Source organism: Crinia signifera, chromosome 2, assembly GCF_055691185.1.
Source record: "Crinia signifera chromosome 2, ASM5569118v1, whole genome shotgun sequence".
NCBI lineage: Eukaryota > Metazoa > Chordata > Amphibia > Anura > Myobatrachidae > Crinia > Crinia signifera.
Window position 1 is genome coordinate 63,970,121 of NC_139218.1, and position 144,179 is coordinate 64,114,299.

At 45.1% G+C, this 144,179-nt stretch overlaps 1 protein-coding gene across 1 annotated transcript; it reads right to left on the reverse strand.

Annotated features, from left to right (window-relative positions):
• Window positions 1-7,437: 7,437 nt before the first annotated feature.
• On the reverse strand, window positions 7,438-116,273 carry AIPL1 (AIP like 1 HSP90 co-chaperone). The gene is made up of 6 exons (XM_083172251.1): window positions 116,161-116,273; window positions 95,781-95,960; window positions 49,364-49,552; window positions 35,264-35,440; window positions 30,417-30,558; window positions 7,438-7,886 (listed from the first exon to the last, which is right to left on the reverse strand). The coding sequence occupies exons 1-6, from the start codon at window positions 116,254-116,256 to the stop codon at window positions 7,684-7,686; spliced, it is 987 nt and encodes a 328-aa protein (XP_083028377.1). The 5' UTR covers window positions 116,257-116,273; the 3' UTR covers window positions 7,438-7,683.
• Between the last annotated feature and the right edge of the window lie 27,906 nt (window positions 116,274-144,179).

The following is a 144,179-nucleotide window of genomic DNA, read 5'->3' on the forward strand; positions in this document are numbered from 1 at the left end:
ATCACTGGTGAAACTCCCCGGAAGTATAATAGGGATCAGTATGAAATCCCGGTGGTCGGAATCCCAACGGTCAAAATACCGATGCAGGAATCCCGACCACAGCAATGTCGACAAGGGGGGGCCATGGATCGCCCCCCGAACCCCCATTGCTGGCTCGCTGCGCTCGCCACGCAGCGGATCTGGTGCCTCGCTACGCTCGGCACACTTTTTTATTCTCGCTCTGTGGGTGCCGTGGACACTCATAGAGGGACAAAGTGCCGGCATTGAGGCGGTCGGGATTCCGGCGTCTGTATTTCGATCTAAAGGGGCATACACATGTAGAGATGTGTGCTAAGCAATTTTGCTAAGCTATTTAGGGTAAGCGATTTCCTGGTGTCCAGATCTCCCATGGGGACCACATACACATGCAGAGGTTTGTGCTAAGCGATGTTGCTAAGCAATTTTGCTTAAGCAAAAATAGGCCGAGTAGTGGTTCAGAATGAGAGATTGCGATCAGTATCTCTCAATCTGTACACACAGATGTTTGCAGTCACTTGCTAAACAATATGACTAGATTTTGACTGCATGCACTGATTTAGCAGAAGATAATTAATCTCTCGGGGCATACACACAGAGGGATCTGTGCTTTCTTTCTAAGCAATATAGTCAGATTGCTTAGAAAATAGCATTAAATCGCTCCGTGTGTATGCTAAATGAATGTGCAAATATTTGACCAATAAGCATGTGCCACACGGATCATCATAGTATATGAAACTTTACCACTTATAAATATGTTGTATAAAAACTGCAGTACTTACGCGTAAGTACATGAACAGAGTTAAATCTATTTTTATTTCTTTATGATCTGTTTATTTATGGTTACGCTAATTAGTTTTTTTGGTACTTATGTATTATCTGGGCTCCCATGTTAAATGCACCCCATTTTTTCATACCCCTACTATCCAACTACGCATGGAGTTGATTTTATATAGTGTGGCGAGCGCAGCGAGCCACCGTGCCTGAAGCATGGCGAGCGCAGTGAGCCCCGCGAGGGGACGCGGTCTCATAAGAAAAACGGGAGCCCAGATATTACATAAGTACCGTTTTTTTTTCTATTATAAAAGGTGTTGGTAATCAGAGGAATAGATGCTGGTACTCAAATAAAGCTACAAGTTTATAAAAGATATATTGTAGATTCCAAACTGTGAACAAGTAACCCAATGCCTATTATTACCCTTATCTGATATTATAACTTGATTTTTTTCTTTTTGATATAACTATTGCTCCTATAGCGGATCATTGAGTACCAACAGAAAAGCACTGTATCTAGCTAATGCTATGTAGAAAGTGTTGGGTCACAGTAAAAATCAATTTACCTTTTTCAAAATATTGATTGACATTGTGTTGTGTACATGGCTGAGTGATCTTCAACGATCATTCAAACTGTCTGTTCAACATACTGTATAGATAGTGACAAAATACATAAGCATGTTCAGTAAATTCAATACCATCCAAATGCAGTGACCTGGCAGCAGCTATTTTCCATAAATCTGTCCTCCCATAAGTAATGTTTAAACCCTGTATACAACCATTTAAGAACCTTCCCATAATGAGGATGATTTTAATAAATCTCAGAGTTGACAGCTGTATATCACAGTTGTGAATAGTGCGCCTCTTCCAGCATAGATCCTCATGATGGCTGCTTGACAGGTCTACCGATATATATCTCCATGTGTGTCTCATGGCTTGCTCACTGCACTGTAATATGTTATTTATGATGTCAGATTAGGCTGCATCAATCACTATAATAGACATTGTCAGAACTGCTAACTACAGTAGCTGGGTTTGTATAATAAGATCATTTATTTTACTAGAATCTTAAATGGATTGGATTGGAAATGTATCTATGTTTGGATGCCTTTTAAACATTAAGCAAATGTATTCAGTTGTATTACTAAACTGGTTGACCGTCTTTAGTATTAAAAGACAGTTATAAGATATGTGATAACAGTAACATACAGTACAGTACACTGGTACGGTTCCTTCACTGTGTTTACCAGAACTATGTCCATTCACTCTGATGTTAATGAGGCTTCTACTGATCTAGCAGTTCCAATGACCGCACCCATTAAAAACTAATGCAGCGGGCAGTGCTAGCATGTGACCGGGGAAGGTGTGTTAGGTTTAAGCATTAGGGTTAGGCTGTGGGGAAGGGGAAGGTTAGGGTTATGCCAGAGATGGAGGGATAGGCACCTAGACGAGAACGGCCTGATTCAGAGGTGGGAACAGTTGTATTTGCTATTGCAGTTGTTTCAGATTCATGCCTGCGGCAAAATGCTATTGCTCGTGTCAGGATTTTCCCTTGTGTACTTGTGTGTGAATGAAGTATGCAAGACGGCCACGTTCCATTACAATGGACGGTGTAAATAAGTCAGCGAATTGTCCACCGTCAGTGTCTTCTTCTCAATTCTGGCTAAACATAACCTCTGTGGCTGCGGTACTGTGTCTGAGAATGCAGATGCTGGCATTGTCAATCCAACTACACTTCCATCATGCCCATACGATTGCCTTGGTTTGCATTTACGTCAGGCCATCCCCGAAGCATGTGCTGTAGGGGTTTTCAGGACTTTCTGCTTGCACAATAGCAAATAATCACACAATTGTGCAAACATCCTCACTTTACGGAAGCCCGGATTCGTGCAAAACTGCTTGCGGGCCCCATAGGGTAGCGAGCACTTTGATGTACATTTGGGATTCAGCAGGGTGATGAGTTGTGCCTGATGCACTGCCATTGCCAACATTTAAACCCAGCAGCAACAGTAATTCACCTGCAACTGAATCTTCCCCTTAAGGTGCCCATACACGGTGCGATGAACCCCGAGCTTTTAGTACTAGTTTACATAGTATCTAGTACAAAAAGCATACATTGTTCTACAGCAGTTTGTACTAGATATGAGGCAAACTAGTACTAAAAGCACGGGCAGCACAGACTTTATGTGCTGTATGATGGGATGTGCACGGTTGCGCGCATCTTCTCAACGCACTGTCCTGTCGCACCGTGTATTGGCAACTTTAGTCTGAGAAAAATATTATAATGGAAGAAACAAAACTTTCTATTCTTTGACACATTAGAAATAAAATCTGGTTCATTTGCATCATCATTATGCAAGCCCTTGCGGGGCTCGCTATGCTCGCCACGCTTCGGGCTCAGTGGCTTGCTTCGCTTGCCACACTTTGTAAAATTAACTCCACGCCCACGTGGATAATGGGGGTATGACGTGGATAGTGGGTATATGATTGTGTTAGTGGGTGTTGTGTGTGTGTGTGTCTGTAGTGTGTGTGTAGTGTGTGTGTAGTGCTTCATACTAACCCATCAACGATGTCCCCGGCGCCTCCGGCACTCGGCTCCCCACACTCCCGACCGCCATGACAGTACTCCCCGGTGGGCACAATGTACGCAATTAGCGTAGTGCCGCTGCGGGAGCAGGGAAACCATGTGATGCTCCCCCAGTGGTCACTATACTAAATGACGTCCATTGCTGCCATCCATCTCAGCACAGCCTGTATCTCTGCCCGTCTGCCGCTGAAGCCCCGCCGACTGGATCGCTGCCCGTCCTTCATCCCCCCGCCGCACCTCCTTCAGCCCACCGGCACGTAAGTCCCCACATATTAGCAGGGCGCCCGGCAATGGCTACGCTGACAACGTAGCCAAAGCTATGTTGTCAGCGTAGCGTAGCTGGGCGCCCTGCTAATACATAAGTACCCTGGCTGCTTTATTTCTACATTGCAATATAGATGTCACTTTGAAGAAAAACCCCACTCAAATCTAAATCTGCACATGTTACATCTGCCCCCCTGCAGTGCACATGGGGGGTTATTCTAGTCCATTCTTTCTGACAAAATACTTCTTAGATGGACAAAACCATGTGCACTGCGGGTGGGGCAGATGTAACTTGTGCAGAGAGAATTAGATTTGGGTGGGGTTTTTCTTTAAAGTGAGATCTATATTGAAGTGTAAAATCATGCAGTCAGTATTTTCCCTGCACAGAAACAAAATAACTCACCCTAATCTAATTCTCTCTGCACATGTTACATCTGCCCCCCTGCAGTGCACATGGTTTTGTCCATCTAAGAAGGATTTTGTCAGAAAAAATGAACTAGAATAAACCCCATGGTTTTGACCACTTGAGAAGGAATTTGCCTCTGAGAGTGAACCAGAATAAGGCCCATAGTCACAAGGTAGAGGAGAAAGGTACTCTGTCTTTTTGTAGGGCCACTCTTTACAAATAGTTTAACTTGTAATGTTGCCCATAGCAGCCAATCAGATCCTATTTATTATCTTCTAGAAGATGCTAAATAAATAAGAAGTAGCTTCTGATTGGTTGCTATGGGAAACATCCCATCTTCAAAAGAACTCCCATCTTAGTAAATTTACCCCATGGAGTCTCAATAAATCTCAAATAAGACTAGCCCAACATGTACCATTTTCCGTAGTTAAATCCTTTTGTGTTATCACAAGTAATGCATGTAGCAACAATTCATACTGTTGGACACAATACACTTGAAAGGCAGCATTATGTAAACAACATACAGTATCAATGCCATCAAATAACACAGAAAACTGAACACAACATTTTAGTGTAGTCTCAGGATAAATCATATCTGATAATCCTCATTAATATATAATTCCTCCGTAGCTATCAGTTTACAAGTATATGTTTTGTTGGTAGTCATCTGAGTGACTAAAAGCTCACTGCTGTATGCACAAAAACATAATATGAAAATCTTCATAACATTAAAGAGATTATCATTATTCATTTAGCACAGCATATTAAATATATTAAATCTTTCTTGATGATAGTTCTTTTTAAAAACAAAATCCTTCAATCTTTTGTCTATTCTAGGAAAATACATTTTCTACACGCTAAGTATATTGTGGCTGAGCGCCGGCTCAAACTGATCCGTGCTAATTTGGTTCTGCACTCTTGGTTTTGTGTCTAAAAACTTTATTCATAATAAGCAATTATTATCTGCTCATTTGCACTTAGGAGTGAGAAGGGTTTAATTTGCAGCTTGACCGATTTGCCCTTACCTGTGATTATTACACCACTTATACACTTGTCATGTACAATAATCACTCATGTCTCAGTTATTTCGTTTCCAAATGTAACCAAATTTGTCTCTCATCAAATAGTTTTAATGGAACAGTTATTCCTCGGAAAGAATACTCATTTGCTTCAGAAATGTAATTTTCAACTTTAATCATTTTTGAAGGAATCATCTTCCATTATTAGGAAGATCATCCAATTATTCAGCAAAAAAAACTTGTTTAATGTTATAAAAAAAATGTAGCATGGAAATGTTTATCTGGATAATACTGCATTTGATACAGAATAAAGTTTATGGTACTGTATAAGCTAAGGGTCAACTTTGTAACAAGAAGTTTGTAAAGTTTGCAAAACAGAGTATATACTACAGAATTGAAACACTATGGCAAAGTCAGAGAATAATGCTAACAATGGAACAACGGGGGAGGCAGTAATCAATGAACAGCGGATGCTTTCATTTCTGCCTGGCTGCACTTTCCATGCATGAAGAATAGTCTTGAGAAGAAACTGGTCAAACACTCCCCAATACTACAGTAGCCAACCCACTATCTCCTACAAGAGTGTATAATCTTACAGGCTTACACATAGGTTGGCCAGCCAACCACGGCCAGATCTACAGTACTATTAGGCGGCTTTGAGTAGTTAACACAAATTCAGGGTAAAGGGGCCTACACATGGGGAGATGTGCTGAGCGTTCTGATAGATGCTAGATTGCTCAGAACGCTCAGCAAGATCGCTCAGTACACGGCGATGTATCAGAGTTGTGTGCTTAGATATCTGGCATGTATGCTACCCCATAATTCCTGTGTTGATATAATATATATATATAGTTTTCTGCAGTTCCCCGCTATGCATACTTCAACTATTTGATCATCCTTCCAAATGTAACCTATGTAGTACTCCTCCGATGGCTGTCTCATCTGGTACACGGGAAGGATGAACAATATGTGGAACTATTCCTGTAGTGGTATGGATTAGTCACTTAGAATTTACCCATACAGTATATGTACATGTACTGCTTATCTCACACATTGTAACTTATGTAGCGTACCCTAGATGGCAGCCTCCTGTGGTACTCTCATGGGTAGGATGAACAAACAAGGATCTGATGGTATTTGTAAGGATCCTGCACCACGTTTTAGTATTCTGTAGCTTCTACTTTAGGAGTAACCAGCAATAGCTCAAAGGAGCCTCAATTTCTTTCTAGGTCACTAAGCTAGTAGTGAAAACAGGATCCTCAAACAGTAGTTGATGCCAAGAACAAACAAACAGACAAATACTGTATTTTATTTATGTCTCATCTGAATAGTTCATAACATTCTCTAGAAATATATTCCTCAAGAAAAAAATTCTATGAACAGATACAAACTTAACAGTTGTATTATACAGTATGTATAGATATCTTCCAGACATTTCCCATTCTGCCAAGAGTAACCTACTGTATGTAGTGTGCCCAAGATGGCTTCCTCATCTGGTACTTTAATGGGTAGGATAAATAATCCTTGGAATTTATGTCCCAAAATGAATGATTCGTCCTTGCATTATCTTAATTTATTTCTGGATTATCTTCAAATGTAAACCTCTGTAAAGTACCTTACATCCTTTTGAAGAAATGCACTATATAAATAAAATCATCATTATAATTTATGAAAGCCCCTAACATGATATAAAAGGAATTACCATCTCAGATATATACTCGGACAGAGAACACTGTCAGAAGTGAACTTACATAGAGATAAAATTAAAATGGGACATTATTGATTATGTAGCTTATTGACAATACAGCAACTTTGTCAACACCATGTTTCACTTTCTTCATGTATACTTATATCAAATCTCTTATAATCCCCTCCTATTGGCACTCATGGGCATTGGTTTTTCTACATTTCCACCAAAATTGTTACAATTGATCTCCCAAATTCCCTCTCCTGCTACTGTTCCACCCCCTATTATTGGATAATCCACCATTTGATTTTACTACATTACCTCCAAACTTGCTACAATCTATCTCCTCCCAAATTCCCTGTACTGCTTATGCTGTTCCCAGTGTCGGAACTTGTGGGTTGTGGGCCCAGGTGCAAAAACTTAATGAGGGTCAAGTTCACAATATGCAACATGGCAGTGAATGACAGGGAGAGGTAGAGGGTGACAGGGAGAGACAGGTTCACTCTAGTTCACTCTTTCTGACAAAATCCTTCTTAGATGGACAAAACCATGTGCACTGCAGGGGGGCAGATGTAAAATGTGCAGATAGAATTAGATTTGGGTGAGTTATTTTGTTTCTGTGCAGGGAAAATACTGACTGCATGATTTTACACTTCAATATAGATCTCACTTTGAAGAAAAACCCCACCCAAATCTAATTCTCTCTGCACAAGTTAGATCTGCCCCACCCGCAGTGCACATGGTTTTGTCCATCTAAGAAGGATTTTGTCAGAAAGAATGGACTAGAATAACCCCCATGGTTTTGTCCATCTAAGAAGGATTTTGTTAGAAAGAGTGAACCAGAATAACCCCCAGGGTGAGGCAGAGTGTAACAGTTGAAATTTGTTGACTGTTGAAAATTCCTAGAGGAAAGTTGATCTAGTTGACCTCCCTATGGAAAAAGATTCTTGTATTTCAGTTTATCTTCTTCTTCCTTATCTTGCATTCTTGACTCCAGCAACCTGATTTCTTTCTTGACTTGACGTTTCATAGTTGGGTCCATTTCCACTACTTTCTCAAAATCTTGTTTTGCTTCTGTTTCATTCCAGACTTCGGCATTGGCTTTACCCCGAAGATAATAAGCCTTCGCCAAACCTATGATAGATATAAACAGCAAATAAAAATTTAGACTAAAAGATTTTTTTTAAAGGAATAAATGTATTCTTCATTAAACTAATTTCTATTGAATATTTTGAAAGTATCAAATATAAACATACATATAAAGGGAAAACAAGTTAACCCATAATTCCTCAATGTTTATAATAAAAGTACCCTTTTGTGACCCAATAGACAGTAAGTTAAAATAAAATTGACATATGATAGAAGCAATAACACCTGGCACCGAGAGCCCCCTCTTAGACAGATCTCAGGCCAGTGCCAGGGTTTTAAACACCCCCTGCAAACTATACATTTTTGCCTCACCTCCCATACTTATAAATAGTGGTCCAACATAGAATGGGTGTGGTCACACAATTGAAATTGCTTCACACATTAGCACAGTCATATTCTCATTACACCACATGTAGTGCCCCTGATTCATATTGCACTACTATGTAGTAGCTTACTCTCATAGTAGTAAACCTTTATTCAAGTTACGCTACACACGCTACAAAATATCAATACTAGTGCTGCTTATACACATATCTGTATCTGTTACTCCAGCTGCTCACTGCCCATGTCCCTACAGCAGCTCCATGCTGTCTGTCCCTCCAGCAGCTTCCCCTCTTTTTTGTGTCTCTCCATTCCCCTCTCACCCTGTCTTCAGCATGCACATAGCCCGCTCCTCCTAGTGGCACTTCTTCACTTTAGCAGTGGTGATGGCATGACATCACATACACCATGCCAGAAAAGGAAGCCACTGGGTCAGGCTGTTCTGTTGCAATTACCATGCAGGGCAGGTGGTAGAATTCAGTTCCACCCCACTCCTCCCACTTTAACTCCTGTCCCCCCAGGCTGACTATTGTATTGGGTATCTGCAAGCCTGTCTGTTCTCCTAGAAGTCTGGAAGTACTCCCCAAAATGTAAATGTATCTCAGGCATTTCCTAAGAGTATTCTGTTACAGTATGTGGTACAATGTGTTCCTCAGAAACCTGTGACATAATAAAAATGAACCACAGCTAAAATATGTGCACAATGAGAGGGCATAGCAGCACTCTCTCCACTGGCCCTCGTGGACCGTCATGAGGGAGAATAGCCCCTGTTGGTCCTCATCTAGACCACTGTGTCCAGTTCTGGAGGCTATATCGCCAAAAGTATATAAATACACTAGAATTGTACATGGCATAACTCCCAAAACTTACCTGAAAAGACTAAAAAAATCTCAATATGTATAGTTTGGAGCAGAGAAGGGAAAGGGTGGACATGACCGAAACGTTCAAATATATGAAGGGTTTTAACAAGGATGGAAACATTCTTCAAATGAAGGGAAGTACATGAGGACATGCACTGAAACTAGAGGAAGGTAGCTTCAGGGGAAATCTGAGGAGAAATTACTTCACAGTAAGGATAGTGGATAAGTGGAATAGCCTCCTATCAGACGTGGTAGAGGCTAAGACAGTATAGCAATTTAAACATGCATGGGATAGACATAATGATATCCTTACAAATAAATACAATTCAAATAGTGTTTAAGGGTAACAGCATGGTTAATAAAGGGGCAGACTAGATGGGTCCAATGGTTCTTATCTGTCATCATCCTATGTTTCTATGTTACATGCTTGCACCATAATTTGACTTGCACGTATATTATGGTGGAAGCAACTCAAAATACAGATGTACAGTAAGTAACAGTACAATTTTGCAGCTAGAACTTTATATGTACATATGGGCCACAAATGTGTCCAACTGTAAGAGAGTCCCATTAAATGTAATGTTAGGAGGATGGGAAGGAGATACAGCAAGCAATGGAGTCAGTTAAATATGATGCAGTTTCTTTTGTGAGTAAAAGGTAAAATCTAATATTTAAATGGCTATCATCATGTATATGAAGGAGTTTTCTTTAAAAGTATGTTATATTTGCTTTAATATTATATATATCATTTACTATGCCCTGCTAAAATATATTTGGAGCAGATTGAATATTAATCTCCTCTGAGTGGAATTTTTTTTTTAATCTGAAGAAAGGAGATTAAACCTTTGAGTCATTCAGAAAACCATTTGTTTCTTATAAAGAGCTACAGTACATCAAATTAATTACACTTAGATGGAAAGAGTGCTCTCATAGGCTGTTATGTACACTGCATGATTCCAAGATGTGATATATGAAATATTGGATCTGTAAATTGGGCATTTTTCTTTGAATCAGTGTCCTTCAAATCCTCCTTCTTTGAAGTAGCGTTAATCTCCCAGCTCAGAAGAAGCTAATCTTTGGTTGTAATACACTTACAGATTTACAATTGTCAGTGGAACAAGGAGGCACAAAGAATCTTAGTGAGACTTTTTATTGTATAGATCTCCAAGAAGGAAAATGTATTGCTAAAATAAACACCTGTCCCCAATGGGTTGGGATCATTTGGTCTACAGCATGATGGACAACAGTCATTAGGTCGACACCATTAGGTCGACATGGGAAAATGTCGACATGGGTCTAGGTCGACATGGGAAAAGGTTGACATGGTTATAGGTGGAAAGGTCATTAGTTTGACCAGTCGTTAATTCGACAGTATCGTACAGGAAAAAAGTAATAAAACAACCGGCGCTTCACCTCAAAGCGGCTGCACGAATCTCTGGAATTAGCAACTACAAACTGCTAAAACAAACAAGTACATATAGAAACAAAGATGGTTTAGAGATCTCTGCGCTGCTTATCCTCTCAATTGCGATGGTCAATATTGTTGTCTCAAACAAGGGTTTTTCTGTGTCCACCAAAGATGTTATTTCTTGGGTGAAAAGGTGAGTCTCCACATAAGGGTCTCCACATAAGAAAAAATAAGGAAGAAAAAATAATAATAATAGCATCACAGAAACCACTTCACCTCAAATTCTGCATTGAGCCCATTAGGTTTCAGTGAATTTAAATCGTAGATGCATCGCATAAAGAATTTTTGTGGTATATCTTTAGTTAAGGAAGATTGGAGAAATAATAACAGAGATACTAGACTAGCACGAAAGGAGATGCGATGCATCTACGATTTAAATTCACTGAAACCTAATGGGCTCAATGCAGAATTTGAGGTGAAGTGGTTTCTGTGATGCTATTATTATTATTTTTTCTTCCTTATTTTTTCTTCCTTTTTACCATAAGTGCAACAGAATGGCTGCATAGACATGGAGTGTATTAAACAGACAAGGCTGGGTGTGTACCTCTGGTCAGCATGTGACTCGGTGTAGCCAATAAGGGGCATCAGGTTTGGCCTGTTAGCTGAGATAATAGTGCAGGAGTGGGAGGAGCTTTCCTCTTTCTCCTGTGAAGTTTCTGTGAGTAGCTGTGTGCCCCTGCGCTCTGCTCCCCCTTTAGCTTTGCTGTGTTTTGTGAGGTAAAAGTTACTGTTAAATCACTGTAGGCTATTACTGGTTTGTTAACAGGTTATTTTACGGTGCATTAATAGTTTTTCTGACACTGCTGCAATGCCCAGAAGTGCTCCCCGCCGCCCTGCCCGCTCCATTAGGCCTCCTGCCCGTTATGCCTCAGAGGAAGGCCCAGGCTTAGCAGGCGCTGACGCACCTGAACTCCCCGGTAGGCCTTGGGCGCTGGCTTCTCACTCCGGGACCCGTCGGGCTGCCGGGGCTGGTCCTAGAGCCGGCCGCACTACCCGTGCTGGTCTGGCTCGGGGGGTGGCTTCCGTGGGGCCTGCGGCTTCGGGTCTGAGGGCCGGACGCCGGGGTGTGACGTCGCGCGGCGGGCGGTCGTCCTCTGGATGCGCTCGCCGCGGGGATGGCGGTGCCGCCGGCGGCGGCTCTGGGACAGTGCTGGGGGGTAGCGGGCGGCCTCCATTTGGTGCGGGGACTGCACGAGGCGCTACACGCCGCCCACCAGTGGCGGACAGGCCAGGCCGCGCGAGGGGGCGGGGGTACCTGCAAACTGGTCTGCAGCGTGGACGCGGTGTAAGCAGAGCCCAGAACAGGATTGTCACTGAGGCTCCTGCGGTGGTGGCGCCTGCGCCTGACCCTGAGACACCATTTTACGGGTACAGACCCTCCTGGGAGCATCAGGCCACGGAATCAGATGCCATTCAGGGTGATGCTGATACAGGTGGGGAGGGGTCACATGGGAGACGGCCGTCGGCCCGCGGTGGTCGCCATGGGGCTAATACAGCACCCCGGGGGGCCAGCGGGTCTGGTTTTGCAGCTCCCGCATTTGACCCTGCACTGCTCTCAGCAGCCCTGTCATCCATGGCCGGGGCTCTGGCTCCACTGGTGGAAGGGGTACCGGGTGGATCTGGTGTTGCGGGCGGTAGTGGGCGTACCACTAGGGGACAGAGCAGAGAGCCCATACCTGGCTGCTCTGAATTTGTTAGAGCATTTGGGGGGCGTAGGCCCAATGATGAGCAGTATCCCGGAGGCAGCAGTGAGGGGCCGGCAGCTAGGCCCAGGCGTTTGCCCACGCGGTCCCCCGGTCCCCCTCCCTATGTTTCCACAGGTGCTGATGAGCAGGATGTCATATGGGACGAGGAGAAAGCGGGTATTGATGATGATGATGTTGATGACGACACCTGGGAGGAGGAGTTAGACTCGTCAGGTGAGGCCTCATCAGATGGGGACGATACAACTAAGGATGATTCTGGTTCTGGGGATTCTAATTCCACACATCACTCTTCCTCCTCATCCTCCTCTTCTGCTGGGGGGTCTGATACGGGTAGTAAGGCCAAAGCCTGTAAGAGGGCGGCTAAGTACGCAAAGAAGGAGGCCAGCAGGCTCTCCAGCAGTAAGAAGCGCAGGAGAGCAGCGTCTTTATCTAAGAGGGAGCGTAAGAGGAGAAATCTCCCGGGTATGGTACACTGTGACTATACTGCTGTCCTGAGAGGATTGAGGGAGAGCTGCAGGAGAAAAATTGAGAAAGGTGACTTTGTGGACCTTTTCAGCCTGACGGATGAGGCCAAGAAGGCTTTCAAGGTAGCCAAAGGGAAGGGAGGCATTGGTGCTGAAGCCTTCAGGTCATATGATAACTGGCTGTCAGGTTTTTGTGTCTTTGCCGCATGCTATCTTGAGGATAGGCCTGGTGAACATATGAACATCATCAGGTATATCCACATGATACATGACATGTACAGAAAGTATGGAGGAGTGGCGTGGCGAACATATGATGAGCAGTTCAGGCGCAAGCAGGACTGCTTGCATATTATTGATTTTGGTTGCAAGGATGTGGAAGTCTGGATGAAGGTGGGGAGAACGCACACGGTTGGGATTGAAGGTGCTCATCCGGCTCCTCCTCCTCCTTCTTTGCCACCAACATCTCAGCGGGCCATTGCAGATGGTACCTCGGCTAAGCGCTTCCCCCAGGGGAATAGGCCTTTTGCACCGGGGTCAGCAAGAGGGAAGTGTTATGCATTTAACAACTCTTGCAACCTAGGGCAACGCTGCAGGTACAAGCATATCTGTATTAATTGCTCTGGGAATCACCCGTCCTCGGGTTGCTTTCGGGGAGGCCGCCCCGGTAGAGGGGCCATCACCCCGGCGGCCGCCCGTGGCTCTGGATCCGCCCCAGCTCGCTAGAGCACCAACCCCGGTTCAGGTCGGAGCCATGGGCCCATGGCTCCGGCTGTATCCGGACAGGGAGGCTGCTGATTTCCTGTCTAAGGGTTTTAAGGAAGGTTTTCACCTACCTATACAAGGTGATGTGTTGGGCGGTTCTTTTAGAAATTTGCAGTCGGCTCGTTCATTGGCCGTTGTTTTAAGAGAGAAAGTGGAGAAGGAAGTGCAGTTGGGAAGGATGGCTGGTCCTTTCCGGGCCCCTCCATTGGCGAATTTGATCATCTCGCCGGTGGGGGTGGTACCCAAAAAGGTTCCCGGAAAGTACAGGTTGATCCAGCATTTGTCTTATCCTGCAGGGTTTTCTGTGAACGACGCCATCCCAGTCGAATGCTGCTCCGTGAATTATCAGTCATTTGATGATGCATTGGAAATGGTACAAGCTTACGGAAGGGGGGCTCTGATGGCGAAAATCGACGTCGAGTCCGCCTTCCGGCTTTTACCTCTGCACCCTGATGCATTCAGGTACATGGGCTTCCGCATTGGTGAGGAATACTTCATTGACAAGTGTTTGCCGATGGGGTGTTCTGTATCCTGTGCCTTCTTTGAGAGGTTCAGTACCTTTTTGCATTGGTGTGTGGAGAGGCATGCAGGGGTGAGCGGGATCGCTCATTACCTGGATGACTTCCTCTGTGTAGGCCCAGCAGACAGCGAACAGTGTGCGGATCTTCTGTCTGCTGTGCGTAGTCTGTTTTTGCAATTTGGTGTCCCAATTGCAGAGGAAAAGACAGAAGGGCCTGTTACCTGCTTGTCTTTTATGGGGATTCAGATTGACTCGGAGCTAGGACATTGCAGTCTCCCGCAGGATAAGGTGACTAAGTTGAAGGAGACAATAGCATGTTGTCACTCGGCGCGCAAGGTAACGCTACGCCAGGCCCAGTCACTTTTGGGTCAGCTGAACTTTGCGTGTCGAGTGATACCCATGGGCAGACTTTTTTGCCGCAGAATGGAGCGGGCAACCGCTGGGGTAGCCAGACCTCATCACTTTGTGCGTTTGTCCGCCGAAATTAGGCGTGACCTAACTGTCTGGTCTTCCTTTTTGGAGGATTTTAACGGTATACGCATATGGCTGGCCCCGGTGGTTGACAGCTCCAGCTATATACCGATGCAGCCGGTTCCACCGGTTTCAGTTGCTTCTTGAATGGTAGCTGGTGTGCTCAGGCCTGGCCTGAAAGTTGGGTGAATGAATGAAGGCCTCAACAGGGACATGCTTCTTTTGGAACTCTTCCCAATCATGGTTGCTATGGAGGTTTGGGGCATGCGTTTGGCTAACCGCAATGTGCTATTCTGGTGTGACAACTACAGCGCAGTGCATGCAATTAATAACCAGAAGGCCAAATCGCTTCTTGTGTTGCGAGTTCTGTCACAACTAACCTTGCAATGCTTGCGGTATAACATCCTGTTTAAAGCTAAGCATGTTCCTGGCGTACAAAACGAGGTGGCTGATGCGCTGTCGCGCTTCCAATGGGAGCGCTTTAGATCCCTGGCTCCCAATGCTGATGCTGTTGGGGTCTCGTGCCCGCTTTATGTTTGGCAGGTCATCGGGCCGGACTGGAGGGGCTAGCAGAGTTGTCGGTGGCTCCGGGTACTCTTAAAACCTACCGGCAGGCTTGGTCGGAATGGGAAACCTTTTCCGGAGGGTCTGCACACTCAGGTAGGCGGAGCCAACGGCTCTTGCTGTCTTTTCTATGGGGCTTATACAGCGCTGGCAAATCTAGGGCGTTAGCTTCGCGGTACTTAGCAGGTATAGCATTTTTTGCGCAGCTTAAAGGGCTCCCCGACTTTACAAAGGGATTTCTGGTGCGCAAGGCTATGAAAGGTTGGTTACGGGCGGCCCCTGCCGCTCCCGATCATAGGCGCCCCATAGTAGTTTCCATGCTTCCTTCTCTGTTAGAAATGGTTTATAGTTACGCGGAGTCCGCGTTTGAGGCTCTTTTATTTCGTTTAGCCTTTTCTATGGCTTTTTATGGAGCTTTGAGAATTTTGGAATTAGTTGCTCCGTCTAAACACAAAGAGGCAGCGCTGCTGGATACCGATGTTCGCATAGAAGAACAGGCGCTATGGTGCAGGATCAGGCGCTCTAAAACAGATCAGCTAGCAAGGGGAACTTGGGTGTCAATGCCCCCCGTGTTGCCCGCATCTGTTTGCCCTGTGGCTTTGGCGAGGCAGTATGCCCAGGTTAGACCGGTTGTGAGAGGGTCATGGCTGCTGCATTATGATAAACTGCCATTAACCAGGTACCAATTTAATTGGATGATGAGGCATTGCTTGAGCGGGTTGGGCTTTTCACCGGGGGACTTTGGCACCCATTCCTTTAGGATAGGCGCAGCAACATCAGCGGCTGGAGCAGGTTGGCCGGTGCAAGATATCAAAGCTTTAGGTAGATGGCGCTCGGCTAGCTATAGGAAGTACATTCGTCCGCATTTAATGCTATGTTAATTCTGTGAATGTACGGTTTCCAGCTAAGTGGTTGTACTCCTGTGTTACCCCCCCCCCCCCCCTCCTTTTAGTCATCCTACTCGGGGATTAGCTACGCTCTGTTGTTGGGCCAGCGTCCGGAGTTTTCACGCTTTTTTACCTGATCTGACGGACTGAATTCGGCTTATCACTAATTCGGCTAATTCGGCTCCAATTAAGAGTCCCTCAGCAGGTTCAGACGTTTTTTCCTCCGGCCGAGTAATTTCCTGTGTTCCTTCATCCCCGTCCATTACCTTTCCCTCCCCCTGTTCGTCATCATACCTTTTGTGTCTAGGAGTGGCTTCAATGTGATTGAAGCAGTTCTACCGCACCAAATTTGTGCACCAATTCTGAAATTTTTTCTTTTTGGCAGATCCTCATAATAAAATGCATTTACCTGTCCTTTAAAACAATATTAACAGTCTTTATACAATTCTTTCCTCCAGGTGTGGGCAATGACAATCGTAAAGTCTGGGTGGTAGGTCATTCCTTCATCTACTGGTCGGGTAGGCTCGTGGCTTCAGGGGATAGTCCTTTGTTGGACCACTGTCACCTGGTGCGCTGGCTTGGTGTGAGGGGAATGTCCTGGCGCAAGCTAAGGTCTTTCCTTCTGGAGAATGTGAGGCTGTATGGTTTGCCAGAGATCTTGGTGCTGCACTTAGGTGGCAATGACCTTGGGAAAGTGTCCCAGTTGAAGTTGTGGGCCTTGATCCTGAGTGATCTGGCCGCAATTAAAGCATCATGGCCCAGGTGCACGTTGGTGTGGTCATATATTGTCCCTCGCCTGTGTTGGAGAGGAGCTAGGGACTGTAGGGCTGTGGACGAGTCCAGAAAAAAGTTGAATGCTGCCATTGCACGTTGGGTCCTGCAGGCTGGTGGTTATGTAGTCCCACATGAGCGTATTCGGTTTAGACATCACCAGCTTTTCAGGCCCGACGGGGTTCACTTTGTGAGGGCAGGTTTATTCCTGTTTGTTGAGGATCTGCTAGAAGTAATCGCTGGGTTGCTTTAGTTTGGTGGCGGGGCGAGGACTCCGGGACCGGTGTCCTCGCTTTGGCGGGAAAGAACGGCAATTCCATAGATTTTAAGGCTTGATTAAGTTAGTTTTCCTGCATATTTGCCTTGTTTTAGGTGCGCTCACCTCTCATTGGCTTAGGCCTTCGCTGGACTACCCGCCCGGGGGCAGCGACCCCCACCCGGATGGGTGGGGTTGTCAATGTAGTAGGTAGAGTGGAGACCACTGTTGATGAGTTAGGCTGAATTATGCAGGATTAGTTTTGGGGTGGAGCTTAGAGTTAGAGCCGTTCTTTCTGGCCACCAAATTAAATCAAATTAATTAAATAATAAAATAAAAACAAAAATTAGCTTAAATTATTTCAAATAAAATTCAGCTAACAAATTCTGCCAAACCTATGTCTCCGAGTCTTTATTTCTGGTTCTGAGTGTTTTATTTGTTAACTTATCATTCTACACATGCCAGGGGCCACACATCTGCCGTTAGAATGTTTAGTGCAACAGAATGGCTGCATAGACATGGAGTGTATTAAACAGACAAGGCTGGGTGTGTACCTCTGGTCAGCATGTGACTCGGTGTAGCCAATAAGTGGCATCAGGTTTGGCCTGTTAGCTGAGATAATAGTGCAGGAGTGGGAGGAGCTTTCCTCTTTCTCCTGTGAAGTTTCCCCGCCCTCCCTCCCTATAAAAGTTGTTTTTCTCTATTTTGGGGTGGGGTGTTTGAGCGCGTTAGCTGACAAGCGGGAAAGAATGGCAATTCCATAGATTTTAAGGCTTGATTAAGTTAGTTTTCCTGCATATTTGCCTTGTTTTAGGTGCGCTCACCTCTCATTGGCTTAGGCCTTCGCTGGACTACCCGCCCGGGGGCAGCGACCCCCACCCGGATGGGTGGGGTTGTCAATGTAGTAGGTAGAGTGGAGACCACTGTTGATGAGTTAGGCTGAATTATGCAGGATTAGTTTTGGGGTGGAGCTTAGAGTTAGAGCCGTTCTTTCTGGCCACCAAATTAAATCAAATTAATTAAATAATAAAATAAAAACAAAAATTAGCTTAAATTATTTCAAATAAAATTCAGCTAACAAATTCTGCCAAACCTATGTCTCCGAGTCTTTATTTCTGGTTCTGAGTGTTTTATTTGTTAACTTATCATTCTACACATGCCAGGGGCCACACATCTGCCGTTAGAATGTTTAGCATCTTTTATCCCTAGATTTTTGGTATATATAGTAGCTCTAATGGGATGTTTTGTATATTTTTCTATTTTTCCATTTTTATATTTATATCTATATGCATAGATCTTTATGGATTTTTTGTATTTTTCATGTATTTTTTATGTATATCGGAAAAACATTCCTGTATAAATATATGCACATGCACTTTGTTGAATGGAAACCGGGTATCTTTTATGCAGAGTTTTAAAAAAACTCCTCTTTGTTTACAAAGAAGCGTTTCCATAGTGACGTTTTGTATTAATGCACGACGCCATGTTGTTATTTTCACATCAGGTCAGTTGGGCGCTGTCACCACACACTGTTTAGACGCGTCCAGACCACGTGATGTTTGTTTACATCACATGGTCCTTCTTTCTGATTACTGAGTTACCTCTGACGCACTCGACGTCAGGACCGGATATGGTCAGAACGATCATGTGACCTGATCGTCAGAGCTCATCTCCGCTACTTATCATATCAGCGCGATCCCGGTTCCACGGGAAGCGCTGAGGCGACAGTTTAAACGGCGGCTTTTAGATACACTGGGCTATATTTTTGTTACCATATTTTCGGATAGATTTTACATGATACGTACTGTCCCCGCATTTCACTTCCGGGTGATTACCACTTCCGGTTAAGGGGGATAAATATCATGGGTACACACACTTATACCCCTTTCACATCGCACTTTTAAAACGGTATATTGACGTTTTTTTCCCTTTTTAAAACGTTTAAGCCTGCACTGTGAATGCACCACAGCCAATTTACCGTTTCAAGTTAACTGGCATTTCGAACCGTGTAAAAAGCAGAGTCCTACACGGTTCCTTGCCGTTTTTTGTGCAATGTGAATGTGTACAGTTTGTCTGAAACGGTATTTCAGGCAAACAACACAAGCACAAGCACAATTTGTGGCGCCCCCTCCCCTCCTATATGTCACACAGGACACACAATCACACTAGAACCCGTTACACAAACAACAACACAGCAACACAATATACAGCGCACAATAAGATCAATATCTGCTTTGCAAATGACGCGCGTGGAGTAATTACGGGAGGTGCAGCAGTAATTATCTATTCCATCCATCAAGCATCCCCTATCCCATCTCGTTACCTAATTACAATTTAATTGTTTGTTTGTGGCCGGTAAGATGAGCCCTCGGCATACGCCCGTCCGGCCCTCTCCTCACAGCTGCCGCTCGGTGCCCAGTACTGTGAGCGCAGCGTGTCATACTAGGAGTAACAAATTTCCCTACAAACACAATCCTTTCTTAAAGGACCCCTGTACCCCAAATTCTTACAAGAGTGACTCCCCAAACAGACACACACCTCGCAGAAACTAGCCCTGATCATGTGTCAGCCTCGGGTTATGAACACTGGGACAACACAGCCAGCTGCAAATGGGTGATATGATAACAGAGGACAATAACGGTCAGTCAGGAAAATGCAAGAGCGCATATGACAGGCAAAAGGCACACACTGCCTTGAAACGTGTTCTGGATGAAACGTTTCAAGTGCTATGTGAATGACACTTAACCGGTATTTAAAACGGTAATCTGGGTCACTGTTAAGGCTCTGACCCGTTTTAATTACCGTTTTAAAATACCGGTTTTTAAAACGTGTCTGCGATGTGAAAGGGGTATTACACTCCACCTTGAAAAAGACGCCTGGAGCGTCGAAACATGTTGGAGGAGTGTTTTTAGAAGGCCACCCACGTCACAGAGGACCAGGTTGAGACTGCAGCAGGAGCTACCCGGGTTTCCATCCTTTTCCCTGCTGTTATATCCCTGACCTACGGTACGAGGCTTGGCCTGTCATTTTAACTACTTTGTTTTGTAAATAAAGCCTGGTTGTTTATATCATATCTGCACCATGAGGAGATATCTTCTTTATTGCATATGACATCTCACCTACCCTGAACAAAGCTAAAGAGAAAGATACCTTTGTTTGATTGGCTCCATTTTCCCATCACGTAAGACAGTGTGAGCATTGTTTTTTGGAGTCAGCAAAGATACCTTTCTATGTGTATCTTAAGCTATATGCATGTAAGCACATGTAAGCTAACATCGTTTTGAGCACTAGCTGGTGGTCCCATAAAGATACCCAGATAGGATTGTCACACACGCTATTTCTTGTAAGCACGTGTAAGCCTTCCACATTGGGATTTTGGGATCCCCTCTTTTGGATTAATATTCCATATATTGTTTACAAATATAATTGTGCCTGACAGCTTGTTTTTTGCTGTTTCTCTTTCCTGTCCCTTATGTGGAGACTCACCTTTTCACCCAAGAAATAACATCTTTGGTGGACACAGAAAAACCCTTGTTTGAGACAACAATATTGACCATCGCAATTGAGAGGATAAGCAGTGCAGAGATCTCTAAACCATCTTTGTTTCTATATGTTAATTCGACAGTGTCTAGATCGACACTCAAAAGGTCGAAATGGGGCTTTTAACTGTTTTTTTTTACCTGAATGTCAACACAGTCAACATGGACACAGTTTAAAGTGCACCGCATCCCCTCGCATCACTCGCAATTCGTCGGGCAAGGTGCCTCGCTACGCAAGGCACACTATTTTATTCTCCCACCATGCCCTAGTGGATGGTAGGGCATGAAATACCGCCTGTCGGCACATGTTGGCTCAAAAAACAGTGAAAATTCTACCGCAATTCACGCAATTTGGCCGCAACAATTCCGGATGAGGGAGCTGGTGCATTGTCATGGTGGAAAAATAAAATAACCTATAAATCAATCTGAAATTTGGTATGGCGTTGATTGAAAGTTTGTAGGACACGATAGTAATACCAACTTTCCTCAGCACCGCCACCTGTCTTCAAACACAGGTACTTATTGATCCACCCTCATATATATATATTTATATATAGAGAGAGAGCAATTAGAGCATGCAATTTAACATTGTATTCCAATTTTTTTATGCCCAAATTATTAGTTAGTTGTACCTGAATAGAGCCACGTTACTCTCCAACATACAAATGCAAACGCATAACATAATTTACAAGCCACTTTCCCAATTTCTTAATCCCAATTCACAAAGTATCTCTGGTCATATTCAATGTAATCCCTGGTAGGCTTTGGTCTACCACTGCCCTGTCCTATCCATTATCCATGTTCTTCCTGCACAGCCAATTGGATTAGATATATTCCCTACGCTTAGAACAGTGACACGCCCATTTTCTCATTTCTTATTTCACTGTGCTGTACATGACATTCTTACAAGTTAATTAGTGTACAGATGCAGAAACTCGGACAATCCATGGGTTAATGACAAAGCTATGCACTGGGCAAAAGTTATAAACCATATAAAAAAGAAGCTTACGGCTTGACAGTAGTACAAGTAAACAGTGCCATTGTGCTCCAGGCTTAGCTACACTAGTATTCAGTTTAATATACTGTTACCTTTCTGATTTAGGAAGTGATTCTGGTTGGTTTGCAAAAGCAAACTCCTTCTTTAATGGACAAAACCATGTGCACTGCAGGTGGTGCAATGTAACATGTGCAGAGAGAGTTATATTTGGGTGAGTTATTTTGTTTCTGTGCAGAGTAAATACTGGCTGCTTTATTCTTATGGTGTGTACACACAGTACAATTTGCCATTCAATTTTGACTATATAGTCAAAATCGTATCCGGATCACATACTGTACAGTAGACATCCAATGGAGATCGAACATGTTTTTAACCTTTCAATCCCCATTCGATGCCGATGCATGCTACTGATCAGCAGAATTCGAATAGCCAAATAGACAGTGCAGCAACGACTATATGCTGTAGTACAGATCAAATCGGTATCGAATAGCAAGGCTATCGCACCGTGTGTACACACCATTACACTCCAATTAAGATCAGGGTTGCCTACCCTACCGGAATGGCCGGGAGGGTCACGAAAATCGGGTGCGCAGGCAATTGTGTGCTGTTTTTGTTATTTTCATTATAAATTGTATTTTGATTTGTGTATCACAGTGTGTTGCTTTGCAAGCCCTTGTGAGGGCTACAACTCACACCTGTGCCGCAGTGAGTTACACCCCACCTTGGGAGTTCTCACTCTCTCTGACTCCTCTCCTTTTGAGAGCCAATAGTGGTGACTATGTTTCCCCTGGTCTAAGGACAGGGACACAGTTTACCCATAGCCAACTCACCCTCCCCCTACATCTAGGGGTTCTCTGGGGTTGATGTCCCTCTGTCATTGTTACAGATGAGACACCCCATTTGAGACTCCAGGGTAAGATATATTTGGTACCTGTACCAGGTGATCTACACTGCATTTGGGTCCTAGGAGGCACACGAGTGAGTTACTAGTGGTGACGTTGTTTCCCCCTGTTTTTTGGGGGGGCACACTTCGCCTCAGAACCCTCACTCGCGTTTGCCACAGGCGACACTATCAGGCACTCGGGGGAAGAGCTCTCTCTGTTATTTATAACAGACAAGACACCCCAGTAGCGGATTTTTGTCATATACAGCCTTGTGGCATTTGTGTTACAGATAGCATCAATTCATCGTCAGAGACGACACACGTGTGTATATTAATTTAATTTAAATTATGCCATAAGAGTGGAGTTATTAGAGGTCAGGTGACCCAGCTCCCCTGGCAGCCTAAGACCACTGTTCGTTGTGGACATTGCAGACCCACGGCTTGAACTGAGGCATTCACACACCGTGAATCACTACACATTATTCATTACAAGTGTACAAGTGAACAGCCACACCTGCCTGCCACCTTTGTTTTTATAAAAGTGTGTCATCCCACCCCTGTACGTTATATATGTCTTTTAACTAATTTTCACAGCCTTTTAAAGGTATAATAATAAAAGTTAATTTTTATTGTATGATTTATTCCCTGTGGTGCACCCATACAAGGACACTCTTCTCTCTTCTTTTTCTATGCCCATCTGCACATGGTTTTTGTCCATTAAAGAAGGAGTTGTTTTTGCAAACCAACCAAAATCACCCCCTTAGTCCACACTGCAAAAATACATTCCTACTGGCAGTGAAAGGCCCATGCCCTGCTTATTAGCCTCTGCTGAACTTGACTCATACTATAACTGCACTGGTGGGGTTAAAGTATAAGTACGTATAGTAAGTAAGTATAGTATCTGGCCCTCTGCTCTTATATTAATGTACAGTACTAAGGGTCTGATTCATATTTGTAAGTAAAGCCAAATAAGCAAATAACTTTGTGTCTGGTACAAACCATGGTGCAATGCAAGGGAAGCCAATTTATCAATATATTTCTGTGCAGAATACAGATGTGTCCTATAACAGTTGTTTTGCATATAGCAGCACTCTATATAGGTGCAACGATGCATACACATCACAGTATGTCACATGTATGTGCCACCAGCTTCAATTCTAGATATGCATAGTGGGATTGTGCGCACTCACACTACCTGCTACTGTATGCTGCAATTCGCTTGCTGCGTAGCAAATGTTATATAGCTTTATTTTTACACTTTTGCAATTTAGATTTCTCTTTGAACATACCCCACCCAAGTCTCATCTCTTTGCACATGTTATATATCTGTTGCTTTGATTTTTGCCTGTGGGTCAGAAACCAATCTGATCACATCCAACCTTGGAAAGAGGGCTATCTCCTCAGTCACCCCCTCTGGATCCACCTTTGGCTGATATTACCTGTTACAACTTTCATGCTACTGCACAAACAGAGTTTCCTTTATTAATACTTTTAGGGGGAAATTTGGTACTTGTGTAATAGCAGGGCACCCACTAAGCAAATTGCTTAGCGGACGATTCTGCGTAAGAAATTCGAATTGCATGCGTTTTTTGCGTGCGGTGCGCTCGCATGCGATGCAATGCGATTTCCCTATGTAATTTATTCACTTCACTGTGGCTGCAGGTGTGATGCGATCGCACTGCACTGCAAAATCGCATTCGATCTCATGCGATTTTATAGGGTGAGATGTCATTGACTTTGCTATACATTTGTATGAGATGCAATGAGATTTAGGCACCCCCCACTATCCACACCAGAATGCGTCCTCCCGACCCTTTCTTACCCCCACTATCCACGTCGGCTATTCATTTTATATAGTGTGGCGAGCGCAGCAAGCCACCGAGCCCGAAGCGTGGCGAGGGCACGTGGAATACATGTAAGGTAATCCGCGTCCGCTCGACACACTATACAAAATCATCTCCACGCCGACTGGGGGTGGGTGGGGGTATGAAAAGGTCGGGAGGACGCGGGGCTCCCTGTGCTCACCACACTTCGGGGTGGCGTGGATAGTGGACGGGGGGGTGCCTAAATCTCATTGTATCTCATACAAATGTATAACAAAGTCAATGGCAATGCACCCTATAAAATGGCATGCGATCGCAAGCGATTTTGCGGTGATGTGCGGTGTGATGCGATCGCATCGCACTGCCCGCAGGTAGAGAGCAGTGAATAAAAAACATAGGAAAATCGCATCACATCACACGCAAAAAATCGCATGCGATGCGATTTTCCTATGCATTGCATTGCGATGTGATCTAGTCCAAATTGTATACAATAATTGTACCGTGTATGGGCACTTTATGATGGGAGATCTATTTCACATGGGATATTGCTATGGGTATGTGGATCTTGGGTTGACAATGTCAACAGTCACTCGGTCGACCACTAATGGTCAACAATGACTAGGTTAGCATCTAAGAATGGTTGACATACCCTGTCGACATTGACAGAAAGTCGACACACGCTTAAAGTCAACATGAATAAGGTCGACGTGAGTTTTTCATGCTTTTTTGAGCAAATCAGTGTTTTTTCATACTTTACTATCCAAGTGGGCACAGAGTGTGAATATAATAGTGTGCCGAGTGCATCGCGGCCTGTGAGAGGACGCGGCCTGTGAGAGGACGTGGCCTGTGAGAGGACGTGGCCTGTGAGAGGACGTGGCCTGTGAGAGGACGCGGCCTGTGAGAGGACGCGGCCTGTGAGAGGACGTGGCCTGTGAGAGGACGTGGCATGCTTACACAGTGTTCATATCGACAAAACCATGAAAACCACATGTCAACCTTATACAGGTTGACCATCATCATGTCGAACCTAAAGCTTGCGTTTATCTTCTGTTGATGTCAATCCATGTGTATGTTGACCATTCTTAGGTGTCGGCCTAGTTGCTGTCGTCCATTAGTGGATGACCTAGTGACTGTCGACCTAGATATTGTTTATCATCTATACTGTAATCATTGCTATGGGCAACCAATCAGAATTAACTTATTTTTTCTTTAGCAGATTTAGCATCTGATTGGTTGCCCATAGCGACATCCCATGTGAGACAGAGCTCCCATCTTAGTAAATTTCCCCCATAGAATCAATCCTAGCATATAGTTTGAGAAGAATGCTATGACAGTTAGTGCCAAGTGATGGCAAGAGTTGGGTGGAATGAGTATATTGGGTACTTATGTATTATCTGGGCTCCCATGTTAAATGCACCCCATTTTCTCATACCCCTACTATCCAACTACGCATGGAGTTGATTTTATATAGTGCGGCGAGCGCAGCGAGCCACCGTGCCCGAAGCGTGGCGAGCGGACGCGGTCTCATAAGAAAATAACGGCAGCCCAGATATTACATAAGTACCGTATATTCCATACAAAGTAATGAGTCTGTAGAAATTGCATTGTAGATTGTGGAAGGCACATTTAGCAAGCATTTCTCCTTTATTGGATCTCATCACCTAATTTTAATGAGACATAGCCAGTGGGAGGGAGAGGGAGCATTTTACCCTAGACTACCAGGTTATGTTAAATTAGGATGTGTGTGTGTGTGGGGGGGGCAGCCAAAAATGTTGTGCCTAGGGGCAGCCAGACCCCTAAATTCGCCCCTGCCTTCAGATCCGCTACAGTGTCACAAGCCACTGAATTCTGCTATGCCAGGTACTGCTCGGGTTTTAGGAACATGTTTGCCATAGAGAGCTAACTAATGCTGTGTTCACACTGCGAGTGTGAACAACACGATTTTTACCCCGCATTTTAATGCCGGGGACTGCGGCGCCAGACCCCGTTCTCACTGCTAAGGCAACTTCCCGGGTGAAGCAGTTCCACCCGGTAATTTGCCTTTAAACACTGTTTTTTTTGCAGTGTGAACGGGTCAACCTGTGTCTGCATACCCGGATCTCATACACGGGTAAAAAGAAGGGTTGGAGACCCAGGAATTTTGACAAGGGTTGACCTGTTCACACTGAAAATAAACCAGTGTTAAAAGGCATATTACAAGGTTGACATGCTAGACCTGGGATTTGCCTTGCAGTGAGAATGGGGTATTGAAGAATTTGACAGCACAGAAAAATGTAATAAAAGAGAGACCGTATACTCCAGTAGGGTACACTGCTGGAGGGGCAAAGGTAAAATAGAAATACAACGTATTAATATGAAGCTGCAAAGAAATCACAGCAATAAATCTGTACATCCTGCCTGGGTTATGGTCTGAAACCAAGCCAAGTGGAAATACAAACAGTGCCAGCCTCTGACCTTTGGATGGAAATTAAAGAGAAAGAGCACACAGCACTCTCCCCTCATCTGCAGTCGTGCGGGCTCCCTCTTTCTCTATAATCTTATCTTTACACTGGCTGGCATCCAAAAAACAGTTGCAAATAACAGACAGCCGTAATGGTTAGCGCACTGTTTTCCAGCTAACACATGTTATTTTCTACTGTTGCATATGGCACAAAGTAATAATAATGTTTAAAGAAATGGATGTTTTCTCTTTATTTATTTTTAGATGTTTACAACCCCTTAAGGTTGTTGTTGCTGTAGTTGTTGTTGTTGTTTTTATGCAGATATATTTGCTGAAGATACACTAAAATAAGCACATTTATTGATTCCGTTTTATTTTTAGTATACCAGATTGCTTAAATGTGTTTTTTTGCAAAGTAGCCGGCTAAGCATGGACAGAGGAGAGATGTATAAATAGAGCGTGGATTATCAATGTACGCTGGGCCTGATTGACAGATGTCAAATGCTGTGGAGAGATTTTCTGACACTGCACAGTGCGACGGTCTTGCTACAACGGCTGCAGTGAGGATTTATTTGCAAAGTCATTGACAGGGAGGGTTTGTGGGCGTTAATGGGGGAGGAGTAATGTAGGCATAATGCGATCATTTCAGGGGTACTGTATGTCTGCAATCTCATACGCAGTTACACTGGCTCAGGTGACATGCTACCGGCAGCCATGGCGCATGACCCAGAAGGTCAATACTCGTCTCACGTGCATCATGGTTGTGTCTTCTTACACATATGGTGAATCATAGATGCCGCCCCTATATTTGCCCCTATATTCAAGTATCAAAATATCTTTTTCCAAGATGGCCACTGTTCTATGAAAAGATACAGTTAAGGTGATTTATAGGTATCTAAACATTTATATAATCCCCGTGTCTCTCTCATTGTGGGGTAGATGTATGATATGAAGCAGTTATAAGGGAGAAGTGATTAAGTGCCTTTTGAAACCCAGCCTGTACCTTTTGAAACCCAGCCTGTAACTTAATAGTCAGGAGCTGATTGGCCAGTGATAAAGTACCAGGCACTTCCCTTATCACTGTTTCATACATCTACCCCTGTATGTCTTAGCAAATATTGTAGTTGCTATGAGAATCATAGATTTACAGACCAATATGCCAATTTAAAATATTACATCTTGTACTAGAAGCACATTCATTTTCCAAAGGCAGTTCCAAAAACGATAATGCATTTATGAATGAGTATTTTATTTATTTATTAACAGTTTTTTATATAGCGCATACATATTCCGCAGCGCTTTACAGAGTATAGTTGAACATTCACATCAGTCCCTGCCCCAGTGGAGCTTACAATCTATATTCCACATGTACACGCGCACACAGACATTCTAGGGTTAATTTTGTTGGAATCCAATTAACCTACTAGTATATTTTTGGATTGTGTAAACCCACACAAACACGGGGAGAATATACAAACTCCGCACAGTTAGGGCCATGGAGGGTATCAAACCCATGACCTCAGTGCTGTGAGGCAGTAATGCGATTCGATTTTCGCATGCGATTCGATTTTTCTATGTAATTTATTCTTTGCTCGCTGGCCGCGGGCGGTGCGATGCGATCGCATGTGATCGCATCGCACGCAAAATCGCATGCGATTTTATAGGGTGCGATGCCATTTACTTTACTATACACTTCTATGAGATGCAATGAGGTTTAGGCACCCCGCCCCCCACTATCCACACCACCCCGAAGCGGAATCTGCGCCTGCTTGCTAGGCTTCAGGCTCGGTGGATCGCTGCACTCGCCACACTATATAAAATCAACTCCACGCCGACGTGGATAGTGGGGGTATGAAAAGCTTGTGAGGACGCGTTCCTCTGCGCTCGCCACACTTCGGCGTGGCGTGGATAGTGGGGGGGGGGGGGGGGTGTCTAAAACTCATTGCATCTCATAGAAGTGTAAAGTAAATGGCATCACACCCTATAAAATCACATCGCACTGCCCGCGGCCAGAGAGCAGTGAATAAATTACATAGGAAAGTCGCATCACATGCAATGCAATTTTCCTATGGTGCCGTACGTATGCAAATAGGGTGCCGTGATAATACACAAGTACCCATAAATGTAATACCCTTTGAAATGTTCATTAAAAAAACAATGTTAAAGCTGCAGAAAAATATGATCACATTTGCAGATTATTCGGTACTTCTGTACTTTCACGGCGCCACTAGAAATCGCGGTCATCGCGGGCATTGAATGCACTTAAAAACGGCCGCGACGCGACCGACGCGATGCCCGCGATTTCCCATAGAGATCAATGTTAAATTTCTCAATGGACCCGATTTGACTGTTAAATGCCTCAATTGACACGATTTTTCCATAGGAAACTATGTTAAATGGCCCACAGAGGCCAATTAGCCCCCCTGAAGTGTGAAATGGCCCCCACAATTGTTAACGCCACCCCACGATCAACGCGAACCCGAAGCGTGGCGAGCGCAGCGAGCCCGCGAGGGGCGGCGGTACGCGTCCTACGACCTTTTCATGCCCTACTATCCACTAGGGCGTGGAGTGAGAATAGAATAGTGTGGCGAGCGCAGCGAGCCACCGAGCCCGAAGCGTGGCGAGCGCAGCGAGCCCCGCGAGGGGACGCGGATACCTTCACAGGTAAACGCGTCCCTTCGCGGGCTTCACAGGTATCCTCATCCCCTCGCGGGGCTCGCTGCGCTCGCCACGCTTCGGGCTCGGTGGCTCGCTGCGCTCGCCACACTATTCTATTCTCACTCCACGCCCTAGTGGATAGTAGGGCATGAAAAGGTCGTAGGACGCGTACCGCCGCCCCTCGCGGGCTCGCTGCGCTCGCCACGCTTCGGGTTCGCGTTGATCGTGGGGTGGCGTTAAAAAATGTGGGGGCCATTTCACACTTTACGGTGACTATTTGGCCTCTGTGGGCCATTTAACATTGTTTCCTATGGAAAAATCGTGTCAATTGAGGCATTTAACAGTCAAATCGGGTCCATTGAGAAATTTAACATTGATCTCTATGGGAAATCGCGGGCATCGCGTCGGTCGCGTCGCGGCCGTTTTTAAGTGCATTCAATGCCCGCGATGACCGCGATTTCTGATCTAGTGGCGCCGTGAAAGTAAAGAAGTACCGATTATTCTAAGCAATACAGTAGATTTGACATACATTATAATTTCTAACTTTCCAATCTAATGTTTGTCCATACTTTCTCCAGCCTCCTCCACACTTACTCCAATTGCAGTGTCGCCTCCTTTCCTCCTTATGGGGTATATTTAATTGTATGTTGGATCTATTCCGACATTCCACCTGGTTTTTAGCAGGTCGGAACATTTTGACCTATCGGACAAAAACCAGCTAGTATTGAATAGGTCGGAACGCTTTTCGGCAAGAGGGCAGTTTCGACATCAATTGAATATATGCCTATGTCTGCTTTAAGAACAGTTCCTCCAGTCTCTGCTATGGAACACAGGGGTAGATTTGTTAAGCTTGGTTAAGTGAAAAAGTGTCTGGCCAATCAGCTCCTACCTGTCATTTTTCAAACCATTCCTGTAACGTCACAGCTTGGAGCTGATTGGCTGGTGATAAAAACCAGACACTTTTATCACTTCACCGAGCTTGATAAATCTGCCCCTCACTCCTTAACCAGGTCACAAGTTTCCGTATCAGAGCCAGTGACACTTATTTCTATGCAGTGGGTCTGGCATTTTAGGTGAGGCTGGTATTGCTTTTTGCTAACTGGAAGTCCACAACAATCTCATTACCTGGGTGGTGCTGGATGAGGTCATTTGTTTGTTCCAGAACTTCATAATACTCCTCCATGCGGAGCAGGCACTGGCAGTAGTTCAGAACCAGAGTGTTGATCATCTTTTCCAGCTTCATCCAAGGTACCTCCCAGGGCTTCTCCTGAAAGCAGAGACAGATATATAAGGGACTCTGTATTGAGTATAAATCAGGGCTTGTCAGAGCTTTCTCTGCTCAACTATAAATTCCATCCTTTTGGCACCTACTGATAACTTATGAAGTGGTTTGTAAGATTTTGTGACCTCCCGAGGCTTTTTAGGATCAGCAATGCTAAATCAATATTCCTGAACTGCTTGCCAAGCTAGTAGCTCCTGTCTGTCCTCATGAATGTACAATATGTGCAGTATATAAAAGTTTTCTAGACAATTAGCTTTTACTTTACATACAGTAGGTTAATTGAGTGTCTGTTGCTTTTTAAGTTAATATCTTGTGTAACTATCCTCTGGCTTACTGTAAGCCCATGTCATTTAGCTTTCTACTAGCAAATGGTAAAGGACTCAGCTGACTGATGAGTGTTGTAATAAAATAAATCCCTCGTACTGTATACTGTGCTTACACCTCGGTTGCCTACTCTCCCGGAATGGCTGGGAGGCTCAAGAAAATCAGGTCTGCCTAACGGTCTGGGAAAGGGGGCAAGTCCCGCTGCAGTGTCCTGTCCATGGAACTAACTGACGTGAATGGCGACATTGTAGCCCTGACCACCACTGTGCAATGCCTCTAATACTGGCATTGCACGATAGGGTGCGTGGCCACAATGGCGTGATCTCACTGGCCATGCCCCCAAACAACATGTTTCTCTTATTGCTCCGCTCTTCATTCTACCACTTTTCCATCACTGGCTCAATTACAATTGGACTCGCTCACAATGTACTTTGAGTCCAACTGCACATGCAGCTGATGTACATGAGTCCCTCCCACATATACATGCAGAGAGGGGGCATGTCTATAAAGGAACAATTATTTGATCAATAGCAGAGAGTCCCCTGTTTAGAGATATTGAATATGGGGAAAACTCATATTTAACTGCAAGCATAATTCATAAAAGCATGGGTTATAGACCTTTGTACATGATAACAATGTAAATCTTGCAATAGTTAATATTTAAATATTACTAGCTGTCAGCCATTGGCTGTAGTAACAGGAGAATATTATTAAAGGCATGTCATTTCGAGAACCAGTTTAGGCAAGTAAAGACTATGAGACAGATGTATCAAACTTTAAAAAGTTTTCAAACACAGCATGTAACATGGCAGTTAGGAGCTGACTGTCTGGCTGTTTATCACTCTCCATTTTATCACTTTTCTTGACACATCTGGTCCTCAAAGAAATAATGCAATGGTAATGTAAAAGAGACTACATGATTCTGATGGCATTCTAACTGCACACAGGGCCGTTTCTAGAGGCGGACAAGCCGTGCAGCAGCCCGGGGCGCCGCACGGCTTGTCCGCCTCTGTTAGACAGCTGGGGCGCCAGGCAGCTCCCCTAACACCGCTGCCGCAGCCTTCTCCCTTCTCCTCCTCCGCTCTCCCCGGCGTCTGTCCAGTGTGTCCACACATAAGCATAAGCAGAGGTGCAGCAAACAGTCCCTAGAGAGATAGGCGCCCCAAGCATTTTTGCGCGCTGTCACTTTAGTAGGTGACAGCGCATTCAGCCAATAGCAGCGCAGTCCTTATCAGCCAGTCAGTGCGCTGCTTACTTTGTAGTAGCGCAGGAGTAGTGACTCTGTCCAGCGCCCGCCGCCTATAGTGTCACTGTCCCGGCACTAGTGTGTGACTGTGTGCCTCTCAGCAAGTCTCCGCTGTGTGTTCCGCCGCTGAAAGGCGACAAGCCCGGCGCTGAGAAACTGTCAATCACCGCCCTGCTCTGCCGGAGTTTCCCTGCACACAGCTCCTGCAGCGCTCGAGCCCCGCGGACCTCATGAAAACCCCAAGTTTAATTCTGCACCCTGTACAGAGCTCCAAGCCTTTACAGGGTGCTTTACTGTCCATTACATAAAGCTGCAGGAGCAGATAAGTATCTGCACCAATACACCTACTGAATATATTGTTGTACACTTGCCTGTAACTGTGATATATGTACATCAGTTATTCTGCATATATGGAAGTTAACCCTGTGCATACTGTTCAAAATAAACCACAACTCATATAACAGACCTAAGCTAACACTGGTGGTCCACGGGGCATCCGATGTAAGCGCTGCTGCTGACACCTGTAAGTTGCCAATATGGCCGCTGGTCCCGGAGGAACACTGCTATGCATTCCCAGTAGCAGCAGCTCCTCCCATGGGAGGCCTGGTAGCATTGGACAGGGGCAGATAGGACCACTGGGATGTCCCATAGCCCCCTTGGCGTCTCTCACGCTTATCGCTGGAAGCCGCTGCTACAGCTAGTGAGCACTTTCTGGTTCCTGAGCTGTATCAGCATGTATAGTGAAACTCCCATGGGCTGCAGCCTGTCACAGAGGAGAAAATACCTCTGCTGCGCTGTGCCAGACCTGCATGTGGACCCTCTGTTAGGGAGTCCTGCCGCTGTGATATAATGGTGAGCTCACTGTCAAGGAGCCTGGTTGGGTCTGGTTGCTGTGTGTAAGAAGAAGGGGTTGTCAGTGTCATGTGGGCGGAGTGGAGGATGTCTGCATATAGTATGTTTTCTGTCAGCTGTCAGTGTGAGATGTCAGCAGGGAATACATACAGCGTTCAGGGTGCTGGCGGTCAAAAGACCTACCCTGGCATCGCAATACTAAGAATACCATATGGGGTTCCATAGGTGCAATAACCTACCCCCTAATCCTCCCTTGCAGCAGTAATGTAGTGTAGGGTATAGACATGTCAGTCGTGTAGGGTGTAGAGGGGTCAGTAATATAGGGTAGGGTATAGATGGGTCAGTCGTGTAGACTAAAGATGGGTCAGTCGTGTAGGGTATGTAGGGGTCAGTAGTGTAGTGGCAGGTATGTAGGGGTCAGTAGTGTAGAGACAGGTATAGAGGGGACAGTAGTGTAGGGTACAGAGGGGCCAGTATTTGTAGTTGTGTGTATAGTGGTGTTAGCAGTGTAGAGGTGGCTATAGATGGGTCAGTAAAGTAGAAGCAGATATATAGGGGTCAGTATTGTAGTTGTGTGCATGATCGCAGCTGACTGCATGACACGCCGGCATCTTTGTAGCTACTCCCTGTTTAAACGTCCACATAATCACTTCATTACAATCACTTTTCTATGAAAAATATCATTATGAGCAGGATTGCAGTGGCACCTTGGGGCATGTGCTGGGTCAGTAGTGTAGGGTATAGAGGGGTTAGTAGTATAGATGGGTCAGTAGAGTAGAGGAGGGTATAGAGGGGTCAGTAATGTGGTGATGATTATAGAGGGGTTAGTAATGTAGTGATGATTATAGAGGGGTTAGTAATGTAGTTGCGGTTATAACAGGGTCAGTAGTGTAGAGTAGAACTAACGTCGGTGCTAGGGGCACCAACCAAAATCTTGCCTAGGGCATCAAATTGTCTAGAGCCGGCTCTGTGTTAGCCTATCAGAGCTTGTGGGCCGGCAGCCAATCAGGAGCCAGCACGCGAGGTATGAATGGCTGACGGCTCAGGGACACAGTGAAGGGGAAGGAGAGAGGCGTGATGCCCTCATCTCCCCTCCCCAAGGAAGCAGCAGCAGAGGCGATGGCAGCAGGGGGAGACCCAGAGGCAGTGAGTTTGGCACTGTGGGGGAATATATGTGTGGCGCTGTGGGGGCATATTTGGCACATTGGGGGCATATCTGGCACATTGGGGGCATATATCTGTGGCACTGTGGGGTCATATTTGGCACTGTGGGGGCATATTAGTAAATGGCATCAGTTGTGCGTCAGCGGCGCGTGGGGCATAATGTGTAATGGGCATTATGGTGTGGGTAGTATTGTGTAATTGCCATCACAGTGTGGGGTCTAATGGGCATCACGGTGTGCGACATAATGTGTAATTGTCATCACGTGTGCGACATTATGTGTAATTGTCATCACGGTGTGCGACATAATGTGTAATTGTCATCACGGTGTGCGACATAATGTGTAATTGTCATCACGGAGTGCGACATAATGTGTAACTGTCATCACGGTGTGCGGCATAATGTGTAACTATCATTACGGTATGCGGCGTAATATGTAATTGTCTTCACGGTGTGCGGCGTAATGTGTAATTGTCATCACGGTCTGCAACATAATGTGTAATTGTCATCACGGAGTGCGACATAATGTGTAATTGTCATCACGGTGTGCGACATAATGTGTAATTGTCATCACGGTGTGCGGCATAATGTGTACCTGTCATCACGGTATGCGGCGTAATATGTAATTGTCATCACAGTGTGCGGCGTAATGTGTAATTGTCATCACGGATAAATAGTGTATAATGATTTAAGTAGCCTGTCATTGTTTGGCCTTGATCTCTGAGGTGTACTAGGTAACTGTGTGGTCTTCAGCCTGCCAACTTAAGTGTGGGAGGACAATGACAATTCCTGCGGTAACCAATGTCTGGTCATGCAGGTTGCAAAAGTGTGATGTAAGGTAATTGTTTACCTGCTAGACCACGCCCTTATATTAAGCCACACCCCTTTTAAAATTACGCCACACCCCCTATTTCTTCCGTACCATGTTATGTATTTGGGGGGGGGGGGGCGCATTTTTATTTCTTTGCCCTGGGAGCTAAATTGGCTAGAAACGGCCCTGACTGCACAGAGTGCCACACAGTCACCGTGTACTAAGTGGGAGTCAGGCTGATGTGGAAGGCAGTTTTCAATGTAAAATCTGATTTACTCCTATCCAGAAAGTCTACCTTGGTCTGAATATTCTTTAGGCAGATGACTGCTTCTCTGTACTTGTTGGTTGCGTCTTCATAGCGTCCCAGCTTGAACAGTCTGTTCCCTTCCCCATGAAGAATAGGAACAGCTTTCAGCTTTTCATCATTATTCAGTGCCCAAGTCTCTCGTTTATAAGTGCAGGGAGATTCTACCTGTCAGTGATACAAAAGGGGAATGACAGACAATCAAGTAGTTTAGTCATAACACCACATTATTAGATGCAGCATGTAGAAGGCAAACAGGTCTGCGTACAGCGCCAGGAGGTTCTCATGCAAAACTAATTTGGCAATAGTGCTTTTGGTTATTGTCTCTAATATTTAGTCTATATAGGTATCTACTGAGTGCTGTTCCTTTGCATTATCATTAACCTCACAATTTGGAGTAGGTAGTAGAATGACCAGATATATGGCCAGGTACAAAGTATTTCCTGCACTGCGATGATTGTGGACTCAGGACCAAAGTGGTTTTGCATATTATTACATCATCAATATTAGCATATTAATCATTGGCATAGTCACAGCCTATGCCGCCCCCGTGGTGGCTTGGGGGCATAGGGGTCACTCACATCATGGCCGGATGTAGGCATATTTGATGATTCAAATGCATTGCTGGATGCCAGCCGATCAGAGCTTGCATACTGACAGATGCAGTCAGTGATTTGCTGCCGGCTATGAGCTTCGATTGGCTCATGAGCCTGGTCTAATTTTGGGGCGATTTTTTACCAAAAATCGCACCCTTTTACAAGTGCGATTTGTATACTTTATAATGGGAAAACATCTGGATGCGAATTGAAGTGTGACTAAAAATTGCCACTTCAAAATGTGCTCTTTTGCGGCAAAAAGTGTGATTTTTTTTTTACCGCGAATCGCACCCTATTACATGTGCGATTTTTGGAAAATGTGCGATTTCGCCCGTTTTTTTACCAAAAATCGCACATGTCTAAAAAGTCGACCCCTATTACATTTCGCCCCAGGTTTATTAATGATATGATAGGGCCACTCATTGTGCTGGTTGTCTGAGGTTTAGGTAGCGATTTTACGTAATGACGCATTTGAAGGTACATAAAGAAGTCTGCTTGGGGTATTTGGAAACTATTCACTAGATCTGTGAAAGACATATAATTGCCCCTTGGGTCGAAAACATCTTTAATGGAGGCAATGCCCTTCTGTTTCCATTGTTGGAACTTCACATTGTCAAGGGCCGCTGGAAAGCATGGGTTGCCACTAAAGGGAATACATTTAGTATGAGCTGAGTTTCTCCTTAGAGCCTTATTCACTGATCACCACACCAGATATGTGTCCCAAAACAAGGGGTTAGAGTGGGCAACCGGAGGTAGTTCTTTCTCTGGGGTTTGTAACAGGGCTTTTAAATCAAAAGGTGGGAATAAAGATTGTTCTAGAACGTAATTGGTATAGCTAGAATGCGAGTGTAGCCAGTCCAGTATATATCGAAACACAACCACTCTGGTGAATGCCTGTATGTCAGGGACCGCCAGACATCCCTTATCTTTATGTAATTTGAGTTTTGCCAGAGTGATGCATGGACTTTTCCCCGACCACAGGAATTTGTTGAAGATCTTGTCACAGTGACGAAGATCAGCCTTAGTCAAGGAGAGGGGTAGCATTTGGATAATGTAGGAGAGCTTGGGGAAAATAATAGTTTTCAGGACCGCTACTTTGCCCAAGAGTGATATGGGCAGGGATGTCCACGATTCAAGGAGGGTCGAGATCTTCCTCATAACTGGAGAGAAGTTAAGGGTGTAAATGTCTGGTAGTGAGGGAGGAATATATATACACCTAGGTATTTCAATTTGGTGGTATTATATTTAAGAATGGAAAGTGTGGCCGCGGCAGGAGAGGAGAGGAAGGATGCTGCAGGGGGTGTCAGGGGAAGGAGTTCTGACTTATCTTTATTTATTTTATAGCCTGAGAAAAGGCCAAAGGCTGTGATGAGAGCAAAAAGCAGCATGTCATCTGCGAATAATACTACCTTAAGCTTATGTTGTGCCACTGTTAGCCCTTGGAATTCGGACAAGGCACGTAGTGCAATTGCAATGGTGAATAATAGTGGAGATAACAGGCAGCCCTGTCTAGTGCCCCTTGATAGTAATATCAGAGGTGAGAGGTAGCCATTATAGATAATCCTAGAGTTTGATTGGGAGTATAACATTTTTATCAAAGAGATGAGCTGTTAAACCAAATTTAGAGAGCGTATAGAATAAGCGGTCCCATTCCACCATAACAAACGCTTTCTCAGTATCAATGGAGAGAAGAAAGGGGAGTGTCCCGTGCGTGGCAGCTTGGCACCAGTGAGAGGCTGATATAACCTTGTAGATATTGGCTGAGAAATGTCTGCCTGCTATAAAGCCCATTTGGTCCTGGTGAATCACTTTGGGGACAAGGAATTTTATTCTATACGCGATCAGTTTAGTGAATAATTTATAATCCACATTCAAAAGTGATATCAGCCTATATGATCCTGGTAGGTGTGGATCACTGCCGGGTTTTGGGAGTAGTCTAATAATGACATCAGTGAAATACTGGGGGGGGTTTACAATTTGAAACTATGGTGTTAAAGACCAAGACCAGAGATTCCAGTATGCGCGGCAATAAAATTTTTATAAAATTCGCCCGAGGAGCCATCCAGGCCAGGTGACTTCAGTGGTTTTAATTGCTTGATCACTGCCTCTACTTCCTGGGCAGAGAAGGGGGCAGTTATTCGGGCTATCATCTCTGCGGGTATGGAAGGATATGATATAGAGTTCCAAATGGTTGACTCTCCAGTCGTATCTCTTATGGGTTCGGAATAAATATCAGTGTAAAATTCATGAAGTAGAGAGGCTATATCCTTTCCATTAGATGCAATGGAGCCATCTGGACGTTTAATAGATTCTATAAGGGTTGATGGGGAGGAGGACTTTAACAAGTTTGAGAGAAGTCTGCCTGTTCTATTTCCGAACCTGTAAAATCTGTGGTCTTTGTGGAAAGTATGGCGTTCTTTCATAGAGGCCAGAATGCCATCAAATTATTGTTTGGCTAGGTTAAAATCTGCTCTGTTGGTTGGGGTAAGGGCCGACTTATATTTCTGATAAGTATTTGTCTGGTGCTGTTGCGCTGATTTGTAAGTAAAGGTAGTTTATTTTTTCTTTTGGGCTACAAACTGTATGATACGACCTCTAAGGACAGCTTTGGAAGTTTGCCAAAACAGGATCGGATCTTCCTTTAGAGTGTCTACATTATCAAGTCTATATTCTTCCCAAAAAGTCTCCAATTTGCTACGAAAACCCAGAGAGGAGGCAAAATGAGTAGGAAATCGCCACAGCTTGAAAGAACCAACATCTAACGTGGTGGTGAATGATACCCAGATAAGGGAATGGTCTGAGAGAAACATGGGCTCGATGGTGGCATCTATTATATTCATAAGTCAACAGGGTGCAGTGCTCTCAATGCGTATGTTAATGATAATTGCTGTAGTAGGAAGGGGATACCAAACCATGGGGGTGGCTTCCTGGTCATGGGAGCACTAGAATCCATGAATTGTGAGGAAATCTCATTGAAGTCACCCCCCAGGATCAGGCGTTCTGTCATGTAGAGTGTCAGTTTAGCCTGTACCATTTTAAAGAAGGGAGCAGTATGTGTGTTAGTATATATTTTCTTCAAATGATCATTTATACAATAAATATTTCCACGGTCACCACCATGGAGCACTATTTAGCGCTTACATATATATATATATATATATATATATATATATATATATATATATATATATATATATATATATATATATATTGTGGGGTTTTAGCATCCAACGGGTAGGCACAGGTGAGGATTTGGCACAGACTTAGACAGTGACATCACGGCTTGGGTCCAAAACAGGGCTTGCCTGAGTTTTATTGCAGCACTCAGAGCAAGAAACTAAAAAACAGCCTTTACACTTCAGGCAAAACAGAAAATAAAACCTGCTCGTCTGAGCTCTAACTAAACAGAATAAACGTCCCTCTCTATACCAGGGCCACACTATGTGACACTGGACACACACAGCAGATATAGATCAAGTAATGCAGTACTTACAGCCTTGTCTCTCTCTAGCAGCAGCTTACTGCCTCCAACACCCAGGGAGAGAGAGAGAGCTCTATGGAGAGGGCTGACTCCTTTTTAAAGAATCAGGTGCTCTCCTGATTACCAGCCCAGGACAGAACACCCTTTGTAAGCCGGAGCTTACCACACAGATTGAAATAGCCTGCAGTCTATATGCCATAAGACAGGATTCTAGGGGAAAGGTACCTGCCGTCTATGACTTTCCCTGTCACTGTCTTACATACCCTCCCCCTCTGTTCGAACCTGTGGGGTCGGACACTGTCTGCCAACTGGCAGTATGTTCGGGATAGGGCATCGGCATTACCCTGAAGCCTTCCTGCTCTGTGTTCCACTGTAAATTTGAAATTTTGCAAATTGAGAAACCATCTCATGACCCTTGCATTTCTCTCTTTGGCTTGGTACATCCATGTAAGTGGGGAGTGGTCAGTGATTAATCTAAAGGAGCGTCCTAAGAGATAGTACTTTAGGGATTCAAGGGCCCACTTGATTGCTAAGCACTCCCGCTCGACTATACTGTAGTTTCTCTCCGCAGGTGTGAGCTTCCTGCTCAAATATGTTACCGGGTGTTCCTCTCCACCAACTTCTTGGGAGAGGACAGCACCTAGTCCCACATCAGAAGCATCAGTCTGTACGACAAACTCTTTTTTAAAATCTGGAGTGATCAGGACTGGTTGATTACAAAGGGCCACTTTTAATTCTTGGAATGCCCTTTCAGCCTCTGGGTTCCAGCTGACCATAACTGCCTTACCTCCTTTGGTAAGATCGGTTAGGGGCGCTGCCATGGTTGCAAACTGGGGAATGAACCTACGGTAATACCCCAGAATTCCCAAAAAAGCCCTGACTTGTTTTTTTGTCGAAGGACGAGGCCAGTCTTGGATAGCCTCCACTTTATTTATTTGAGGCTTTATTATACCTCTCCCGATAACATACCCCAGGTAACGTGCCTCCTCGAGGCCTAAAGTACACTTTTTTGGGTTCGCTGTCAACCCCGCCTCTCTGAGGGAATTCAACACCTCCTGGACTTTGGGTAAATGACTCTTCCAGTCATCACTAAAAATTATGATGTCGTCTAGATATGCCGAGGCATACTGACGATGGGGTTTAAGAACAATGTCCATTAACCTTTGAAAAGTTGCTGGAGCCCCATGCAACCCAAAAGGCAAACAGAGATATTGAAACAGACCATCGGGGGTGACAAACGCTGTTTTCTCTTTGGCACTATCGGTAAGAGGTACTTGCCAGTAACCTTTAGTTAAGTCGAGGGTAGAGAAATATCTAGCATGACCAAGTCTTTCAATTAACTCATCAACTCTTGGCATTGGGTAGGCATCAAATTTTGATACCTCGTTCAGCTTCCGGAAGTCATTACAGAAGCGCAATGAGCCATCTGGTTTTGGAATTAACACAATCGGGCTTGACCACTCACTTTTAGACTCCTCGATAACCCCGAGGTCTAACATTTTCTGGACCTCCCCAGATATGGCCTGTCTACGTGCTTCTGGTACTCTATAGGGTTTTAAGCGTACCCGAACTCCAGGTTCGGTGACAATGTCATGTTTTATGGCTGTGGTGCGCCCTGGAAGTTCTGAGAACACATCATAATTCCTTTGTACTAACTCTTTAGTTTCCTGCTTCTGGGATTTGGACAGGGTCTCTGACACCCGCACCTCTGGGCTATCACTAGAGGGGGCACTTACAGCTGTCAGAGTCTCTCTGTCTTTCCAGGGTTTAATGAAGTTCACATGGTACAACTGTTCTGGCTTCCGTTTACCTGGTTGATACACTTTATAATTTACACTTCCCACTTTTTTATCTACCCGATACAGTAGATCCTGGTTAATGGCCATATATGGGAACTCTTTGTCAGCATTGGGGTATTGGGGCTCACCATTTATGACTTTAGGATTTTCCATAGCTCTTAATAAGGTGGGATCTCTAAGTTGAGCAGTCCCAAAATTATCACGTGACATCTCTAGTTCAGGCATGTCACACGCTTCTTCCTGCTCCTCAGCTTCACCTGCAAGAACAGCTAGGGGAAAACGGTCAGATTCAATAGTGGTCACCCCTACCGTTTGAACCTCAGTATCCTGATCAAAAGGCTCAGGACTAATCACAGGGCACACATTCTCATTATTAACAGCATTTCTAGTGCAGTGTACATTCTATTTCCACAAGTCCCAGAACAATGGGAAGTCTCTTCCCAGGATCACACTATGCATCAGGGTCTCTACCACGCCCACTTCATGGGACACAGTTCCACAAGTACTCTTTAGCTGGACTAAAGCTGTGGGATACTCCTTGGTGTCCCCATGTATGCACAAGACCCCTATGTAACGTCCTGTGAGTGTCCCAGGGTCTACCAAGCTGGCATGGATGAGAGTAACTAAACTCCCAGAGTCCAGTAGAGCCCTCCCGGGATAACCATCCACCTTTACATGACATATTTGCTGTCCAGTTTCTGACACAGTCTCAGCAGAGAAAACAGAACGTGCATATAAAGAGCTTCGCCTGGCTGTATCACACTCCATTGGCTCAGAAGTAAGGGGGCAATTGGCAGCAATATGCCCAGGTCCATGACAACGCCAACACTGTATGCGGCCCCAGTCTTTTTGCGACCCAGGTTTGGACCCTACTGTCCCTTGGGAACGCCTCTCCACTGTTTGTTCCCCATCTAGGCCACCTCCCTTTACAACATTATTCACCCCTCTAGTAAACGGAACAGTCTTACCAGATGATCCGGCCGATTTGCTGTTCTTGAGGGTGGAATGTCCAGGAGGCACTTCTTGGATTAGATTTTCAGTAGCTCTGTACCTCTCAACCAAGTTGACAAGCCCCTCGGCATCATTAGGGTCGCCCTGACCGACCCAGCACTGAACCTTTGGAGGTAAGGAACAAAGATACTTGTCCAGCACGACTCTCTCCACGATCTGCGCTGGTGTAGACTCCTCTGGCTGTAGCCATTTCCTTACCAGGTGGACCAGGTCATACATTTGGGACCGCGCAGGTAACTGTTCAGAAAAAGTCCAGTTATGCACCTTCCGGGCACGCACACTCATGTTTACGCCTAAGCGAGCAAGGATCTCTCCCTTGAGTTTCGCGTAGTCCTTAGCATCCTGCTCACTCAGATCAAAATACGCCTTTTGTGGTTCTCCAGTTAGAAAAGGTGCTACCACACCTGCCCATTGATCCACGGGTAACTGTTCACGCTCTGCTACACGTTCAAACACCGCAAGAAAGGCCTCTACATCATCCGTGAGAGTCATCTTTTGCAGAGATTTCTGTACTGCAGCCCGTGTGGTTGGAAGCAAGGGTTGGGGTGTTTGCACACTCTGCGCCACACTCTTAGCCACATTCTGTATTTGCTCTTGTAATTGCAGATTAGTTTGCTGCTGTTCCTTTAAGGCTTGTCTGTTGGATTCAAGCAGCAAAACATTGGTTTCAGCCTGGGCACGCATGGCCTCCTCATGCACCTTTTGCTGATGTGCGTTGGCCTGCCGCTGCAGCTCATTTGCCTGCACCAAGTGTTTTAAAAGGTCCTCCATTTTAACAGTCTCCTGTTGCAGTGTTACAGCAGCCTTCAGCCAGGACATACAAGTATCAGTGCACTCCAGACACTCACTTGTGGCTGGTTGCCTTTAGCAACAACTTCCAGCTTGCTGTAGCAAAAGTCCTATAGTTCGATGTATGTCTCTTTAAGTGAGATGCTTGCTCGCATTCTCCACCATATGTGGGGTTTTAGCATCCAACGGGTAGGCACAGGTGAGGATTTGGCACAGACTTAGACAGTGACATCACGGCTTGGGTCCAAAACAGGGCTTGCCTGAGTTTTATTGCAGCACTCAGAGCAAGAAACTAAAAAACAGCCTTTACACTTCAGGCAAAACAGAAAATAAAACCTGCTCGTCTGAGCTCTAACTAAACAGAATAAACGTCCCTCTCTATACCAGGGCCACACTATGTGACACTGGACACACACAGCAGATATAGATCAAGTAATGCAGTACTTACAGCCTTGTCTCTCTCTAGCAGCAGCTTACTGCCTCCAACACCCAGGGAGAGAGAGCTCTATGGAGAGGGCTGACTCCTTTTTAAAGAATCAGGTGCTCTCCTGATTACCAGCCCAGGACAGAACACCCTTTGTAAGCCGGAGCTTACCACACAGATTGAAATAGCCTGCAGTCTATATGCCATAAGACAGGATTCTAGGGGAAAGGTACCTGCCGTCTATGACTTTCCCTGTCACTGTCTTACAATATATATATATATATATATATATATATATGTAAGTGAGTTTAACTTTATTGAGAAATAAAACTAATGTTTTAATACAATTCAAATTTCTCTCTGGATGAGAGTGCACCGCACCCAAGTTTCTTTTTCTATTTTCCCTTGAATTAATAGCTGTGTACGACTCGGCGGTGCACTGCGGGTTGTCACTAAAACATTGGCATCAATGGGTTCATTGTAACCATATGACACAGTGACTAATTGGGACATTATTCCCCACAAACAGCTTAATCTATGGACACCTATCAATATGAAATTTTTTCCAACATCCTGTGCGGTTGTCCCTTACTAATCCTGCTATACAACATTTTTGTCTAGTTAGACAAAGCATATCCCAGTCCTTCCTCTGAGTACAGCGTTATCAATGAAAACAAAGGATACATTACTTTCTATGAAACAGTGATCCGGGGTAAACACAGCCGGGGATGCATCTATATGCATGCCGGCTGTCAGAGATGTGAAATGAGGTAAATGGCTGAGGAGTCCCTGGAAAGTACCAGAGCCAGATTTTAACATAATTTATGAGCCCTGGGGTACATATTGGCATTATATACAGGTGCAGCAGTATATACTACTGGAGATTCGCTGAGTTTTGATAATAGATGTGCAGAAAAGTTAGCCAAGTGAGGCACTGCCTCACCTGCCATAGACTTTTTACTCCAGGGTTTTCTATATATAGATTCTTTATGCATGCCCGGTTGTGTGTGTTACAGTACTGTAGTGTACAAGGACCTGATGCAGTGCAGTGAGTCAGACCCTTGTGTAAAACATGCTTCCATGTGGGCCCCACCTCCAAGTTTTCCCTCTTCTTCAGTAGAGCTGACTAGTTGCTGAGCCATCGCATTGCACAGTCTATACTGCCGCTGTGGCGCAGAGTTTCTTTGCCTGGTTAAAGGCTCCTGTCAAGTTATACCCATCTCTAGTCTACAGGAAAATAATTGCACAGACTGTCACTATATCATCTTTAAATACTGACACTAATAGCTGATTGGCCGTCACAGTATCAATGGCTATACCACACATAGCCTGGCAACCAGTGATGATGATGATGATGATGATGATTACCCTCCATGTATGGCTGTGTGCGATACAAATTTTGTACCATACACAGCCACAACAGGGTAATCATCATAATCAATGGCTGCCAGGCTGTGTACCGTACTAGCAGGATATACCATCAATCTCTGGGGGTACAATGTGTATTACAATATATATGACTTCCTTTCAAATCAAGGGGTTAACGTCAGCGTTTGTAAATATAATTTGGGGTAAAAGGTAAAAAAATGATCTGACCCCTGCTATAGAGAAACTACTATCATTGCAGTCAATTAAGGTATTACATGTTATGGGGAAACTAACACCACTGCATTCATTTTCAGAATGACTTTAAGACAATGGTTGATGTTCAGTTCCCTGCGGGACTCTATCAGGGTATTTAACAGAGGTAGCCTCAGGCTTTAACACGGGAGGCTATTCAGTTAGTCTCCCGATAGAGATGTTAATGCCTATTAGCTTTGCGTGTGTATATGGGCATTAACAGGGGTTATCGCATGATAATGCACGGATTCCTCTGTTAACAGGGATTTTCTTTTACCAGGATTATTCATTTTTTTTTAAACATCTATAAAATGTTTTTAATATCAATTATTAGGAAATGTAAAGTGAAAGCTCTACTATTTAGATACTAGTGCAGGGGTTCCCAAAATTTTTGAATCACAGCACCCCAAAGCATCAGAAATGTTTTCGTGGCACCCCGAGGCTAAAGGTTTCTCATTGAGAAAGTCAGAAACAAATGTTAAGTTAAATAAATTGTGTCTATATCTCATCTTTGGGATCAGTTATGTGGTATTGTCCACAATTTGACTATTAAAATGGAAATCAAAAACTTGAATTGGTCCTGGATCACCAACCCAAGGCACCCCTGCAAGTCCCCCAAGGCACCCCAGGATGCCGTGGCACACAGTTTGGGAACCACTGTACTAGTGGAATAATTAATAGTGATAAAATTATACTCGATATACATTATAATTGCGGAATCTCCTTAATAATGGTGGATGACATATGAATGTGTTCACACACTTTAAAACAAAGGTACTCCCATATTTCCAGGTGGTGGGGTTGAGGAAGTAGAGAATATTAACGTATCGCACCATTCTATTTTTTTTTTTGTTTTGTTTTGTAAGTTGTTATGTGCACGCTGATTTCACTTCCCCATCTGGTCTGGGTCAGGAATAGGCTGCATTGGGGTTGGTAAGGAAAGGCTGCAGGAGGGGTCGGTTGGAATTAGGCTGCAGGAGGGGTGGGTTGAGGTAAGGTTGCAGAAGGGGTCGGTTGGGGTTAGGCTGCAGGAGGAGTCGGTTAGGGTTAGGTTGCAGGGGGTTGGGTTGTGGTTAGGCTGAGGAAAGGGTGGGTTGGGGTTAGGCTTCAGAAGGGGTGGGTTAAGCTTAGGCTGTAAAAGGGGTGGGTTGGGGTCAGGCTGCAGGAGGGGTTGGTTGGGGTTAGGTTGCAGGGGGTTGGGTTGTGGTTAGGCTTCAGGAAGGGGTGGGTTGGGGTTAGGCTTCAGGAGGGGTGGGTTAAGGTTAGGCTGTAGAAGGGGTGGGTTGGGGTTAGGCTGCAGGAGGGGTTAGTTGGGGTTAGGTTGCAGGGGGTTGGGTTGTGGTTAGGCTGAGGAAGGGGTGGGTTAAGCTTAGGCTGTAGAAGGGGTGGGTTGGGGTTAGGCTGCAGGAGGGGTTGGTTGGGGTTAGGTCTGCAGGAGGCGTTGGTTGGGGTTAGACAGTGGGAGTGGATTGTAAGTGTTAAGCAGTGATAGGGGTAGGTAAGAGTTTTTTCAAAAGAGGCAAAAGTTTGTATGTACATTCTGATTTAACTTCCCTATCAAATCCATTGGCATACAGTTTTTGGCATTTTGACCTGACAGGATCCTTTGCGCCGTGATTTTGTTTCTGACAGTAGTGGCCAAACCATAAAATGATCTGTGCAAAACATATCTGAGTGGGTGATGGACAAGTATCAGGGAACCGATATTTATGTACATACAGTCTAACAATGTATTTACATTGGCTTTATGCTATCACATTAACATTTTAACATTTAAATACTGCCAGCATAGTGATTTATAGATCATATCTACAAAATTGATGTTAATATAGACATACTGTATACATTATACACACTAATAAATAAGTATTAATAGTACGTTCTGATGTCATAAGTGTTACTTGTTCATTAGTATATATAAGGAACAATGCCCCCTGCTGTACATTACTATGGTTACTAGAAGCCTTACTAGACTTAGCAGTATGATCACCATAAAAACACAGTCTCATGCTTTTATATGGTCACATATCTCCTTAGTGTCCACTAATGCCATATCATTGGCATCAGTGGGGGTGGAGAAGTTACTGGGGGCATTGGCCAGTATCAAAAATGGCTGCTGAATGAGATCTGCTGTGTATGCCCAGCAGCAGCAGCTCCTACTTTCAAGGGCCTTTGTGGAGTCCAGCAGGCTGCACCTGCACTGACTCCATGCAGCCTGCTAGCCGCACCCACAAAATAATAATCAGGGTTAAGCCAGCTAAATAGTAGTAATGTGTGGCACTGCTCATAAAGGCGTTCTAATGAGGGAGATCATGTGTGAGGGGCATTACTGTGTGGCATTATAGGGGTTATTCCGATTTCTTCGGTCCCCGTGCGTTCACATGGGGGACCGATGTTGTGTGTCTGCGCTTGCACATTTCTGCAGATGAAGTGGGTATGGCAAACTACATATTTGCTGTCCCGCTCGCACCTAGCAGTGCGGCCAGAGGGCGTGGGGCATGGGGGGGTCACAATCTATGGGAACGCCCAGTGTTTCATGGGTGTTCCCATGGTAATTGCCCGATGATGCAGGTGCGGGGGGCGGGCAGCAGACATCACCAGATGTCATCGGCCCACCTGCTTTCTGCACATGGCGCTCGAAGATCAGAGACACCATAGAGGTGTCTTTGATCTGCGAGCGCTGGAGAAAACATTTGATGGTCGCCGAATGAATTCTCTGCATCTGCGAATGGATGATTACGCAAATAATCCATTCGCAGCCGTGTTGGGTGATAGCGGGGGATTGTGGCATGCGAGGGGGGGCGGCATTTGGTCCACGTGCAACGCTGCAAAGTTCACAGCGTTGCGTGTGGACCAGAATAAGGTCCCATCTGTATATAGACATTACTAATGTGCTCGTCAGAGGTGGAACTAGTGCCAGTACCGAAGGGCACCAGCCAAAATCTTGCCTAGGGCATCAAATTGGTGAAGGTTTGCTCTGGGTTTACCAAGCCACCCGAAGCCACAAGTATTTTGATTTGGATTCGTTTTTAGTTCTGTTTGTGGGCCAGATGCACTAAGCTTCAAAAGTGATAAAATGGAGAGTGATAAACAACCAACCAATCAGCCTGACATTTTTCAAACACAGTCTGTGACATGGCAGGCAGGAGCTGATTGGCTGTCTGTTTTTCACTCTCCATTTTATTAACTTTTGAAGCTTAGTGCATCTGTCCCTAAAAGTGTTAAAATAAATCTCTAAAACAATAAAAAAAAACAGCAAAATTCAGATTTAAAATCTGAATTCTGTACAGCGGGAAGGTCCGAGCCATTTGATTTAATTCAGATCCCAAAAAATAAAGGGGGATTCGGATTCCTGGAGAACTGAACCATACAAGTATAATTTAATGATGTGTGTGTGTGTGTGTGTGTGTGTGTGTGTGTGTGTTTGTGTGTGTGTGTGTGTGTGTGTGTGTGTGTGTGTATGGATGTTCCACGATAATCTGGAATGCTTTAACTAATCGTCTTTAAACTTTGCATACTACCTTATCATCTTAAGGGACATCTAAGTTTGAAGATGGGTTTAATTGGACGATTCCTTAAGGCTGCTGTCATAAGGGTCCATGCTATTTCTGTTGTTTTCATGCATTGTGATATGTTGTTGGAAAGCTTATGACTTTCTCAACACAACCAGGGCCACTGAAAGTGCCGCCGGGCCCCGGTAAAAAAGGCATGGTTAATGGGAGAGGAGGGGACAAAAAAATGTGCAGGGGGTGCAGGCCGTGTGCTGCCTTTCTTCTCCGCTCAGCACACGGCACTGAGAAGTGTTGCTGAGCAGGAGAGAGAGGCTGTACTGCTGCGGCAGCCTCTGCTCTCTACTCCCACTGCCTGGTCTCTACAGCGGAGGAGGGGCCACGGGACCCACGGGACCCACGGGACCCAATCCCCTGCATCAGACCCGGGTTAAAAGTACTCCCCCCCCCCCCTCTCGACTGCACTGCATACAACACAATAAACAGACTCCCTTAAGTGGACCCTTAAAGTTACATAAGCATAAACGTATTAGTCATATATATATATATATATATATATATATATATATATATATATATATATATATATATATAATGATAGACTAGTCCAATATATATAATGATAAATATAATATAATGCAGGGCAGTACAGGGTCTCTGTTGTGGATCTTTCAGCAGGGGTGGTGTAATCTGCACCCATGAAGTCCATTCAGATACATGGGTAATATACATATATAATGCATATACACCCGATACACAGAATTCTACAAAGAGAAAACAGCCAAAGGAGACTGACAACAGCATCACTTAAGTGTAGATTAAATCAGGCTTTGTTTCTGTACAGAGATTGCTTTGATTTTACCTTTAGTAGTTCAATGACAAATATAAGAGGCTGGGGCTCTTTCTGTAACTCATCTAGGTCGTCGTAACCAAGTGTATGGTAGGCAAACATGTTTGCTAGCCCACAAGAATGAATATGCCAGTCGGTGGGGTCTTTTCCTTCTGCAATACGTCGCAAGCTCTTGGAGACCAGTGGATATAAACCAGTATGCTGTAAGAGAAAGATATAGATTAATAAACTTTAAGAAAATTTTGCTAAAAAATGTATACTTTTAAAGAAAACACACAACATACAATGATATATTTACATTACTAGTTAAAGCCCATCAAAATGATGGCTTAGTTTGTATCTGCTCCTAATCTACCTCCAATTTCTGTCCTCACAGCTTCCTCTTCTCACAGCTTCCTCTCTCCATAACCAGCAAGTTTGAAACAGATCACTTTGCTTTCACTTTCTGTTAAAGAGTAATTTGGTTCATTGAGTGGCCTCTAGTGGTCACTGGCAGTACTTCACCTTAGAGGAGTATTTAGCCTTTTATCTATATTGATTTAGCATTTTATAATACCCCTTTTGATTTTATAAATATAGAGAGAGAGAGACAGAGAGAGACAGAGACAGACACAGTATATATAATATACACAATTTGCTGCGTCAGATTTCTAATGACACAACACATTAATGTTTAAAAATGATTTAGCTTTAATATCCTGTTCAACCATCTGTGTTGAGAAGTCTTCCTAAATGTCAGCAGCACTTAGATATTCCAGTGGGTATTAAACACACAAGTCCTATGCCCCTATACTTTTCAAGAGACCAAAGGAAATACAATTCGAAATGTTCCTGTCTATTTTTTAAATAGTTAATGAGATAAGTATTTATATTGATGTGTAATCATTCCAATTTTAGCCATGTTTGAACATTAAAAACACGTTTCTTTCTCCCAGCAATAACTTCAATTAAATAAGATTCAGATATTCACACTATTAAATGTCACTGTGTCTCTGAAGGCAGACATATTGCAGACGCTCACTGTTAGAAGGCATAATTAAACCTCCCATCAAAGTGAAGGGAAGATAATATTGCAGATTCTCTAGCAAACACAAAGGAAATTATTATAAGGTGTCTGCCACATACAAACTTCAATCAGTGAAGAATAACAAAAGAGAAATTATTGTAAAGCCTGTATGTGAATGAGATATCATTGCAGCTGGACCTAATTTACTTGGGGCGTATATGTATAAGGTAGCAGTGAAGTTCAAATACGGCTTTTGATTAATTTCCGTGCATACTGCCACCTGCCAACGCTTCCATCCCTACAGTGATTTATAAGTCTGTAAGCGGTAAGGATCATGCATAAAATAAAATATATAAAGTTTGTTTTAAACAACCAAAAGTGTATACTGAAAAAATACAAAAAAGGAAAGATTAAAATAAGTTTTGCATGGAAATTATTGTCAGTCTTGCTCCATTGACGTCATTGACGGTTCTTTTCCTGCTGGCTTAACTTGTAGCATTCTCACCATCAAAACTAATGCAAATCTCAGTTGCAGTTATACGCAGACCAGCTGTGAAAAGTTGTCCTTCTCCAGTCTCCAGCACAGGTTTATAAATAGCAATATAGATAGATAGATATTGGGGTCAGGGCCAGTAACCCCCCCCCAGCCCCAGGCAAATCCTCCGCCCGCCGCCCGATGCACCCCCCGAGCGCGCTCCGGGGGGGGGGGATTTGCAGGCGATACTGCGGCGGGCGCCCGGGCACGTGGGGGGGGGGGGTATGGGTACGGATGGGACTGTTTTGCGGGATATACTACAGCGGGCACCCACGCTCGGGGGGGGGGGGTGTGCGGGCGGATACTGCTGGCTGTACCCTATACCATGTCCAGGGTGGGAGGAGGGCAGCGTTGATTGATGGGTGGGATGGGGGGGGGGTGAGGGAAGCCTGTCTTACCTGCTCCTCGCTCCCAGCTTTCTATGGTACCTCTATGGTATCTCTCCTCGGCGGCTCATTACCGCCCTCCAGTGGCCGGCGCTCTAGGCAAATGCCTAGACCTGCCTAGTGGTGGCGCCGGCCCTGATTGGGGTCACAGGGTGGCACTTCTAGGCGAAGTATAATCATGGTGCCTGGTCCATAAGTTAAGCAATACTGTACACTTACCCCCACAGCATTGAAGGAGTCAGAACCGGCACTCAAGTATGAAGAAGTCCTTTTATTCCATAAAGGTAGAAACAGGTGATGGGCTTATCATGCCTCCCATACTTCACACTCTAGGGGGGTCTCGATAAAAAATTGGTGCAATTTGTACTACAATCAGTTAAAACAGACCATTTGGGCAGATACATCTTTTTGAATTGCAGCCCTTTTTTATATTAGCAGTTTACATTCCTCCCCCCTTCAATTATGACGTACTGAAACAAGCAGCCACCAATTATATGCCTAGGTGATTTTAATAACTTAATGAATCATGGCCTAGATAAGTGGAGGGAGCCAGGCTGTGTTCCTCTGGATAACTGCCCCTCAAACTTTGCCAATTATGTTGCTTCATTAGGTATGCAGGATGCTTGGCGCTTTAAGAATCCCACTACTACACAATTTTCCTGCTTTTCTAAAATGCACCACTCCTTTTTCCGAATTGACCTAGCCTTGGTCTCACCTGCCTTGCTACCCAGGCTTGTTAACGTTTAGTACAAAGCCAGAGGTGTGTCTGACCACTCACCCCTCATACTGACAGTAGATGTGGAATGCCAGAGGGGACAATCCTTTTGGAAGCTACAACCTTCCTGGCTGCCAAAATTCGGGGATACCTCTGCCCTTTTGGCCCTATGGGAGGGATATTTTAGCATTATTACGGGCACGACTCCCACTCCAATTGTTTGGGACTAGTTCGAGGCCAATCTGAGGGGAGCCCTGATTACCAAAATACTGTAGCTTCACTTAAATTGGCCCATAGAACGAAGGGGGTTGAGTTAGAGGTGAAGTGCCACAACCTAGAGGCCAGGTACCTCAGGGATGGCCTGGAAGCTTCTAGAATATTTTGGGATAATGCACAGTCAGCTTGGGTATCATATTTAATGGAACACAATTCTCGCAGTCTGTTGTTCCAATACCCTCGTTATTATATCATTTAGACCGCCCTACAAACACAATTGCTCAGTTATACACTCCTGCTGACACTTTAGCAACTATTACCCTGGACATAGCAGAGATTTTCTTACATTTTTTTAAGGATCTTTACCAATCAAGGCTCACCTGCTCGCAAGCTGATCTTTTTAGCTATATCTCAGGTATTGACCTGCCTACATTGACTAGTGATGCTAGGACAGCTCTTGATGCCCCTATCACTATAGATTAAATAGATACTGCTATATGGTCAATTCCTGGGGGTAAAGCGCCTGGTGTGGACGGTATCCCAGTAGAGATATATAAAACCCATTTAGATTTGTTTGCTACAAAGTTATTCCATTTATTTAATTACCTTTTCTACCTTAATGTCCTGCCTGACTCCATGTCCGAGGCTAATATAGTGGCACTGCCCAACCCTGGGAAGGATCCAGATTTCCCGGATTCATATACAGTAGGCCAATTTCTCTTGATTTAACAGATGCCAAGATACTAGCAAAGGTCCTGGCCAAACACTTAAATTCTGTAATATCTTCTATAATACACCCGGATCGAATGGGATTTATGCCCAGAAATGTCCACCTGTTTTAACCTACGTTGCCTCTTTACTCATCTCCAGGCCTCACATGAGGAGGAGACATACTCGGCCATAGGCCCTTATTCACGTTGACACGTTCGCATGCACAAACGCACGCATCAACCAACTACTGTCATTGCGCTTGTGCAGTGTACGCACAGCGCATGTGCAAACTGCTACATTCCTATTCGCAAGCAACCTTCCAAGCGGTTTCTGCCGTCCGAGCGAAAGATTACCCAGTAGGCGTGATGTAGGCGTTTGTATGGGCGCGTCCAGTATAATGAGCAAAACGGGGCGTACACATGGGCGTACACCTGGGCGTTCACTTGTAGTGGTGGGTTTGGTTTCGCATTACTGCAACACGGATTGTTCCCACACAAGCTCACAAACTTTCGTAAGCTTAAAGCAGGTTTTCAGTTTCGCATACCATACTTCTTGTGAACTGCTCATTCGTACGCTTCAAACACAGTGGCGAAATGGTGAAGTTATTAGCACCTGACCCCCATTGTGCGCAATTAATGGTTGTTTGTCCCAATTAGTGAACGCAGCTCCACTTCAGGTTGCATCAGCAAACCAAACATGAGCTAACAGACACATTGAAATTACGATGTTTGGGTGAATTGTAAGGCACAAATGCAAATGCACTTAACACATGTATTAATTGCCCTTATCTAACACACCTTTATGTACATTTTCACTCTGCCATGTGTACCATGTTAGCACTGTCAACAAGAGTCGACATGTGTCAACTCACATATACAACATATATCTAATATATCTGTGGAAAATCACAAGACAACGCATGCTCAATGTGAGTATATTTTTATTTGCATATACTACAGCATTAAACACAAATTAAAAGTAAGACAATTTGTACACAGAAAAAGGGAAACATGAAAAAATGTAAAGTTAAAAAAAAAATTATTAAATACTACTAAATACCAAAATACAAGATTTTATTTGCGCGGTCGCTTCTGGACTCCCCCTTTGGTGGGTCTACCACACCTGCGTGTACGCAAAAGTGGGGGTGCATTCTGACCTTCACCCTGTGAGGTCGAAGCTGCTGGTGTGGGCCGAGTGGAGGATACTTGACTGGCCATATGGTCATTGAAGCGTCTGGCTTCATGGTGGAGGCCCTCGAGACTGTGTGCCATTTTCACAACCACCTGCAGCATTTCATCCTGGCATTCCATAGTCGTGCGGCCCTGCTCACGTATGTCCTGCAGTACATGTGCAAGGGAAATGTTGTCAGCTGCTGTTTTTGCTTGCCCACCATTACTTTCAGTAGTTGATGGTGGTGGTGGTGGTGGAGGAGCAGAAGCGTCAGCCTGAGTGTTGTCATCTGTGAAGAAACAAGAGACAAGAAAATGTCACATGTTGCACATACACCTGTCAATCTATAGTGTGCCACTTCAATTTCACATTTACCGGCAGTATCTGCGCCAAACTCATCTGGGCCCAATTCACTGTCCATGCTGGAGACACCTTTAATCTCCTCCTGGGAAATACAGTCCTGGGCCAGTTCCTCCAGTGACGTAAGCTGGAGGTGGTCAGGGAGATTTCCCCCACCTGTTTTTTGGCTTGCTGTCCATCTGTTGGACAGTTTCCTTTTAAGGCGTGATTTGAAATCTTGCCACCTGCATAAATGTGAGCAAAATAATAATCAAAAATGGTACCTATATGTCTGCATTTAACATGTCTATATATGTCCACCGGGTTATGATGCACATGGTTCAATTTCTGCCCATATAAATGTCATACCTTCTTCCAAGCATTACACTACATTAGCATTGTAACACTGACACATTTACTTTATTGACACATGCACTACATGCCATTACACATAAGAAACACCTTGTCATCTTCACCCCTGAAAGTGTAACCATGACCACTATTTTGCACACATTCCACATGTGGTGATAATTACCTGTCTTTTCAGCTGCACATACATCCACATACCCATGCCTTCTACATTTGTTATTGTTACCACAAACACCCATACACACTTAGCAACACACACACACACACACACACACACACCATATCACACTTGCCTGCGCTTCACATGTTGCCAATCACGGGCCTGAGGAGAGATGGCATTGATGTCCTCGGTGATTTGTTGCCACACCTTATCCTTGGCATTGGTGCTCATTTTTTTAGGGCCAAATTCAATTAGGTCTCTGGCTTTAGGCACTAAAATGGCCAATTCTATTTTAGTGAAAGGGGTGTTTCGGCTTCGGTTAGCCACATCTGTAGGACCCCCAGCACTTTCACCTGCCACTGCAGCACCCACGGACTGATGTGCAGAGTGTGTTGGAATGGCTAGCTGTGAGGATGAGGATGAGGATGAGCCTTCCCCTTCTTCTCCTCTTCTCCTCTCCATGAGGGCTTCAGTGATGGCAGTGAGTCTTTCTATTATAGCCTCGTGGTCTGAGGTAACGTCTCCCTCTGAATCAGAACTCATTGAGCTGCCAAATGTGCTATGCACTCATGTGTCCATTTGTAGGCTGGCTCGTGTGCTAATTGGTTTTTTCGGACGCCAGCTAATTTTCACAAACGCGCGAGCAGGCGTGCGGCAGCAGTGAAAACCTGGCAACATGGCTCTTTAGGTTTGCTAACGTCCGTCACTTTATTTGGGTGCGTTCCCACATGTGTAACTTATCCAACACTATCTTTTGGGGCGTCCTCACATGTGTAAGTTGTTAAGCGCACGGCACCGGTATTTGTTTGTTGTAATGTGCACTGTGGATTCATTAAATTGGAATGTGTCATTCTCAATCCATGCCAGTGTTTAGTGCGTGTTTGCTTGCGCATCATTTTTGTGGTTATCCGCAATCATGGTGGGTGCCTATAAATATGGCGATTGTTGCGTTTGCTTGTGCCTGATGGATAGTTCTACGGTATTGGCGTATGTTTCATGAGCACACTGTGTAAGTATTGTTGCTATTTTTATAGAGTACCAAATATTGCCATGTGTTATGTTCTCAATCTTTCAATTGCATGACACATTTTGCCTTAAAGGTGTGCCATGCATACTGAACATTCCATCTGTAATGTTACTATGCATCTCTGCACTGATGGTTTATAGTGGTGTCATTGTTAATGGGGCACATTGTAATGCTATTTGTATTGTCTATTTTGCCTTTAGGATTGGATTAGTGGTCAAGTACTGTGCCCAATTCTTGCTTTCCTCAGTACTATATTAAGGTAAATCACAGCTCTGCGGACATTGGTGTGTGCTCTTGACACTTGCAGGTGGTTTTTTGGTGGTGTGGGAGTATGTTTTGGGTGTGTAGGCACACATCATAGTACAGTGCTCTGTTATTCTACAAAAGGTCTAGGGGGTACGGCATGCAATCATACCTAACTTGGGTGGATTGTTACTTAAGGAGATGGTAATGTTATGTGATGCTTGTGTGGTAATGGTAATGTTACAATACATGGCCTTTTTTTTTGGACTAGGATTGAGTATGGATCTCTACAGGCATCCTCTGCCCGTATGTATTTGATGTGTTGTTGGTGGGGTGAGTGTGTGTGTCTGTGTGTGTTTTGGTCATTTAGTCAACAATACCTTTTTGCTTCCAGATGCAAATTGTGGCCATTGAGGTGGGTGTGCAGCAACAGGCAGACCGTGTGCCTCCACCTGTTCGAGGAAGGAGGCTGGGGCGTGCCCAAATCTTCCGCACACGTGTAACCCTCTTTGGGATGCCGGATGATGAGGTACAAACAAGGTACCGGTTACCACCGCATGTCATCCTCGACACTCTCTCATTAATAGAGAGTGATCTTGAAAGCTGTCACCGGCTCCCAACAGCAATTCCGCCTCTCACACAGTGGTTGGCGGTGTTGCATTTTTGTGCCTCAGGGTCATTTCAGCAAGTGGTGGCAGTGCTTGCAGGAGTTTCCCAACCTACTTTCAGTCGGATCCTGAGGCGTATCATGTTGGCCATGTTTCGCCGCAAGGGGCACTTCATGGCCATGCCATTAGACCGGGATTGGCTGGATAGGGTCAAGCTGCAATTTCAACACATTGCACAGTTCCCTAATGTGATAGGTGTTGTGGATGGGACACATGTACCATTTGTGCCACCATCACGTACTGAGCACATCTTCCGTAATCGTAAGATGTTCCATTCCCTCAACGTGATGGTGGTGTGTGGCCCATCCATGCACATCCTGGCCTTTAACTCCAACTTTCCTGGAAGTGCCCATGACTCCTATGTCATTAGGCAAACCAGGATATGGCAAAGATTGAAAGAGTTGGAAGGACGTGATGCGTGGATTTTGGGTGACTCCGGTTACCCATGCACACCCTGGCTGCTAACTCCTTACAGCTCACCAACACCAGGCCCACAGGAGACATACAATGCGGCCCATGTCGGCACCAGGCAAGTTGTGGAGCGCACCATTGGCCTCTTGAAGGGCCGATTTCGTGTGCTCCATCGCACTGGTGGTGACCTCCAGTATGCGCCAGCCATGGTGGCAAAGATTGTGGGGTTGTGTTGTTTGTTACACAACATAGCTGTAACGAGGTCTGTACCCTTCCCCGAGGAGGAAGTCCATCCACCTGAGGCACACGACACTGCCCCCTGCCGCTACAGACACCCTGAAAATGTCCGTGGACACACCCTCCGAGACTCTGTGGTGGCCCGCTTTTTCAGGTAGGTGTAGTGTCATGCATTTACAACATATTGTCAACTACTAACCATCTTCCATTGCCAGATTGATGTGTCACCATATAACATAGATTGAAATACTTTATCACAACTTGTGCGTATTTACTTGCACCAATATAGATGTGATGCTTAGCATTACTTTGCATCTGATGATTGGTTTCTAGTATGTATTTCTAAATGATTGGCCTTTTCCTATCCTTGTAGATGAACTCATGAAGGTGTTGTGGTGCGAGGTCCATGGACACCTACGGGATGCTGCTTGGTGTGTGTACACATGTATGATGGCGACTGCCCACTAATGGAGCTGCTTGGCCTTTTATGGACCAATTATACCTTGTAACATAATTTTTGACAGCAAATTAAACATTTCTCATATCAGATTCATTGGTGTGCCTCACTATCTTGGTATTCACAATGGTTATGGGGGACTAAGCACCATTACACTGATGTGGTTGTGAAAAGGTGAATGGCATATGTTGTAAAAAGAACACACACAACTTATAACATTACGGTAAATTTTTAATAACACATTGTACAAAAAGTTATGAACCATGCAGAAGAGCCTGCAGTTGAGCAACAAGTGTGGCCAGGTAGAGGAGGGTGAGGTGTATGAAGGCCACAAGAAGTTCTGCATCTGGCTGCTTCTCTTCAGTTTCTGGCTAGAATAAAAAATATGCTAGTGTAAATGTACTGTCATAAATGCAGTTCTGCTGTATATTTGGGAAAACTAAGAAGTTGCAATTGAACTGTGAAGACAACACCAATTGCACAAATACATTGTACATGGGCCTACAGCTGTTTGAGTCATGCATGCCTCAGCATTGCCTAACACACTATGAAAAGAACACTGTGAAAATGTATGTGCTTCATCATGCTGGGAACTACACTTATATTACAGCTTTGGCCACAAGTCTCCAACACCACTACTGTAGGATATGTTATGACCTGGCCCTATAGATTGTAAGCTTCTGAGCAGGGCCCTCCATCCTTTTAACTGTCTGTAAGTACCATGTTTGTTGTATCACGGTCTCCTTTGTAAACTGGCACAGATTATGGTTTGCTATAGGAGACACTGGTCTAAAATAAAGGAAAAGATGATTTATAAGTTTGAAACTTGTCATTTCTGCCATGGTGAGGCATGGCCACACACCACTATTGTAATCCGACAGTGCTGTTTAAACCAGGAGGACAAGACCCCACAGGTTAGCCTAGGACTGCAGTGTATATGTGGGACAAAGAATGATGTGGCCATCACATATGTGTATGTTGTGTTTGGTAATGTGTTGCATTTGGGGTGTCACCATTATGAACATTCTTTACTTACGGGTGCCATTGTCATCCTGCTCTCTGGTGGTGGTTGGCCTGTAGCTGGGGGATGGAGCCAAAAGGAGGGATGCTGGAGGGATGGGTGTCATGGCCAAGGTGTTGGGGTGTGGTGGGGTTTGGGAGGGGTTTGGGGAGGGTGGTGCGGAGTAATAGGGTGGTTCAAAAGGGGGTAGTGGTGGGTTGAATGGGGGAGGGGTGATGGAGGGGGAGGAGGTGTGGCTGGTGGAGGTGGATGGGGATAAGGTGTGCTGGCCAGGGGGGGGCACAATCTCTGGCCACTCAGACTGGGAGGGGGAGGAGGTGTGGCTGGTGGAGGGGGATGGGGATAAGGTGTGCTGGCCAGGGGGGGGCACAATCTCTGGCCACTCAGACTGGGAGGGGGAGGAGGTGTGGCTGGTGGAGGGGGATGGGGATAAGGTGTGCTGGCCAGGGGGGGGCACGGTCTCTGAGCACTCAGACTGGCAGGGGGAAGGGGAGGGTGATGAAGTGTGGGAGTGGGAGGTGGAAGGGCTTGCGGCTGGTGAGATGGCTCGTGCAGCTCTGGCCTGCTCCATGGCCTCCCTCGCAGCCTCCTCCTGACGGGCCCTGATGCGTGCCCTGGCCTGAGCTGAAATGGCCATGATGGTTCAGGAGTCAGGGATGGTGGCAGAATATGAAAGGAAAAAGGAAAGAAGAATTTAGTATAGATTACAACATAACAAATGTATATATATGGGACAGTTGACATTTTTCAATTGGACATAATTTAGAACCAAATAATGCACACTAATGTACATCCATATATGGACATATACACACTACCCATATATACCACTACACAACCATATATTAACCTAGCAGCCCATATATTGCCCGACATAGCATAGACATAATATACCCATAGACTAATGCACTAGCAAATATTAATTACAAAACTGCTATATAAACCCTATAATATTTCGCATGTTTACAGCAATGACAAAATACTCACATCGGCTAATGTAGCGGCGAATAGAACATAGCAGCTCCGGCTGCCTTCGGCGGAGGTCGGACCACCGGCGCTCAACCTGGCCTAAGGTCCTCCTGACGCCCGTCCGAAAGTAGATTCGCCGGCGGGCTGCATTATACGCCCGCCGCTTCTCGGCATTGGACACACACGGGCCCCTGCCACCCAGCCGATGGTCCATTACTCTAACCAGGGACACAAGCTCCCTCAGGGAAAAAGATGGGGCCCTTCCAGAAGACATGTTGGCAATGGCGCAGTTATTAATTGCAGACACATATATAAGTTTGCCTGGTGTCTGATTGGTCACAAAAATTGTCATGTAATAACTTTATTAGTCCATCTTCACAGAACAATATGTTTGCGAAAATTAACATACGCAGACCGTACACATAAGCACGTGAATACATACAATATGCATTACATGGAGATGTCCTGTATATACAGTATGCGTGTGTATTGATGCTAGGGCTCAGACAAGCTGAGGAGCTGTGGCAAAGGCAAAAGCAGCCTGACCCACGACCAACACAAGCACAGGCAGGGACCAGCACACAGCCTACTCCAGGCCCTACTTTGGCCAATGGTGGGCAAACTATCAACCAGCCTTCTCAAATATTGGCGATTCGGTATTGGATCATGAAGTGCCAAAATGTTAATAGCCGATCTGCGTCAGTTTAGGCGAATTGGGATACAACATAAAGGTGTATGAGTGTGTGTACATTTGTGACGAAGGACATGTGTCAGCATATTGTTAGTGTGTGATATGCGTATGGAACATGTGTTCATTATAGACATCGCTACACAATCAACCATATTCCAGAAAAAGCTCATGAGAAAACAACACATCGAACATTGGTCACTTTATTGAGGGACAAATATGCGTTAATGGAAAACAACAACGAGGTTAAGGGGTTGTCTGAGTGCGTAATGAGGTTTGCTGATTGAATCAAGTCTAGATCCATCCCACTTAATTGAGAAGCGTGAAATCATTGATTGATGTGGTGTGTGCATGTGTCTTGCGTACTTAATAGTGTATACTGCAAAACATTACGCACAGAAAACATGTTTGGACGTACAATGTGGTGCGTGTGCGTGTGGAAATGTGGTGGGGCGTGCGAGCATTTTTGATTGCACGCCGTGGTAGACCACACCTTTTTTGGGGATATGTGTGCGTACGTATGAGTTGGCAGGTTGATAGGCGTGACTGAAAGATGCGTGCTAGCGGTTTTGCAGTGTAGCACTGCGTGCGTATGTGCATGCGAACGAATGAACCTGAATAAGGGCCATAGTCTCTTTCAACGTCAAAGAGGTGTTCGACTGTCGAATGCATTTGTGGCAAGTAATGAAATGCATGGGTTTTGGCTCAACCTTTTTAAATTGGGTGCAATTGTTATATCATCATCCGATGGCCAGGATCTCTGTCAATGGACACATATCAGCTCCTTTCTCTTTGGGCAGAGGTACCAGGCAGGGCTGCCCTCTCTCACCCAGTCTATTCGCCATAGCAATTGAGCCCTTGGCGTGCTTGCTTAGGGCTCACCCTGACATAGCGGGACTCAAGCTGGGCCAGAGGACGGACACAGTGGCATTGTATGCCGATGATCTATTGCTGTTCCTAAGTGACTATAGAACCTCTATGCCTGCTACATTGCAGGTTATGGAGGAATTTGGCATATACTCTGGCCTCACCATTTATTGGACTAAGTAATCTATTATGCCTTTGCGTGGTCCTCCGCCCTCTGATCCAGTTATTCCCCTGCCATTATGTTGGGTTCATTACTAATAATTGTATGGAGTTTATCCCCAAAAATCTGTCTCCACTACTTTCCTACATTAGAGATAAAACTAGGGCATGGAATAAGTTACCCTTAAATGTAATGGGACTGTTAGCCTCATTAAAATGATCATACAGCCTAAGGTCCTTTATGCGCTTCAGGAGGAAAATCTCCACCACACTCTAGTTGTTCAGGCTACTAAGATTCGGCAGGAAATTCATCGCTTGATGGGGTATGAAAATAGTGACCCGGACACTCCTCTCTGGCAATGCACATGGTTCCCTGAGCTCTCTCTTCTAACTGGCAGGCGGCTGTGGTCGTCCCAGGGGATAGTATCCATAGGGCAATTATATGAGGCTAATACTTTAAAATCATTTCAGCAATTAAAGGAAGAATATAGTCTGTCACAGACTTACTTCTTTCGCTACTTACAATTACAACACGCCCTGCAAACTCAGTTTAGAGATAGTTCTCCTGTTTTAACATCTTCTCCAGCTAAACTATTTTTAAAGAATCTGGGACAAACTAAAGCCATCTCTTTAATGTATTCCTTTTTATTATCCTACATACATAAAGAATCCCTTCCTACTCTACGCACCCGGTGGGAGGGAGATAAAGGACCCATTAGACATGAGGAACAGGGTGCAGCAAGAGAACTTCCACATCATGCCACGGTCTCCGTGAGATGCCTACAGATACAATTAATTATTTTGCATAGGACATATTTGACCCCTGTTAAATTGGCCAGAATCGGAGGCAATGCTACCTCTAACTGTCCTAAATGTCAATCTGTGCAGGGGGGATTTGCCATCTCATTTGGGACTGCACCTTGGTTTAATCCTTTTGGATGCAGGTTAAATCCATTATAGCGGCAACCGGGATTCCCGAGCTGGCCTTAACTCCTAAATTTTGTGCACTGGGCGGTCAGGAAGACTCTCCTCTAAACAGATTGGATACTCAGTATGTTCTAAATCTCTGTTCATAAGCCAAAGTTTGCATAGCTCGCACCTGGATGGCTCAATTGGGCCCATCTTTGTATGGAAGTCCTTGGTAAATACATCAGTTATTATTATTATTATCATTTTATTTATAAGGCGCCACAAGTGTTTCGCAGCGCCGTACAAAGAAACAATACAGGGAGACAAAACTTGGCATAACATTGAATAAATAAAAATACAGTACAAATAAAGGGCCTTATTCTAATCCACTCTTTCTGACAAAATCCTTCTTAGATGGGCAAAACCATGTGCACTGCAGGTGGGGCAGATGTTACTTGTGCAGAGATAATTAGATTTGGGTGGGGTTTTACTTCAAAGTGAGATCTATATTGCAGTGTAAAAATAAAGCAGTCAGTATTTACCCTGCACAGAAACAAAATACCTGTAACTCACCCAAATCTAATTCTCTCTGCACATGTTACATCTGCCCCCCCTGCAGTGCACATGGTTTTGTCCAGCTAAGAAGGATTTTGTCAGAAAGAGTGGATTAGTATAACCCCCAAAGAGCGTCACAGATCAATACACATTACAGCTTAAATATAAATAGTGAGGACTCAATCAACATTCTATAAGAGGCTTGTGGCCAATGATGGAGATGAGTATGCAGATGAAGATGGTCACTGAGTGTTGGAGTATAGAAGAGCTGTGAGTGACATGTGAAGAGAAGTGGGCTTTGACAACAGGAGGGAAGAGGGCCCTGCTCGGAGGAGCTTACAATCTAGTAGGAAGGGGAGACAGACAGATTACAAGAGGTGCAAGAAGTTCAACATGAACGATATGCATACCTCCCAACTGTCACGATTCCGTCGGGACAGTCCCGATTTTCGGGTCCTGTCCCGACGTCCCACCCGCGGCAGGCATTGTCCCGCTGCGGGGGGTGGCAGTTGGGAGACCCCCCCAATCTAGTAGAATAGACGCTGTGCGCATGCGCACAGCGTCTATTCTCGTATGAAAATGAGGTCGCGGCTAATTAGCATAAGCCGCGCCCTCATTTGCATACGCCCCGCCCCCTTTTCGGGCCTATTTCATCCGGACACAAGTTGGGAGGTATGACGATATGTGTATATGACTCGTGGCTCTCTACCTAAATTTGGGAAGCTCTGGGCTAGGTGGTTAGATTCCCCACACTTTCCCATGCATTAATATTGGATACTCATGTACCAATAGCGGAAACCCTGGGTGATGTAAGCAGGATGACTGCCAATAACTATAAGCATCTTTCATCGTCTAGCATCCCACTAAAGCATACAGTAATATGGGTCGCACTCCTGATTTGCAATCAGCGGCAATTATTGAACCAGGTTTATGACCCGAGAGTCCATCTGCAAATGACGTTGTTGGCAAACAGCTTTTAGCTGTCATTTTTTTAACTATACCACACAACATTCTCATATGAGGAATCGGGATACTGCACATGCCATACATGCATGTCTGGAAAGGGAGTGTTGCTTAAATGTAGCATGACTTCCTGAGCATAAGGCCATGCCACCTGTTTTATGCCATTTTAGGGGGCGTGGTCACATGCCACAGCCCCTTTCTCATCACACTGGTGGCAGCCCAGGACTTCAACAGCAGCTGGCTTATGGAGGCCACACACGCACCAATGCGGGCAGTGCGATGCTGTACGATGGGGTGCGCGCTCCCGCGGCACCTCATCGTACAGTACAAAAAGTATGTGCTGCACATACTTTTTGTACTAGCCTTTTCTAGCATAGCATCGCATCGCATGCACATCGTATGCACAAGGCATACGATGCGATGCTATGTGTGCTAGTTAAGCCCACAACGCACGCCGGGAACGGTGCGTGTGTGGGCTCCATTAGCTCTAGCCTCCTTCCAGCACTGAGTGTGACAAAGTGTCTCCAAGTCTCCCACCTGCAGCCTGCAGCCTGCAGGTAAGACAGTGCCCAAGAAAGGGTACTGCAACGCTTAACTTGGTATAGTATAGAAGTAGGGGCTGGCTGGCAACTTTTAGCCCGGGGGGCAAGTCCAGAGCACTAGCCCATAAGTAACAGCGATCATTAAAATGGAGGTTTTTCATTAAAAATATATGTATTAATAAAAAAAAGATAATAATAACGACACCACAGGCTGCTCCCCCTGTATAAAAACAGGACACCACAGGCTGCTCCCCCTGTATAATAACAGGACACCACAGGCTGCTCCCCCTTTATAATAATCATGCCATGACATTACTGGCTGCTCCCCCTGTATAATTATAATGCCATGACACCGCAGGCTGCTCTCCCTGTTTAACAAAAATAATGCCATGACACCACAGGCTGCTCCCCCTGTATAATAATAATGCCATGACACCACAAGCTGCTCCCCCTGTATAATATAAAAGTAATGCCATGACACCACAGGCTGCTCCCCCTGCATAATAATAATGCCATGACACCACAGGCTGCTCCCCCTGTATAATATAATAAAAGTAATACCATGGCACAAATTATTATACAGGGGGAGGAGCCTGTGGTGTCATGGCATTATTATTATTATACAGGGGGACACCTCAGGAAACAGCAGAAATATATATATTTTTTTAATTCGTGAGTTTGATCCTCACTTACTGTATGTTTCTCCGACCTGCTGCTGCTGCGGCTCCGTGCTTTATTACACTATTACACTGCTTGCTGCTGCCTCAGTCCCCGACTCCCCGGTCCACTCCAGCCTGCTTGCTCCTACTTTCTCTAAAGACTCGTGGGCGGGCGACGTCATCGTCATGACGCCCACACCCAGTGTCTGTCACTGCGGGGATCAGAGGGAGCAGACGGCCGGGCCCTCCTCCATGTAGCGGTGGAGGCCAGCGGCCATGTTCTTGTAGCCGCAGACATGTTTAAAAGCCTACAGGAACATGGCCGCGGGCAGTCCAGGAATAGGTAAGATGGCCGCGGACGCGGCCCGCAGTACTCGTCTCAGAGCGGCCTGGGGGGCACATGGCACCTTGCCCCACGGCACAGCCCCCCCCCCCCCCCCCCCCCCTGAATAGAAGTACTGTATGCATAGACTGTGCTAGATAAATAGTAGCCTGTGATAGATAGCAGATTGGCTGCTTTTGTGCAGCTTCTCCACTATATATTTTGCTAAGGCTTGATACATGTAACCTTTTATGGTGGTTTGGAAACTGTTGCTGTATTATTCCTGCATTACAGTCCACAGATGGTGTATTAACATCAAATACTCAGGGCGGAATTTACTAAGATGTGAAATACACTTCACAGGTCATGTTGCTATGGGAAACCAATCAGAAGCTACTTCTTATTTATTTACTACCCTCTAGAAGATAGTAGGCAGGATGTGATTGGTTGCCCATAGCAACATGACCTGTGAAGTGCATTTAACATCTTAGTAAATTTCACTCTCAATATTAGATGCCACGGCCACTGTGATATTAAATAAAATATTTGTCACATTTGTTGTAGAAAGGAAAAGCAAATTAATTGGAGGAAAAAATGTGGATAGAATAAAATGATTGAGATTTTAAAAGCCTTAGTTTGAAAGCTTTTTATTTAGCTGCAAAACGTTGTATATTTTGCTGCTCCTAGTAGTACCCCAAACACACAATACATCATTATTTATTTACCATCTCCATCCCAGCTCTATTCCTGGCAGTGGTGGATCCAGGGGGTGGGAAAGCAGACCCCTAGCAGCACGTACAGGCTGCCCATGAGCACATACTAATAGCTGTCTCTTGAGATTCTGGAGAGAATCCTGCCAAGCTATAGTGTTTTCGATCATGACCAGGCAGCATCCTTTGCCTGTCTGGCAGTATGAACAACACTGGTCATCCGTCAGTCAGAGAGTAAAAAGTGGTTGGGTCTATGAAATATTGATGTCCCCTTCAACAGCTCTGGATCCATCACTGCTTCACAGACAATGGGCGGTATTCAATGTGAATACCTGCGAGGTGCAGCGAATCCTTTTTAGGATTCGCTGCACATTCGCCATGTTCCGGAGCCAGCGGGCTCCGGTATTCAACGTGTCAGGGGCTCGCTGCCCCTGACAGGCAAATATGAGCTCCTGCGGCGATTGCCGCAGGGAGCCTGAGGAGGGTGCCAGGCAGAGAGATGGAAGTCTCTCTGCCTGCCCCTGAACGTTTGTGGGGGGCAGGTGGGCTCCCCGGGTGCCAGACAGCACAGGCTGCCCCCCCGGGGGTGCCAGCAGGGGGCCGCGTATATTCACTATACCCGAACGTAACATCGGGTGCAGTGAATATATGAATATGTAATGAGCGGCTCGGCTCCGGCGCCCCCTGCTGGCTGCTGTGTAAAAAAAACAAATATATATTTTTTTTTAAATTAAATATATATTCATGTGCTTACAGCACATGAATAAAAGTAGCATGCCCCTCCTCAGAATAAAATTCCTGATTTTTAGACACCAAATGTAAAAAACAAAACACTTTATTTTAGAAGTTCACATTCCACTTCACCATAAAAAGATAGCGATTGCTACTCGGTGAATCATGGCGAAAAAAACCTTCAAATGTATTCGCCATGTGGTCATTGAATAGGGTGATTCACCGTTTTTGTCAAAAATTCGCCAAACAGCACAAATTCGCCATAAAAACATGGCGAATCAGGCTCATTGAATACCGCCCAATGGGGTAGGTATATTCAAGTTTCTAAAGCAGACTATTAATATTATTATTAACAGTTTCTTATAAAGCGCAGCAAATTCTCTGGTGCATTACAATTGGAAACATTGATACAATAAACTGGGTAGATACAGGCAGTCAAAAAGATAGAAGGGCCCTGCTTACAATCTATAAATGTGAATTATTATTGAAGTTAACGTAAAATGTTGAGTTTGTGCATCATCCGAGCAGTGCCAACTAAAGGAGGAAACTAGACTATGATGTTCCAAAAAGTTTATTGATCCAAAAGTCTAAATTCATTGTGACAGGCATATCCAAGAAGTGACTAAACTTCATGTATGGTCCACTTTACTTTGGTCCAGAACATTTTAATAAGTATTATATGAAATAATACCCCTACACACACACACACACACACACACACACACACACACACACACACACACACACACACACTGATGCCGGAATCCTGACCATTGGCATCTTAAACATAAGTTTGCTAGGTCTGTTTAGGGTTATGCCACATAGGAAAGGTTAGGCTGGGGGGAGGGGGAAGGGTTAGACACTAAACATTGAGGGTTAGAGTTAGGCTGGGGAATAGGGTTAGGCACTTAAAGGGTGGTTAGGGTTAGGCTGGGTGGGTTCTAGGTTTAGGCTGCAGGTATGGTTAAGGGTAGTGGAAGAGTGTTAGAACACTAAACTAGCAGGTGTCGAGATTATGCAGATTGTATTGCCGCTGTTAGTCTTCTAATACATCACTATACCCAGGGCCGGCGCCACCACTAGGCAGCTTTAGGCATTTGCCTAGGGCGCCGGCCACCGGAGGGCGGAAGATGGAGACGGTGTCCCCCCCCTTGATGATATGGAGCCGGGTGAGCGGTAAGGTAACTGTCTCCCCCCTGTAGAGCAACTTCGTGCCCGCCGCCGCATTGTCTGCCCCCCGGTGGAGTGTCTCTTCAATCACTGCATGCACTGTCTCCAGCAGTGCACGCACACAACCCCGCGTCCTGACTCCTGCCGTGTCCTGTATGGTATGGAGGGGTGAGTGCTAACTCTCTTCTCCTGACTCCCCTCCAGCCGCACCGCAACTCTAGGCCCATCCCCCCGCATGCCACATCGCCTGGTTCTCCCCCCCCAGCCACGCTGCAACTCCCGGCACCCCCCCCCCCCCCGGAGCGGGTGAGCGCTCAGGCGGCCTGCACTGGCCCTGACTACACCTCCCTATAGGCCTCACTATATCTACACACTGCATCCCCCCTATAGGCCACACTATGAGCCAGATGTACTAAGCCTTGAAAAGTGATAAAAAGGACAGTGGTAAACCTCTAACCAATCCGCTCCTACCTGTCATTTTTCAAACCCAGCCTGTGAGATAGCAGTTAGCAGCTGATTGGCTGGTGGCTTATCACTCTCCATTTTATCACTTTTCAAGCTTAGTACATCTTGCCCTGAATCACTACACTGCATCCCCCTATAGGCCACACAATATTGCTACACTGCATCCGCCTATACGACGCACTATATTACAACAGTACATATCCCTTATACACCGCACAACATCCATGCAGTACATCCCCGATATGACGCACTTCATCCCTGCAGTACATTACATTCTCCACAATAACATTTGCACATTTTCCCTGGAACTCCCTTTGGCCTGAAGAGAGCATGGTAGAGGGGAAGTAGGGGGTGTTCATGGTCCTGAAATAGCTGTCCTCTGGCCCGACTGCAGTCTCCTTGGTTACGGGCCCACAGCGACTGGAGAATGAGTCTAATGAGTCCTTTAGACTCATTACTACTAAAGATAACATCGACTGCAGGCATTTTCACTGCAGCGGGCACTAGTGCAATGCACTAGCTGCACTGCCTGTAGTTCTGCCACTGTTAAGTGCTGATCATTCCGACACATGCAGCTATCAATTTAATCAGTTGCAGGTGTTGTTTATTTATTTATTTATTAACAGTTTCTTATATAGCGCACACAAATTCCGCAGCGCTTTACAAAGCATAATTAGGAACAAAAAACACATATCAAATTACAGTACAAGACAGTTTAGGACAAGTACATGGTAAATATGGATAGTTGCATCAGGGGACAGGACACTGAAGCAATTATCAGGGTGGCAGAGGTTTATATATTCTAAGAAAGGCACAAGAGGAGAGAGGGCCCTGCCCGTGAGAGCTTACATTCTAAAAGGGGAGGATTAGACAGACGGGGTGACAGACGGTTGTTGCCCATTCACCACAGCAGGGACAGCTCTTTCCTTAGCTGTGGTGGCTGCTGGCCATGGGCTGCAAGAGAAATCTTGTGAAATTAGCAAGATCTCACGCATGCTGGGAGGAGAGACACAGGGCATCAGCAGTAAGATATATCACTGTGGGGGTCTAGTAGGGATCTCCGGCAAGTACACACAGAATAAAGGCATGCTGGGTATTACTTTAATCAGCAGAAGCTTGTGTGCCCTATTGTATCAGTTGTGAATAAGAAGCATTTTAAAGGGAAACATTTTACAAATTGACATTTGTACAGTGTATTAGCTATTTATGTCAGACTTTACAGATGCATTGTGTGTGACTCACTACAGTTGGTCCAAAAAAAAAACCGGACACTTCCTGCTCTAAAAATCCTGTGAGAACTTACATCCGATTTGCACTTGGAGCATTAAAGACACACGCGCCATTACATCTACCAAGTCATTATAATGTCTGATTTCGGGTGACTTTTCCGGCTCACATTACATCCTGGCCCAAGTGTCATTTTTGTTATTTAATAAATAAGCATTAGTAAATTAGTTCATAGAAAATAAATAGTTAAATGAGAACTGCATCACATGTACAGGATAAAAAAACATGGGGGCCAATCCAGGCCTGTTCATTAGGGTCCAAATGCGCACACCCCGGAAGTGAATGGTTTTGGCTCTGGGAAGGGAGGGGCGGGCAAATGTTGGGGCCCAGGACCGACCTTCAGTCCAGGCGCCCAGCGGCACAGCGACACGGTGGCACAGCGCCCCCCCCCCCCACGCACGCATGCCCGCCCCCCACCCCCATTACCTACCAGCATCCAGCAGCGGCGGCAGCAGCGGCATCTCTGTCTCCCTCCTTCACGGTCCGGAGTGCACACTGCTCAGTGCAGCGTGCAGAACGCCAAGCCCCTCTGTGTCCTAGGCTCGGCGCTCTGCAGGCTGCACTGTGCATTGTGCATGCCTGGATGGGGTCTGCCGGGTTGGGGAGGCCCAGTGGCGGGGTGCGGTTGCGGGGGGGATGGTGATCCATGCCGCTGGGGGCAGTTGCCCGGGCCCCTCCAGAGGCCGGGCCCGGGACAGCTGTAACCACAGCACCCCCCTATCGGCGGCCCTGCCCAGCGTTTCATGGGAATGCCCACAAAAATGGTGGGTGCGCACATGAAAACATTGGGCATACCTTTGCAAACATAGGCAGGTGGATGCCTACTGGGGGGTTCGCTGACATCATATGACGTCAGCGCCCGCCCTGAATTCGGCCATCTCCGGCCAGAATAAATATCAGTCTTGACTGACTTCTATTAGCGAACGTAAGAGAGGTCATTCGATGGTGAGCGACTATCGGATGATTTCTCTTCCACTCGGCCGCATGCCAGTGGTTGTGTATGTGAGCGCATCCACTCGCATGCAGGAGAGTGTACTCAGATCAGCAGGGGCGGTGGGTGTTCGGCAGAGCTGCGGGCGGCATTTACCTGTTTGCTAGGCTGCAAGTATATGCAGCGTAGCGATCAGGTCTGAATGAGGCCCATAGTTCTGTAGGGTTTGGCAATGCTGAAAAATATTGGCGTTTCTGAGAGTTATCTTTAAAACCTTTAACCATCTCTGAAATTAGGAACAGTAGGCTCCGTGTAATTCACTGCCAAAAAGATGTTAGAGATGCAGTCTAAACAATGCTTATGGCATGAATCATTTGGGAAGGAACAAGCTTTTCTGTGAGTTATTGCTACCCTGCTAACATTAAGAATACAAGCGTTTATCCTCTGCAGAACAACAGCTGTCATACGCCAGCTACATAGGAAGAAACGGGATATTTATTGTGTTTTACTGGAAACTGTGAATGAATATAGAAACACAGAACAAACTGTTTATAGTCACTCCAGATTACTATCCACCTCCAAGATCTATCATCTAAAAATAAAATCATGTGAGAAAAAATATTTCATGAAAAGCTTTATTTTCTCAGCACTGCAAAACAAAACAAAAATGCCTTTAATGAATATTTCGCTTTTATAGTGATTTGTTTCCTAATTGAGGGCATTATTCTGGTTCACTCTTTTCTTTCAATTCCTTCTTAGATGGACAAAACCATTTACACTGCAGGGGGGCAGATAGAAAACCGAGGGCTGATTAAGCAAGAGGTGACATAAACTACCGAAGGAATCTGAGCTGTCTGCACTTTAGGTTTGTGTGATGATAGGAGTGATGACAAGATCAGGATAGCCAATTAGGGATCAAGGGGGGGGGGGGGAGTTCGTTGAGCTAGGAATAGGCAGGAAGTCAGGTGATCTGCCTCTGTGGCTGGATTTTCCCCACCCACCCTCCCTCCCTATCTTTCTATCTCTTTGGCGGCGATAAAGAACGGTCCTTGTTTAAATCAAAATAGTATGAAGATAGTGGGGTGCACTCTCCCGACATCAATATGTCGCTACCCCACGCCCCTTGGACAGGGGGTGAGCTGCACCATCCGCACGGGTGGGTCGCGAGGGGAGAGTTGGACACCAACTATGTATGAATGGTGTGTTGTGACCTTACCTCTCTCTCTCTCTTTCTATTACCATTCTTTAGGGCCGCCACCCCTTTTATAGTTATAGCTGTCAATTATTAAATTTGACATCATATATTTGAAACGCCAACACTTGTGTCTGTCTCGTTATTTTAGTGTTAAGTTTAAGGTTTAGATAAGTTTATTAAAGTGTGGGGCATAAAGATTTCCCATGATAAGTTTAGTAAAATGTGCAGACAGAATTAGATTTAGTTTCTGTGCAGGGAAAATACTGACTGCTTTATTTTTACACTGCAATATAGATCTCACTTTAAAGTAAAACCCCACCCTAATCTAACGCTCTCTGCACAAGTAACATCTACCCCACCTGCAGTGCACATGGTTTTGTCCATCTAAGAAGGAATTTGCCAGGAGTGAACCAAAATAACCCCTTGAATTATTTACATTTATTAAACCATTTCCCACAGTAGTCTGTTATAAGTAGAACAGTCCATATATCTCAGTGTATGTACTGTTAAAATTAATGTTCTGTTAAATTCAAAGATAAGTTCTATTCTGTTTATCGTATAAATGTTACACCGTATTGTAAAGGAATTTATCAGATTCTCACAACCTTATTAGTTTCTTTCATTGCTTCTTAAAATGCTTGTTAATATTATTTATTCTATCTAAACCATGGCTTGGAGCTTGAAGCAGATGTTTATAAAAGTTTTCTCGCTTGCACAGTACAAGCTAGATTTACTGTTTATATGATTTGCCAGTACAATGAGGTTGAAAGAATGTAAATGAGGCATCTAAAATAAATTATGTAAAACAATTTTTTTCAAATTCAGTCTATTTGAAAAAACAGGGATGAAAATAAATCCAATTTTGGGGGCTTTTCCTGCTTAGGACATCCATGCACAAAAAAAAAATGGTCTGCAACACTGGGGAAATTTACTAAGATCCCTGATTACGGACGATCCTGTGTACAAATGGGTACGACTGTGCCGAAAATACAAAATAAGAATATGGGGTACTTCTTTACTTTCACGGTGCCACTAGAAATCGCGGGCATTGCGGCCATTGAATGCACTAAAAATCGGGTGCGACGCGACCGACGCGATGCCCGCGATTTCCCATAGGGAACAATGTTAAATTTCTCAATTGACCCGATTTTACTGTTCAATGCCTCAATTGACACGATTTTTCCATAGGAAACAATGTTAAATGGCCCACAGAGGCCAAATAGGCACCCTCAAGTGTGAAATGGCCCCCACAATTGTTAACGCCACCCCACGATCAACGTGAACCCGAAGCGTGGCGAGCGCAGCGAGCCCGCGAGGGGCGGCGGTACACGTCCTACGACCTTTTCATACCCCCACTATCCACGTCGGCGTGGAGTTGAGAATAGAATAGTGTGGCGAGCGCAGCGAGCCACCGAGCCAGAAGCGTGGCGAGCGCACGCGGATACCTTCACAGGTAAACGCGTCCCTTCGCGGGCTTCACAGGTATCCTCGTGCGCTCGCCACGCTTCGGGCTCGGTGGCTCGCTGCGCTCGCCACACTATTCTATTCTCAACTCCACGCCGACGTGGATAGTGGGGGTATGAAAAGGTCGTAGGACGAGTACCGCCGCTGCGCTCGCCACGCTTCGGGTTCACGTTAATCGTGGGGTGGCGTTAACAATTGTGGGGGCCATTTCACACTTCAGGGTGGCTATTTGGCCTCTGTGGGCCATTTAACATTGATTCCTATGGAAAAATCGTGTCAATTGAGGCATTGAACAGAAAAATCGGGTCAATTGAGAAATTTAACATTGGTCCCTATGGGAAATCGCGGGCATCGCGTCGGTCGCGTCGCACCCGATTTTTTAGTGCATTCAATGCCCGCGATGACCGCGATATCCTATCTGTCCTATGTAGTGGCGCCGTGAAAGTAAAGAAGTACCGAATATGGTTAATTTACTAAGCTGCCATCTTGTCAGGAATTGTATTTTCTGATGGTGAAGTGATTTGTATAAGTTCTATTCTGTTTATCGTATAAATGTTACACCGTATTGTAAAGGAATTTATCAGATTCTCACAACCTTATTAGTTTCTTTCATTGCTTCTTAAAATGCTTGTTAATATTATTTATTCTATCTAAACCATGGCTTGGAGCTTGAAGCAGATGTTTATAAAAGTTTTCTCGCTTGCACAGTACAAGCTAGATTTACTGTTTATATGATTTGCCAGTACAATGAGGTTGAAAGGATGTAAATGAGGCATCTAAAATAAATTATGTAAAACAATTTTTTTTAAATTCAGTCTATTTGAAAAAACAGGGATGAAAATAAATCCAATTTTGGGGGCTTTTCCTGCTTAGGACATCCATGCACAAAAAAAAAATGGTCTGCAACACTGGGGAAATTTACTAAGATCCCTGATTACGGACGATCCTGTGTACAAATGGGTACGACTGTGCCGAAAATACAAAATAAGAATATGGGGTACTTCTTTACTTTCACGGCGCCTCTAGAAATCGCGGGCATCGCGGCCATTGAATGCACTAAAAATCGGGTGCGACGCAACCGACGCGATGCCCGCGATTTCCCATAGGGAACAATGTTAAATTTCTCAATTGACCCGATTTTACTGTTCAATGCCTCAATTGACACGATTTTTCCATAGGAAACAATGTTAAATGGCCCACAGAGGCCAAATAGGCACCCTCAAGTGTGAAATGGCCCCCACAATTGTTAACGCCACCCCACGATCAACGTGAACCCGAAGCGTGGCGAGCGCAGCGAGCCCGCGAGGGGCGGCGGTACGCGTCCTACGACCTTTTCATACCCCCACTATCCACGTCGGCGTGGAGTTGAGAATAGAATAGTGTGGCGAGCGCAGCGAGCCACCGAGCCAGAAGCGTGGCGAGCGCACGCGGATACCTTCACAGGTAAACGCGTCCCTTCGCGGGCTTCACAGGTATCCTCGTGCGCTCGCCACGCTTCGGGCTCGGTGGCTCGCTGCGCTCGCCACACTATTCTATTCTCAACTCCACGCCGACGTGGATAGTGGGGGTATGAAAAGGTCGTAGGACGAGTACCGCCGCTGCGCTCGCCACGCTTCGGGTTCACGTTAATCGTGGGGTGGCGTTAACAATTGTGGGGGCCATTTCACACTTCAGGGTGGCTATTTGGCCTCTGTGGGCCATTTAACATTGATTCCTATGGAAAAATCGTGTCAATTGAGGCATTGAACAGAAAAATCGGGTCAATTGAGAAATTTAACATTGGTCCCTATGGGAAATCGCGGGCATCGCGTCGGTCGCGTCGCACCCGATTTTTTAGTGCATTCAATGCCCGCGATGACCGCGATATCCTATCTGTCCTATGTAGTGGCGCCGTGAAAGTAAAGAAGTACCGAATATGGTTAATTTACTAAGCTGCCATCTTGTCAGGAATTGTATTTTCTGATGGTGAAGTGATTTGTATATGGCTGCTGAGTTTCTTCTGCAGTCAAATACAAAACATGCATGAAGCCAGCATGGATCAGTCAGATACGTGTAGGCTCCTCTGTGTAAAAAAAAGTCCCAGCATGCAGAGCATTAATGAGACTTATAGTCCCACTATAAAACCAATACCGAAAGAACTGACACCCACACAAAAATAAAGAATAACTTTTTTACGCACTTCATCTATTCATACTTACCTAACTTGATCCCGTAGATTCTAATTGTCCGGTAGAAAGTCCAAAGGGGTACCTGTGAAAAAAAATGATACTTACCATACATCAGGTGTAGATCAGTCCTCTTCTGTCCATGAAGGCATCCAGGGGTTTAAAAAAAAACCCTGCAAAAACCCGTTCCTTGCGAACTAAAGGAAGCCCATGTATACACATAGCCTTCCTTTCCCCCGAATGCTCGGTCCCCGCATGACTCCAGTCACTACAGGACCCAGCAGCTGGTTAGGGAGCACCACGTCAATAGCACTCCCCTGATTGGATGAGCTCTGCTGACCTGTCATTAAAGCAGAGCTCTCTTTCTTTTTAGAATGGGGAGGGATCCCCACTCTAAATAGCTGTGGGAACTTTGTTAATTAGGTCAGGGGCGGGTGTCTGTCTCTGGTGCTCTGTAAGCTACAATCTTCACAGTTTACTGAGCCAACCAGAATCAGGGCCTTACTGCTGAATTCGTAGCTGAAATCAGCAGTACGAATGATTATCAATTTTCTGGCCGCCATAGAACTCATGGCCATATATGGCCGAGTTCAATCAATGGTACATTCATTCATACAGCTGAATTCGGCTGAAGTTGCTGTTCATAAAAACATCAAAGCAGCCGAATTTAGCTGTTACTAAATTAGCCAGGCACCAGGTCCCGGCCATATTTTAGATTGAATGGGTATAAATTGGTGCATTCGTACCCATTCTATCTTAGTACATTTCCCCTACTGTCTTCTCAAAGCATGGAGCTCCAAAGGTTCAGAAGTAAGGGGCTATTTTGGCATGGATCATTAATGTGAAATTCACAGTGGACTGCGGGGAGAAAACCACCACCCAAACAAAAAGAGAACAATATATCTAATTATGTCCATGGAAATGCCCATTATAATACGGTATAAAAAAAACTAGATGGCATAGTGTTGCACAATATGAAATGGGTCACTATAATATGGCACTATAGTGTGGCTTAATATGAACAAGAGGCACTGTAATGTGACATAATGAGAACTTGGACTCTATGTCATAACATGAATTGAGGGTACTGTGTTTCATAAAGTGTAGTGGGAGCTCTACAATATGACATATGGTAATGTGAACTAGGTTATAACTATGGTTCAGAAAATGTAACTAGGGCACTTCTATGGCACATACAACTAACAACTGCTGCTCCTGCATCTGTAGCATGTGTGCCCAAGCCCAATGGATAATTTGTTTGTAGGCCAAGATGGCTTATTTTTTAGGGAAAATTGAGGTACAGTATAGTCTTTCTTTAAGGATGGATGTTATTATGTATACTTAACAAACATAGGATGGATAAGAGCATTATATAGCATATGCATGATATTCTGGATTGCACACAATCTCTTAGAGGAGAATTTAATTGGGCTCTTGATGGGCCAATTCAATTGGTATGGGCACCCATTAAGTATAACACTTGTGGTACCAAAATAGACTGGGCTTAGATGCATATATCAGCTTAACCCAACCAAAGAACTGCTCGCGTTCTGAAAAGCGCCACTTGGGCACCACTTTTTTCACTTTTCTGCTCACCACCTCATACTGCAAAGGAATTACAGTATATTATAACCACCGGCAAAACACTTGAATCACCCCCTTAAATTTGTACTCATCTATGAATAACAATCTCTATGGCTACTTTTTGTAAATTGAATCTCAGCCTAAAGTTGCCAGTAACAGGGTCACAATGAAATGCACAGGCATGGCCAGCACACCAGTTTAAATATTAGTTTGTGTTTGTCTGGTGTCCCACAGCTGGAGCTAAACCTAGAAACACCAGCCATAGCTAGGAGCACTTTAAATATATATTACATTGGTAACTCTGAACAAATGGAACTTGACAGATTCCATCCTCACTTTGTTAAGTGCAATATAGCACCTGTCTACAGATAACTGGACTTCTGAAATTGGGGTGGGGATTGAGGAGAGAGCATACTGTACTTGTAGCATGTCCACACCTACACAACATCAACACCTAAACCTAATGGTAACTCTAACCCTATTTTCAAAATTGTAACTATGTTGATATCATATCATTAAACCAGGTTGTGGTCAGCATCCCATTGACCAGGATGACAGCGTTTAGTATTACAATGCCAGCATCTCAGCTGTCCTCAGACAACTGCCACTAGTGTAACACCCCATAACTGTGGAATAATAGGTGCCGTGCATTCCAGTTAACCAGGGGTTAATATACCCCAGCACTAGGCACAGCTCAGACCTAAAGAGTTAAACACAGACAGGCTGGAGTGTGACAGGAAGAAAGAGGTCAGAGGTGACCTGAGCCAGCAGCGATTGAGGAAGTTAGCAGCTAGCACAGGGAGAGGAGACTTCTCCATGCAGCCTGAAAGACACTGGGCAACCTAGAGAGAGGAAGACAGCAGTGTGGCACCTGTGACCCCTGACCTGCCAGACACTTGAGCAGCACAGAGCTCCAGTAATGAGTGGCAGCCCAGCCTGTGAGAGAAGGAGCCAGTCAGGCAGCGTGCAAACTGTTCAAGAGATCACAGCAGTCACAGTGTTAAGCTCCCAGAGCCCTGCAGTAAATATTAAGTGCCAGCCCAGCAGCCAGCACGTGGGCAGCACAGAGCCCAGCAGCCAGAGCCCAGCAGCCAGCACGTGGGTAGCACAGAGCATAGTAGCCAGAGCCCAGCAGCATGGTATAAGCAGCAGCAGAGCCTGGACAGCAGAGGCACCATTGATGCAGTCACCAGGGACAGATCAGCGGTGGCAGAGTCCGAGAGATCAAGACTGGTTGGAACCAGCACCTGCAGCCGATACAGGTACCTTACTGCACACTGTGCCCCTGCCTACCACCCCTATTATTTCGCCCGCCAGGCACATTATAGGGTCAGGGACCCATGGACACCCCTAGCGCATGACAGGGTTGTACCCATTGCGGCCGCATAGAGAGCCACAGTGTAGGCCAGTGGCCAGTAGTCCTGTGTAGCTGATTGTGGCAACGTCTAGGCGCCCACACTAGCAGTCCCAGGAGGGTACACAGCACTGGTGAAGACTTACTGATCCCAGCCGGACGCAAGATCTTCAAAGCCTTCCCCAAGACCTCCCCCTTCACCGTCCTTGCCCATTCCTTATAGCAGCCTCCCAGAGTTGCCACCGTAGTGGACTTAGTGCAATCCCCTGGAGAAGCTAGGACAATCTATCAGGATTTGTGATAGCTTACTTTTCACCTTTAAAGCTTGGTAATGGACCACTTGTGCCACCCGGTGGTACCAAGGACCAAACTGAAAGCAACCAACCATATTAAGTCCTATGCATAGGCCTCCGTCGGGACTGACCGGTCTTAAGTATAGAAAGTGTACCCGGGTACTCAGATTGGGTAGTGCAATGCTCTGATGTTAATTGGTTAATACTATTTGTTAATATAACTGTGGTGGGAAAATTCACTCGTTTTCGCCCTGTCACTGTATTCTACTGTAAACCGTAGGCCCGTACGCCGATCCAGTGGAGATTGGTATTGGTTCCTCAAATCGCAGTGACAGGCCGGGTACGGAGTGACTGAGAGTTACCGGTAGCTCCATAGGCCTTGTATGGTATCGAAAGTGATACTGCTGTTTCTGCCTTGTATAAGTGTATTGCATTTATTGTATGGTTATACTGTGAAATTACTTTATCTTATTCCGTAAAAGAGGTTGATGCTTTAACTGACCGTTTTAGAATAAAAGGTCAAACCATTCCTGTTGCCAAGTGTTCTGTGTCCATTCCTGCGTCAAGAGAAGACTCCAGACTGAGAACCGTGAGCTTGGGGGAAGCATGACCCCCACCGCATCCATAAGGTAACCCCTCTTTAGGTGCTTACAGTTTTCTGGCATCACGAACAGGATATAGTCGACGCGGAGTATAATCCGATCCCAGGATGGATGCACCACAGGCCGGGGGCGGGCAGGCGCCCATTGTGCCCCCCAACGCCGAACAGCAGGTTGCCGCCCCAGTGGTAATACCTGCACCAGCAACGACACCTCGTGCTCCCATCACACTACCCTACTACTTCGGGGCCCCATGGATGCTGACCTACAGTGGGGACCCCAACAAGGGCGCCACGTTCACGGCATTCAAAAACCAGATGAAGTCTATGGCCGAGCTATACACGCCGAGCGAAGAACAGAGGGTACAGATCCTAATCGGACAACTCACGGGCTCCGCCCTCAGTGAGGTTGAATCGTGGGATGACAACCAAAAGAAGGGCACCGACCAGATCTTGAATCGGCTGGCCACGATCTTCGAGACCGCCACCCTCCCGGAGTTGAAGATGCAACTCTACGGTCGAAAACAACGACCGGGCGAAACCCTCCGGGACTTCGCCCTAAGTCTACAGAAGGCCCTGAAGCTCATCCAAGCGGTTGACCCAGATGAGGTTCGTAACAGCGACGAGGCGCTCATTCTCCAGTTCATGGAGGGAGCGTCGAACCCCACCATCAAGACCCAGTTGCGAATCCTGAAGATGCAGATGCCGGGGAAGTCCTTTGACGACTTTAAACACACCGCCATCCTGACCATTGGGAATCACGCCGACCCCGAGATAGAATACCCGGAGATGGCGGGGGCTCGAGGACCCATGGCCACGAGCTCTGAACAAGTCGGCCGACTGAAAGACCGGACTATCCAGAGTGGCCAACAGCCAGCGGGACATCCAGACCAATCCCTCCAGCGCCAGGTGGAAGACCTGGCCCTCGGGATGGCTGCAATGAAGAGAGACATGCGCCAGCTGACGCAGCAAACCGCGTCAAACCGCGGGGAGGCCAGATGGAGGACGTAAGGACAGCAATCGAACCGGAACCGATGGGACCCACCCCGAGAATATGGGAGGCGAGCCTCAGACCAATTCGACCATCCAGGCTGGGCCATCTGTCGACACTGTCAGGAGGCCGGGCACGTCGAGAGAAATTGCCCCTCGTCCGACCATTTAAACTTCAATGCCCCGAGGGAGAGGGCAGACTTAGACCCGGAGGAATGGTGGGCCCAATATGTAGGACAATGCCCGAGGATCCCAGTAGTGATCAACGGGAGAGAGACAGTGGCCATGATCGACACCGGGTCATAGGTGTCCATGATACAGTTACCAACTCTCCAAAAGTATTGGGGAAAAGAAGTACCGTTTAGACAGCCCCCCACGCAAGTGAAGGTGGTCGCTGCCAATGGCCGAGAGGTCGTCTGCAACGGGTACTGGGAAGCGGATTTGCAGATTGGACGAACACGTTTACCCAGGCAGGGGTATTTAGTGATCACCTGCGGAAAAGGGAGAGTTGCCCCCATCATCCTGGGCATGAACATACTAAGGAATTGCCCTGAAGAGCTGATTGCAGCGTTAAAACAGGAACCAGTTAACCAAGACCAGGCTGGGGAGATCACCCAACAGCACATAATCTGCGCCCAGGGGAGCCAAGTGGAGAAGAGAGTGCTGGCCCCGCGTACCCAAGGGACGGTCAAGTGGTTTAACATCCGAAGGGGATATGGCTTCATCAACCGGAACGACACAAGGGACGACGTTTTTGTCCACCGGACAGCCCTAAGGAAGAGCCACTCGCGGAGACTTTTGTGCAGTCTCAGAGAAGGCGAGACGGTGGAGTTCGAGGTGGTGGAGGAGGAAAAGGGTGCCAAAGCGGTGAACGTGACTGGTCCACGTGGGGTGCCAGCGAGAAGGAACCGGCCGAGCCCCGCCAGGCGTCCTTTCCGCAGGCGTGCCCATTGGTGCCAAAGTGGACAGATGGAGGCACCGATTTCCCTCAGCCCAGTCTCACGGCATCTACTCACAGGGGTGAACCTTGTCCCCGCCAATAGAGGAGAGAAGCCGGTCGCTGAAGAGGAGTGGAATCACCTCGCTCCTATCGTTAACAGTCGTCCACGGCGCAGATTTCACCATAAATGGGAGGCCGAGCCCTACGTGGTCACCAAGAGCCCGACGGCAGCAATCGAAGTCCACCAAAGCGGAGAACCGGACGGGACTCGACTGCACTGGGGACATCGCAACCAGCCTAAGTCATACTCTCAACAGACGGAGGCCCCTACCGTCGCCCCCGGGAGCATGCCCAGGGGCCCGCAGGAACTGCTGTTGAACGTAGGGTGGAGCATACCGTCCATCCCGGCTATACTGACCACAGAACCTGTAGAGGACTCCAGCCCGGTACCGAGAATAAGCTCCAGCTGTAATAATCTCATGCCGTTCTGATGTTATATATTTATGTATATATGTAGATTGTTCATTTACGTTGACACTGTTATAGCTGTCGGTAGGTTGCTCTTCTTACTGAAAGTATTCAGACTGTGAAAGAGACTTTACGGATTCAGAACTTTGAAAGGTTCGGACTTATGTCTCCGAGAGCGTGGCGTGAGGACACGCACATAAAAAAGTATGGGCGGATGTAACACCCCATAACTGTGGAATAATAGGTGCCGTGCATTCCAGTTAACCAGGGGTTAATATACCCCAGCACTAGGCACAGCTCAGACCTAAAGAGTTAAACACAGACAGGCTGGAGTGTGACAGGAAGAGAGAGGTCAGAGGTGACCTGAGCCAGCAGCGATTGAGGAAGTTAGCAGCTAGCACAGGGAGAGGAGACTTCTCCATGCAGCCTGAAAGACACTGGGCAACCTAGAGAGAGGAAGACAGCAGTGTGGCACCTGTGACCCCTGACCTGCCAGACACTTGAGCAGCACAGAGCTCCAGTAATGAGTGGCAGCCCAGCCTGTGAGAGAAAGAGCCAGTCAGGCAGCGTGCAAACTGTTCAAGAGATCACAGCAGTCACAGTGTTAAGCTCCCAGAGCCCTGCAGTAAATATTAAGTGCCAGCCCAGCAGCCAGCACGTGGGCAGCACAGAGCCCAGCAGCCAGAGCCCAGCAGCCAGCACGTGGGTAGCACAGAGCATAGTAGCCAGAGCCCAGCAGCATGGTATAAGCAGCAGCAGAGCCTGGACAGCAGAGGCACCATTGATGCAGTCACCAGGGACAGATCAGCGGTGACAGAGTCCGGAAGATCGAGACTGGTTGGAACCAGCACCTGCAGCCAATACAGGTACCTTACTGCACACTGTGCCCCTGCCTACCACCCCTATTATATCGCCCGCCAGGCACATTATAGGGTCAGGGACCCATGGACACCCCTAGCGCATGACAGGGTTGTACCCATTGCGGCCGCATAGAGAGCCACAGTGTAGGCCAGTGGCCAGTAGTCCTGTGTAGCTGATTGTGGCAACGTCTAGGCGCCCACACTAGCAGTCCCAGGAGGGTACACAGCACTGGTGAAGACTTACTGATCCCAGCCGGACGCAAGATCTTCAAAGCCTTCCCCAAGACCTCCCCCTTCACCGTCCTTGCCCATTCCTTATAGCAGCCTCCCAGAGTTGCCACCGTAGTGGACTTAGTGCAATCCCCTGGAGAAGCTAGGACAATCGATCAGGATTTGTGATTTTCACCTTTAAAGCTTGGTAATGGACCACTTGTGCCACCTGGTGGTACCAAGGACCAAACTGAAAGCAACCAACCATATTAAGTCCTATGCATAGGCCTCCGTCGGGACTGACCGGTCTTAAGTATAGAAAGTGTACCCGGGTACTCAGATTGGGTAGTGCAATGCTCTGATGTTAATTGGTTAATACTATTTGTTAATATAACTGTGGTGGGAAAATTCACTCATTTTCGCCCTGTCACTGTATGCTACTGTAAACCGTGGGCCCGTACGCCGGTCCAGTGGAGATTGGTATTGGTTCCTCAAATCGCAGTGACAGGCCGGGTACGGAGTGACTGAGAGTTACCGGTAGCTCCATAGGCCTTGTATGGTATCGAAAGTGATACTGCTGTTTCTGCCTTGTATAAGTGTATTGCATTTATTGTATGGTTATACTGTGAAATTACTTTATCTTATTCCGTAAAAGAGGTTGATGCTTTAACTGACCGTTTTAGAATAAAAGGTCAAACCATTCCTGTTGCCAAGTGTTCTGTGTCCATTCCTGCGTCAAGAGAAGACTCCAGACTGAGAACCGTGAGCTCGGGGGAAGCATGACCCCCACCGCATCCATAAGGTAACCCCTCTTTAGGTGCTTACACTAGAACTTTGGATTTGTCAGGATGTTGATGCCAGAAGAAAACAGCAGGCATCCCAATCGGGAAGCATACAGTAGGGCTAGTGTGGGCCCAGGGAAGGGGGAGTTAGGTATACTCACTATTTGGGGACTTAGGGTTAGGCTGCGGCAGGAGATTCTGTCAGAATTCTCCATAGTGGGATGCCGGGGTTGGACTTATGGCCGCCTGCATTCTCGCCACCGCAATATCATATGTTTCCCCAACATCCTTAAATTTTGATTGTAAACTTAGGAAACATGGACAATCTGAATGCCTACCAGGCAATGTACCATCCAGAATTTCATGTCATCATTCCCGATCTAACTTCAAATAGGGAATTGGTTGTAAGATTACTGTATTTGCTTTAATTACTAAGAATTATTGATACAGACTAAAGAAGAACTATACAATACAGGCATACAGGACCACTGGGGCACCGATTATATATACAGGTCGAGTATCCCGTATCCGAATATCCGTTATCCGAATTATTCCGAAATACGGACATTCCAGAAAGTGAAAATTTTTTTTTTTTTTGCTAAAAACCCACTGGGGACATCTGTAACAGCATCACTGGGGACATGATATGTAACTGGCACTATATATGTGCAAGACAATGATTGCTTGGCATTCAAATTCAGTGCTGAGATAGTACACACATTTTGTTTCACGTTTTGAAACCTTGTTTTTTGAACAATTAAAATATATTTGTGTGTATTTTATGTGGTAATAAAATATATTTGTGTGTATATTATGTGTTTATACAGCATAAATGCAAGATACTTCAAAATACATCATTGAAATATTAAAATATTCCGAAATACGGAATAATCCGTTATCCAAAATTCTCCTGGTCCCGAGCATTTTGGATACGGGATACTCAACCTGTATATATATATATATATATATATATATATATATATATATATATATATATATATATATATATATATATATCCTCTCATAAGTATCATAAGATCTAGAGCAGATAATTGTTTAATTGGCCTGAGATGAAAAGCATTTATGTTCATTTCATGAAGACTCCTATCCACTACATGCCAATGTACCTTAATTACAATTTAAATTACACCAATCATTTATTATAAGCTAAGGCAAACAATAATTGAATGACCATGCATGGTTACCTGCAGGTTCAATAGAAAATCAAATTATGGTACATGTAATTAGTAGTATATGACTATAACCAGTTTGATGGGAAAAATATTTCAGTATGTTTTAAGTTTCTATAAATAATAAGGTTTTACAGATGACAAAGCAATTTTTTTAAATTGAAGGCCAAAAATACCTAGTATATAGAAAGCCTATATAGAAAGCCAATCTGAATACAAGAATCCATCGCATATATATATATAAGCCCAGATTTCAATAACTCTTCCTTCTCCAAAAAACAAATACTGGACAGTACTGGGCACCATTTTTCAAGCAGGGGCAAACACAGCATTTCTGGGGGGCTTTTTCCAAATGTTTGATTTTAGAGCGATTGTCACCAGCCCTTGAAGGATGTATAATTACAGTAATATGTAACAAGCTATAGGGCCAGATGTACTAAGCTTCAAAAGTGATAAATGAGTGATAAACAACCAGCCAATCAGCTTCTACCTGCCATGTCACAGTCTGTGGGCCAGATTCTCTAAGCTTCAAAAGTGATAAAATGGAGAGTGATAAACAGCCAGCCAATCAGCTCCTGCCTGATATGTTTCAAACACAGTCTCTGACATGACAGGTAGGAGCTGATTGGCTGGCTGTTTTTCACTCTCCATTTTATCACTTTTGAAGCTTAGAGAATCTGGCCCTATGTTTGAAAAATGTTGATTTGTTCGCATACACATCCACTCGCATGCGGCTGAACGAACAAGAAATCATTTGATTGTCGCTCACCATCTAAAGATTTCTCTTCCGTTCCCTATTAAAAGTTAGTCAATACTAACTTTCATTGTGGCCGGAGATGGCCGAATTCGGGGTGGGCTCTGAAATCATGCGACCCGTCTGTGTTGCAGGGGTACACCCAGCGTTTTCATGGGCACTACCCAGATTCTCTCACTGGGCCTTATTTTGGTTCATTCTTTCTGACAAAATCCTTCTTAGATGGGCAAAACCATGTGCACTGCAGGTGGGGCAGATGTAACATGTGCAGAGAGAGTTAGATTAGGGTGGGGTTTTACTTCAAAGTGAGATCTATATTGCAGTGTAAAAATAAAGCAGTCAGTATTTTCCCTGCACAGAAACTAAATAACTCACCCAAATCTAATACTCTCTGCACGTGTTACATCTGCCCCCCCCTGCAGTGCACATGGTTTTGTCCATCTAAGAAGGGTTTTGTCAGAAAGAATGAACCAAAATAAGGCCCACTGATACATCGAATTTGAGCACTCAGATCTACAGACACACAAACACACACACACAGAAGGCTTGATAAGAAAATCTGTTTCCACTGTCAAAGAAGTGTAGCAGCTCCTTACTGCCAAGTGTAGCAGCTCCTTACTGCCATGTATACTGTACCTCATGCAGTGGCCACTGGCCATGCTGCGGGGTAGGGGGGTTTCCGGGAAACTGAAAACCACCTCTGTGTTTGCCTATGCTCAAGCAAAGCAGTAGCTGGGAAGAATACATAGTGTAAACAAGACACTTAAAAAGTATCAGCAAGATTTGAAGGCTAAATAATAAGAGCAATTCCAAGATCTTGGTTGCATATGTTTGCAAAGATATGATTAAACTGCCAGGCCCCATCAAGGCTTCTCTGATACTAACGCTACTTGATAATAGCATTTTGATTTAGCAGCTGTATCATTTTATATTGCAGCATAAACATTGTGTAAGCAGAGTCACCTCTGGCATCCCGGCGTTCTAGAAGATGGTTCTGCAGCTTCTACAGAACAATGTATCTCCCTCCCTGACCCACCAGTTCCTCTATCCACTGGCTGGAATTGTAAGGTAGTTGTCTTAGGGCCTAATTCAGCACCTTTCAGCACACTTATTTCCGTTGGCGTACACCGAAGAGGGGGCGGGTGCTGACTTCATGTGACGTCAGCTGCCTACCCCCTGGCAGGCATCGGCCCGCCTATGATCCCAAGTGAACGTCAAGCGGACGCCTATAAAACGCTGGCATTTCCCCTGCTCTGGACTCTGCACTCCCCCCTCCATCCCTTACCCATGAGAACGCCTCGGGAACTGTGATAGTCTCTTACGGTGTTTGAACATGCGCAGACCCCCCCCCCCCCACACACACACACACACACACACACACACAAACACACACACCACCACCATTGGAACAGGGCCGAATTCGGCCCAGTCCGATCCATAGTGCACAATTGTCTCTTGTTTCTCCTTTTATATTATGGCTCATGCTGAGTTCAAATTCAATGATTAAAGGGAACTTGTATCAAGCCTTTGAGAGAACTTTTATAAAATGAAACTTAGTAGCTGATTGGTTGCTTTGCGCAACTTCCCCAACTTATATCTGCAGAAGGTCTACCCTAACTGGGAAACAAATTACTGGAGGACACTACAATGGGGATAGGTAGGTGCACATTCTCTATAGGACTCTAAAATGCAAATAAAAGTTTCTGCATTAGTGATCAAATTACAGATGTGTCATCTTAAATCGTTACTGTGACATGTAAGCATCACAGCATACAACTCACAGCATAGTGGTGTTCAGTTCCATTGGATCTTGCTGCGATGCAGACGCACGCTGCATGTCGCAATGTGATCCTGCTGCTGCAAGCAGCTATATGCAGTAACGCTGTAGTGGGACGCATCTGTGCTTCTTACAAATGTCCATGGATGGGCTCCTATCAGAACCCCTGTCCCTGGACATACACTAATTACAGTAATTCAGGTTATCAGGGGCAGAACTCTGGGAGGCAATGGAGTCATCTGCCGCCGGGCTCCTGCTCCCAAGGTGGCACCTCTCCTCCCCTGCTAGTTTAAATTAGTTAATTGAAAGCCATTGATATCCCTTCTTTAGTTGAGTTCTGCAATATATATATATATATATATATATATATATATATATATATATATACCATATATACTCGAGTATAAGCCTACTTTTTCAGAACATTTTTTATGCTGAAAAAGCCCCCCTCGGCTTATACTCGAGTGAGGGTCCCACTTGAGTCAATACGTTTTCCCAGTTTTTTTGTTGTAAAATTAGGTGTTTCGGGTTATATTCGGGTCGACTTATACTCGAGTATATACGGTATGTGTTTTATTTTCAGTTACCATGTGTCTTCTGGTATTCTGTCTGTGTGATTAAGGGTACTGTACCTCAATATATAATTTGTAGGTACCAGTTTAGAAATATAATCCTAAACTATTGAACAAGCCCTTGATGTAACTGAGTATTGGTGATATGTATGACTGCAGCTTCAATTATACTGTATAAATTTGTTAAATAAGTGACAAACATCACAGCCTTCACAGTTAAGGTCCATACACAATGGGCGATTATGCCCAGTGTGTATGGACAGCGATGACCGCTGTCATTGCTGGGGAAAGCCACTCAGTGCATACACACTGAGCGGCTTTCCCCTTGCCCGGAGCAGTCAGCGGGGGGGCTTTTTTGCATAGTGCAGCTGTCACGGCCGAAGGTTCTGATGGCGTCGTGTGTTGCACAGTGACTTGAGACGGACCGGCAGGAGTAGGTATGAAACGGGCTGGTTTAATGAACGACCTCATAAACAGCTGACAACTCAATACTTAGTATAGCGGGTAATTTAAGGATATAACGAAAGTTCAAAGTTCTGTAAGGTAGTTGAGGCTTGACGGTGATAAGCTGGAATCCTGGAAAAAGGCGGGATGGAAATGAATGGATTTGGATGAATGGAGAATGAGTGGCAGTTAGGGCCCTTGAGTGGCAGTTAGGGTTGGTGGCTGGGTTGGGAGGTACTGGAGATAGCAGGGTGGATGCTGGCGAGGCTGGAAAGGCACGGCACTTGCGGCAGAGAAATCAGGGCACAGACGACTGAGGCTGATTGAGCGAGCAAGTGGCACAATGGAAGTCAGACGAGGTTCCAAGGAACTGAGCAGCTCCAGAGACTCTTAGCACTGACATGGTCTTGCAGCTTCCCTATATCTCAAGGGGATGGCTGCCATTGGCTGACACAGCAGTGGAGGAGGGAACAGGCAGACCTGGCAAACTTACTACTAGCCCAAATCAAAGATGGCAGCGCCGGCCTCACAGCGCTGCCCATACTAACATTCAGCGCCGCGCTCCCCAGGCTCCCCCTGCCGCCGACCAGCAGAGACCAGCCCGCCGCCAGACCCTGGGATACAGGAGACACACGCCAGCCGGCGGCGTGTGACAGCAGCGCTATGCAAATCCTTCCTCAAAGCCGCACATCTGCTGGGGATACCAGCAGGTGAGCGGCTTTCCCGGCGATGATGCGGGAGCGCGCATCACCGCTCACCGCCAGGCCATACACACTGGGCGGCTTTGAGGTAAAACCAGCTCAAACTTGGTTTTCATTGGCTTTCAGCTCAAAGTCGCCCAGTGTGTATAGAAACATAGAAACATAGAATTTGACGGCAGATAAGAACCATTTGGCCCATCTAGTCTGCCCCTTTTTTTACCCTTCAGGTAATCTCAACCCTATTTAATCCTTATTTCTTTGTAAGGATATTGGCCTATTGTATGGGCCTTAACACAGCAGAATAAATAGACAGGTTTTCAAGTTGTAATTCATACACTATAAATTCCACAGAAAAATAGGAGATTGTATCATTGGAACATTGCACCTCTGGAAAATGGACTTTGCTAGCGCACAACTGAAGTTGTGTGAATAAGACATTCATGGTTTCACAGTCACTGAACTGTAAAGTGATTTGGAGCTTTGATGTGTTTCTCGCTAGGTGTTACGCCTGTAGGGAGCAGTTTCTTCACATGTAATCCTTTTTGAAATTATACATTATAAGAACAAAATAAAAGTTATAATGCATGATGTGAACTTGTCAGGAATAAAATACCATTACATAACCTATATAGCTTTTTGGAAAGCTCCGGGGAAACGTAAACTCATTATGTACAGATGTCAATGCATTATTCATTGTGGCTTGTAAGGTTGTAGGTATTGCTGCTCCCGGTGACTCTGTATGTGCTAAGAGCTGGTTGCACCTGTACATTTTGCAGCCTGCAGCTTGCCAGCAGAGGGTAAGAGGAATCATCGCCATATGTTATGCATCTGATCTTCACAATCACTCAAGGACTGCTGTAATCTTCTTAGGAAATGATGAGCCGGCATTTAAAAGGATTTTGGAAAAGGCTCCAGAATAAACCATTGATAAAATCTAATAGACAAGACGCAGCTACATTATAAATGAGTGCAGAAAACATTCTTGTTTCGGGTATTTAGTTCCTGGTTGTATCCCAGTATATGTAAATAAATGCTAATACTGTACAAATCTCCTCAGCAAATGCTTTTTCTTTTCTGTTTTCGCTACAATGTCCGGTTCTCCCAGTTTTGTCCTGTTAACATTTTATACCGCAGGACATTGCAACTAGACCAAAGCATTTTTAGAGCAATTGAAAGAGATTCTCTTCTCTAAGGGCGTGTTTCAAGCCCATAAAAACCGCCCCTGGTGCCCGAATCCCTTCACTGCTATGTGAGGGGATATGTTCGCTAACACATTCCCTCGCATGTGGCTGCTAGCGGGAGAAACCATCCGATGCTCACCGACCATCGAATGATTTTTTCTGCATTCGGAAATGAAAGTTAAGGGGCCCATACACGGTCCGTTAAACGGATCCGTTTGGGTCTTAATTAGCACGCTTCGCATCGGATCGCATGCCTAGTGCATGCGGTGTGCATGCAATGCGATCCGATGCGAAGTTTAGCTAGTACAAAAAGTATGTGCAGCACATACTTTTTGTACCGTACTATGTGATGCGCGGGAGCGCGCATCGCATAGTACAAAACGGACGGTCCGGGAACGGACCGTCTATGGGCACCTTAAGTCTAAACTGACTTTTATTTCCACGGGATGGGCACTGACGTCATGCGATGTCTGCCACCCGAGAAATCATCGGCCCGCCTGTGTGCCCAGGTGAACGCCCAGTGTTTGAGGATGCCCATAAAATGCTGGGTGTTCCCATGCTCCGGGCCGGTGTCATGCCTTTCCCCCTACTCTTGGCCCCCTCTATAGTTATCAGTCATTCACATGAGTCGCTGATGCAGTTGAGCTCAAAATCTATATTTGCCAACTAATGGACACACATAAACACAAGGTAAATTTTTTGTTGGAAGTCCATTAGCCTACCACAGGGTTGCCTACTTTTAAAGTCCCCTCTCCGGAAGAAGCCCAGAGAGGAGACTGCCAGCAGCACTTCAGGGGGCGGGGCCTGAAGTAGACGTCATCAAGCCCCGCAGTAGTGCAACTCGTGGGTCTTCGGTGAGGGGACGGGGCTAAATGACATGATTTGCATCTTTAGCCCTGCTCCCTCCCCCGAAAAGCTGCAAATCATGGGAAATTAACACTGCCGCTGAGGAAATGGGGGGGGGGGGCGCGCTGGTATCCGGGAGGGTTGCCCACATTTCCGGTGATCTGGGAGGGGGACCCGATTTTCTGGAGCCTCCCAGCCATTCCAGAAGGGTAGGCAACCCTGACCTATCAGTGTGTTCTGGAGTGTGGGAGGAAACTGCAGTACCCAGAGGAAATCCACACAGGCCAAGAGGAACATTAACTCATGACCTCTAAAGTGTAAGGCAGTAATGTTAACCATGATGCCAACCATGCTGACCCTCACATATTGTCAAATTTGAAAAACGTGAATTTACAAATGCTAAAATAAGCATTATTTACCAGAACGACAGAACTCCGAGAACTCCAAGTTAGTAATCCGCACAACAGTGAAATGGTTTATTGATGATGATGATTATTAAATATCTTTCTTTTTCTGACTACAAGGTGTATGTATTTAGCTAAATGTTTTGATTAACTCTTATTCCGTTAGCACTTTCATCTAAACATTATCCTATCATGCTTGTTTCTGAGTTATATTACTTGCCTAAAACACATCCATTTCTACAGTTTAATTTTTTCACGACTTACTTTTCTTCAGAGTGTTCTTCTTTATAACCATATTTTGTCTTCTGTAAGATCAGCATTTTATTAAATTCTATTTGAAAATAGTATTGTGCATGTTTTTATTATGTTTATATCATTTCTGAACAGAATAACTGTTAGCTCCAGCAAAAAGCTTTCAAATTCTTTGTGATACCACTTACTGTGCACTTCTGCCACTTCTGTCTGAAAGGAAGCAATTGTCTTTGTATTTACGTATGACAGACAATAAATGGCCAGAAATATTATTGGATTGATGACCTTGAAAAACTGTCCATTCAACATAATGGGATGTGCACTTTGTATTTACTGCTGGTTGGTGCTGAACTTGCATTCACTTAGATATCACAACAGGGGTGAAAGTAATGCTAAATGTAACTAGTGCTACAGAGATTGAATGATCTACAGATCTAATATATTGCATGTTACTCACATAGGTAAGGTAGTCAATAATAACAATAATAATAATGATAATTAATAATGCATATTTACTAAATGAAGTGAAAAGTGAAAGTAAAACTGAATTTACCCATACGGAACAAAAAAGCGATTACAGTCAGGGGTTAATGCTTTGGCCAGGGGAACTTATATAAAAAGTTTCCCAAGCTGTGGTATTAGCCTGCTGACTGTTTGTATTCAAATTCACCAGTACAAATGATGGTAAATCTGCCGATCAGATAGGACACTATGGCCACATACGGCCAGAGGCGCAACTCTGGGAGGCAATGGAGTAATCTACCGCCGGGCTCCTGCTCCCAAGAAGGCACCTCTCCACTCCTAGGAGTATGAATCAGTTAATTAAAAGCTGTCGATATCGCTTCTGTGGCTGACCCCCCTCCTAACATACATACACACACACACATGCATGCATACATGTATATACAGGGTGGTGTGTGGGGGGGCACCAATATTTATCTTGCCTCCGGGCAACTGGGACGAACTTACGCCACTACATACGGCTGTGTGCTATCAATTCGCAAACAACCGAATTACGGCTGATTGTAAATCAGACGGTCATCGGCACATGGCGGGATTTCAGATTGAATAGCTACTAACATAGGCGAATCTAGAATTATGGTAATGGGTGGTCCCAGATCTAGAAATAATAGCAGGGGGACCTTTGCGCGGCGTAGTCGTGCAGAAAAAATAGGGCGTGGCCTCATGGGAAGCAGGCATGGCATCACAAAAAGGGGTGTGGTATTACACTTTAGACCATACACAGTAATGCCCATTACACATTTTAGCAAACTCCCTAATACCCATTACACATAAAGCCACACGCCGTAATGCCAATTACACATAAGGCCACACACCATAATGCCCATTACACATTGTGCCACACATCATGATGCCCATTACATACTATACTGTATAACAAACCGTAATGCCCATTACATATTCGCCACATAAGTGCTGCTTACCAACGTGCTCATTGCTAGGGGGTTCTTGCTTGATGGCACCATAGTACCCATTACACATGATGCCGCACACCAGAGTACCCATTACACATGATGCCGCACACCATAGTACCCAATACTCATGATGCCGTGCACCATAGTACCCATTACACGTGATGCTGTACACATAATGCCCCTTACACATGATGCTGCACACATAATGCCCCTTACACATGATGCTGCACACCGTAATGCCCCTTACACATTAAGCCACACATTATGCGTAATGCCCCCACATACCGCCACTTGTAGCATTCCTTAAGCAATGCCCCCAAAAGTGTCACTTACTGTAAATTTTTATATGAGCCTTCACTGCTGCTGCAGGGAGAGATGGAGAGCGGTGCAGCTGCTTCTATGGGGAGAGGAGCAGAGAGCAGCACAGAGCACGCTCCCACTTCCCTCCTGGTGTCCCCTCTAGCCGAGTGGACATTTGAAATATTGTGCGCGCTGTTGTTGTGCGTGACGTCTGGGGAGCACGCCGGGCGCCGGCACCACATGATTAAAGGGGGGACGGGCTGAGGTGAAAGCGGGGAGAAGAATTGGAGCGGAATCTGCAGGGGTGACAGTCATTGACAGCTGGGCAGAGGGCAGGGGGCTGCCCAGCTGTATTCAGAGCACTGCAGGTCACGGTTGTTTGAAATAATACCCCTTTCACAACAGAAAATGCTGGGATTTACCCAGGAATATGGTCCCAGGATCATGCAGGGACATTCCCAGGCAGATCCCTTATACACCAGCCTAGTCCCTGCATTTTCTGGTGTGAGGGGGAGAGACAACCACTCCCCTCTCCCTACCCCCCGTTAACCAACCAGCTATATCTTTGGAACCAACTGACCCATTTACATGAGGTTATTATGGTAAGAAAAAAAAACAACAAGCAAAAAAAATAAAAAATGTATACGAAAATAGAAATAGAGTGCAAACTCCCTTTGGGCTGCTGCTGCTTTTTATTGAATATCTGTTATAAATAAAAAATGTCCAACATTTCCATCTCAGACAGTTCATAGATTGTGTTTCTCCGCCTGTCCGTATTGTTTGGCGGCTTCCTCAGCTATATGTATAGCTGAGGAAGCTGCCGAACGATACGGACAGTGGCGTAGCTACAATAAAGGCAGCCACCGCGGCTGCTTGGGGGAGCCGCCTGCGGGGCTTACATAGGAGGGCAGCAGCAGGGGAAGGCCCTTTACTTTCCACGCTGCAGTTCTGAGCCCCACCTCCTCCCTCCAGCATATATATATATATATATATATTAGTGGGGGGGCACCACAACTTTTTTTGGCTTGGGGGAGCAAAATTTATAGTTACGCCACTGGATACGGACAGGCGGAGAAACGCGTTTTATCATTATTCAAGCCCTGCTGTCTAGCGCTGTTGGTTTCAATGGCTGCTGGACATTCCATACAAATTTCCACTGTTTGGCTGAAAGGCCCATATCCATAAAATCCGGATTAAATATCTGGTAACTAAAGGATTACAATTACATCTGAGGAGTCTGCAAAAATATAGCCATTGGAGGATCAATATCTAAAAATGCGGGACTGGTAATTATAAATTGTATAAGCCTCTGTCGCCTGAACTTTGGCACATATCCCAGCATGCCTTGCCATAGTTTTAGCATTCCCTAATTTCAAAACTGTAGCAAGGCATGATGGGACTTGTAGTTTCACAACAGCTGGAGGGCCATAGTTTGGACATGCCTACTCTAAGCCAACTGAACTACATTGTTCATATATTATAAGGAGTCAGCCCTTTTATTGATGTTATGTGTTATGTATGTCTTGTCTTGTAAAATGAAGTGAAAATTGTTAATCATGTATACTGTAAATTGTAATTTCAAGTTTTTAATAAATTTATGGTTTATGAATTTAAAACCATTGTGACATATATTATTATTATATTGAATACAGCTGCCCGTCTCCCATTGCATTAGTGACATTCTGTCACTTTTCACCCCTCGTTTTCTGGTCCAAGTTGAAAGGTTCACACCCTTCATTGTAGGGGCAGCAGCAATATTTAATATAAATCTAAAATCACATAGAAGATTTGCATACTCCCTCCCTTTTTGCGCTCCAGTGTGGCCGAGGGTCAATTTCTGTTTTATACTTTAAAGCAGGCATGTCCAACTTTGGCCCTCCAGCTTTTGTGAAACTACACATCCCAGCATGCCTTGCAATCGTTTCAGCATTCCCTAAAAGCAAAATTGTGGCAAGGTATGATGGTACTTGTAGTTTCACAAAACCTCTAGGGCCAAGGTTGGATATGCCTGCTTTAAATGGAAAAAATAATGATCTTCATAGAATATGAAACTAATTACAGTATACTCACTGTGACATCACACCAAAATTCAGACACCTCGCCGATCCTCATTGATGCAAGTAACATCTCCCACACTTCCAGCTTAAACATGTTTCCAATAATTATTTCCATCGGGACACCAACTTTCTTGCTGTCATCGATAACTGTTTGATCACTGTCGCATTTTAATGTTCGAAAATGGAATGTCACCTAACAAAATGAGAATGGAACATAATTATCATAGGCTGTTTTGTCCCAGTGTAATAGTAATAGAAAACATAGAGGGCATAACTGTTTATGAGTTGCGCAGGACTCTGATAAACCTGTGCCTTTATGTATTGTAAAGCAGACATTAATTAAGCTTACTGCACTTACATTATAACATTTAATTCAGGGTTGCCGACCCTCCCGGAATTTCCGGGAGTCTCCCGAAAATCGGGTCCCCCTCCCGGCCCCCCGGAAGGGTGGGCAACCCTCCCGGATTTAGGGGGACCCCGGTTGACCCCCGGATCGCGGCATTAAAATGCCGCAATCCTCGGGTCTCAGAGGAGGGGGCGGAGCTAAAATGACACAATCGCGTCATTTTAGCCCCGCCCCCTTAACAAAGATCCCTGAATTCGCTGGTTTACCAGCATGGGGGTGGGGCTTAGTGATGTCACGTTTAAGCCCCGCCCCCTGAGCGGCTACTGAAACTCTCCTCTCTGGGCTTCTCCCGGAGAGGAGAATAAGAAAGTCGGAAACCCTGATTTAATTACATGAGCCAGATGCACTAATCTTCAAAAAGTGATACAGTGGAGAGTGGTAAAGTACCAGCCAACCAATTATTTTTTCAAACACAGCCTGTAACATGGCAGTTAGGAGCTGATTGGCTGGTTGTTTATCACTTTTTAAATCTTATGGGGCCTACACACAGGGGAACACTGCTGAGCGATCTGAGCAACATACTGTAGATCTCTCAGATCGCTCAGCATAATCACTCAGAACACAGGGCAGCACAGGGGTGTGTCAGTGCTGTGTGCTGAGCAGGCGATCTGTCAGGTCCAGTGTTCTCTGGTGAGAACACTGGTTTTGAGTGGCGATTGATCCAACATGCTGCATATTAATCGCTGGGCGATAGTGACGCACGGGGCCGCGCAAAACTATCGCTATAACCCCGATGCAGGGGCATTTTGTAAGTAATCTAGTGAGATCGCTTACAAAATGCCCAGAAATCGGTCCGTGTGTAGGCCCCGTTACTGCATCTGGCCCCTTGTCTGTTATCTGTCACTTGCCACCCCTTAGCTGGAAGCGCCATTTTCATACAAAATAAGCCTATACTGTAGGTTTAGCACACATCCCAGGTATATACAAAAACATGAAACAAAACTTCAGAATGTTCAAATTGTGCAATGTATTTGTAATATTGAATCCATGATTTTGTCTATGTACTGTAGAGCAGGTAGTGCCTCCTTAGGTAGGTTGTCAAAGTGACATTTGACTGTACTGCACACACAGTAAGGAGAATGGTTAGAACTCATCTTTGAGGAATTAGTGCTAGGTGAGTGGTACTGAGATGTGGATCATTTCATTACACATTGCCTATCACAATCACAACATAAGGGCCACCAGGATCCAGCACTAGGATACAGGTTAATTTATATCAGCCCCCCCCCCCCTTCCCCCCAGCCCTCATGTCCTCAGGTTTTTAAACACAAGGGGCCAGATGTACTAAGCCTTGGACAGGGCCGCTGAGAACAGTTAGCTGATTGGCCGGTGATAAAGTACCAGGCACTTTATCCCTTCTCCTACCTTATCACTGCTTCATACATCTACCCCACAATGCACCTAGCTATAGCTCTTATTGTTTTGTAATGTACATTCTACCTGATTTTTTATATGTTTATCTGTGATAATGTTACAAGGTTTGCTTTTTAAGAAACAGTTGCAAGAAGATGTGTGACCTCCTAGAGGGTACTAGTGGCACTTTGACTCACCCAACAGGAGGTAAACAGGAGGGACTGCAAAACCATCTATGGTGGAAGATAGATACACCCTTTAATACATATCAAGCACCTACCATCAGGGGCATAATACGAACGAACAGCACCTTTATACCAGGAACTATGTGTGATTTTTATGTTTGACACAATCTAGTGGCCATACGTTTACACACTAATGGTCATTGTTACATATGTTTTAATAAATTGTATTCTTTTATGTAAAATCAGCCCAACTGTTTAATACAATACATTATAATAAATAGTATAAGCGCTGCTATCGAAAAACAATTAAAGTGCCTTGTAATCTAAAGTATCAAACTCATGAACATCTTTAATATGCTATATAAATGTCACTGTTAGGGTTTTAGACTATGGATAATTATAACATTAATTATCCAGTCTACTCTTATTAACAGTAAAATAAAATGTAATCTCCAAGTGAAGCAAATGAAGGAAAACAAAAATATATAAGAGATTCAAATACTTAATCCACTCCTCTGATAATACAGCAAAGCTACAAGAAATGTTACTGCCATACATAATAATAAAACCAGAAATAGGAATAAATACAGTAATGGGTAAAACAAATGCAACTGAGATTTTGTACACGTTGATAATACTGTGTGTATCTGTGATATTTCTTGATACAGTGGATCAAAAATCAATAAAACCTTTTACTAAACAACACTAACCCTACGGGGCCTTTCTGCTGGTAACAACTGTGGTTAACATTCAGCGGTTAACGAGAATTTGTATTTGGAGAATACTGATGGGAATTCAATTTTCTGACTTTTTCCCCAAAAGTTTTTCATTGGTTGAAACTTTTAAGGGCACAGAGAGACAGACTATAAAAGATCATCTGCAGTGAAATCTGCCAGGGGCTCATTAGTGTTGGAGGTATTGTACATCTGCTGTTATGTATTTCTGTAGAGAACATGTGCGCACCAAACATTCGTCTTTTTTGTTCTTTAGTGAGTAAGAAGCTGATCTGCACTAAAATACAGAAGACATCTAGGCTGCTGTGTTATACTGTGTTCCATCATCCGAATATTCATGCAAAAGTTTCAGTGTTTTCCAGTGGTGTAAGTTTGTCCCAGTTGCCCAGAGGCAAGATGTGTATTGCCCCCACCCCCAAGACACACAAAACCTTCTATAAAGTTTATACTGTAAGGGGGAGATTCTCTAAGCAAGAAATGCGGTAAAAACCCCGTTATCGGGGTATTTACCGCATTTTGGGATGCTGTAAGCATCCCCCGCCGTGTTAACGCAGCGGGGGCATCGCCAGAAAAATCTGGCGATGCCCCATAGAAGCCAATGGGCTTCTACCGCATCCCACCGCCGCCCCGTGCCGACCCCCCGCCGCCCCGCACGGACCCCCGCCACCCCGCATCGCCCCCTCACCTGTGTCCGGGCAGCACAGCTCTGTGCTGCCCGGACCTGTGACCTCCTCCCTGCACTGATCCTCTTCCGGGTGCAGAGAGGAGGAGAGCCTGGCGCAGCAGCAGCGCCGGGTGTGTGAGGGAGGGGAGAGCCGCCAGGACCTGTTGGGACCCGGCGACTCTCACCGCAAAGGACAGCTCTTAACGCAAGAGCCATCCTTTGCTATAATTATCGCATATGTTAGAACATATGCGATAATTATAAATGCGATGGGCGGCGAAGGGGGGTGGAGATTCTTAGAGAATCTCCCCCTAAGTCTGTTATGAAATATAACAGGCATATATACAGTATGTATGCAGTATATCTATATCTATAGAGGGAGACAGAGATAGATTACATATTTCGAACTCCAAAGTGATATCAATGGCTTTCAATTAATGGATTTAAATTGCAGGGGAGGAGAGGTGCCCCCTTGAGAGCAGGAGCCCGGCGGCAGATGACTCCATTGCCTACCAGAGTTCTGCCTCTGGTGTTTTCAATCTGACCTGCTCAATCTGATTAACCCCCAAACACTAATAGGGCCTAGACACGGGGAGATGTGCTGATTAGCGTTCTGAGCGATTCAAGATCACTCAGGAGTCAGAACGCTACACATCGCTCAGCCCACAATGCTGCTGAACAATGTATGTGCTGAGCAATCTGTCAGGGCTAGTGTTTTTAGGGCATTTTCTAATTGCTTAAGGCTAATTCACTTTTGGGTTTAATTTGCAAACACTTGTCTGTTCTGATCCTGCCTGAAGTGTCTTGTTAATAGACAACACATCTGGTATGATGAAATCCCCCCTACGCAGGAGTTACCAGAGGATCCATGATGGGTGACTGTCACAACTTCCCATTCCAGCAACGTTTTGTTCATTAGCAACAGCAGAGTCTAATTAGAGACAGTTACCTTCATTTGCATAAATATGACTTATAAATATGGCAAGACTTCTCTGGGTCATACATTAATGTATCCGGTCATTAGGTCGACAGTTTCTAGGTCTACAGTATACTGAATTTTCTAGCCTAGATTAACCCCTCCCTTGAAAAACTCATGAAGACCTTTTCCCATGTTGAAATTTTTTACTGTCGACCTTCTGCTTGTGTCCACACTTTGTTTGTGTCAAGCTAATACATGTCCACCAATTGTGGTCAACCTTTTACCTGTCGATATAAACAGTCAACCTAATGTTTATTCTTGCCTAGATTAACCCCTCCCTTATATGCACTTGTAATGGACCAACAAATTGATTTGAGCATAGGCCAATCTATAGATCACTTTTCTGTGAGGCGTGGATATGCTCAGTCATTGTATTGAGGATTTAGACTTCATGGGGCCCTAGGCAATATACCGGTTTGGGACCCGCCTCCTTCCACTATATTTTTGCTTCTGATTGCAGCTGGCATCGATAGAGTACCATGGCGAGTCTGTGCAGTCTAGCGATATATGCTCGACTGCATGAACATCAGAAATGCGTACAAATCTGTGTATGAAACCATTTTTTGTATCCTTTTATATAACATCAAAGGGACTATCCTTGTATTGGCAGGTCCACATGATGTCATAGTATCACGTGGAAGTCCTGCAGTGGTACTCTGGGAATGTTTTAGGAAGCAATGATATCTTAATGGGGCCTCTCCGGACCTCCTGGGTCCTAGGCAGGCATCTAGGTTGGCTTGCAGAAAATCCGCCTCTGGTTGGAGGGTATGCTGATTCTTGTAGTGCCATATTGGAGGATCTTGGGGTTGTTCCAAGTGATAGGGCTCAAAATTTAGAAAACATAAATGTACAACCCAAATTAAGTGTGATATAGGCCCTTATTCTGGTTCACTCACAAAGCAAATTTCTTCTCAAATGGATAAAACCATGTCTAGTGCAGGTGGGGCAGATGTAACTTGTGCAGAGAGAATTAGATTTGGGTGGGGTTTTACTTCATAGTGAGATCTATATTGCAGTGTAAAAATAAAGCAGTCAGTATTTTCGCTGCATAGAAACAAAATAACTCACCCAAATCTAACCCTTTCTGCACGTTACATCTGACCCCCCCCCCCCCCTCCCCCTGCAGTGTACATGTTTTTTTCCATTTGAGAAGGTATGTGCCTTTGCAAGTAAACCAGAATAATGGCCATAGTGTATAACCATCAGACCAGAAATGACTTGCCGAGGCCAATGGCTTACCATATTTTTGAAAATGTATGTTACTGAGATCTCTGCATTATTATTATCACGTAGGATGTATTACTCTTTTGTTGGTCAATTTTGCATGGTAAAGCACATTTGCGAGGTCTGCTTAATAAAATACAGGGGCTGCTGAAGTAGTTATAAGTTTCTCAATAGACCTGTGTTCACAGCAAAGTTCAGAACAGTTGCACTCACCCCATCCAGCAACATCAGTAGGAGCTAAAGGAGCATGCAGAGGATTTTGGGGGACCTGAGAGATATCCTTAATGCTGGACTTACTGCATAGCCAGCTTAGGGGGGGGGGGGGCGGAGGACATACTGTACCCCAGGCCCCCCTTAGCCAGCCCCCCCCCCCCCCCCCCCCCCCAGCAAGAGCACACTGACATCACTAGCTGTACCTCTACTGCAGCAGAACCAGAACAGTTTACAGTGCAGGTAGAGACACAGGAGTATCAGGGTTCATTAGGTACCAATGGAGATTCTGGAAGAGGAGAGATAGGAGGGTGGAGAGAGCCGTAAGTGACCCAGGGATCCCAGCATTTTAGTTTTACCCACCTGTTAAACTAATAGTTTAAATCAAATATACACCATTGCTGTATGTATAAATAATCAATACATCTTAACCTAATCCAAAAAGGAAAAAATGCTAGCTTCCTCGACATCCTGAAACACCTTTCTTATCAATTAAATAGTTCAACGTAGGTGACGTCAAGAATATAATAAAAGGGACGTCCAAGTAGAGAGTATATCTCCTGGAATGGGTCATGTTGGGAGACACTGTATGAACAATGTAACCCCTCCCCCCACCTTCCACCAGGGCCCTCCTGTCTTACAGTAAGTGCCCCAGGCACCCCCAAGGCTTAATCCGATCCTGACATACTGTATATTCTGCCCCAAACTTTCCGTTTTATGTGAATTGTACTAATAAAAACTGCCTTGTTGTTAGATTAAAGAGAGGACAAGTTGGAGTACATTTCCCTTTAATACTTTTAAGTAAAAGTAATACGTTCTCATAAACACAACAAGATTAATTACACCTTGTAGCAGATGCTGCCACCATGGGCCCATATAACACTGGCAATAAAACACAATTAAAAACTGAATTGATCAAGGGAGTTATTTCATTTCTGTTTTAGCCTAATTAACTTAAGAAATACGCTGATGGGGCTCTTCTAAAAGTTATTCGGAACAAGAAAAGTGTATTTGAGTATAAATCCATGGAGAGTATTGATACAAAACAGCTTTGTCACATCATGAGTGACATTTCACTGAAATATCTCAGTTATTACCGAGACACCTCCTGCTGCTACAGATGCTGTCTTCCTTGTCTCATTTATATGGTGGCCTGCACGCTACTGAAAATCAGATGAAGCTCGCTAATGAGACGTCTCAGATGTCTATGGTCACGGTGTAGGGAGCACAGAAATGCGTGGTTCATGGGAAACTTATTTAGCTGGGCTGAATGTTGAAGAAGGAGAAGGAAGGTCAGAAAATGTCCCTGCTGCAACAACTAAGAGTTTTGGAACCGGCCCACAAGACCTCTCACTCTGCTCAGGTCCTTTCTGACTTGCAGAGACTAGGTCAGCCCTTAATACTCTGCTCTTTCACAGTATTAAAGGAATACCACCTATGCAGGAACTGTTTTTACCAGATGGGGCAATAAGCTGGGCAGGTTGTTATTAAGGCTCCTATGCTCCCAAAGAGCTACTTTACATTTAATGGTGAAGCACTCTAGGGGGGTGTAACATATACTTACCAGAGGTATAGCCAACACATTTCACTTCTATTATAGTAAATTATACAGTCTCCAAGCCCCAGAGGTAAAGTGGAGAGTGATAAACAACCAGCCAATCAGCTCATAACTGGGATTTTTTAAACCCAGCCTGTAAAATGACAGTTTGGGCCGGATTGGCTGGTTGTTTATCACTTTCCACTTTATCACTTTTTGAAGCTTGGTGCATCTGGTCCCTATTTTCTTCTTCTCCGGAACTCATGGCCAAGTACCTCAGCAATGCTGGTCATTGTTGGAGAATGACCACACTTTGTTGGACTCCCCTTTATCACTCTCAGAACTCATGGTAGTCTTTAAGGATACTGGACTGACTGCAGAGGTCCAGGATCGGCAAACTGCCGCAACTTTCAGATGCCTGTCCGAGAACTAAGTCCATCTTTAGTTCTCCGGAACACCTGGTAATTGCGGCTTCTCTCCCTTGTCTGTTGTGTGGAGTGGACCACTTTTTACTTGTTATGCTTATTGGAGAACTTACTACAAATAAGTTCTCAAAGCCATGTGGTAATTGTGTTTTACCTTTAATTGTACCTGAAAGGATTTCATTCTGTTTTATTTTGTGTTTTCTATGCTGTATGATTACGCTATGGATGTTTTATATTCTCTTTTTGCATAATGCATATTGGCTAAAGTCGGAATAAGCATTGACATACTACACTGCAAAGTGGAATAAGATAAGCCTCTTATTTTATATTTGTGTATGCACATGTGGAAGGGTTAATGCTCAAGTGTTGGGGGTTTTTACTCTCTTTTTCCTATAGTCTTTAACCCCTTCCTGACAGAGACAGTTTTTGCCTTCCTGACAGAGCCCTTTTTTTCAAATCTGACATGTATCACTTAAGTGGGGATAACTTTTTTTTGCTTTTACTTATCCCAGTGATTTTGAGACTGTTTTTTCGTGACACATTGTACTTCAAATTAGTGGTAAATTTGGGTCGATACAGTCTGTGTTTTTTTGTGAAAAAATACCAAAATGTCGTAAAAAAATGGAAAATTTAGCAATTTGCAAAATGTTAAATTTTCTGCTTGTGAGACAAATAATCATACCACTCAAAATAGTTAATAACTAACATAGACCATATGTCTACTTTATGTTGCCATCATTATTTCAACTTCCTTTTAATTTTTTTGGACACTAGGAGGCTTACAATATGAATAGCAAATTCTCAAATTTTCAAGAAAATTTCAAACACTGATTTTTTTAGGGACCAGTTCAGTTCTGATGTGACTTTGAGGGACTTGTATGTGAGACACCCCCATAAATGATGCCATTTCAAAAACTGCACCCCTCACAGTATTCAAAACAGCATTTTGGAAGTTTGTTAACCCTTTAGGTGTTTCACAGGAATTAAAACAAAGTGTAGGTGAAATTTCAAAATTTCATTTTTTTTGCAGATTTGCAATTTTAATACATTTTTCTAAGGAACACAGTAGATTTTACTAGAGAAATGTGACTAAAAATGGATTCCCCCAATTCTTTTGTTTTCATAAATATCCTATATGTGGCCCTAGTGTGCACGTTGACCAAACCACAGGCTTCATAATAGAAGGAGCACCTACTTGATTTTGGAGCCTCCTTTTTATGAGATTATTTTTTAGGCACCATGTAGGTTTCTAGGCACCATAAGATGCTAAAATTTATGAACCCCCCCACAAGTGACCCCATTTTGCAAACTACACCCCTCAGGGAATTCATCTAGGGGTATAGTGTACATTTCAAACCCCCAGGGGTTTCACCAATTTTGGTACAAATGGGCTGTGAAAATTAAAAATTAAATTTTTTACACAAAAATGCAGTTCTGGCTCAAAATTTTTCATTTTCAGAAGGTATGAAGGAGAAAAAGCACCCCAAAATCTGTGCCCCAATTTCTCCCGAGTACGGCAATGCCTCACATGTGACCAAAAAATACCATTTGGGTGCATGGCAGGACTCAGAAACGAAGGAGTGATTTTTGGATTTTGCAGCTCAGATTCTGGTGGAATGTTGGTGGGTGCTATGTCGCATTAGCAAGACCCCCCAAGCACCAATACAGTGGAACCCCCCCACAAGTGACCCCATTTTGCAAACTACACCCCTCAGGGAATTCATCTAGGGGTATAGTGTACATTTCAAACCCCCAGGGGTTTCACCAATTTTGATACAACTGGGCAGTGAAAATGAAAAATTACATTTTTTTACACAAAAATGCAGTTCTGGCTCAAAATTTTTCATTTTCAGAAGGTATGAAGGAGAAAAAGCACCCCAAAATCTGTGCCCCAATTTCTCCCGAGTACGGCAATGCCTCACATGTGACCAAAAAATACCATTTGGGTGCATGGCAGGACTCAGAAGGGAAGGAGTGATTTTTGGATTTTGCAGCTCAGATTCTGGTGGAATGTTGGTGGGTGCTATGTCGCATTAGCAAGACCCCCCAAGCACCAATACAGTGGAACCCCCCCACAAGTGACCCCATTTTGCAAACTACACCCCTCAGGGAATTCATCTAGGGGTATAGTGTACATTTCAAACCACCAGGGGTTTCACCAATTTTGATACAACTGGGCTGTGCAAATGAAAAATTACATTTTTTACACAAAAATGCAGTTCTGGCTCAAAATTTTTCATTTTCACAAGGAATGAAGGAGACAAAGCACCCCAAAATCTGTGCCCCAATTTCTCCCCAGTACGGCAATGCCTCACATGTGACCAAAAAATAACATTTGGGTGCATGGCAGGACTCAGAAGGGAAGGAGTGATTTTTGGATTTTGCAGCTCAGATTCTGGTGGAATGTTGGTGGGTGCTATGTCGCATTAGCAAGACCCCCAAAGCACCAATACAGTGGAACCCCCCCACAAGTGACCCCATTTTGCAAACTACACCCCTCAGGGAATTCATCTAGGGGTATAGTGTACATTTCAAACCCCCAGGGGTTTCACCAATTTTGATACAACTGGGCTGTGCAAATGAAAAATTAAATTTTTTACACAAAAATGCAGTTCTGGCTCAAAATTTTTCATTTTCACAAGGAATGAAGGAGACAAAGCACCCCAAAATCTGTGCCCCAATTTCTCCCGAGTACGGCAATGCCTCACATGTGACCAAAAAATACCATTTGGGTGCATGGCAGGACTCAGAAGGGAAGGAGTGATTTTTGGATTTTGCAGCTCAGATTCTGGTGGAATGTTGGTGGGTGCTATGTCGCATTAGCAAGACCCCCAAAGCACCAATACAGTGGAACCCCCCCACAAGTGACCCCATTTTGCAAACTACACCCCTCAGGGAATTCATCTAGGGGCATAGTGTACATTTCTAACCCCCAGGGGTTTCACCAATTTTGATACAACTGGGCAGTGAAAATGAAAAATTACATTTTTTTACACAAAAATGCAGTTCTGGCTCAAAATTTTTCATTTTCAGAAGGTATGAAGGAGAAAAAGCACCCCAAAATCTGTGCCCCAATTTCTCCTGAGTACGGCAATGCCTCATGTGTGACCAAAAAGTGGCAGGACTCAGAATGGAAGGAGTGATTTTTGGATTTTGCAGCTCAGATTCTGGTGGAATGTTGGTGGGTGCTATGTCGCATTAGCAAGACCCCCCAAGCACCAATACAGTGGAACCCCCCCACAAGTGACCCCATTTTGCAAACTACACCCCTCAGGGAATTCATTTAGGGGTATAGTGTACATTTCAAACCCCCAGGGGTTTCACCAATTTTGATACAACTGGGCAGTGAAAATGAAAAATTACATTTTTTTACACAAAAATGCAGTTCTGGCTCAAAATTTTTCATTTTCAGAAGGTATGAAGGAGAAAAAGCACCCCAAAATCTGTGCCCCAATTTCTCCCGAGTACGGCAATGCCTCATGTGTGACCAAAAAGTGGCAGGACTCAGAAGGGAAGGAGTGATTTTTGGATTTTGCAGCTCAGATTCTGGTGGAATGTTGGTGGGTGCTATGTCGCATTAGCAAGACCCCCCAAGCACCAATACAGTGGAACCCCCCCACAAGTGACCCCATTTTGCAAACTACACCCCTCAGGGAATTCATCTGGGGTATAGTGTACATTTCAAACCCCCAGGGGTTTCACCAATTTTGATACAACTGGGCAGTGAAAATGAAAAATTACATTTTTTTACACAAAAATGCAGTTCTGGCTCAAAATTTTTCATTTTCAGAAGGTATGAAGGAGAAAAAGCACCCCAAAATCTGTGCCCCAATTTCTCCCGAGTACGGCAATGCCTCACATGTGACCGAAAAATACCAGTTGGGTGCATGGCAGGACTCAGAAGGGAAGGAGTGATTTTTGGATTTTGCGGCTCAGATTCTGGTGGAATGAATGGTGGGTGCTATGTGGCATTAGCAAGACCCCCGAAGCACGGTGAAATTATGAACCTAATAATCCATAGATGTGTGGTATATTTTAAAACACTCCTTTTTACATAGGCCGGGTTTGTCGGGGCAAGTGTCACACTGGAAAATAGTTTGCTTTCTTATTCCCTTTTTATAGCAAACTTTGCACCTTTTTTGTGTCCTGCCCTTTTTTCCAGTGGAGGGGATTTCATCAGGAAAATGCTGCCCTGGTACAATACGGGGGCCAGTACTAGAAGTACTGGGGCCCTCTGCCTGCTGGTTCCCAAATATTAGGCCCTTTATGACTTCCTCTTGAAAGTGCATAAATGTCCCCCTCTGGCCGGTAGAACGGAATAGCACGTAAGCGTTATACAGTGCCATCTGGATGATATACACGGCCAGCTTCTTGTACCAGATTTTTGTTTTCCGCAGGGCACTGTACGGCTTCAGTACCTGATCTGAAAGACCCACTCCGCCCATGTACCTATTGTAATCCAGGATACAATTAGGTTTTGAGGTGTGGGTACTGGTACCTCGTACAGGGACGGAGGTGGTACTGTCTCCGTGAATTGTTGTCAGTATAAGGACATCCCTCTTGTCCTTATATTTGACCAACAACATATTTTCGGTGCATATTCCCCTGCTTTCACCCCTTCTCATTACTTGGGCAATGTGCGTTTTTGGGAGGCCTCTTTGGTTCTTGCGCACAGTACCGCAAGCTGCTGTACCTCTTGAACCAAGGGCCTTAAACAGGGGGATGCTAGTGTAAAAGTTATCCACATAGAGGTGATAACCTTTATCCAGGAAGGGGTGCACTAAATCCCAGACAATTTTTCCACTAACACCTACGAGGGAGGGGGGGCATTCTGGCGGTTCAATTCTTGAATCCTTCCCTTCATATACCCTAAACATGTGGGTGTACCCTGAGGTGCTTTCACACAGCTTATACATTTTTATGCCATACCTTGCCCTCTTACTGGGAAGGTACTGGCGGAATTTAACCCTTCCTTTAAAATGTATAAGGGACTCGTCAATACAAATAAATTTTTCAGGGATGTACATCTCTGCAAATTTGGCACTGAAATGATCAATGACCGGCCTGACTTTGAATAGCCGGTCAAAGGTGGGATCATCTCTGGGTGGGCACTGTGCATTATCGTTGTAATGCAAAAATTTAAGGATCGTCTCAAATCGAGCCCGGGGCATGGCCATACGGTAAAATGGGGTGCTGTACAGAACATCTGTACTCCAATATTGCCTAATTTCTGGCTTTTTTACTATGCCCATATGAAACACCAGACCCCAAAACGTCATCATCTCTACTGCATCTACAGGGGTCCACCTAGCAAATGATGACGTGGGGTTTTGAGCAATAAACTGCTGGGCATATAAATTAGTTTGGTCCACCATTAAATTTATAAAATCATCAGAGAAAAATAATTTGAAAAAGTCAATTTCTCTGAGACCTGTGGAATCAAATTGGATTCCTGGCATGGCCAAAAACTCAGGAACCTGGGGCTCAAAATTGTCTGGTGGTGGGGTCCATACGAGATCAATTATTGGGGGGGGTCTCAGCTGCTCTACGGGGGCGTCTTTGAGGGGGTCCCTCATCACCAGAGGAGGAAGAGGAGCTTAAGACGAATCCTTCAAATTCCCCGCTTGCATCACTGGCTGTGTCAGAGTCAGAGGCAAGCATGGCATATGCCTCCTCCGCTGAATACATTCTTCTGGATGACTGGGATGACATTTGGGATGACATTTGGGATGACATTTGGGATGCCATTTTTATTTTTGTGTTACTGGTAGTGAAATGTTTCAACACGTGTATAGTGTAGGGGGGGGGGTACAAACTTTATTTCAACCCGGGGGGTATGTAGTGTGTAGTGTGTATGTAGTGCAGAAAAAAAAAATACCTTATACAAAAAAAAAAAATTGAAGGGGTTAAAAAAAAAAAATTGAAGGGGTTAAAAAAAAAATTGAAGGGGTTAAAAAAAAAATGAAGGGGTTAAAAAAAAAAAAAAAAAGGTCCTGCGCCAAAAATTGAGCACAGATGTTGGTCAGTAACGTCCGTCACTGAACAGCGCTCAAAGGCAACAGGAAAAAAAAAAAAAAAATAGATCAACCCTGTGCCGAAAAAGCTGATCAGTGATGTACGTCACTGATCAGCGCACAGTGGCCACAGGACACCCACAAAATCACAGTGTGTGTAAAAAAAAAATTAAAAAAAGACCCCACAGCACCCACAAAAAAAAAAAAGGTGATCAGTGATGCGACACTGATTACCAGTGAGGGGCAGCAGGTGCACAACCTTTGGTGCAACTGACAGTGCAACTGGCAGCAACTGACAGGTATATATAAAAAAAAAACCTCTGCACCCCCAAAAAGTTGCTGATCACCTCAGATATAGTGATCAGCACAAAAGGCGGGGGCAGCAGACACAAAATATATTACTCTCTATCACTATCTCTCTCTATCTCTCTATCTCTCACTATCTATCACTCTATGACACTGCAGCAGCAGCACTGACAGTTATATATATGAAAAATAACCCCTGCACCCCCAAAAAGTTGCTGGGGGTGCACAAAAGGGGGGCAGCAGACACAAAATATAGCAGTCTCTATCACTCTCTGTCACTATCTCTCTCTATCTCTCTATCTCTCACTCTATGACACTGCAGCAGCAGCACTGACAGGTATATATATCTAAAAAAAAAACCTGCGCCCCCAAAAAGTTGCTGATCAGTTAATTTATACTGATCAGCACAAAAGGGGGGGCAGCAGTCAGTTATATAAAAAATATATAGCACAATCTGTCACTATCTCTCTATCTCTCTCTATCTCTCTCTCTCTATCTCTCTCTATCTCTCTCTATCTCTCTCTATCTATAGCTCTATCACACTGCAGCAGCACAAAATATAGCACTCTCTGTCACTAGGCCTCTCTATCTCTCTCTATCTCTCTCTCTCTATCTCTCTATCTAATAACTCGCAGCAGCACAACACAGCACAACACAGCACAGGATGTCACAAGAAGAAGCAAGATCCAGGCAGTGATCAGGTAAGTATTTAGAGGGGTTCTGGTCAGTATATCGCGGCAGCTGGGCACGGTGACCGCACTGCACGCAATTCCAGACCGGAATGGCGTCTGCAGTGCAGTCACCGTTAGTTTAAACCCCCCTCCATGGCTGTGATTGGTTCGTCGGTCCGACGAACCAATCACGGCCTTTGGGGGCGGGCGGGGTGAGGTGGGGTGACACCAGTGTCACCCTTACACCCCGCGGTGATTGGTGCTGTACTTTACAGCACCAATCACCTCCGATCCCTGTGTCACCGGCGAACGTTATTCGCCGGTGACACAGAAAACGCTGTGAATGGCTGTTCACACTGAACAGCCAATCACAGCGATCGCCGACGGGGGGGCGGCATCGCAGCCCCCCCTGGGCATGCAGGGACATGTCTGCTGTCAGGGACAGCAGACATGTTTAAACTGTCACCGCGTCTATAGACGCGGTGACAGTTTAAAGCCATGACGTACATTTACGCCATGTGTCGGGAAGTACTTCCCGACCATGGCGTAAATGTACGTCAAATGTCGGGAAGGGGTTAAGGATACGACTTCTCCTTCTGAAAAAAGCACAAGTCCAGATGGTTTTACCATTGCATATTATAAACTCTGTAAGGACCCCTAATTGTCCAAAATACTCAAAGCCTTTAATGTAATAATCGATGATTGTGATTTTTCTCCTAGATCTTTGGAGGGTTATGTTACAGTTATCCATAAGGCAGGAAAAGGACTTGTCTCGGTGCTCCATTTACTATCTAATATCGCTTCAGAGTGCAGATATTCAACTGCTTGCAAAACTTCTTGGCAAAAGGTTAAAGTTGTTGCTTCCTACATTAATATATTTGGATAAGGTGGGGTTTGTGTCTGGGAAGAGGGCACAAGGCAATACCACCAAAGCCATAGACTTGAAACACTTTACTTCTGGTGGCTCTGGCCCAGTGGTACTGCTCTCAACTGATGACAAAAAAAAGCTATAAATAGGATTAGTTGGGTATTTATTGCATTCAGGGGCATCTGGCTCCTGTCTTCATCAGATACTGGCACTTTAAATGTGACTCTATTAGTCCTGGTTCAGATAAATAATGGCACTAGGCAGAGATGTCCTCTCTTATTTTTATATTATTTATGGTAGCCCTTGCTGGTACCATCAGAGCCCAATATCACTGGCTATCCTGTCCAACCCAGTTGTATCAATCCCCAATCTGATGGATGAGTTCCAGAAGTTTAGATAATTATCCAACTTTAAGGTGACCTACTCTAAGGGCCTACACACGTAGTGATTAAGGGGTATCACTAGTTCACTTTGAAAATGCCCCTAAATTTTGTTTGCAGGGGCATAGCAATAGTGATGTGCAGCCCTGCGGGGTGCTATCGCACCGCTGATTAATGGTGCATGGTCTACATCACAAAACGTACAAGGAGAGATTAAAAGATCTTAATATGTATACTTTGGAGCAAAGAAGGGAAAGGGGAGAAACTTTCAAATATATCAAGGGTTTTAACAAAGTACAGGTGGGAGACATTCTTCACATGAAGAGGAGCAGCAGAACATGAGGACATGCACTGAAACTAGAGGGAGAAAGATTCAGGGGAAATGTGAGGAAGAATTACTTCACAGAAAGAGTAGTAGATAAGTGGAATAGCCTCCCATCAGACGTGGTAGAGGCAAATACAGTAGAACAATATAAACATGCTTGGGATAGGCATATTGATATCCTCACAAAAAAAATAAGGATCAAAAATAAGGTTTCAAAAAAGGGGCAGACTAGATGGGCCAAGTGGTTCTTATCTGCCGTCAAATTCTATATTTCTATTAATATCCAGCACGCTGGATAAACATAGTTAATCGCCGGGGCGGGGTCAGGGTCAGTGTTCCCACGGAGAGCACTGGACCTGACAAATCTCTCAGCGGCACATCACTGTGCATCGCTGTGTGCTGAGCATTCTGAGCTATCTGGCATGGCTCAGAACGCTCATCTCTACTTTTGCAGTCCCCATATGTCTATAGTAGTGAATATGTCAGCACCTTCCAACTCCATCAATATGCTCAAACTGTCTTACCTGTGCTTCTCCCTATACCTCCCATTACTGTCCTCCAATACCTGTGCTGCCCCTATTCTGCCCATTACTCTCCTTCTGTGATAGCAACTCATATATCTGTGTTCCCCCCTGTATTCCCCTTCTTACTGCCCTGCTGTGACAGCAACTCCAATACCTGTGCTTCCTTCCAAACCCCCAATTACTGCCCCACTGCCACAGTAGCTCATATGCACGTGCTGCCCCTATACCTCCCATTACTATATTGCTGCTACAGCAACTTCTATAAGAGCTGTCATCACAGCAGGACAGTAATGGGGGTATAGGGAGCAGCGCTGCCCCTATTCTCCCATTACTGTCTTGGGGGTATAGGGGAAAGTTGATATGCCCTAGTTAGACATTGAGAAAAGGTCAACACAAGCAATATGTCGACATTGCAATGGTGAACACATGAAAAGGGTCAACGAGTTTTTCATGATTTTATTCTTCCAGATGATCTGCTTTTACTTTAAGATCCACGTGGACTACCACTGAGAATGGTAAATTGTACTGAGCAAAGCGAACTATGTGAGGGTAGACATTACATTAATTGGGGGTCCATGTCAACAGATCTCGACATAGACTCCTAAATCCATGACATTCTCATATTGACCATTCCTGTGTTGACCCAGTGTATGTTGACCGTTTTCTTGTGGTTTTGATCGTGGGGGAGGGGGGAGAGGGGAAGAGGTGGCAGCTGGCGGTTGGTCCCACAGCTGGCCCCTGGACCTGGATGGTGGCTGCAGCAGTGAGCTGGACCTTTGCCAGCTGGGGATGGTGCCTGGACCCGGTATCTGCAGTGGAGAGTTCACTCCTGTACCTGGGGAACAGTGCCTGGGTTCAGGGACATGTCACAGCATATCAGTAGTAGTCGGACACTAGCAGCCAGTGTCCGCCTACTTATCATTCAGTTGGGGGAACTTTCCCCTACACTAGAACGATATGTTAGGAAATTAAACAGGTTTGATTTTTCACAACTAGTTGGAATGACCGTTTGCATGCCCAAGGCATCAGAAGCTAAGTCCCCAATAAGTATCGGGTATTGGGGCTTATTAAATAGCCCCCAGTGAATCCATTAACCCAGTGGTTCCCAAACTTTTTTGAAATACGGCACCCTTGCTCATCAAAACAATTTCACGGCACCCCTAGGCCAAATGTTAATTATTGATAATTTCCGAAATAAAATATTAAATTAAGTAAATTGTGTTTATATGTCATCCTTAGGGTCAGTTACATGGTAAGAGACAGGATTTGCTACTGTTTGTGCATGTTATCATTGACAGCACTGGTTTCACCTGTGATATTGATCATAAATAATTTCAATTGGTCCTGGACCACCAACTCGGGGCACCCCTGCAAGTGTCCTGAGGCACCCCAGGGTGCCACGGCACACAGTTTGGGAACCACTGCATTAACCAATTGAAGGCCCCCCAAATCACAGAAGTAAATTAAATAATAAAATATAAGCAATGGAAGACCTATTTGTAAAAACTTACCAGAAGGCATTCTACATAAGCTTTATGATACAAAGTGGGAGCCACAAGTGAAGGCTTGAAGAACTACAGGGCATGAGGCCCTAATGCGGACTGTTACAACTTAAGGCAATATTAAGGGGAGGATTTCTAATGTAGTTTGAGATAAATGCCTGCCATCATTGCCAGTTAGAATATTTAGGTTATACTTGGAGACACCCATATTCTGATCTGCCCTAGTCCAATTTACTGTACCACTCCCCAGGCAGCATGGTGTACAGGCTCCTCCTCTTACTGCAGTAAATAATACTGATTGCATTACAGAAAATGCAGTTATGAGGTGTTTGCATAGCAATAGTTTTACTTTACTGCTAAACCGTATAATCTGAACGGAAAGGAGACCCCAGCAGTACGGACCCCTGTTATTGCAGCATCAGCATAAATGTGTTTTGTTTGTATTATTCCCTCAGCTTCTTCCATGCTGTGATACAAAGATACAACATAATAAATAACACTTGTCATTAAGTATAAGTACCAACATCTGCTGGTGTCTGTATACTACTGAATATAAAAAGATTATACAGTCACAGACTAAACATTCTCAAAATAAAAACACTGATACACTGATATTGTCCCGTTGGTAATTGTATATAAGAATGTAGATTCTCTACATCATACTAGTTAGCTAACGCTTCTAAAAATGAAAATATGTGATGATACACGTAGCAACAAAACAGATTTTGGGGGTTATTCGGGTTGAATCACAAGGCTGCGAATTCGCAGCCTTGCAAGTCCACCAAACCCATCCGGCGAATGTTCAGCTGCCCCCCCCCCCCCCCCCTCGCAGCGTGTGTACCTCCCTCCCGGCCGCTGTCCTGGGTGCGTGCAACCAGCGATCCCACTATTCGCAGTGGGTCCACGCACCCAGTGCATGCACATACCCAGAAACCGTCGGCTTGCGTACATATTCGGCTTGCGAGCGGATTTGTGTTTGATTTCTCTATTGCGTCCTTGAAAATGACAGACAGAAGCTGATTGGTTGCTTTTCATTTTTAGAAGCTTTAGTACATTTACTCCTAAAATGACTGTAAGGTATAATAACAGAAAATCAACACTAATCAACAAAATAGCAAGTAAGGTGAGGCAAAATAGCTCCCAGATTTTAAAGCTAAATAAAAATACAGTAATAGTGCATAATCTAATAGTGCATGGAATACTGTTTATTTTCAGTCAAAAGTTGAATTTACAGGTAATATCGTCATTTCTTGGTGTATAGCAGCCTTCTGTTCAATGTTTGTAGATGTTCTTGTTCAATGTTTGTAGACCTTTGCTTTCAGATGTCCCCATCAGGCAAGGAGACAGGGGGGGAAATGGGGGGGACACTACACCAGGCTCTACAGTTCAGCTGGGCCCCGAGGATCAGGGGCTCAAAAAACAGGGGTCACACATCTATCCCCACATCCCTCCTTTTCTCCTATAGTGTTGACAGGGGTTGATGTAACTGTGGGGACTCAGACAGATCCAGGTACCGGGTCCCACAATTTTTGTTGCCTTCCCCAGTCCCCATTGGCTATGTAGAGGCCTCTCATGAAGCGGATTAGAATAGTTTTCCTCCCAGCAATAAATATTCTACTTGCTATCGTAGCCAGACAAATGAAAATGCACTTCATCATAAGATTGCTGCGTTAACGTCAGAAATGATCCGCTGATGCAAAACCTCAGAAATCATCTACACATACAGTATGTATCACAAATGCAGGCCATCATCTGGATATCATATTCGAAACCCATTCAAAATAAACTGTATTTCGTGCACTTTTAGATTATCTACTATAGATCACCCTGTATAAACAGATGGATCATTCTCTATATTGCAATCAAGTTCTGTTAATAGATAGACAGACAGAAAATAAGGCACGCATTGCTAACTCATGCCTGTGATCACTACATTAAGTGGACAGAGATAAATAAAAAACAGACAGTGACAGAGTTCCATAGTGTTCCGTGACATAATCTTGCACTGTCCCCTTTACAGGACATACTCTAGAAGAGTAATTTTATCAGAGAAACAATGACTTGTCTACAGCACAGAGCAACAAACCTTTGATCCAGTGATACATTTCGGCAGGTCTCCTGTTCCTCCATGATAAATTTTCTTTTTCACACCTTCCAAGTTCAAACCTATTGCTTCCTCCATTGTACCTGCTATCTGAGGATAAAAATGGATTCAGGCTGGGAGATTAACCTTTATATAGAGATAAGGAAGGATCTACAAAGCTGCCTTGAAAGCATAAGACCAGGGGATTTAACAGTTTTAGGACAGATTGCCTGCCTTAGTCAGAAATCCCGGTATTCTTACATAACAAATATTTCAACTCTGTTTTTATGCGGCATAGGGAAATAATATATGTGCAGACAGGTGTGTATTTTCTGTTGTATTAAGTTATATTCATCCAATGATTTTATCATGAGACAGGATTTCATTGTACGCATTTTATGCATTTTTTTAATCCAGTATACTTCCTTTTTTTGCTGATACTGTAGTTGAACTTTAATAAAATTAAATCGACCTGGACACAACACATTTTCTGATTTGCCTAAAGTTTCTTGGTGCAATTTCAAATGTTTATAGAATTGTTACTGCTCAGTAAAATACAATTGAGTCCAGAACAAATTCATATGATTTATGGCTGACACCATGTAAAACCAGTGCTTATGGCATTCAGTCACATAATGGGCCTTATTCTGGTCGGTACGGTTGAATCTGAATATGCGGCCAGGACCGAGCGGCCTGAGCCCCGCCTTCCGTACGGATCGCTCACTGCGTCCGAATGTGGTAAGCCGCTGACCGCACGGAGCACGAGTGGATTTCTCGTGTGTACACCTCCTCCATCTCTGGGAACCTCCCCCATCATTCGATGGCCCTTCTCGCCCCTCTCCTCCCCCTGTTCGTAGTGTACACAATTCATGCGGAATTTGGACGTACGTCCCGTGCGCACATGCGCAGATATGCCTCTGCACATGAGCAAACACAAAACATCGGCGGACAGACCGCACGCGGACATAACCGCACCAACCAGAATAACCTCCAATATGAGAACAACCAAAAGCCCCTGTCCCTCACAGGGGCAACTCAGGAGTCAGCGCAAATGTGTGTTTACCAGTAGCGGCTCTTACCTCTCCAGAGGAGGGGGGATGCCACGATGCGGGCTGGGCCCTCCCCCTCCACTGCCATGTTCCTGGTCCCCTGCGCTGGTCCCCATCATGTGGCTGGCGCATGCACATTAGTCCAGGGTTTCCGACTTTTACAGTCTCCTCTCCGGGAGAACCCCGGAGAGGAGACTGTCAGCACCACGTGGGGGCGGGGCCTGATGGAGACATCATCAGTCCCTGTCCCCAGTAATGCAAATCCCGCAATATGCGGGTCTCTGATTAGGGGTGGGGCTAAAATTAGCATGATTTGCATATTTAGCCCCACCCCCTTCCGCAGAAAAGCCGCGAATCGCGGCAATTTAAGCTTCTGCAACCAGGTACGCGAGGAGCGGAAGGGAGGGGTGCCCACCTTTCCGTGGGGCCGGGAGGGGAGGGTTGGCAATCCTGCATTAGCCTCTTTAGTACTGCACATGCGCTGGCCCCCAGCCTCTGTGGGCTGCTTTTGCAGCAGCCCCCAAAGGCATATATTGGATCCCGCTCCGGTGCATGTGCAGTATCGTCCTCGCACTGCGCATGCACGGGACCCGGTTTTATGGGCTGCCACTCAGCAGCCCATGTAGAGGCATGCCGGAGGGAGGGAACACCTCCCAATGGGACTGCCTTGGGTGACTTGCAGGTCGGACTTCCAATTGGAAGTCACTGCCAGTCACAGTGAAGCCAGTGCAGTCTCACAGACTGCATCTTGCTTCACTTAGTCAGAGACATTGGCGGATTTTACCTGATCGATAGATACCGGTAGATAGAGATTTAGGCGGGATGTACTAACCATGAAAAGTGATAAAAAATGGATTGGCTGGTGGATTATCACTCTCCATTTTACCACTTTTCAAGCTTAGGCCCTTATTCTAATTGATTTGGTCCTCCGTGCCTTTGCACGGAGGACCTATGGTGTGCGTCTGCACATGCGCAGAGGTATTTCTGCGCATGTGCAGACACAGCGGGCATCTGACACACCAGATGTCAGCTGCCGGCCCTAACCTCGCACAGGGCGTCCGCAGTTTAAAGACACTATATAGTTGTCTCTGAACTTCGAGCACTGGAGAAATAATTTAATGGTAGCTAACCATCGAATGATTTCTCCCCATCTGTGACTGGATAATTATGGCAATCATCCATTCGTAGGTGTGCGGTGGAAGGGTCACGCGTGCGAAGGAAGGAGGGCGGCGGCACTGTGGGCCGCGTCTGATGGACTCGCAAGGCTGCAAAATTTGCAGCCTTGTGAGCCAATCAGAATAAGGTCCTTAGTACATCTGGCCCTCAGGGAGAACCTGCACTCTAGAAGATAATAAAAATTACTCTACCCCGTTGCAGATTTGGCCAAAGGTACGCATACCTCCCAACTTCTGTTCGTCTAATATGGGAGCTATGGATACAGCACTCGTGGCTATGGAATAAATGCACAAACGCCCGGAGGTTCCAAAAATGTTTCAGTCCTTGTTAACTGTCTTCATATTACATATAACAATAAAGGTTGATTAACCCTTTACAAACATTGATGAAAATTAGGGACCAATCATATTTAAATATAGAATTATTTGTAAGGAGATACATTTCCTATATGTGAAACTAACCATTGATAACAATAAGATTATCACATCACTCTACTACAAGGAGCCGACAGATTTTAACTAAAATTTTAACAAAATGATTACCTTACTTACAGATTATTCATATACAAAGAATCAACCCAGAAACAGATCTGATTTTTATCTGGCTATTCACATAAATTACTCTATGGGGTTTATTTACTAAAATGGGAGTTCTATTGAAGGTGGGATGTTGCTATGAGCAACCAATAACATTCTTTCTTATACGATCCCATGGCAGCCTTCACATTGGGATTTCATCCCATTCCTTGTAGCTAGATAGGTTACTTTTTTCACAGGGTCCTCCCATCTTGGTATAAATCCCTGCTCCTCCCCTTCTCTGATGTCTTTTTTTCCTGTCTACTTGTCTAGTTAGAGGCAGGTAGGTTACTTTTATTTTGGGCTCACCTTTAGAAACAGGAGGTCACTCTGGGTGGTTGCAGCATGGGAGCGTGACCCTTTTAGGGTTCTGTCCATGCCATCCAGAGAGCTAAGTATGGAGCAAGGTATCTTTAAGTCTCCTTTCTCCTAGAACAGCTCCGGAGGTTGTTATAACCTAGAATCCAGCAGCTTGCGCCATCAATTTCTATAGAACAATCGTTTGCGGCAAACGTGAATGCCAAGATGGGACTACAATGCCCAGAAGACATCGCGCCTAGTGCGTAGTTCCGATTTCGGCAGGACGGACGGCCAGGAAAGACTACACTGACCAGAGTGCCTTGCGCATATACGCGCACTTCCGGTTTCCGGCTATAGCGTTTGCACGCTTCCTAAGCGCGCTCTGCTGAGGATTTCAAAGACAGTCTGACACTGTCATTACAGAGGCAGAGCAGCAGCGTGGTCCTGTGAAATCGTCTGAATGGTAGGACACTGAGGTTTTTACCTTGCAAGATATATGTGTATATCTGGGCATGCCTTATGGGTTTTATGTCTATACAGATATCTGGTGCTGTTGAGATGGATCTGCCTTCCCCCATTAGAGAAGATAGTGCCACTGTGAGGTGAGCCTGGTGTATTTTTTTGTAGGAAGTATAGATATTTATTTTCAGTATGAGTGATAGGCTTTCTTGCTTATTCTTTTAGTGTGCCTTCTGGAACTAGGAAAAAGTCTACTAAGAAGAAGCATACCAATGTAAATTGTATGGCCTGTGATAGAGTGATGGATTCAACTCTGGGCAAAACTATATGTGAGGGTTGTGAGCCTCAACCAGATCCCAAGGATAATCAGTCTAAAATATTGAAGGATCCCATGGATTGGATGAGGCAATCCTTTGTGTCTAAAGGGGAGTTTTTGGATCTGCAAGGGTCTAAAAGATCTAGAGACCAAGCAGGATTTCCGTATGAAGTGAATAATTCTTCTGATGATGGTGATGATGTAAACTATTCCTCTGATGAGCCTGGAGAAATTAAAGAAGATGTGAGGGCGTTTAATTTTGAGACCGTGGAATATATATTGAAGCATATATACAAACTATGAATTATAACGAAACAGTTACCCAGTGGAGGGTGCAGACTTATTGTTTGAGGATAGATCCAGGAAGGGTCGATCATTTCCGGTGCATCGTGTGATGAAAGATACTATTGTTAAAGAATGGTCAAACTTGGATAAGAAGCAAGGGAAACTATTTTGAGTAGACAGGTATATCGAAGATAGATGCAGCAGTGGCAGAAGTAACATCTCGCATGACACTACCTCTTGAGGATGGGGCCTCATTCAAGGATCCGATGGATCGAAGAATGGAGGGTTCTTTAAAGAAACTGCTTATCTCCACAGCAGTATCTCTTAAAAAGTGGGTAGCTATGGCTTCAGTAGCCAGAGTCCTAAGAATGCGGTGTACAAATCTTTATACAGATATTGAAGAGAAAATTTCAAGACAATATATATTGAAGAATCTAGAAGTTATTCAAAAATCAGTTGAATTTCTTTGTGAAGCTACCATAGATGTGACTTCGTTTGCAGCAAGGGCCATGTCGGCAGGTGTGGCTACAAGAAGGGCACTGTGGTTGCGGTCTTGGTCGGCGGACTCAAATTCCACAAATCGCCTGGTCTCTTTGCCGTTCGAAGGGTCCTTCTTATTTGGTACAAAGCTAGACGCTTTGATTCATAGGCTCCCGCAAGATAAGAGGAATAAGTTTCCATATCCAGGGTCTTCTAAACAAATGTTTAAGGAACCCAAATCATACAGGCCGGGCAGGCCATACAGTCAGAGGGGTTTGTTTGCTAATTCCAGACAGCCCTTTCGACAGAATTATAGAAGAAGTGGAAGACCATGACAATCAATGTTTTACTCCGGTGGGAGCCCGGTTATTACAGTTACCAGATGTATGGGATACCGCAATCCAAGACAGATGGGTACAGAAAATAATTTGAGACGGATATTTGCTGGAGTTCAGTCAAATTCCCAGCAATGATTTCTTCAGGATATCAAGAAAACCAAGGTCTGTACTGGAAGGGAAATAGTTGAGGAAGATTGTAACCAACGTATTGTCCATCAAGGAGATAGAACCAGTTCCAGCAAACCAAATGGAAAGGGGAATTTATTCCAATCTCTTTCTGGTGGAGAAAAACATGGTGGGTTCAGGACTATTATAGACCTAAGACATTTAAATCAGTTATTGGAGGTAAAGAAATTTCTTATGGAGACCATGAGAACCATAACGGCAGGCATAAAAAGAGGGGACTTCATGGTGTCTCTCGATCTAAAAGATGCGTATTACCATATACCTGTTCATCCCAAACATCGGAAGTTTCTCAGGTTCACCATAAAGCAGAGGCATTATCAATTCACATGCCTACCCTTTGGTCTCGCCTCCTCCCCAAGGGTTTTTACAAAAGTGCTAGTAACTTTGGTAGCAGTTTTAAGGAGAAGAGGAATTCTTCTTTGGCCCTATTTAGACGATATCCTCATCGCAGCCTAATCGAAACAAGTGCTACTGGAACATTTGCAGATGGTGGTCGATTTTCTGCAGGCACACGGCTGGATATTAAATTTACAAAAAAGTCAATTGAACCCCACCCAAAGAATCAAGTTCTTGGGGGTGATAATAGACTCAGCAACGCCTTTACAGTCTCCAAGATTTCGGGTAATTACAACCGACGCAAGTCATTTAGGCTGAGGAGCCCATTGCGAAGGAGAAGCAGTTAGAGGGACTTGGTCAAGAGAGGAGAGTGTGAATTAATCGAATTGGAGAGAAGCCAAAGCGGTATGGAGAGCGGTGATGGCTTTTTCTCAGAGAATAAGAAGATCACATTTGAGAATCTTTTCTGACAATACATCAGTGGTGGCATATATAAACTACCAGGGAGGCACCAGGAGCAAGTCACTCATGGAGGTGGTCTCAAGGATCCTAACCTGGGCAGAGGAGAACCTGAATTCCTTGACAGCAATATATGTGCCAGGAAAACAGAATATTTTAGCAGATTTCCTCAGTCAGAACGAAGTTCTTCCCGGAGAATGGGAACTAAATGGAAGAATCTTCAAGGAAGTGACCATCCGATTTGGGACACCAGAGGTAGATCTGATGGCTACACACTTGAACAAGAAGGTGAAGACATACTTCTCCAGATATTATCTCCCTCAGACCTCAGCCGTAGACGCGTTCTTCCTCCAATGGACATGTCAATTGGGGTATGTGTTTCCCCCATTTCCTCTGATACACAGGGTCCTAAAGAAAGAGAGAGGTAATAATAATCCTTCCTTTCTGGCCTCGAAGGGTGTGGTATTGAGGCTGGCACTGCAAGATCCATGGACCCTGCCGATAGTTCCAGATCTCCTATTACAAGGACAGATGTTGCATCCAGACCCAGCAGCCTTAGCTTTGATGGGATGAAAATTGAGAGGAACCATCTGAAACAAAAAGGTCTTTCAGATCAATGGTCTCATTGTTACTTCGACCTAGAAAGAGAGTATGTTCCGTGGCTTATTACAAAGTATGGCGTGCCTTTATCAACTGGAGAGGGTGGAAGGAAGCAATACAAGAAGTTCCAACATCTGAAGTCTTACAATTTCTATACAAAGGGTTTGTGGATGGATTGGCCAATTCAACGTTGAAAGTAAAGATTTCAGCCTCAAGTGTGTTATTAGAGAGAAAGTTGGCAGAAGAACAGCTTGTCATCAGATTTGGAAATGCAATTAAAATAATGAGACCCCCAATAAGATCTCTAGTGGCCTCTTGGGACTTGAATTTGTTGTTAAAGGCTCTGATGAATCCTCCTTTTGAGCCATTAGCTGATATTTCACTAAAGTATTTAACCTGGAAAACTGTGTTCTTGGTTGCCATTACCTCTGCGAGACGAGTTAGCGAGCTGCAAGCTCTTTGGGCAGAAGAACCATACTTGAAAGTCTTATCAGATAGGATTTTCTTAAGAACTAATCCACATTTCCTTCTTAAAGTGAGTTCCATCTGAATGAAGAAATTTTGTTACCTACATTCTATCCCGAACCTAAAGATAAGGAGGAAGAAGCTTTACATAACATGGATGTAGTAAGAAGCCTTACTACATATTTAGGAAGAACGGAAGAATTCAGAAAAGAAGTTTGTTTATAATTCCAGATGGGGCTAGAAGAGGATTGACTCCTACCAAGCTAACCATTTCGAGGTGGATAAGAGAAGTCATCTCATTTGTGTATAAAATGGAAGGTAAAGAAGTCCCGGCTATCATCACGGCACACTCCACAAGGGCTACTGCAATGTCATGGGCTTTGAAAGCAAAGGCTTCAATCAAGGATTTGTGTGACGCTGCTATGTGGTCCTCAATTCATACGTTTTGGCCCTCCCTTGTATTTTTAGCTTTGGTATTTCCCAATGTGAAGGCTGCCATGGGATCCTAGAAGAAAACATCTGATTATACTCACCGATAATTCCTTTTCTTCTTAGTGACCATGGCAGCCATTATTCGCCCTCCCTTGTGTTCTTTTTTCCCAGGAATACGGAAGGAGACACTCGAAAAGACATCAGAGAAGGGGAGGAGCAGGGATTTATACCAAGAGGGGAGGAGCCTGGGAAAAAAGTAACCTGTCTAGCTACAAGGAATGGAATGAAATCCCAATGTGAAGGCTGCCATGGTCTCGAAGAAGAGGAGGAATTATTGGTGAGAATAATCCGATGTTATCTATTCTAGAAGTTGCTAAATAAATAAGAAGTAGAATCTGAATGGTTGCTATGGGCAACATCCAAACGCCTATCTTAGTAAAAAGTACCATACAGTCTGGATTGAAGAGTAAATAATATTAATATTATATAGCAGCGGATATGTAATACCACCCCAAGTCATTAAAATGAAAAGCTTTGTGCCAGTCCGTCAGCTCCGTCTTCTGATTCTGATCTGCAGGGGATGACATTACAGTTTCAGTGGTTGAAAAAAACCTATTATTTTGTTAGAGACTCATTTTCTTTAATTAGTATAATTAACTGTACCACACATAATTATTTAACCCATCAATTATCAGCACAAAACATTGTAGGTTTCTCTGTGTTAACAGTTGTAATGGAATAAAAAAACAAACCAATCACTTATAAATGTAAAGACGTTGCTCTAATGACAGGAGGATGCGTAAAGTGATTCGAGGTGACCAACTGCTCCAGCTGGCATGTAACAATAGAAAGCATTGCTCTAGACAATAGGAAGCAACAACAGACATGAATGTTTGCAGATTTGTTTTACATAAGTAGAATAATGGTATTAGTCAGCTTCTAGATCAGCACTGATTTGCCAAAAATGTCTTACTAATGGCATAACAGAAACACAGGGGCCGATTCAGATCTGATCGCTAGGCTGTAGATTTTTGCTGTCTAGCGAGCAGCTTAACGACGCCCCACCGAACGCATGCCCCCCCCCCCTTGGCAAGCTCTGAGCGGATGTGTACATAGGCTGGCCGAAAGCCGCAGTTGTCATGGTAGCAATGGTGATCCAGTGCTGTGTCCTCAGATCATACTTCCTAACTGTCCGGATTTTCGCTGGACAGTACCGTTTTTTTTTTTTTTTTGGGGGGGGGAGGATTTCAAACTGCAGTGACCAGAGGTTGGCTTGGGGGGGGGAGTTGTGAGTCCCCCCTGCCCGTTGCTGCTCGGCTGAGTGTCTATTCAGGGAGACAGAGGGAATGGGGGCATGGCCAGCAGCTGTCAGAGCGCTGGCTAATTCCCCAAAGTGGCGAAAATGGGTTGCACACCTAAGGCGCAGGCAGATATCACTTAATTTACGCCAAAGTTGGGAGGTATGCTGAAATGCAGAACGCAGTCCTAGTGTAGGAGTTATTTGTACAAGTTAGGCATTCCCAATACATCTGGCGGAGAGGGATCTCAGGATCCCTCCGGTGATATCATATTCTATAGGCTACAGTCTTATGAAGATGGCAGTAGCTTTCAGACCTAAGTTCCAAAAACGAAGCTTTTGTGAAATGCCCACACTGAAAAAAACGGGGATGTACTGTATGCACTGTGCGAAGCGTAGCGGGAACGCAGGGGATCTCTCTGATATTTCCAGCAATCCGCTTGTGGTAAATAGAGGGATAGTTACTAAAATTACAATTTCTGCATTTTATTTTGTTAAAAGAAAGCATTCATAAATAGACACTTATGTACTTACTAAGTAGCCAAATAATTGTATAAATACTTTCCAAAAATGATAGCATCATATGAATAATGTATGACATCACCATTACTGCGTCGTCCCTATAGCTCACATTTCCCTTGCATGTCCTGGAACTGAAACTCCAGGAAGAAAAACGATGTAGTGCATACACGGGGTAAATTTACTAAGATACAAGTTCTATTGAAGAACTTTGCCCATAGCAACCAATCAGATACTACTTCTTATTTATTTAGCAACTTCTAGAAGATAATAGATAAAATATGGTTGCTATGGGCAACATCCCATCTTCAATATAACTCCCATCTTAATAAAATTTACCCTGCACTTTGCAATCTTGCAAAAGATATCACCGGTGACCACATTGAGGAGTACTGCATGCTGTCGTTAATGGTACATACCAATCTTGGTGCATGTTCAAAACACAAGTAGAAGAGACAGATGACCAGAGGGAATGCGAATCAATATCATGAAAGAGTGTACACACTGGCGGACTGATACTGGTTGACTCGTGTCTCAGAGTACCCACCCCGCCCAAACCGGCCCCTCCCAATCCAGCCGCTGTATCCCCTTATGAAAATACATCCCCTCGCATGCGCCCACAGCAGGAGAAAACATTCAATGGTTCTCCTGGGGTTACAAATTTAAAGCAGCGGAGACTGATATACTTGAAAGCTCAGGGAGGAAGACAGGGAGGAAGACAGGACGGGAAGCTGACATCATGAGACGTCTGCCGCTTGCCCCCAGCACACTGCGTCAAACCCCCCCCCCCCCCCCCGTGCTGTCGCCATGCCAACTGTGCAGATCGGCGAAGGCACCCACAAAGAAGCCCGGCACATGCGCATTTCCGATTATGCACATGTGCAGTGCTTCAACATCGTTTCCCCGTGCGCACATGCGGGGACCAATCAAATTACAATCAGGGTCTGGATGATTTATATGATTTGACTTGCCGAAACCTGTCGGAATCATCCACCTCTTTAAAAAGTCGTCATATGTGTAACCAGCTTATGTGCTTGTTTTTTGGTTTATTATCATCCATAATATGTCATTAATATTTGAAGGAGATTTAAACATCTAAAGATAGAGAGAACCTGTAGAAAATACACCTGGTAGGGTTTACAAGTGCATAGCCCTGAAGATGTTCTTGGTAGGGCTATTTTATTTTGTTCAATTTTCTAAAACACGTGTCCAAATAGCATTGCATATTCTATGTCCAATTAGCTACCATACTGTTTGTCTAGTCAAAGGAAATCATTTCTTTTTGAACAGTGCCCCCTTGTGGCATATATAAATGACTCTAATTCATCTAACAGACCTATAACTGTATTTTAATCTGCACTTATGTGACACTGGTATGCAGTTACCTGTCCCCTCTTTTAAAAGATTTCCATAGCTTGTCAGTGTTTTTGCGGTACTCTTTACCTAGCACGGCGCCCACGATTTTGATCGCGGGCATCGCGGCCATTGAATGCACTCAAAATCGGGTGCGACGCGACCAACGCGATGCCCGCGATTTCCCATAGGGAACAATGTTAAATTTCTCAATTGACCCGATTTTACTGTTCAATGCCTCAATTGACACGATTTTTCCATAGGAAACAATGTTAAATGGCCCACAGAGGCCAAATAGCCACCCTGAAGTGTGAAATGGCCCCCACAATTTGTAACGCCACCCCACGATCAACGTCAACCCGAAGCGTGGCGAGCGCAGCGAGCCCGCGAGGGGCGGCGGTATGCGTCCTACGACCTTTTCATACCCCCACTATCCACGTCGGCGTGGAGTTGAGAATAGAATAGTGTGGCGAGCGTAGCGAGCAACCGAGCCCGAAGCGTCGTGAGCGCAGCGAGCCCCGCGAGGGGACGCGGATACCTTCACAGGTAAACGCATCCCTTCGCGGGCTTCACAGGTATCCGCGTCCGCTCGCCACGCTTCGGGCTCGGTGGCTCGCTGCGCTCGCCACACTATTCTATTCTCAACTCCACACCGACGTGGATAGTGGGGGTATGAAAAGGTCGTAGGACGCGTACCGCTACGCTCGCCACACTTCGGGTTCACGTTGATCGTGGGGTGGCGTTAACAATTGCGGGGGCCATTTCACACTTCAGGGTGGGTATTTGGCCTCTGTGGGCCATTTAACATTGGCCCTTATTCTGATCGGTGCGGATATATCGTCCGCCGATGTTTTGTGTCTGCGCATGTGCAGAGGCGTCTCTGCGCATGTGCGAGCGGGGCGTACGGCCAAATCCCGCATGATATGTGAACACTCCGAACAGGGGGTGGAGAGGGGCGTGAAGGGCTATTTGGGCTCATTACCCTATGCATACGCCCCGCGTTTCATGGGCGTTCCCATGCAAACGCTGGGCGTACGCATGGTAATGCGGCCGTGACGCACGTGTAGGGGGCGGACATATGACATTGCCGGATGTCAGCTGCCCGCCCAGATTCCTGCTTTTGCACGGAGAAATGTCCGTGTGGTCTGAGGTTGCGGGAGCTGGTGGAGCACTCGGTCCTGCATTCGATGGTCTGCAACCATCGAATGATGGGGGAGGTTCCCTTAGATGGAGGAGGCGTATTCCGTGTAAAATACACGTGCGGTCCGTTCGGCCAGCTTCTTACCGCGTATGGACGGAGTTGGCGATCCGTATGGAAGGCTGGGTTTCGCACGCACGGTCCTGGCCGCATAATCGGATCCGGCCGCACCGACCAGAATAAGGCCCATTGTTTCCTATGGAAAAATCGTGTCAATTGAGGCATTGAACAGTAAAATCGGGTCAATTGAGAAATTTAACATTGTTCCCTATGGGAAATCGTGGGCATCGCGTCGGTCGCGTCGCACCCGATTTTTTAGTGCATTCAATGCCCGCGATGACCACGATGGGCGCCGTGCTAGGTAAAGAGTACCGTTTTTGCAGTGGAGAAAAAAAAAAAAAAGAGTATAAAATGTGCAGGATTTTAATGCAGCATTGCCAGGCCCCATGAATACATTTGGGGGAGAGCGTGGAGCAGCAGAGCAGGGGTGTCTAGAAAATATGCACATGCCTGGGAAATTCTACATTAAAGGGCGTCTATGTGCAATGCACCGTACCAGCCAACTCTCTGTAGTTTAGTAGTGGAGGGCATGCGAGTGCAATATTTTTGTACTGAGCATGCGCATTTCTGCGCATGTGCATGCGCCGTGTGAGCGCAGGCATGGCAAACAAAGTGTTTGGCAGGTGCACGCACCCAACATTACGGCCAGTGGGCAGGGGAGCATGGGGTGGCTCGCCGGGGGACTCGCCCATGGTAACGGTGACCATCCAATAATGTGGGTGTTCCCCTGCAGACAGCAAATGGATGTTTATGTAAAACATCCATTCACAGCCAGTTGCGAATGGGTGCCGGCCAGGCCACCATTACCAAGACGGGGATTGGTTTACTCACAAATTAACCAGAATCACCCCTTTTATATATATATATATATATATATATATATATATATATATATATATATATATATATATATATATATATATATATATATAAAATTATTTATTTATATGATATCCAATAATCCTCCACGTGCTATGTAAACCAATCCAATTGAGAATCAACGAAATGGCTGCCTTACCACAATATCCCCAGAGGGTTAAGGGACAGAAGGAACAACAAAATATACAATTGTGGTGTGGCACTTAGAATTGATAAATAAAGTCCATATATATGGTGATCCCAAAGTGATCCAGAAACTTTCATCCAATTTCTTGTTTATTTATTTCCTTCAAATTTGTCACTGGCAAAATCGTAAGAAATGTCCCAACGCGTTTCATCTAAAGCGACTTCATCAGGGGTATAATCACAATTCTAAAATACAAGTATTCAGTTTCAATAATCGTGACAAACAAAACATAATACATACATTTACATAAAATACATACTTAAAAAGGCTTCACTGACAGACCCATTATAAAAACCAATAAAAGGACAAGAAAAATAGAACAAGGGTAGAAAAAGGTGGTGGTAAGAAAGAACAATTGAATCAACCCTGTGATCAAAATATATATTAGGTAATCCATATACCTTTTTTCAAAAAGAAAATCATATCTCCAATTAGTATCAGGAGAAAGGGAAGAAAAACAGTTCTTCTAAGTATCGATATACCTATAAAGTGATATAGTTCTCAGTGACAATGTTAATAAAAAAACTATACTTTTAATATAAGGTGAGAGAAATTATCCCATATATATAGCGTCTGGGGGGATGGCGTCCCTCAGAAATCAAAGACACCACACACAGGTAGTTGAACCAACGTTTCTGGGCCTCGTGGCCCCTTTATCAAGGTGCAGGAAGAAGTTCAACTACCTTTGCAGGGTGTCTTTGATTTCTGAGTGCCGCCATCCCCCCGGACGCTATCTATAGCAGCCACTGTGCTGCACATTGGCGGGCACCAGGATAGTTATTTTGCACCAAATAGACAAGCAACTGTGGTTACCGTGGGAGGGCCTCCATTCTACATATATATATATATATGTTACATACAATATCCTGACGGGCAGGATGCCATTGGCCAAAAGACCAACCTTGACATTCCTATACGGAGAATCTCGACAAGGGCTCGGTACATACACTACACCCTACTTTGCAGCAGCCTAAGCCACACACCCCCCCTCCCCTCTGTGCAGCATGACCCTAATTTTTACCGCTAATGCTAAACCATAACCCTTGGTACTCCAGTGTCTAAACCAAACCCTCCCACCCCTCAGACTACCTATCCCCCCTCCCTGCAGATTAACCCCCCACTAGAGCCGCCCTTCCCTGATCTGAACCTAACCCAGCATACCCAGAATCCCAACATCAAATAGTATTCCGACATTGGAATCCTGACAAAGGACTGGCAAGTGACCAGGGACTGTAGTGTTATGCCGATGATGGGGGGGGGGGGCTTAGGTTAGCCACTGGGAGACTTAGGGCTAGGCTGTCTGGGGGTACTAGAGTTAGCTATACTTACCTGACCGCTTTCGGGATTCCCTCCATCGGGATGTCATACATATGAATCCCAAAAGATCAATTATGTTGTAATTGTAATAAGAAGTGAGTGGACCTCTCCTAAACTCAGGACTAGACCCTCATGAGATTATACAATTTGAATGCATTACAAAGCTGCATCATCACAGAACCATTCAGTTCTAGTCGATTTCTCACCAGTATTTTCCAACATTTGGAAAATTTCTACATAACCTTTACATTGATTGAAAATAAAAAGTCTGACTGTCCACAAACACAACACAGATTCCTTTAACCTTTAACAATCTGTATCTTAGCAACTCAGGATACGCTCACTTCTATTTCAGATGATTATGACAGCTCTTACTGGACTGGCCCCAGTAGGCGCCTCTGTGGAATGCCATCAAGATAATGAGGTTGTTGATAGGCGAAGGCATTCCTGAAAAGGAGATGATAAGCGAGTTCTATACTCACAAGATTACATGGCTTTGCCCCAAACATTCCACAGATCAATTCATTTTTTTCATGATACAACCCTATTAAAGAGACCTTGTCACCAAACCCTCTGGTATCATTTTATTGGTATACAACACTGTATTTTATGCACATAATGCCGATGTTCCTAAAAAATCCATGCACATAGGCACAATTACAACTGAGAAATATGTTGGAATATTTACATTCCATTTATAGAAGCAGAGATGTTGCCAATAACAACCAATCAGATGGTGCATATCATTTAACTAGCACCTTTTAGAATATAACGAGCGGTGGCAATGCAGATGTACATAAATGGTCCACTTAGTGGTCATGTTGCTCGCTCGCTGCTAAATTGGGTGCATTACACAGATGCTTAACCCCTTCAGTGGTAGTCCTGAAAATGTTCTGGCCTATGCTTCAGTGCCCAGACTGGCAAGCCTAGAAAATTACCACTGTCTGTGATGTTTATTGCCAGGCAGCGTCACTCAGCTGATTGCTGAGCTGAGTGCTGAGCTCAGCGTCATCCGCTGTCCCAGGCCCACCTCCTTCCACCCTGCCATGTGTGGTGTGGCTTGCTAACATTACATCACACACAGCCAGGTCGCTGGGGGCAGGGCCGGGTTGCTGGGGGCAGGGCCAGGCAGCGGCTGATATAGTGCTCAGCAGCGCTGCCTGGCCCCGGAAAAGACATCGGAACGCTCCCCCTAAAAAACTTGCCCAGTGGGGAGCACTACATAAAAAAAACACCACATGGAGGCCATAACAAGCGGTATTACTGCATCTAAAGATGCTGAAAGTGGGCATCTCACGCATTGCATATGTACAATGTACATCACAGGAAGGGCTGACACTGGCATTAGCATATAGTCACAAACATCGAAGACACTAAGGTGGTTGCAACAGCGTGCGATGCTGAATCCGCCTGTGGTATTTTGCATAGGCATAATGCAGGCTGATAGTGTGATTCAGGATATATAGGCAGGATATATCTAGGCAGGACTAGGCATTTGCCTAGGGCGCCGGCCACTGGAGGGCGGTACTGAGCCGCCGAGGTACCATAGAGAGGTACCTGAAAGCAGGGAGCGTGGAGCAGGTGAGTATGTAATCCTCCTCCCTCTCCCCTCCCCCCATCCTGCCCGTTAATTAACGCTGCCCCCCCCCCCGCACCGCCCACTCCCCGCTGGGAGGATTTCAGTGCGGCAGTATCGCCCGCACACCACCCCCCCCCCCCCCCTGTGCCGTATGCACCCTCCCCCCGGCGGGCGGCGAGGGGGTTTTGCCTGGGGCGGGGGGCTTGCACCGGCCCTGTATATAGGGCATGATTTATGAGTGGATGCATATGCCTAAGCAGCTGCGATATTCCAGGTTATGGCATTGCTAATCATCGCAACTGAATCTGCTGCCTCGAGAAGAATAGAGGTGCCCACCAGAGCCATCACAGCATCAACTCAAGGAACACTGACTCCTCGACTGAGTCTATAGTCATTCAGACTGATCGCCACAGTAGCAAAGCTGTCGCCATGTTTCTCTACATAAAAGAGCACAGCAGCTTGCAGATACATGCCTGAAAAATGGCCATAACACACCTTTAATTTTGCTGCCACACCCTGTTACCTACTCCAGACATTCTTTTCCTGTCAATCACTCTGTAATGACATTCTCAATGTGAGAGCAATCGCTTAGGAACCTTGTTGCATGCGCTGTGTGATTGAAGCACAGTCTATGAACATCAGCACTTCATAGAAATCTGATTAAGCTCTACATGTAGGGGTGTATGCAATGCGGCCGGCGAGGGGGTTAAACAGCGGGGATCGCGGAAAACAACCCCCGTCATTTAACAACTCCTCGTCATTTAACCCCCGCGCCGGCTACTCACCCTATTCAACATTCTGGGGGAATCTGACAGTGAGGATTCCCCCAAACAGAGAGGCTCGCGGCTAATGCAGGGAGCCCGCTGCATTTAGCTGCGAGTCTCGCTGTTTTAGCAGCCGCATACACCGTTTCCCCCTCGCTAGGGGGAAACGGTGTGTGCTGGGGTTTAGTTGAATATTTTGCTAACTATAGTACATAGTGCACAAAACAATAAAATATAATCAGAGGACCTGCGGGTTATTTAGACCTGATCGCACGTCTGTGAATTCGCTCTAACATATGCGATAATTATAGCAAAGGACAGCTCTTGTGTTAAGAGCTGTCCTTTGCAGTGGGAGACAGCGGGTCCCACCGGGACCCGGCGGCTCCTCCCTCCCTTATCCGGCGCTGCTGCGCCAGGCTCTCCTCCTCTCAGCACCCGGAAGAGGATCATAGTGCAGGGAGGAGGAGGTCACAGGTCCGGGCAGCACAGCTCTGTGCTGCCCAGACACAGGTGATGGGGGGGGCGGTGCGGGGTGGCGGTGGATCGTGCGGGGCGGCGGTGGGTCGCGTTAGAAGCCCATAGGCTTCTATGGGGCATCGCTAGATTTTTCTATAACCCGGCAGGGGATGCTTAGAGCCTCCCAAAATCTGGTAAAAAACCCTATAACTGGGTTTTTACCTCATTTTTCGTTTAGAGAATCTCCCCCTATACCTGATCACAGGGTTCTGGAAATGACCATCCCAGTGATAAGGTCTAAATAACCCCCTTGGTGACAGGCCCTCTTTAAGGGTACATTTTGGCTTCCAGTATATTCAACATAAATATTTTGAATGTGCTCTTCACGGTTTGCATCTAGCATGAAACTATGATTTAGCAATAAAAAGCAGGATTCATACTTTGTTTTTATCCTTATCTACCTTTGTGGGTTTTTTTTGCATAAACACAACAATAAAATCTGAGTGTGTGCTATCATCACAGCTAATAAAGGTGGCAAAATAATCTTTTAGACTATGTTATCTTAGAAATGACTTTGACAGCATTCAGCAAAATTGTAAATATTTGCAGGTAATGAACAGGAGAATGAACTTGGAGAGTCTCATTTGCTGAACAATTTACTGCTGCTGAGCTTTGGATTGAAAATATAGATGGGATACTGGCTCCCTCCTGTGTTCAAACGATACTCTGCCTGAGCTTCTCTCTGCATATCATACTAATGTATTCCGGTTAGTAACAAAAAGTTTGCCAGTGTCGTAGGGCATACATAGATACGCTCTGACACTGGCAAGTGACCTCATCCACACAATTTGTAGGATCATTGGCACAGTTGTGTGCTCTGGCAGAAATAAGGTATCTGTTAAGGTGCCCATACACTAGTGCGCTTTGGGTCCTTATTCCAATTTCGACGCATTGCGAAGTCGTGTGAAAAGGGCAAAATCGTATGTGTTTTAACTCTGATTCCAGTCCGATTGCCTTGACTTACAAGTTATTGGATCCCGCAGCCATGACTGGTATCATATACAATGCATAGATTGCAAAAGGACACATTGCTTATAAACCTTCCTGTCCCTATCCAGCTGGATTGACAGTTTATAGGTTGCCTTACTGTGGCATATACTATTGTGTGACTACTTCACTTCCCAGTAAGATCATGCTCCGGTCCATGTTCCAGTTGAGGGGGAGGGACACCATAGCTTTAGTTATGGCCAGGGGCGCTGACAGGTCGGCCGGACCCCAGTAAAATGGTGGGGGTGTGGCCTCCGGATGGGAGCATGGCCTCCAGGAGGACCTATAAGAAGGTAAACCCAAGAGAGGGGGAGAGGGGGGGGGGGGTCGGTGAGGAAGCGGGGGTTACAGCAGAGGCGGCGGGTGGCAAAAAGAAGCCATAGGCTTCTATAGGGTATCGCCACCCAAAGGTGGCGATACCCTGCCCGGCGAAATCGGTGCGGCCGGGTAATAGTACATAGGAAAATGCAGTAAAACGGGGGTTTTACAGCATTTTCCCCTTAGTACATCCCGCCCCGGTCTGTGATATGACAGGTAGGAGATGATTAATTGGTTGTTTATCATTCTCCACTTTATCACTTTTGAAGCTTGGTGCATCTGGCCCCAGGTCAGCACATGGGTAGAGACGCTATGCTGCAGCAGCAGCCTGTCATCTCTCTCTCCCCACTGCCTGGTTCCCTGCGATGCGGGAGGGGAGGGCAGGACCTGGGCCCTTCAAGCAGATCCTGCCGTGGGTAAAAAGTATGCCCCCCCCCCCCCTTCTTGACGCCACTGGTTATGGCCTGCAGGGGCATTGTAAGAGAGGAGAAGGCCCATGTGCAGCCTCCTCTCTCCAGGCTCTCTCCTCTCTGCCGACAGGAGCACAGCCATACAGAGTCAAATATACTAGAAACCATGCGGCTGAAGGGGACAGAAATCATGCATTGGTCGCCGACCATCGAATAATTTCTCTCATCTTTGGAAATAAAAGTCAGTGAAAAATGACATTTATGTCAGCCAAAAACTGGGCAGGCCCCAAGCAGGCATGGACCACCCATATTGTACAACTTTGTGTGGAACAGGGGGATGTGGGCAGGTGGAGTCCGCCTGGGAGTCTTGCCTACTCTTCTGGGAAGATGGGAGTGCCACCTAATTATTTGGAACCTCCCATGTGTGATGGGGAATATGGACTGCAAGCCCTACTGGAGCAGATACTAATGTCAATGACTAATTACAGTATGTGGAATATGTGTGTACTGTATACATGTTAATAAATACATAAATAATAAAGTATGAGCAGATGTACTATGCTGATTTAGAAAATCAAGGGATGGATTTTCCATTAGGCAGATTACACTTAAAATAAGCTTTCTCTGTTTCTTATTTATGTTTTTTTAAATATGACTTAAAAAAACAACGAAACCAATGGTTTCTGCTTTAAAGGGGTATCCAATGAGCAGCCGGAAATGGTATCCAGACATTAGAGAGAACTAAATATCCGGCATTTGGGAGAACTGAATATCCGAGGGGGTCAATAAGTGGTGATAAATTACTGGTTAATTGAATATTTTCCTTTGTGACTTCCCTAATGTTGTACAGTTTTGATGGTGTAAACTAAGCAGTAAATATCAGAAACATTACATTGGTATGAATTATGCTGGCCACACATCAGACCAATTCATTTGTAATTAAGTCATTTGTTTCCCAAATCGGAAAATGGACAACAACTGTCACTCAGACAATGTCCTGTAGTTAAACCTATTTGATTTTAACATTTCACTGAATGTTTTTGTCTTGAGTTTGTGAGCAAATTTGCTTATTGGCATTTGCCCCCATACAGTACCAGATTTTCAGTTCAACCAACCAACCAACTAGTTCGGGGGTTGAAGGAAAGTTGGTCTGATGTGTGGCCAGCATAAGATATACAGATGGGGCTTGGCCCATCTTTGCAGGGCTGGCATTTCTAACGCCAGCCCCGCCATTCCCACCAGGGGGCGTCCGCGCACGAGACGCTCGCGCGCCCCCTGGCAATGCAGCCCACCTCCGGTCCCCGCCGTTGCTGCAGGTACTCCTCGCTGCCCCGAGCGCATGCCTAACCCTGTCTGTCTCCCTGAAGCGGAGACGGGCAGAGACACGCAGCATCCCCGCCGAGAGACTGGGATGCGCGTTCGTGTGAGACTGGCTTAAATATTTATTTAAGCTCTTGTGGCTTAAATATATATATAGCAGTCTGTTGCGGCCCGGCACTCCCTCAACCGCTTTGCAGCCACCTCGGTGCCTTCTGGTGTATAATGTAGAACTAGCAGAACAATCAAGCAGCGGCACTCATAGGATTTCTTTAGAAAAGTGTATTAGGTCACAACAACCAAAAAACATTGCAGGCCAGCAATGTACAGTGGGGGTTATTCTGGTTGATTTGCAAGGCTGCGATTTTGCAGCCTTGCGAGTCCACCAAACCCCGGATGCGAATGAACGCCCACCAGCACCCCCTTGAAGTGCAGGTTCGCCCGCACAGGCTGCGAATGGATGTTTAGCATAAACATCTATTTGAATGCTGAGGGTAACCGCCCACATCTTTCGATGGTCGGCGACCATCAAAAGATGTGGAAGGTACACGCATATTAGTGACTTTTAAGTCACTTACATATGCATGCATGCTGGTACGGATATGGGCGGGCAGCTGACATCCGGTGATGTCAGCTGCCCGCTCCTGTGTCACAGCCTCATTACCATGAGAACGCCCATGGAATGCTGGGCATTCTCATATGGTAATGAGGCAGCCCCCTGCTCGCCGCCATGGGTGCGTGCACCCGGTGAACCGAAAGTTCGCCGTGGGTGCACACACCATACTTCTGTACATGTGCAGCACCACCGAAGAAACGTGAATAACCCCCAGTATACGTTACCACCGCCACTGGCCACCAATTTTTTTTATGGCGGTAATGTATACACGGAACTCCCCCTTGGCAACAAGCACTTTACTACCCCATGGCATCAAGCATGAAGATTGAGCAAGAAACCCCTAGCAATTAACATGTAGGTAAGCGGTACTAATGTGGCATAATATGGAATATCCATTGCTGTGTGTGATACAATATGTAATGGTCATCACGGTGTGTTGAATAATATTTAATGGGCATCACAGTGTGTGGCAATATGTGTAATAGGCATTATGGTATGTAACTTAGTGGGCATCACGGTGTGTGACATAGGGCCTTATTCTGGTTGGTGCGGCCGGGCCGTACGCGTACGTCCCAGGGTTTTTTATGATCTGCGCATGCGTACATTCGCTAATGCGCAGGCGCGAACACTCCACAATGCTTACGGACGGGTCTCAACGTGCGAAAAAACCTATACGCGAGTGTTCGGGCATTGGGGGCGGCATAGGGGCGTGATGAGGGGAGCGGCCGAAATAATGAGGGAAAATGGGCGTAAATATGGGCGTACACGGGGGTGTGCACCAAAAATGCTACCGCACGATCGACTAAAGCACCGTTCATTTCGGACACAAAACAGGCGGCCGCCACCTCCATACCACCCCTACAGATAACGCATGAGAGCGGACGCCTGGGTCTGCTAATTAACGCTGATTACTACCAAACACATACACCTGAATGTAATAACCAATGCTGCAGTCTATTAAGTCCAAACCATGATTTCACTACCTGCAAGCCACACACAGCACTCAAACACATTGGAAGCTTATCTTTCTATACTTCTCTACATTTAAAGGTTTGTTTAATTTAAGGTAAGAATCTTTGTAAGACCTGCTTATTTATGCTAAGGTAGGTATTTGTTAAACAGTTAGACACATTCACTACGTGCTTTCATAGACTTTACACAGTAGCACACTCAATCTACAAAAGTCGACATGTGTCAACGTGTTCACTCTAATACAAACATAGGTTTTGTATTTAGGATACAATAACATAAACCACATCTAACACCTACAAAGGATGTTTCAGCAATGTTTTAAGCCCATGCCCACTATTTTGCCCATTAATTAATTCAATCAATTTATTAATTTTCATAATTATAGTTGAAAGGCAAGATTTGCAGGTCCATATATGTGAAGGGTATGTCAGCGTACACGGACGTACGCTCACTCTCACGAGCAGTGACATAAGCTGAGTTTTCTATTGAAAACAATAGGGACCCGTCCGTGCAAGCTGGCGTACGCTCAGATAGCCGCAAGAAGTCGGTGGGAAGACGGACGAGAGACGTCCGTAAACGGTGGTGTACGCTCAATTGTACGCCAGTTGTCGGAGTGTAAGGGCTGGCCCGTCAGTGTACGTTGGCGTACGCACAATTGTACGCCACTCCCCTTCGACGTTGTTTCTGGCCGTACGTATGCGGCTGAGTTGTGGGTGGACTTAACCCCAACGGCCGCGTACGGATAGCGTACGTTAATAGCGAACGTACGCACGTTTGGCCGCTCCGATCAGAATAAGGCCCATAATGTGCAATGGCCATCGCAGTGTGTGGCATAACATGTAATGGGCATTACGATGTGCGGCTGCATATATAAGTTGCATTACAGTGTGCAAAATCAAGAATAGAATATTAGCAAATATTAAAAAAACATGAAAAGGCAGGAAAGAGGTGGTCTGTGGGTGGGCGACTGTAAGGGATCTCTTAAAACAAAGGTGGTAACCCTAATTTTATTATGGCAGTAGAGTATACACTGTTGGCGCAGGTGATTCTCCCTACATGCACGGTTGCAAATACAATCTTAGCCGTGCACATGGGCAGGATTTCCCCGGGTGGGGCGGCGTGTACCTGATCTCTGGGCTCTGAATATATGCAGCCCAGCTATCAGTTTTCAATCAGGTACCAAGAACAGAAATGCACTGAATAAAATGGCCGCTGCTCCCACCCTTGGAATTCAAACCCCGCCCATTATGTAAATAGTCCTTTTATATGAAAGATTTTCAGCAAAGTCTTTCACCTCCTGAAAATCTCTTGCTCTTTGGGGAAAATAGCTCAGTGTGTACATACTACTTTCAGGAAAGATATATCTATCAGAGATTTTGGCAAAGTCTTTTGAAATTAAAATCTTCTAGTGTGTCAGCCCCACCTGCAGTGCATATGGTTTTGTCCATTAGAAAGTGAATTTGCCTTTGCAAGTGAACCAGAATTCCCTATTTACACATATATATTTATTTATTAGCAGTTATTTATTTAGCGCACACATATTCCACAACACTTTGCAGATAATATTTGTATGTTCACATCAGTTCCTGCCCCAGTGGAGCTTACAATCTATGTTACCGAACACATGTATGTATATATATAACCCACCTTCACGCTAGGGTTAGTTTTGTTGGGAGCCAATTAACCTGGACCTAAATAGAAAGTGTAATAGTGAATTGGAATGTGATCCACTGGCTCCAATAACAGTAACTTCCAAATTGTTCTTCACCAGCACATTTTTCTCACTTTTGTTGCCCCAGATTCTTAATTTTAGACTGAAGTATGATTAATTATCCTGTCACATCAAATACATATTCCAAACCTTTCTGCAAACTGCTAAAAATAAAAACCAGAAATAATTACATTTTAAATATATTCATACATCTTGCATGAGAGCCATAAAGGACCTTCAAAGTCACATAATGGGGCTAATGCAGGGGTGGAATATTATGCTGGGACACACATTGTGCATATGGCTATCTGCACTTAAATAGGTGGAGCAGTTGCTGAAGAGGTGGGGAGTATAGGCATGGACAAAACACACGAAGGGACTTAGGACCTTATTCTGGTTGCGGCGGCCAAACGTACGTACGTTCCCGTACGCGGCCGTTGAGCGACAGTCCACCCACAAAACATCCGCATACGAACAGTCACAAACACCGACAAAGGGGAGTGGCGTACACTTAAGCGTACGCCGCCGTACACGGACGGATCACGCTTACACTCCGACAACTGGCGTATAACAGAGCGTACACCACCGTTTCCGGCCGTCTCTCGTCCGTCTTCCCACCGACATCTTGCGGCTATCTGAGCGTACGCCACCGTGCACGTATGGGTCTCTATTGTTTTCAATGGAAAACTCAGCGTGTCACCGGTCGTGAGCGTACGTCCGTGCACGCTGGCATACCCTTCACATATATGGACCTGCTAGTCTAGCTTTTCAACTATGATTAAGCCAATTAAATGAATGATTCTAATTGTTCATCAATTATTGTTTTCTATTACCTCAATTGTCTACCTTAACCCCTTCCCGACATTTGACGTACATTTACGTCATGGTCGGGAAGCACTTCCCGACACATGGCGTAAATGTACGTCATGGATTTAAACTGTCACCGCGTCTATAGACGCGGTGACAGTTTCAACATGTCTGCTGTCCCTGACAGCAGACATGTCCGTGCATGCCCAGGGGGGGCTGCGATGCCGCCCCCCCGTCGGCGATCGCTGTGATTGGCTGTTCAGTGTGAACAGCCATTCACAGCGTTTTCCTGTGTCACCGGCGAATAACGTTCGCCGGTGACACGGGATCAGAGGTGATTGGTGCTGTAAAGTACAGCACCAATCACCGCGGGGTGTAAGGGTGACACTGGTGTCACCCCACCTCACCCCGCCCGCCCCCAAAGGCCGTGATTGGTCCGTCGGACCGACGGACCAATCACAGCCAAGGAGGGGGATTTAAACTAACGGTGACTGCACTGCAGACGCCATTCCGGTCTGGAATAGCGTGCAGTGCGGTCACCGTACCCCCCTGCCGCCATACTGACCAGAACCTTGCTCCATACTTGCTCCATACTTGCTCCATACTTACCTGATCGCTGCTTCATCACTGCTTCCTGGATCCTGTTGCTACTTGTGCCTTCCTGTGAAATTGTGCTGCTGCAGTGTACTAGCTAGATAGAGAGATAGATAGAGAGATAGATAGAGAGATAGAGAGAGATAGAGAGATAGAGAGAGATAGAGAGAGATAGAGAGAGAGATAGTGTCAGAGAGTGCTATATTTTGTGCTGCTGCAGTGTGATATAGTTATAGATAGAGAGAGAGAGATAGAGAGAGAGAGATAGATAGAGAGGCCTAGTGACAGAGTGCTATATTTTGTGCTGCTGCAGTGTGATAGTTATAGAGAGATAGAGAGAGATAGAGAGAGAGAGATAGAGAGAGATAGTGACAGATTGTGCTATATATTTTTTATATAACTGACTGCTGCCCCCTCCTTTTGTGCTGATCAGTATAAATTAACTGATCAGCAACTTTTTGGGGGCGCAGGTTTTTTTTTATATATAGATATACCTGTCAGTGCTGCTGCTGCAGTGTCATAGAGTGATAGATAGTGAGAGATAGAGAGATAGAGAGAGATAGTGACAGAGAGTGATAGAGAGTGCTAAATTTTGTGTCTGCTGCCCCCGCCTTTTGTGCTGATCACTATATCTGAGGTGATCAGCAACTTTTTTGGGGGTACAGAGGTTTTTTTTTTTTTTATATAGACCTGTCAGTTGCACCAAAGGTTGTGCACCTGCTGCACCTCACTGGTAATCAGTGTCGCATCACTGATCACCTTTTTTTTTTGTGTGTGTGCTGTGGGGTCTTTTTTTAATTTTTTTTTTACACACACTGTGATTTTGTGGGTGTCCTGTGGCCGCTGTGCGCTGATCAGTGACGTACATCACTGATCATCTTTTTCGGCACAGGGTTGATCTATTTTTTTTTTTTTTTGATCAAATTCCTGTTGCCTTTGAGCGCTGTTCAGTGACAGACGTTACTGACCAACATCTGTGCTCAATTTTTGGCGCAGGACCTTTTTTTTTTTTTTTTTAACCCCTTAAATTTTTTATTTTTAACCCCTTCATTTTTTTTTTTTTTATTGGTATAAAGTATTTTTTTTTTTTCTGCACTACATACACACTACACACTACATACCCCCCGGATTGAAATAAAGTTTGTACCCCCCCCTACACTATACACGTGTTGAAACATTTCACTACCAGTAACACAAAAATAAAAATGGCATCTCAAATGTCCTCCCAAATGTCCTCCCAAATGTCCTCCCAGTCATCCAGGAGAATGTATTCAGTGGAGGAGGCATATGCCATGCTTGCTTCTGACTCTGACACAGCCAGTGATGCAAGCGGGGAATTTGAAGGATTTGCCTTAAGCTCCTCTTCCTCCTCTGGTGATGAGGGACCCCCTCAAAGACGCCCCCGTAGAGCAGCTGAGACCCCCCCCCCAATAATTGATCTCGTATGGACCCCACCACCAGACAATTTTGAGCCCCAGGTTCCTGAGTTTTTGGCCATGCCAGGAATCCAATTTGATTCCACAGGTCTCAGAGAAATTGACTTTTTCAAATTATTTTTCTCTGATGATTTTATAAATTTAATGGTGGACCAAACTAATTTATATGCCCAGCAGTTTATTGCTCAAAACCCCACGTCATCATTTGCTAGGTGGACCCCTGTAGATGCAGTAGAGATGATGACGTTTTGGGGTCTGGTGTTTCATATGGGCATAGTAAAAAAGCCAGAAATTAGGCAATATTGGAGTACAGATGTTCTGTACAGTACTCCATTTTACCGTATGGCCATGACCCGGACTCGATTTGAGACAATTCTTAAATTTATACATTACACCGATAATGCACAGTGCCCACCCAGAGATGATCCCACCTTTGACCGGCTATTCAAAGTCAGGCCGGTCATTGATCATTTCAGTGCCAAATTTGAAGAGGTGTACATCCCTGAAAAATTTATTTGTATCGACGAGTCCCTTATACATTTTAAAGGAAGGGTTAAATTCCGCCAGTACCTTCCCAGTAAGAGGGCAAGGTATGGCATAAAAATGTATAAACTGTGTGAAAGCACCTCAGGGTACACCCACAGGTTTAGGGTTTATGAAGGGAAGGATTCAAGAATTGTACCGCCAGAATGCCCCCCCTCCCTCGTAGGTGTTAGTGGGAAAATTGTCTGGGATTTAGTGCACCCCTTCCTGGATAAAGGTTATCACCTCTATGTGGATAACTTTTACACCAGCATCCCCCTGTTTAAGGCCCTTGGTTCAAGAGGTACAGCAGCTTGCGGTACTGTGCGCAAGAACCAAAGAGGCCTCCCAAAAACGCACATTGCCCAAGTAATGAGAAGGGGTGAAAGCAGGGGAATATGCAACGAAAATATGTTGTTGGTCAAATATAAGGACAAGAGGGATGTCCTTATACTGACAACAATTCACGGAGACAGAACCACCTCCGTCCCTGTACGAGGTACCAGTACCCACACCTCAAAACCTAATTGTATCCTGGATTACAATAGGTACATGGGCGGAGTGGATCTTTCAGATCAGGTACTGAAGCCGTACAGTGCCCTGCGGAAAACAAAAATCTGGTACAAGAAGGTGGCCGTGTATATCATCCAGATGGCACTGTATAACGCTTACGTGCTATTCCGTTCTACCGGCCAGAGGGGGACATTTATGCACTTTCAAGAGGAAGTCATAAAGGGCCTAATATTTGGGAACCAGCAGGCAGAGGGCCCCAGTACTTCTAGTACTGGCCCCCGTATTGTACCAGGGCAGCATTTTCCTGATGAAATCCCCTCCACTGGAAAAAAGGGCAGGACACAAAAAAGGTGCAAAGTTTGCTATAAAAAGGGAATAAGAAAGCAAACTATTTTCCAGTGTGACACTTGCCCCGACAAACCCGGCCTATGTATAAAGGAGTGTTTTAAAATATACCACACATCTATGGAATATTAGGTTCATAATTTCACCGTGCTTCGGGGGTCTTGCTAATGCCACATAGCACCCACCATTCATTCCACCAGAATCTGAGCCGCAAAATCCAAAAATCACTCCTTCCCTTCTGAGTCCTGCCATGCACCCAACTGGTATTTTTTGGTCACATGTGAGGCATTGCCGTACTCGGGAGAAATTGGGGCACAGATTTTGGGGTGCTTTTTCTCCTTCATTCCTT

Excerpts from the sequence above, each read along its gene's own strand:
- AIPL1 (XM_083172251.1), bottom strand. The coding sequence starts at position 116,256 with ATGGAGGAAGCAATAGGTTTGAACTTGGAAGGTGTGAAAAAGAAAATT. Across the intron at positions 35,441-49,363 it reads TTGTCATTGAACTACTAAAG|GTAGAATCTCCCTGCACTTA; the intron begins GTAAAATCAAAG and ends TATCACTGACAG. Across the intron at positions 30,559-35,263 it reads TAAAGAATATTCAGACCAAG|GAGAAGCCCTGGGAGGTACC; the intron begins GTAGACTTTCTG and ends CTCTGCTTTCAG.